This window comes from Liolophura sinensis, chromosome 8, assembly GCF_032854445.1.
Source record: "Liolophura sinensis isolate JHLJ2023 chromosome 8, CUHK_Ljap_v2, whole genome shotgun sequence".
NCBI lineage: Eukaryota > Metazoa > Mollusca > Polyplacophora > Chitonida > Chitonidae > Liolophura > Liolophura sinensis.
The window spans coordinates 22,035,807-22,163,476 of NC_088302.1; the positions used below are offsets into that span (position 1 = coordinate 22,035,807).

At 39.5% G+C, this 127,670-nt stretch overlaps 7 protein-coding genes across 7 annotated transcripts; 2 read left to right on the forward strand and 5 right to left on the reverse strand.

Moving 5' to 3' along the window:
- Positions 1 to 9,717: 9,717 nt before the first annotated feature.
- On the reverse strand, positions 9,718 to 34,452 carry LOC135472744 (vacuolar protein sorting-associated protein 33B-like). The gene is made up of 18 exons (XM_064752406.1): positions 34,378 to 34,452; positions 32,950 to 33,014; positions 32,180 to 32,297; positions 31,070 to 31,210; positions 30,519 to 30,623; positions 27,719 to 27,812; positions 26,774 to 26,851; positions 26,406 to 26,479; positions 25,643 to 25,729; positions 24,862 to 24,955; positions 24,066 to 24,140; positions 23,142 to 23,206; positions 21,894 to 21,995; positions 19,816 to 19,977; positions 18,848 to 18,946; positions 15,024 to 15,117; positions 11,025 to 11,144; positions 9,718 to 9,985 (listed from the first exon to the last, which is right to left on the reverse strand). Exons 1-18 carry the CDS (start codon positions 34,417 to 34,419, stop codon positions 9,912 to 9,914), a joined length of 1,689 nt encoding a protein of 562 aa, XP_064608476.1. The 5' UTR covers positions 34,420 to 34,452; the 3' UTR covers positions 9,718 to 9,911.
- Positions 34,453 to 35,307: 855 nt separating this feature from the next.
- On the forward strand, positions 35,308 to 36,904 carry LOC135473858 (ELMO domain-containing protein 3-like). The gene has a single exon (XM_064753779.1). The coding sequence runs from the start codon at positions 35,550 to 35,552 to the stop codon at positions 36,864 to 36,866; it is 1,317 nt and encodes a 438-aa protein (XP_064609849.1). The 5' UTR covers positions 35,308 to 35,549; the 3' UTR covers positions 36,867 to 36,904.
- A 6,088-nt stretch (positions 36,905 to 42,992) lies between these two features.
- LOC135473312 (solute carrier family 22 member 16-like) lies at positions 42,993 to 49,288 on the reverse strand. Its single transcript, XM_064753160.1, has 6 exons — positions 49,103 to 49,288; positions 48,573 to 48,694; positions 46,604 to 46,689; positions 44,831 to 44,939; positions 43,654 to 43,726; positions 42,993 to 43,265 (listed from the first exon to the last, which is right to left on the reverse strand). Exons 1-6 carry the CDS (start codon positions 49,286 to 49,288, stop codon positions 42,993 to 42,995), a joined length of 849 nt encoding a protein of 282 aa, XP_064609230.1.
- A 1,077-nt stretch (positions 49,289 to 50,365) lies between these two features.
- On the reverse strand, positions 50,366 to 52,997 carry LOC135473313 (uncharacterized). The gene is made up of 3 exons (XM_064753161.1): positions 52,841 to 52,997; positions 51,231 to 51,415; positions 50,366 to 50,455 (listed from the first exon to the last, which is right to left on the reverse strand). Exons 1-3 carry the CDS (start codon positions 52,995 to 52,997, stop codon positions 50,366 to 50,368), a joined length of 432 nt encoding a protein of 143 aa, XP_064609231.1.
- Positions 52,998 to 61,460: 8,463 nt separating this feature from the next.
- On the forward strand, positions 61,461 to 63,082 carry LOC135473314 (galactoside 2-alpha-L-fucosyltransferase SEC1-like). Its single transcript, XM_064753162.1, has 2 exons — positions 61,461 to 61,554; positions 62,076 to 63,082. Exons 1-2 carry the CDS (start codon positions 61,461 to 61,463, stop codon positions 63,080 to 63,082), a joined length of 1,101 nt encoding a protein of 366 aa, XP_064609232.1.
- An 11,071-nt stretch (positions 63,083 to 74,153) lies between these two features.
- LOC135473315 (solute carrier family 22 member 6-A-like) lies at positions 74,154 to 81,963 on the reverse strand. Its single transcript, XM_064753164.1, is given in 10 exon segments — positions 74,154 to 74,297; positions 74,678 to 74,750; positions 75,912 to 76,020; positions 77,256 to 77,341; positions 79,027 to 79,151; positions 79,153 to 79,223; positions 79,619 to 80,160; positions 80,742 to 80,944; positions 81,164 to 81,394; positions 81,721 to 81,963. Coding segments are annotated over 10 exon segments (1,779 nt in total). The 5' UTR covers positions 81,916 to 81,963.
- Positions 81,964 to 96,785: 14,822 nt separating this feature from the next.
- On the reverse strand, positions 96,786 to 106,255 carry LOC135473316 (organic cation transporter-like protein). Its single transcript, XM_064753165.1, has 10 exons — positions 106,099 to 106,255; positions 104,277 to 104,458; positions 103,777 to 104,007; positions 103,344 to 103,546; positions 102,177 to 102,761; positions 101,628 to 101,762; positions 99,876 to 99,961; positions 98,502 to 98,610; positions 97,268 to 97,340; positions 96,786 to 96,929 (listed from the first exon to the last, which is right to left on the reverse strand). The coding sequence occupies exons 1-10, from the start codon at positions 106,253 to 106,255 to the stop codon at positions 96,786 to 96,788; spliced, it is 1,905 nt and encodes a 634-aa protein (XP_064609235.1).
- Positions 106,256 to 127,670: the final 21,415 nt, after the last annotated feature.

Consider the following 127,670-nt stretch of genomic DNA (forward strand, 5'->3'; position numbering starts at 1 on the left):
TGATACCGATTTGGTGTCTAAAGCAACACAAACCCCTGCGCGACATAGGAATAGTTATGCAGAAAATGTATACAACGTGTGTGCCGCAATAAAACAAAATCTAGTGAACTTTATTCACATTTATCGACAATTTCCCATAGAAAAGCCGTTCAAGTGTACGGGTCATTGAGTGAGCAGTAAAGCTGAGCTACATGGAATGAAATACTTAACATCAATGTATATCACACGGTCTCACACCCTTTTTTCAATGCTGCATGCAGGATATGCTGATACTAGCGTACACATGTACATGTACATAGAAACAAAAACACTGTACGTCAACTCTGTGATTTAACGCACAAAAGACCAAATTCGTATAAAACCAACGAAAAAATTAAATGAATATTTAATCACAGTCGATACATAAAGATGATCATTACAGAGTCTTATCCGCGATAAGGTATAACCTGGATTTTGCCTTAGATAAGCTGGACTGGAATGTTGGCTTAATCCTTCCTTAGTTGTGATCCTCCATACTGATATAATTAAACTATCTTTCAAATAATCAATATGTAGTTTTACAAGAAAATAGGGTTTAAAACAGATAATCATTATCAGTGCCATTTTTTTCTTCCAGGCCCGGATCAGCTTTTCGTTGTCTAAGGAATTTGATATCAGCAATAGCGTTTTCTTACATGTAGGCCTGATTTCCACCCACCACAATGTTGGCCGCCGTTGTATAAGTTAAATATCCCTTAGTACGGCGTAAAACACCAATAAATAAATAAATAAATAAATAAATAAATAAATAAATAAATAAATAAATAAATTAATTGAGTTTCTCGTTTTTAGGGTGAGTTTCTCGGGTAGATTAAACAACTGACTTTGTCCTTTGGCTAACATGTTACCGCAGCATTAAAACCCAGGAGCTCCTTACCAATGAGATCGTTAGGAGTTGGAGTCCAGCTCATGCTGGTTTCCTCTCCGGTCCTATACGTGACAAGGTTCAGCAGCCTGTCAGGTTTCCTCCCACCATAATGCTGGCCGCCGACGCTTAAGTGAAATATTCTTGAGTACGGCGTAAAATATCAATAGAATAAATAAACAACTCCATATTTATGTAGGCTACCTTATTCACAAATAAGTTTTATATTAACTACAAAGACGTACTCAGACTGGTCAGTTACTGACGTCGCTTTGGGACAGCCATAATCTCAAGTAAAACTTTGGAATGACAGTCCAGATTTTTCCAAATATACCGAAGCCAGTCATATTGTTTTAAACAAGTGAGTACAGAACCAAACAAATTTGTGATTTTCAGCAAATCTCACTCAGATTGTTCCTGTTTATATAGGGTGACGTCAGCCCCGCATTTGAAGACGATAGGGGCGACTAAGAGATGGTTTGGAAAATTAAATAAGTTTTAGGTAATCCAAACTAATTTTTTTTCTCTTTTCTTGTTACATGACAAATACAGGATAAGAAGGCGGAACTTTTTTTTACTTCTAAACTATTCAGCTCGATTTTTCTGAAACCATAATTTAAGGTGTAAGATGTGTGATGCAGAACGTGTAAGCTTGTGTAATCTGTTGAGGGTGAAGGTTGTAAGATGTAAGACGTGTTATGCAGAGCATGTAAGCCTGTGTAGTCTGTTGACAGTGAAGATGGCAAGATGTGTAAGATATGTGATGCAGAACATGTATTTGTTCTGTAGTGTGTTGACGATGGCGGTTGTATTTAACGGTGTAATGTGATGCATAACACATAAAACTTGAGTGGCCTGTAGACAGTGAGGGTTGTTATGTGCTAGATGTGTGATGTAGAGCATATACGCTTGTGTAGTCTGTTATTGATAAAGGTTGTAAGTGTAAAGCATGTGCTGCAAAGAATGTAAGCTGGTGTAGTCTGTTGACTGTGACGCTTGCAAGGCCTAAGACGTGTGATGCAGAGCATTTAAGTTTGTGTAGCCAGTTAACGGTGACGATTGCAAGGTGTGAGACGTGTGATGCAGAACATGTAAGCTTGTGTAGTCTGTTGACGGTGACGGTCGTAAGGTGTAAGACGTGTGATGTAGAAAATATTAGCTGGTTTAATCTGTTGACGGTGAAGGTTGTAAGCTGTAAGGCATGTACTGACAGAGAATGTAAGCTGGTGTAGTCTGTTGACGGTGACGTTTGTAAATTGTAAGACGTGTTATGCAGAGTATGGAAGCTTGTGTAGTCTGTTGATGCTCACAGTTGTAAGGCTTAAGACGTGTTCAGCATGTAAGCTGGTGTAGTCCGTTGACTGTGACGGTTGTAAGGTGTAGTACGTGTGATGCATAGCTTGTAAGCTTGTTTAGTCTGTTGACGGTGAAGGTTATATGGCGTAAGACGTGTGATGTAGAGCATGTGTGCCTGTGTAGTCTGTTGACGATGACGGTTGTAAGATGTAAGACGTGTGATGCGGAGCATGTAAGCTTGTGTAGTCCGTTCAGGGTGAGGATTGCAAGGTGTAAGACGTGTGATGCAGAGCATGTACTCTTGTGTAGTATGTTGTCGATGAAGGTTGTAAGGTGTAAGACGTGTGATGCAGAGCATGTAAAGTTGTGTAGTCTGTTGTCGATGGCGGTTGTAAGATGTAAGACGTGTGATGCAAAGCATGTAAAGTTGTGTCGTATGTTGTCGATAAAGGTTGTAAGGTGTAAGACGTGTGATGCAGAGAATGTAGACTTGTGTAGTCTGTTGTCGATAAAGATTGTAAGGTGTAAGACGTGTGATGCAGAGAATGTAAGCTTGTGTAGTCTGTTGTCGATAAAGGTTGTAAGTTGTAAGACTTGTGTAGTCTGTTGACGATGAAGATGGCAAGGTGTAAGATATGTGATGCAGAGCCTGTAAACTTGAATAATCTGTTGACTTAAAGGTCACAGTGCAGAACAAGTAAGCTTGTAGTATGCTGATTAGTTGTTTTCACTGCTGGAGGGAAAGGTGTGGGTGCCAGACGTGGGATAAGAAAACGTAAGCTTGTATGATCTCTTCAACGTTGAGGTTGTAAGATGTAACACCTTTGATGCAAAAACACGTAAGCTTGTACGGTCTGTTCGTAAGCTGCTAGTGTGGGCCCAGTTGTTCGACAGTGTATTAGCCAATTGGTGTTGAGTTATATTTTATATTTAAATTTTTAACCAAACTTAGCAGCCAATGCATTCTCCAAAGTTAAAGTACAACAGCAGCGGTTTTGATTCATATTTATTATGATTTTACCTAATTTTTTTTAGGCTTGGTATAAAATTGAAGACTTGGCTTAAACCTAAATCTGGTATTAAGTCTTAAAGCAGTTTTGAACAACTGGGCCCAGTTTACGGAGAAAATAGACACGTAAGCCCGTGATAAGATGGCGAAGGCTGAAGCGACATGCTAACGTACGTGTATGGAAATGTGTTCCATTCACAAAGAAAGTTAAAGAGATAAGCGAGCAATGCTGAAAACATAATCTTGTGGTCGGTTTGGGGAATTTATTCACGGAGAAACGACGAGTGATGGAAAGGGCGTTAGCTTGTAGGAGCTTTTAACCTATGGACTATAACTTATCGCGAAAGAGTGGGCTGAATTCAGGTGGGCGATGCAGAATGTGTAAGCTTGTATACAACGAACGCGCTGAACATGCGCATCTGTACTCTGCTATATAGACTCCGGGTAAATGTAACACCTTAAACGGAAAGTCGTGTGAGGACAAGGTGATCACTTAGGAAGTAATAATCGTTAATCACACCAGATAACATGACTATAGTATCCCACAACAGACTTGCGCATTATTAACGAAGAAGTTGTTACGACCATGCACGAAAAATGCACAAGGTGCTATGCATCACTTTAAAGCGACACACTTTCTATATTGGAGGTTATTCATTAATATGTATTACGCCACTTAAAATGCAGTGTTATCGCCAATTTTTTTAGCTGTGTTCCGTGCAACAGCTTTTAGGCGGTAGCGAATGGGCGGAAATGCACATTTGAAGCAAACAAATGGTTTGAGCCAAATAAAGAAAGTACAGGTAAATAATTAACTTCGATCAATCCTTCGATTTTTAAAAGCATTGGATTAAAAAACTGCCTAACAGGGAATAAGATGAAAATGCAACGAAAGGAACGTTTAATACTTACCAGGGAATGAAAATCTCTCTATATTAGGTGATCTGAACACATGGAAAGCCTCAGACGTCTGTATCTAGAACAAAACCCTGTTTGTTCCATCCACATACACGGACATTTCTATTCAATGTATCACTCCGTAAAAAGAAATGCAAATTTTGGGCAGCAGGAGTGTTCCAACGCCACAGAATACAATTAACCTAAGTAACACATAGGGACTTGCACCACGTCTGTATAATCACGCTAGTCCCAAGACAATTGCTACCGATATCCAATTTTTTCCCGTCTGATGCCGAATCTAAGAGACACGTTGGGCTCTATGCATCACTATGCCGTGCATTTCACTGCAACTTTATCGTACAGAAAAGTCATGCGTGATTTTTCCTTTCATCAACAACGAGGTCATCGCACATCTTTGATCTGCTATTTCACTGTTGCAAGGACAATTGGACGAATATAGTCTTCAGCCGTTGTATGTGTGTGTATATGTGCGTATACGCTCTAGAAGCTCTGTGCTTTATAGATTCTTTCAAACGTGGGCTGACGCCTGTTCTGATCTTGTTGACCATACCACGATGTCGATATGCTGTTGAAAAATCACAAGAGCGAGCTGCAGGATGTGTGACAACAGATGTTACGTCCTAAGTACCTGAATACGCCATGTTTTTATGCACAGCCCAAAACTACAGCATTAAAATTTCCCCAGGGCCATAACACATTTATACCGGCATCATGTATAGCCCTGTGTTCTACTCACCATGGAAACTGCGTCTTATCAGCGACTGGAAAGCCCTCACAATACGAAAGACAAAATTGCATTAGCATGTTTTGAAGACAAGAGCTTGAAGATCGATCACTGGAGTTTGTTAATGTAAGAGGTATTTCAGAAGAATAAGGGTAGAGTAAGACTCTTACGAGTCTTACTCTGTGGGGTGTGGAAGGGCTCGGGGGAAAGGTGGATTTGTTCTAGCGTGTAGGATAGCAGTTTGAAAGCCGAATTACAGCCTAGAGAGTCAAAATTCCCATGTAGCCGTTATTCTTGGCTGTTTCAAGGAGACGGCTTTGTCAAGAACACTTCGGTTCAGAGGTGCTACTAGTCGGAACCATTCCTATGCCTGATTTATTTGATTTGATTTATTTGATTGGTGTTTTACGCTGTACTCAAAAATATTTCATTTATACGACGGCGGCCAGCATTATGGTGGGAGGAAACTGGCGGAAACCCACCACCATCCGCAGATTGCTGTCAGACCTTCCCACTTAGAGCAGGAAAGGAATTCGGCAGCATGAGCTGGACTCGAACTCACTGCGACCGCATTGCTGAGAGGCTCCTCAGTCATTACGCTGCACTAGCGTGCTAACCAACCGAGATACATGCTAACCAACTGAGGTACATGCCTGACGATTGACAGTAATTTTCTCCTGACACAATTACGCGAGAAGGTGCGAATCCGTTAATGGGATCAATGATTTTGGATCCAGTCTGACACAATCACAATTACCCTCAAGATTATTGTAATTAGGCCATGAATTGCCATCAGCAATTAACACTTCAGGCTGACACTAGATTATCCGTGTTCGAACGATATATCTACATGCATTTGGCCTAGTACCAGTAATCTAATCGGTTGTCCTGAAGATTCATGGAAGTGCAATTCAACTTTATAACCTTGGGGATGTTAACATGTAAGCATGATAAATGGTTTAGCCGTTTACCCATTTAATCACGCCCCATGGCTCATCGGGTTACATGTTCACATCGTCATGCTTAAAGAAGCTATTCCTTAGGTTTTTGGCAAAAAAAAAATCCATCAGCATACATCTAATCGAAGTTTTCGTATTATTTCAGAATAGCTCGAATAATTACCTTTCACAAAATATCACCCTCGTCTGCGCATGCGTTAACGTCCAAAATCGGTAGGAAAGTCAGTTTATATCTTTTTCGAACTTTGGAACATAAATAATACAGACACGGGTATCATATCTACTGAAAGGCAATAATTTGAGCTATTCTTGATAAATGCAGAAAATCTGATCAGCGAATATGGATTTTTTGTCAAAAATCTACCTGTATAGCCTCTTCAATGAACATACATAAAGCAGACTGTGAAACATTTTCCAGAAAAATGGGATCTCTTATTTTTTTTTCAGATTTTTTTTTAGAAAAACTGAAGCATTGGATTCTCTGATGGCCCTTTCTGACCATATCGTGAGCGGTGACGGGAATTTTCTCACTTAACACGCACTCTTGAGCAGTTACGGGGTGTTTCCCACTTAACACGCGCTCGTGAGCAGTGAAGGGGTGTTTCTCACTTAACACGCACTCGTGAGCGTTGACGGGATGTTTCCCACCTTACACGCACGGATTTCTGCATTGAGGATGCATATACAGGACAGGTTTTAATGGTGTTTCACCTAAAATATGCTTCATTTTAGTGTTATTTTTGCCTTTAATATTTTAGACGGATTGCCGGGTAACTCATTAGGAGGCGGAATGCTTTTCTCTCGCCGAAATCTTTTCAACAGCAGCGTGACTCAATGCACGAAATAAATAAAGGAAAAAACCATGCACGTGATAATACTAAGGGCCCTCGTACATGAATACCTGTGACATTCGGTGAGAAAGTCTGAGTCTTTGTTGCGTGAAAAGACCTTCAAATCATCTGTAGAAAGGTAGGCTAGACTACCGTTTTCTTCCAGTTTTGAAGTAAAAGGCTAATTACGATTGATTTTTAATCTTCTCACCTTTAGTTATGCATGCTTAGTGTTCTCTAAACAAAGTCTACAAAGGGCGACGTGTATACAGGCATTTTTGTGGAAACCTTCTGTATTTGGATAAGAAATAGTGCGCTAGAAGTTCACATCATTCTATACTTCGAAAGGATATTGTTCAAATAAAGCCTGGTTTCTCCAACTTACAGTGTGGGTGTTCATATAATAATATTCATATTGTACGGTAGTGGTACGTGTGTATGCTAATCAACTACCGGTTTATACAAGTGGTGAGCTGCTGGTCATTCACCGTTCAGAAATGCCAAGCAATATATATTAATCCGTCAAAAAGGGTCATCACGTTATCTCAGCTGTGTATGCTTTTCAACAGCATATCGACTGATCATCCTGAATCAAGGTTTTGAGGATTTAATATCCACAGCAAATCCTTTTCAAGCATTATGTGGTGTTTTGGCGAGTTACGATCGACATACGTGTATAGGGTCAAGCGAAGCGAGATTTTCGCCACATCGTGCAAAGGCTGCATGCATAGCGGATTTGATGTCAGCGCGTGGGTAAATTGACAGCAATACATTCACCTGTAAATCAGTGCAAGCTCTTCATTACTTAAAGATCCACAATTCCTCCATTACAAGCTTTGAACCCGATAGATATTAAGGTTTGTAATTACTTAATTAAATGGTAGGCTAGATTCCTGTTAAAGAAAGCTGAACGCATTTTCATTAATGTCTTTCTATCTTGTAAGGCCTTTGATGACGGAAACCTTACCCTGCTCTAAACCTGAGTGTTAGAGGCCATCATTTCTCCGGCTAGATTTTAAGTCCGAGTCATCTCTGAAATTCCACACAACACACACACGATATGCGATATCCCTTTCAATACACAGTCGGAAAGGGCCTTGGAGCTCGCTGCTCCATGGGCTACAATTTGTTGTGTGATTATTCTCAATTCGATATCCGTTTGAAACGTGATTGTTGTAAACTATAGCTCTGGTGCAATTTGGTCGCAAGGAGGCAGAAAGTACTAAACTTCCAAGTCTGAAATTAAAAAAAAAAACTGGATACCCAAGATGGTTATATAAATCCTCTGAAATTACACCAGATTATGTAAATTCTATGGCATGTAATTACGCTATTGATTCCAGGCTAGTTTCCGCTTCCACGTTGCCATAAGCTGCTGGTATATCCCACTGGTGATTTGTGCGAGGAGCTAACTGAATTAGTGTCTGGTGTTATCGCACATATCCCCTACTATAGACTCAAACGTATCTTTTTTTCTTGTCTGCATGTACAATTACCGCTTTGTGTTACACTCATAACACATTTGTTTCAGCCCCATTGCTTTGGGACTCTTGTGGCCGCTCGCGCAGTCTAACGTTCGCAGAAGGCCGCTTGTCTTCCACCATTATAATGTGCATATATGAGTTAGGCAGTAACTTCCCACAGGTTGGTGGTTTTCCCCTGGCATTTCCTTTTCCTCGACCCATAATGCTTCTCCGCCACGCATCGTATAAGGTTGTTATAAAAGTTGTTTGACTATGGCGTTAAACAATGTTTATCTCTATGTATGTATGTATGTATGTATGTATGTGTGGATGTATGTAAGTATGTACGAAAGTGCGTGCCCGCGTGCGTGTGTATGTATGTCTGCTTGGTTTGACGTGTTTAACTTTTTTTTGTCACATGACGACGAGAATGTCGTCATTCGGTGTATGTATATATACTGTTTTCTTGTGGCAGAGCGTGTTCGTATCGCGCAAGAGCTGCCTCCACTAAAATATCACGATGAAGGCATCAGACATGACACCTCACCCCGACACATTATATACTAACACCAAACTTGCTCAATCCTTGCAGCACACATGAGAAGGTCTACCAGCAACCTGTGAATGATCGTGGGTTTCCTGCCACAATAATGCTGGCCACTGTGGTATAAGTGAAATATTCTTGAGTACAACATAAGACACAAATCAAATAAATCAATCCTCGCAGTGATGCGTGCCAAGAGAGGCAGCAACAAGTACCATTTTAAAGTCTTTGGTATGACCAGACCAGGCATATATATTGGGTGGGCATAAAAAATGGGCCGTACTTTGATGCTGCATTGCTCCATTATGCATTGCTCAAACCCTTTCAAACTTTAGACATTCAAATGGCATAATTTTGTTAATATACTGACAAATTTTCAAGGTCATAGCTTAAGGTTTTTGTACACACAGTTAAAATGAAAACAATGCCTCAAAAGGGTTCCGGTGATCCACATTGCATCACCTGTCAGGTGTCATGAGTAAAGCGCGCTGCACCTGTGTGACACGTGTCAATTAAGTGTTGTCTGGAAAAATTGTCTGGCTCTAGTGTCAAAGAAACCCTTCTGCCAGATAGGCACAGGTTTTGCTCAATCGAAATGGTTTTTCCTGCGGCGGACAAGGAATTGATCACCTTTTCAAGTAAAACAAGGCAGAATATCATTTTGAAATGTCCGGAACTTTTGTTTTTGATTTTGGTCCCATGAATAGAAATCTTAAAGGCTGAAATTGAAATCTGATCCGTTGACTTAGGACATAATGGCTTTTGAGTGTGTTAATTTTTAGAAGCTGACGTAAGAGGGTTTCGGAGATACGGAGTGTCAAAATACAGCCCATTTTTTTTATACCCACCCGATATATGCTATAAATACTGATAATTCCTGTGGGAATGGAGATAAAACTATCGACCGGCAAAGAAAGGTAAGAGCATTAGATCCATTAGTCTCACATTTCATTCCCCGAATATCTAAATTAACCAACTACAATAAACAAGATACAAGTTCACACAGAAAAACGCCAATATAAATTACAACAAAAACCACAAAACATAATCCATGATAAAATGTCAGCATATATATTTTGTTCTTACTTACACAGCACTTGTATTTATAAAATAATGAATGAATGGATTCCGGCCTTGAGAAGATCAAACAGATTGAGTCACGGTAGGTCTAAAATAGTTTTAGAGTCGCTGACAAGTTAGATGATCGTGTAAAAATCTCCCACAAATATCACAGACAATGCCCCAACATATATTTGCAGCTTCACAGTTCTAGAAGACTCTCCAGCATGGTTTTGCCATTGATGAGCGATGTAGTGGCCACCAGAAATCTGTAACCTGTCAAAGAAGAATGTGTCATAAACATATGGATATCAGTGACCGGATTCGTGAAACACTCCCGTAGTGCTTACGCGCAGGTAACTTACAGCCTTGGCAACAAGTTCTGTTGGCGTTACGTCGCCATGGCAGCCACCTGCTCGAAAGGCTATTATGTAAGACACCCGGAAGATAGAAACCACGTGATCGCACTAGCGTGGACTGGAACAAAATAATCAGCCTATGTCTAAGCATGGGGGAAAAACATACTCCTTTCAGCGCATGTTTCACTCCCTAGATCATTGCAGCCACTAAAAAATTTTGTACAGAAATCTTAAACAACGCCGAGGTCACTGGGGTCACGGTGATGAGGCATGAAAAGAAGTCACAAAACAATCCGTCTCAACCTTTGTTTCTAATAATATTCTCCTTATCTAAAGTACCTACAACATGATTCCAACCAACATGTGAAACAACTTTATTGCTGAATGCTGATTAAATAGTTCAGCGCGAGGACATTCATGACGTGGCTAAGCCTAATCAAGACTTCCTGCGTCACTCAGGCTCCAAAGGTCAAGCTTGTCTAGTGGTGGCAATTATGCTATAACATTAAGGGGGACATTTTTTTCTTGCCCACGCCGCCTGTTGTTCAGAAAATCATGTGGTCTCTAGCATCCGGGCTGTCTTACAGAATCGCAGCTTCTTGAATCCAGCTACTCGAGATTTGAGTTATTCTCCTTGAAGACTCCAAAGCAGTAAAGATTTTCATATTTCTTGAGCTTTCCTAATGAATAGTCACATCCAAAAAGGAGCAAGTCTATGAAACAACGAGGGGGGAGTAATATAGAACCTCCCTGTAAACATACAGATGGACAGAACCTACCTCCAAGCCAAGCTTTCAGCCTTTACACAACCACACCTAGCCTACAACTGACGTTTACGGAGTAACTGATTTACATTAGGTCATATAGGTCTGAATTACAAATAACAGTTAAAAAAAAAAACAGGAGTAATATAAAGATATGTACATGATCTTGAGTCTATATATATTTTTAAGTACCTTTCTGTCTGCCAAGGAAACGAAGAGCAGCAATCTCGGAAAACGTACAGCCTCCCAGGAAGTACACCAGGACAACCCTGGAGGCTGAAGATTTAGTAGCTGGCATAGGACTTCCCTTACCTGGAGTAAGAACATGTCAGGTTTAAATGACGATGTACATACATACAGCAATCTGATTTAAGCATGCACGCACCATCTGGTACGACTCTTTGTTTGCCACTGAATGCAAGGGAGGACATTAAAATAGGCTCCTATAATCTCCGGGTATGATACAATAAATTTAGAAATATGTCTGCCAGTAAGCGGTGGACTTGGGCTACTACCAGACTCTGCCCGGTTTCATCCCACCATAATGCTGGCCGCTGTCATATAAGAAAAATATACTTGAATATGACATATACACCAATCAAATAAATCAATTTAGGAACAATACATGCAGAACATTTACAATCGGAAATTTTTATACTTTTTATTTCTTTGTTTTTGAATTTTCAATACCCTGTTTTGCAACATTCAGCACAGAAAAAGTTGGCCTTACGTCTTTCATGAATGATACTACGGTTCGCCTACAAATATTCTTTAAGACTGAGTTTGTTTATTGCAAGGTGTCAAAGTTTATTCACAGCTGTTTTATTTATTGATTAAACTGGTGATTACAATATAGATGCAACATCTGCACATAGGAAAGTATATGTAAGCAAATATGTGTACTGATGAAATATGACCGGAAGACCGGACATGCCAACAAACCAGCAAATTACACTTATCAACAATGGAGTACACCCTCCACCCCGGACATTTTCCATTTTCCCCTCCCCTCCGTACATTTTTCCCCCCTCTAGACATTTTCAATTCCTGGACATTCTCCCCTCCGGACAATTTCCCCTCCCTACATGTATATGTGAATACATCTGATAAAATCCTTTGTGGTCCGTCCTCTATTATTCCAAGTCAGAGTGGATCTTAATCATTAAAACATTTAAAAACATTTAACTGGAAAGTTTTGGCAAAAACGTGCAGCAGTTTTTTCCATGTCTGGCATTCAGTTCAATTAAACCATCACTTTCGTTAGACGATCTGTCGATACAATGTAGGTCTTATAAGGGAAAAGGACAGTAGACAAGATAAACGGAAAGCTTACTCATGACAAATACATGTTTTATTATTTGCAACAACAGGCTGAGCACAAGTTTATTGTTTCTCATTTTCTCAGTGAAATACATTATAGTACATAGTTCATGTGTTACGGTCAGATTCATATGATTCAGCTTCCTTTCATATGATGACACCCAGCATTAGTATGGGGAGTTCCACTTCGATTATCAACATAATATCTTTACCATATTTTAGACAACTACCTGAATTTGGTGAATATATAAAAATAAAAAACCGACTGTTTGACCCCCTAACAGGCTACAGAGGCCTTAAAATCTTCACCATATGAAGACAAATACATGAATTTTGTGAATATGCAAAAAAAAAATTGCTTATTTTGACCCCCCGGGCTATTTATTACAAGACACCTCACTTGGAAGATCATATTTATATTTCCCACTGATAATATATATATGTAGATATATTGGGAGGGGAAAATGTCCGGAGGGGAAAATGTCCAGGAGTGGAAACTATCCAGAGGGGGAAATGTCCTACATTCATAAACAATACCTATGTACCTCTTAAACACAGACCTGAACGCTGAAGCCCACACACTAGCAAAATACACCTATAAACAATACACATGTACCCCTTTACTTTACATCGTACACAAGAATATTTCACTTGTATGACGATAGCCAGCAGTATTATTATTATCATTACACTACTGGAAACAATGACCTTTCACCGTTTTGAATCATACCCTGCTTCATAGATATTTCAAGATGAAAGCTGTTGATATGAGTAATAAATTGAATATTATATTGCACAGTGAGGGCTGACTCCCTGTGATGGGTAAAAATGATCATGTATTTGACGCTTCAAATGGTTTGTTCTCCACCTTTCACCTGAGTGATTGTCAAATGTTGTTCAAATATACTTTTTATATACTTAAAAAGCATTGCACAAGCCCCATGGGGTTTTCTGCAACCTTGCCCGGGAAATTGGACTACATGTATTATTAATTAAATAATTAAACTGAAATGCATGTACATATCTCTCATATTAACTTATTATACCTAGGATATATGAGTATATACAGGCCTCATATATACGAACATACAAGCACTAGAAAATACCACACACACGTGTTTACCCCCTTGAACATAGGCAGCAAGACATTACATAGGCAGTGAAATGATACATTCCTATTTTGAAAGCCAGAAAAGCACATCTGTTTTATGGAGGTTTCCAGGGAGAGAAAAACAGATTGGAGCCCTATAATTATTTACCACTGGGAGAGTCAGTCCATTTTCCCAGTCAGCTTACATGCAATGTTGCCAGACGAAGCCATGATGGACGATGTTCATTTCTCAAATGTTATCCTGATATTCTCTCAGTGGCATTACAGCAATGTAAATCAATCATTGATGCATTCTTCACTTATCATCCGGACAATATGATTCTTTGAAGGGTTACAGAAAGGATGGGTACATGCTTGGAATGGAGGCAATTAGGCCACAACCATCGTGTTTTATAACACACATTACAGGACCAAAGAGCAAATCCCGAATGACCCATTTCAAATAAAATGACACGGAATGCAATTAGTGTTATTGCATTTTATACAATAATTCAATTTTCATCAGCTTAATAAAGTACTTGCGATATGAAGGTTGGGCACCGCGGTCTCCAAGGCCAATGCTTTTATGTTATGCATAAAAATTGAAATCCTGCATGTGTGTGTTGCATTTGAATATTTTAAAGTCCTTTCTGGTTCAAAGATAATCAGCTCCTTGCGCTCACTCAGTTCTCCAAGGCATCGCTCTCGCAAAAGCATGTAAAGACTTCATGCCCCTGGTGGTCTGAGCTAACACAGAACTCTTTCAGCTACCAACACATGTAGAGTAAAGCAATGTGTACACCTGGGATTCATTTCACAATATTTTTGACTTTGATCAATATTTGGTTTCTATCAATATTTGGATTTTGATCAATATTTTGATTTAAAGGAGGAGAAAATGTGGAAAACGTGAAACAGAATATTACTAAGTGTTTTGATATGGAAAATGGAAAACATCTCAGAAATGTGTGGGTTTTTTTTAATGGATCAATTACAGAAAACAACAAAGCATTATATAATGAAACAAGCAAAAAATGAGCTTTCTCACAATTTAAATACATCAATCAACATGTATAATGACAGAGGCAAATCAGAGACAGAATGGCCATGTATGGGCTACCTTATGAAGCAAATTTTTAGGGTCATCTCTAAAAGGTTTTCTATTACTGCAGATTTTGTGAAACATGAGGAAAAGCAGACTAAGGCAGTGCACCATGACAAGTTCCATGCAAAGTGGTTATTGAGACTTATTTTTTTATTTGATTGGGGTTTTACGCCATACTCAAATATATTTCACATATGGGACGTTGGCCAGCATTATGGTGGGAGGAAACCGAGTCGTGGGGAAACCTATGACCATTCGCATATTGCTGGCAGACTTTCCCATGAATGACCTGATAGGAAGTCAGCAAGAGATGGACCTGTCCATGTAAGGCCTACTAAACTAGTAAGCTACAGATGTAAAAACAAGTTCCATGTTAAGAGTTTGAAGATAACACGAAACTACGTGTATATTTTAAGATATCCTGACAACATCTAGAGAGGCATAAAATAATTACACCGAAAGTCTACCATACAATGTAAACCATTACATGTAACTGCAATTTTGTCTGAAAAAAAAAAATGAATCATAAAAAAATACCAAATCTCTTTTAGATACATTTTCCCACTGTCTTTCTGATGACGGACACTCTGAATTCATTTTTCTTTGTTTTCTTGTCCATTAAATTCCGATCACCACATGATGCCTGTATAAACTTGACTTCCCTCCCAAAACTCACCTTTCCCTGATGGATTTCTCACGCTGGCAAAAGTCCCTCCAGGTAAACTCCTCGTGGTCTCTTCCAAACCAGCAAAACCTTCACGAGTCAGTACCTACAGAGTTAATACACATACTCATGTTTACTGACTTGAAGAAACTAAGGTGTTTATAATTGAGCTGGTATGATTAAATTTAACAAATGGCTCTAATCTCCAACGTACTCCAAACCAAGTGTGCGATAATTAAATGTCTTCAAACTGAATGAATTCACAACCTGAAATACAATATTTTCCTTGGCAAATAAAACTTATTAATTTACCCATCATTTTCAAAGATACATATATCTAACACGCAGATTTATTTATCTGAAGCTGGGCTTTAAGGAAATACCAGGTGGGCATTTTGGACCATATTGACAACATTAGTTCCCACAAGACACAAGTTGTTTCCCCTTTTCATGTTTCACTTGATCTACAGACATGTATTCTCTTTCTTTTATAATTGTTACCTTTATACATCTGTACTACCTGTTTCTGTTAATTAACTTTACATACAATTTTGCTACTGAGCCAATGATAGCACTCTGTTGGATTGTGACATATATATATATAAACATAAATAAGATGCCTGTGAAATCATCAGACTTGACTCAGTTTATGGAATTTTTCATCAACTGCCATAGTGCTGAATTAAACTGGCGAAAAATCATGTAAAAACTTCTGTCATTTACAGTAAAACACAAAGAACTTCATAAACTCACTGTTCACCCTTCTGTCATATATGTACTACAGTTTTTAGAGCCAGGTAATTGGTGAAAAAAATCCATGAAATAATAGATCATTTACTGTACTTACATGTAGATATTTTTTAAAAAAAGAGGTTTTGTACATATTTCATAGATATTCTCTGTATTTTATCGTTTTACATGTGGCTATCATTTTATTAAAAAAAACATAATTACATTTTCCAAATACACTTTTGAATGGTTACACAGATATACATGTACATGTAAAAGATTAATGGTTCTCAACTTCTGGGTGAAATTAAATTTAATTTCCTTTAACACATGTGTAAAATAATTTACTTGTTGAATTATTTTGCAGCAGATGTATCACATTAGTCCATCTAGATGGGCTCAGTGTGCTATTTTAAAAATCTGACATTCATCTGACAAAATCTGACATTAATCTGACAAAGCCTGACAAATCTGAGTTCATCGCTACCTCTCAAAAAAATCGCCGCATACTTGCACACTCCAACTTGATGGGGACGATTTCAATGAACTCTTCTCTGACAGCACCCAAACTTACATGCACTAAAAATACATGCTCTTTTTATGCCCTTTTGGTTTGAATTACGCAGACTGAAGCTGTTCTTGCAAACGGCAATGGAAATATAATAGTTCTCTCGAGGATTTCCATGTCAAAACTCAGTTGCATTTCAAACACAGAAGTAGGTCCTGTGATACTTCAAAAGGGGTGTCAACGGCGACACACTTGGTACCGCCGAAGCTCCAGCAGTCAGTGTGACCACAAGGCAGCAAGTGAATTAGTTCCATTGGTGTGGATAGTAAATTAAGAGGATAGCATTAGAGATTCCACCGGAAAATTACATATAAATGCACTGTAGAAGTTAGTCGAACTGCCATAAGTTGGGAGATGTTTTTGTGAGGTGGCGATGAATGTCAGAATTTTAAAAATAGCACACTGAGTCCATCTAGATGGACTAGTATCACGTGTTCTGTGTGACATGACTTTGTTAAAAAACTAGTCACTGTGATCTAATAGCCCCATAATTCATTAACATTTATTTATTTATTCAATTAGATTACAGCGGCCAGCATTATGGTGGGAGAAAACCGGGCAGAGCCCAGGGGAAACCCATGACCAGCGGCTAGCATAAGCTGGACTTGAACTCACAGCGACCACATTGGTGAGAGGCTCCTGGGTCATTATGCTGCGCCAACATATCGGAGGCTCTAATTTATTAATAATTTTCATTCCCAAATCAATCAACGTCTGGGAACATTATGAATTCCCTTTGTGCAAGAAAATTTGGAAAACTAGATCACATGAAAGCAATAATATTGATTTATTTCTTTGTTTCGTCATTAACTTCATGAATTTACAAGTAACCTATCCCTACATCATCTACCAGCAGTTATTTCTCAGCACATAACTAGTAAAAGCTCTCTGCCGATTTAATCAATCAATGTAGTGCGATTTTTTGCTTTGAGTTGTTTGGGATATGTTAGGAACAAAACTTGCAAAAACATTTTCAAAGACGAAACAAGTTGAAAGCTGGCAGATGTCGACTGATTAAATCTTGATTGCAAGCTCAAGTCAAGCTCTTGCTTGACACAGAGGCTTTACATCAGGAAGTGTTCGGGAAGGGGCAGCTTTTAATCTGGTCTTCTTTATCCTAAAACCTGATGGCCACTGTGTAAGTGAAACATTCTTGAGTTAGTTGAACTCTGTTCCAATCGAATAAATATCTCAAGTTTCACGTTCCCGGATCATAAAATGATCTTAGACTTAAGCCGAAGTTTTAATCATTAAATTTGGTGTGTTCCTTTCTGCTATTTTAGGAGAAATTTGTTGTACAATATCTTACCCAAATTTTACGCTGTCAAGCTATATTTTGACCTTGTTAAATCAGAAGTAACAATTTCAAAGTGTACACATGTATGCTCAGGGTTTAGTGTCGCATGTAACAATTTTTCATTCATATGACGATGAAGAGTCATTAGGTGTGTTTAAATATATTGTCATCTTGAGCCAGGGCAAATCCATGCCGCTAAAGTGCTGCCCCTACTAAAGTATCATGTCAAAGACACCAGACATGACACCCCAGCCAGTCACATTATACTGACACCGTTCAAACTAGTCCTGTTTCCTTGTTCTAACCTCTCAGTACTAAGTACCATTCGTGGCAGCAGCAAGTAACATTTTTAAAGTTTTTGGTATCGCCAAACCCGGGTTTGATCCAAGGGTCTCCAGACTTGGATGCGGACGCTCTTACCATTAGGTACCCAAAGCAGTCTCAATTTTGAAGTGAGTTTTGACTTAAGTCTAAGATCGCTTTGTGATCCCTGGGACAGAACCTTCGGACCCATCATGGCAAAATGAATAACAGGCAATGCAATTAGGCTTGGTGTTCATGATTACATACACACGACTGACCTATTTCAAACTCTGGACTGACCTATTTCAAACTCTGGACTGACCTATTTCAAACTCTGGACTGACCTATTTCAAACCCTGGACTGACCTGTTTCAAACTTATGACACATGAACATCACAAAAAAGGTATACAGGTATAACTCCTGTAAACTTAGGCATATTTGTAACTAGGCTTTAATAGGCTTCAGTTTCGCTCCAGTGCTAGAGACGAAAAGTAAACAAGTTCTGTAGCTCTATGCATGGTGGTTCTATAGATACAGTGATAACACCAAGAAATTTATGGACAAACAAAAGGACAGACAAACACTTGACCCAATACCAAAATTTTATTTATTTATTTGATTGGTGTTTTACGCCGTACTCAAGAATATTTCACTTCTACGACGGCGGCCAGCATTATGGTGGGAACAAACCGGGCAGAGCCCTGGGGAAACCCCGGCCATCCTCAGGTTTCTGACAGACCTTCCCACTTACAGCCGGAGGGGAAGCCAGCATGAGCTGGACTTGAAGTCACAATGACCGCATTGGTGAGAGACTCCTGGGTCATTACGCATCACTAGCGCGCTAACCAAATGAGCCATGGAGGCCCCCCAATACCAAAACATGACCCATAACATTAACCCATGCAGTATGTGGCCATCCTGTGCCAATGCGTGCTTACCTGTTCTACCAATTTGCAAGACAATGGGGTAAAAGCTCCGCTGAACACATACGACATATCAACTGGGCTCTTCAGATTTATGTCCTCCATCCGTGGTATCTGTAAATATACTGGTAATATAAACTTTGCATTTATAAACATACCAACTTTGTATCTATAAACAAAAAAAGTTGGTACATGTATCTGTCAGTCTAGTTTGAAGCCATAATAATCCATGATATAAACTCAATAATTTGGTATCTACAAATATAATAAACATAGTCTTAAGCCACTGTCATTTATTGTATAATCATAATAATGCTGTATCTACAAACATAATGAATTGGTACATGTATCTATACCTAACAATACCCTACACCATGCTGACAGTTGTGTCATCGGTTGGTTACAGAGCAATCACAGTTGGTTACCGTGCAATCGACACTTCAAATATAGTCCGATTTTGATAGAATTTTGCGTGCAGATTAATTTTGTGGCCCCTCAACTTTATTTTGTAGCCCTTCAAATTAATTTTATGGCCCCTTAACTTTATTTTGTAGCCCTTCAAATTACTTTTGTTGCCCCTCAAATTTATTTTGTAGCCCCTCAGATTCATAGTAACCCTTCAGATTAATGTTTGCCCCCTCAGATTATTTAATAGCCCTTCAGATAAATTTTGTGGCCTGCTGTTTGCATAACACACATGAGATCATACACACTGTATTTATCTGTGGCATAGGGTATAACTTAGTGTCCTCAATACATCACTATTCTCAAGAACAGACAAAAACAATAAATACTTGTGCTTGTTGCCAAAAAATTGGGTGACCATGACAAATTGGTTTGTACATTCAAACACAGTACATTCACTTATTATTAAATATATCTAATATACAATACAATAATATAATATACAATTAATGTATTTACTACCCATACTATAAATTTGTGAGGCTTATTTGCCAACGGCAGCCTCGGCAGCAACTCACCAAGTTTAATTTCTTGCTGACAGCCTGGAAGACACTGCGTTTGCCCATAGAAGAGGCCATCTTCCCTAAGGGCATTCCCCCAGAGGGTCCCACTTCCTGCTCACAGAGCAAACCCAGCTTCTTCAAGTTGAAAAAATTTAACAGGTGCTCAAAACCATGGCTCTGAAAACAAGAGAGAAATTTAAATATTTGTGTAATCAAATTATGTGCTATAAAATTCATTTGGTTACATTTATATTTATTTATTAATTTATTTGATTGAAGTTTTACGCCATGATGAAGAATATTTCACTTATATGATGACGGCCATCATTATGGCCGGAGGAAACCGAGCAGAGCCAGGGAAAACCCACGACCATCTGCAGGTTGCTGATAGATCTTTCCATGTACGACTGGTGAGGAAGTCAGCATGAGCTGGACTTGAACTCACAGCTATCTCATTGGTGAGAGGCTCTTGGGTCCTTGGCATGCTAACCCCCTTGGACATGGACGCCCCCGATTACATTTATAAAGAACATACATGTAAATATAAAAATAAGTATAACTAAGCCATTTGTGTAATCATTATAACAAGGCGTGTCAGAGTCTCTTTCAAGTTAGAAGGCAGAGTTGAAGACTAGAAAGCTGTTTTTTTCCCTCTCCACCTATCTCCCTCTGCCCAGACATCCAATCACCACCCCCACCCCTAACCAGCGACCCCACCCACCCCCACCCATCAAAAATAAAATGCCATTTCAAAGCACAAGCTGGCCTGGCCTATTCAATTTTTGCTTGGCTGGCTGGAAATCCATTTACTTATGTGACTGGAGTTTAAACTGTACACAACAATATTTCACTGATACAAGGAAAGCCAGCATTATGGTGTAGCTGGAAAATTAAGACCTGGGCCTGTACTTATAAGGCAACTTATTACTTAAGTCATAAATTGCAAGATCTTAAAAAGCCAAATTGAGAGCAGGAAGCCACCCAAATTGTGGTTAGTACATTGTTCTGCATTAAAGAACAAGTGCACAAATTTTAAATTTTCTAGAGCAAAGCATTTTATTTGTAGCTGTGTTGGAATTTTTGACTTGAGTCTTAAATACTGGCCCAGATTAATTTTGTTTGTAACATTTCTTACTCTTTTTCTATCAGTCAAAACAGACTAAATGAAAAATACAAGACAATCAGGCTCTTACAGCATGTTCCAATAACAGACTAAGGTACGCCACTCTCCTCCTCCCCCAATGTGGGGGTGTTTGGTTGATGGAACAGCCAATGTCAATGGTTAATCAAATGTGGTTTAGTGATATGTACAAATACATGTATATTAACAGCATTCATAATGTTACCATAGGCCAACAGATACAGCCCAAGCTACATGTATACCTGCTTTCAACAGTTACACATATGCCTACTTAATACAATACAAGATCTTTCGCACAGAACTACAAACAGCAGTGCCAGTTATGTACAGGCTTGTTTATCTGCATTTATTTAAACTGCATATTCACAATCAGACATTCTGGTAGTTACCTACAAATGACCAGATGAAATGTTGAGACAGCTGCTGTGGGCTATCCCCAAGACAATACCCCACACCATGCTGACAGTTGTGTGATCTTACATGAAGGAACTGAGCTCTCAGTACAAATGACCAGAGGTATTGATGAGATAGCTGCTGTGGGCTATCCCTAAAAGAATACTGCATACGGTGCTGACAGTTGTGTGATCTTAAATGAAGGAACTGGGCTCTCAGTACAAATAACCAGATGTATTGCTGAGACAGCTGCTGTGGGCTATCCCCAAAACAACACCCAACATCATGCTGACAGTTGTGTGTCTTACATGAAGGAACGGTCTGCCAGCAACCTGCGGATGGCCCTGGGTTTTACCCGCTTTCTTCCAACTATAATGCTGGTTGCCGCCGTCGTGTAAAATATTCTTGAGTACGGCATAAAACACCAATCAAATAAATAAATAAATACATGTAGGAGCTGGGCTCTCAGTACAAATGACCAGATGTATTGCTGAGACAGCTGCAGTGGGCTAACCCCAAAACAACACCCCACACCATGCTGACAGTTGTGTGACCTTACATGAAGGAACTGGGCTCTCAGTGACTTGTAGTCTTTGGGCAGAAGTCCACCCTGGGTTTGAGACAGCAAACAGAGCAGTCGCAGTATGGAAAGAGCATTCATCTGAAATGACAGAAAACATGTGCTGTAATTCTTCAACATTTTTCACATGTTTGCAGGGTGTTTATTCAATCATAATCTGGAGGCATTATTCCATGTTGATTATTCCATGTTGATAAAATCATACTTTTTGCGAAGCCCTGGAACTGGCCAATCCAACCAACGTAGATTTGTCTCCAAAATCGAATCAAAAATGTGCATAAATTGCACTGAAACTTCCTACTTCACATGCGGAAAGGTTGAGGAATTAAGGTACAGCAAACAGAGTTGTCAAGATAAGTACCCAAAGCAATCATCCAAAATGGAGGTGTACATGTACAGTAAACATGAGCCAGTGCATTCATCCGAATTGGAATTTGGAATTAATAATAACGGCACAAAAAATATTATTATTAACTTACTGCACAGAAACCAACAACCAATCAGAATCAAGGAAATTCTTAAATATGCAAACTTTTGCATACACTGATCTGGCTCATTTCTGAACTTAAGCCGAGGTTACAATATTAACCTGCACATAAAATCTTATTAACATTGGACAATAATTGGGGCAGTTAGAAAACTAATGACCCAGGATTATGGGATTCAATAAATATACAAATCTTATGTTTATGATTGCAATGGTTTTTGAACTTGATGTGAATTACGTTCCACAAATAAATGAACTTAGCTAAACACTAAAGTTTATCAAAATCGGACGATATCTGGTGCATTTATTGCACAAAAATGAAAGACACATGGACGGATGGATGGACAGAACCAAGTTGTTGTCCCCTGCTTTCGATGAAATGTGAGATAAAAAGAGATGTTAACCTCACTGTTGAGACAGTTACATCCATAAAACATATTTCCTCATTCAATTTTAATCCTTCAATAGGTTAAGGCAATAACCTCATTGTTGAGACAGGTACATTCATAAAACATATTTCCTCATTCAATCTTAATCCTTCAATAGGTTAAGGCAATATCACTCAGTGAGGGATGTTTCTGACACATGAGGAATACTGTATGCATGGTATATGTCTATATGAACATGTCTGATTTCATAAGTGTGCTCTTTTCCGAACAAAACAAAACAAAACAAACAGACCATTTAAAACATTGGTAGGATAACTACATCTGATCTACCAACTCGATGGTGTGACATACCTGTCTATTTATGCATTCCTCAATGTAGTTGATATTTTCCCTTATATCAGATCCCTCCAGCAAGCCTGTAAGTAAACCTTCTTTATATACCTTTTTCCATTAAAGAAAAAACAAAACATGCTGGAGTCTACATGTGGCCTACATAAGTTTGACATTACATCAGCAGATTTGCCTGATAGGCCTACCTATCGATGAATGGTTGTGTTTTTCTATGGCATGCACATGTAAGCAGGCTCTGCCATGTTTCCTGTACCCATGATCACGATAAAGCTGACTATAGTCCCTTACATGAAATATGTACAATTTAATTTATTTATTTAATGCCAAGTGGAGTGCCAAGTTTTAGGATCACCCAAACTGACCTGTTTTAAATACCTGTCCACCAATCAACAGCAGACAACACAGCTTAGGCCCAAAATACATTATGTGAGAAATGTCCCCACTGTAGTTTTACACAATACTCAAATATGTGTCACTTTACCATTGCAGTCAGTTTTAAGGGTGGAGAAAACAGAATTGCCAGATATTTCAGTTATTTAATGCAATTACCCAAGTTCACCACTTCACATGAAAAATTATGTTAATGCTATTTGTTGTTTAAAAATAGACTTAGCCGTGCCTTGACAGTTTAATAAATGAACAGTGAGCCAGAGTGAACAATAATGTATAAGAATTAAATCAATTTAAAAGTTTATAGTGAAATGAATTTAACAAGAAAAACATAGAGAAGATCATATTCTAAAGGGCTCTGATCCACCTACATGTATATGCACAGGTACTGCAGCAAGAAATCTTTCTACACACATTGTAATTCACATCAATTTTCAATGTAAGAAGCAAACTAAACAATAACAACAAACTCTTTTGCATTTGTACCATCTGCTGTCACAGGGATCTGAGAGATATATTAACAATATGTCTTACAATGTTCTGTCCTCAGATAGTCCTCAAAATCTCCTTTGGTCTTCTTGTTCATGATTATTTCACAAGCTCCTATGTCTGTAAGACAACAAAAATGTAAATTATTTTGTGTACATGAGTAAAGCAATATGCATTCCATAAGAGGTCTTTGTGTCTTTGTCTGTACAAGTTAAAAGCATTTGCTGGTACTGTCAGACACATTTATAAATGTCTGTTTATTTGTGTTAAACATTTGCACCTGCTAAATGTATTTATAAATGAGAAACAATATGCTATGCTTAATAATGTTTCTGCAATCTAATAATAAAAAACTTGATGCATCAGTCAAGACTATTTGATTTACTGGGTTGTATTAGTGGTCACGGTACTTGTGAGGGGAAGAAGCCAAGCAGCACTGGGTGAAACTACCATACTTTGTCAGGTAACTGACAATATCTCTCACAGCTAGAGCTGGATTTGAACCCATGACTTTAGAAATCAAGCACTTGGGGACATTGAAGGAAATACATTGACAAATATTTCTCAAATTCATTAGTAAACACCACTGAAAGTCATATGGCATACAGGTAAGTAGTATGGAAAAACAGATAATACTATCAGAAGATTACTTTGTGAAAATATAAAACATGTTTTATTGTATATGCTAGTACGTATGATTTTTTTGACAAGCTGGGACTTAAAACTACAGCCAAACAATGTCAAGTTCTGACACAAATGTTACGTACCTGACAAGCCATCACTTTTAAGAAATCTTTAGAAAAAGATCCTAAATATTTAATATAAATTAAAAGCTACTTACGATAAACCAAATGTTTATGTTTCTGTTTAAGCCCCTTCAACTCATTTGCTACATAGGTTTTCATGTCTCCCACAGACTTTAGATCATGACGTTTCTGAATGGAGAATAAAAAAAACAAAACATTTACTGATCGATGTTTCTAAATGGACAAAATACCACCATTTACTGTTTCACTACGTGTAGTATGAAGAGAGCAATTAATAGTCCTACCACCACTGAGGTACCCAAATTGTATACAGAGAAGGCGTGCGGGACATATAAGCACACCTGCAACAGTTGATCGATTGATTTTCATTGACATGAGTACTGGTATTTTATTTATGTGCGCGAAGATGAAGAAACTGCCAGTCTTCGGCAAGTAAATGACTAACTATACAACTGCAGAGGTACATGTTCTTGTACACTAATCCTGAGAACAGCGGACACCAAAGGTATCTGAAATTTTCTCATTCAACACTGGCTGTCAGCTAGATCATAAACAATGTTATGATTTTAATCTATAAGTTTTAATTAAAAAAAACCAGTCTGGCAAGGATTTAATACAAAAATCTAATTGAACTCTCCTAAATTTTCTTAAACCTGCCTAAAGTTCTTACAGAATGGACTATTTAGTATTTCAGGCAGTTGTGTCTAAATACACATTAATAAGTGAGAATTAGAGAAGGTATACATGTATCTCCTTGTGTTATGGAAAGTTGCAATAAAAGCATGAAAAGATTTCATGATCCAATTTAGACAGAAGACTCCCACTATGGGAGTATCGGGGCAAACAAAAACTTACGTCATATCCAGTTTGGACTTCTTTAGCTTTCGAACTCAGGAAACCAAAGACATTTGAGAAATGCCTATCTCTGACTTCATTGTAAAGCTGTAACACAGATAAAAAAATCCGTAACACAGTAGCACAGTAGAATGACCTTTGAGCCTCTCAGCCATGTGATTGCTGCGAGTTGAAGCTCATGCTGGTTTCCTACCCTGGTCAAATGTGCCAAGGTCTCCAAACAACCATCTGATGGTCGTGGATATTGGTTTACCCTCCCACCATGATGCTGGGCACCACTGTATAAGTGAAATAATATTGTTGAGTACGGCACAAAAGTCTAATCATTAAAAACAAAAATAAACAAACAAATCCATGAAATGGTTATTAAACTTCAACCATTATTATTTACTTATTTATTTGGTGTTTTACACCGTACTCAAGAATATTTCACTTATACGACGGCGGCCAGCATTATGGTGGGTGGAAACTGGGCAGAGCCCAGGGGAAACCCACGACCATCCGCAGGTTGCTGACCGACCTTCCCACTTACGGCCGAAGAGGAAGCCAGCAAGAGGTGGACTTGAACTCACAGCGACTGCATTGGTGAGAGACTCCTGGGTCATTATGCTGCGCTAGCGTGCTAACCAACTGAGCCACTGAGGCCCTTAAACTTCAACAAGCTATAAATCAAAAACCTGTTTAAGGTAAATCAAATATATTCTACTACTGGTCCCCCTTCTAACAAGACAAATACTAGCTTTACTGAGTCTATAATATATACCTCATCATGGCTTGTCAACAGAAGTTTCACAGGCTGGTCTTTTCCTGTCACAGCTCGGTCAAACTCAATAAATCCTGCAGTAAACAAATAACTTATTTATTTATTTGATTGGTGTTACAAATACAATTATGATGCAATCCTCACAGATCTACCTTTCTGGCCGTACATAGGAAGGTCTTCTAGCAACCTGCCCGGTTTCCTCCCACCATAATGCTGGCCGCCGTCGTATAAGTGAAATATTCTTGAGTACGGCATAAAACACCAACCAAATAAATAAATCAAATCACACATCTAAAGTTGTAGTCACATTGTGGTACACTGTTTGACATTTTTTCACATGACAAAATCTGAAAGCTCTGTAAACATACCACTGTGTATGCCAAATGTTTCATCTAGAAGTCCCTCATAAGTCAGTTGAGAGCACAGAGGCGTCACAAAATCCACATCTGTCAAGAACAATATATTTAATAAGTAAAGATGTAGGAAGGCTTCATCGACATGACTGATACACTGTAAAAAGGACACAGAAACAGTGCCGATTGTCTCACGTGAAAGATAAGGTTATACCCAGACTATAACACTATAGTCTAAGCATTTATTCAAACGTGATTCAAAAAGCTGCAGAGTTTAACCCTGGAATTCCTATTTCCACAGTCAGCCAATCAGTGTCAATTCTTTATCCCTGGCATATAACCAAATTATTTTTGTAAATGCTGGCAAGCAACAGTAAATTCTACTGGTCTCAATGAAAGCTAATCAATGTCAAATTTTTACGCTTAACCCGACACAGAGGTATACTATGTTAAGCACATGTACTAAGATTGTCAATTCAAACTTTTTTATGTTGACACCAAATGTGCACATACGACAGTCATTCAAAAGAAAAATTTTAATCCTAAACAGACTCCTGAGGCACATGTACCAAGATAAACGATTTCCTGCTTTAATGCCTGAAATTAGTCCTGAGGCACGATCTGTACCAAGATTGTTGATTTCAAACTTTTACGCCAGAACTGACTCCTGAGGCACATGAACCAAGATTGCTGATTTCAAACTTTTAGGCCTGAACTGACTCCTGAGGCACATGTACCAGGATTGGTAAATTCAAAGTTGTAAGTGTTAAAGCCTGACTTTACTCAGAAATACAGAAATTTTACACTTCAAAGTTTTTGGCAAGCCAGAACATAACCGAGGTTTCATGTTTTATGGAATGGATAATATTATAACTACAATGCTGTAGTGGTGGTGAGCTCTGAACCCCAAAACCTGCTCTAATGACTATCAACAAGGCAGACAAATGCTGTGGCCTTTACCTCTGTCAATCAGCACCATGGAATCAATCTCATTGCGGGGGAGGGATGGCTCCGTCATACTAGACAGCATTGTCTTTACCAGTTCATTTACCATCTGAAATACATGTATAAATACACATTCGGACAATACAAAAGTTTAAGTAAACTTTAAAAAATTAACAACTCATCATTTTACTCGACATCATTACTCTAATTACATCTGCACAATTGTACATATATACATGTAGGTACATGTGGTCAACTTTTGTAAGTAAAATATTCCGGAGTACGATGTAAAACACCAATCAAAATGCATGTAGCAGTGAGCACAAATACATGCATGTACTGTGCTTTCCTAAAATTTGGCATTTTTTCAAGTGACACATATTGCTAGATTCTGATTGAACAAAGAGTTTTTTGTTTGATTAATTGATTATAAGAAAAAAATGTAAGTGTTGGCATCATTTTAAAGTGAAAGGCAGAACCTGACTAATGTTTATATCCACTGAAAAACTACCATTCAGAGTATCTTAAACAGGCATTACAAATTTTTTTAGATTTTTTTTTCAACCTAGTAAAAGTTTGGTGAAACTTCGTCTTGACACAGCTTCAGGGCGTTTCCATTATCAACAGCAAAGCGACATCACATGTACTCTAGCTCTCTATCGTCAACGTTATCTCTGCATTATAGTCAAAGCAGTAGCCTATGGCAGAAAAAAGTTGTGGACTTTGGCAATGAAGATCCAAGAGCTTTCTCAGAAACCGGACACACGGGAAGGAACTGATACAGTAAGCCCGTTATATCATGTTCAGCTAAAGTAGCCTGTAGACGCACTGCCGGGATATTCCTGGTTCAGGTCGTAGCCTCCGGAGGGGTCATGCTGGTGATTTTGATCCCTATTAGATGTTTACAAAATTACAATAGGATTGTTGTACAACTAGATTCACGCTCAACTCTGAAACAAATGGAAATAAATCTAAGCACCACTGAGGCTGATCTAGGCACTGGACTGTCACTGGATTTTATGCTTCAGTTTTATGGTGGTGGCTTCTAAGATGAGAGCAGTGCTGACCTTGTTATCACAGCGTAAGAGAAAGCACCTCAGTTTGAACACAGCGTTTCCATAATTTGGCTTTAGTTAATAAAAGAAACCAGGAAAAAAATTATCCCTTGTATGCAAGAAAGACAAAGGAGCAAAATTTAAATTCTTCAATTCTAAAATATTTAGAGAAAAAAAAATATATCATAAGAATTAATTAATTTTAAGGAAAGTCCGGTGAGATGCCATTCTCATTCCCATAAACCTTTGGCATCCTTAATGAATTTTGCACTGACTGATATTTGTTATTTAGAAACTGCTGACTAAATGCTACAATGAAAAACAAAAAATGTATTTGTATAATTTGAACAGCGTGTCTAAAGTAGGCCTAGGGTCTACTAGGGAGATGAATGCGGCTTTCAGGTCAAGACGGTGTGATATTGTAGTACATAACTTGTGATACCGTTAATGAATATTACACACTATTGTAAATCAACTAAGTTTAAGTCAGTGGTGGTCTGTAAATGATACACACCTATCCCACAAAACTGTGTGAAATGGCCATTAGGCTACACTTAACTAAATCATTGTAAACGATTTCAAAATGATGTCTTATGCAGTAGTTCTGTGTTATCATATGTCACTTCATGGAGTGAATGGGTAAAGGCTATGTCACAGCTTAGGCTGCGCAATCTGATAGCGAAGTGTTTGATTGGATAAAATTTCTATAGATGGCTGCCTAACTCACAACAGCCATTTGTGCAGAACTGTCATTTTGTTCTACATGTTTTCAGGTGAAATCTCATTAAAATAACAAAGTATGATACATTTCAGAAAGCTTGAGAATCCTGCTTTTGACTGAAATATGATTTAGCTAGGTGCTGTCTTGTCCTTTAAGGTGTTTACATGTATGTCCTTCTGAATAGTCAACAGCCATTTGTGCAGAACTGTCATTTTGTTCTACATGTTATTTGGTGAAATCTCATTAAAATAACAAAGTATGATACATTTCAGAAAGCTCGAGAATCCTGCTTTTGACTGAAATATGATATAGCTAGGTGCTGTCTTGTCCTTTAAGGTGTTTACATGTTTGTCCTTCTGAACAGTCAACAGCCATTTGTGCAGAACTGTCATTTTGTTCTACATGTTATTCAGTGAAATCTCATTAAAATAACAAAGTATGATACATTTCAGAAAGCTTGAGAATCCTGCTTTTGACTGAAATATGATATAGCTAGGTGCTGTCTTGTCCTTTAAGGTGTTTACATGTATGTCCTTTAAGGTGTTTACATGTATGTCCTTTAAGGTGTTTACATGTATGTCCTTCTGAACAGTCAACAGCCATTTGGGCAGAACTGTCATTTTGTTCTACATGTTATTTGGTGAAATCTCATTAAAATAACAAAGTATGATACATTTCAGAAAGCTTGAGAATCCTGCTTTTGACTGAAATATGATTTAGCTAGGTGCTGTCTTGTCCTTTAAGGTGTTCACATGTATGTCCTTTAAGGTGTTTACATGTATGTCCTTTAAGGTGTTTACATGTATGTCCTTTAAGGTGTTTACATGTATGTCCTTTAAGGTGTTTACATATATGTCCTTCTGAATAGTCTTCTGAACTATTACTTACCACCTATTGGTGAAATACAGTCATTGAATATTTGAGAAGATATAAAATCATATCCAGGTTCATCTTTATCAACCAAAAAATATGGAAACAATATACATTATTTCATGCGAATTAGAATTCTGAAATCTTCTTCATAATTTTAAGAACTTACCCTTGAACCTTTACCAATGGCATATACATTAGGTATGACACCGTACAGTGACTGTAGGTTGACTAGGGACTGGGCTACAGAATGTAAACTACCCTGGTCTCCATCCTGGAAAGAGTTGTTAATTAATCAGTTAGCTTTGAATTGTATGATATCCATGCCAGATTCTCTTTGGCTCTTTGTTACATCTGAAATATCACATCTATATACATGTATATACAGTGTACTTATATCTTCGGCAACCAGGTACATTTTCCATGAATCTTGTTTTTCACAAATACATGCTGTCTGTGTTTTTTTTAAACAAATTTTACCAATTAATGTCATTTATGCATAAAAATCTTGATGTTAAGGTTTTTTAAAACTGGCCATCGATAATTGACTTTTCAAAGCTACCACCTTTTATTTCAAGTCTGAATGAAAATCATCATGATAGGAATACATCAATATTAAAGCTTGAACAAAGTTGTTCAGAGGTCAGTTTAACAAAAAATTCATTCAACAAAATCTTTGACAGTTCTGCAGTTCGCATCTGATCAATGGTATGTACTGACCATATAAAATGTGCGAAGAAACTCTGGCAACTCCATTGAGAGGAGGTCAACATCTAAAGGGATCAGATCTAAAGGGAAGCAATCCAGACTGACATATCCCAGGACCCCTTCTGTTTCCAGGATCATTTCACACACATGCATCTTGAACGATAAAGAAAATAAAAAAAGCAATGGTAGTACACGGACTAAGCAATGGTTTATACGTATCAAACACAAGACATTACAAGTAAATAAAGAGCCTTGCACAAAGAATTACAACGTGCTGTGAATCTTATTGCAGGCATCTTTAAGGTATTTGTATTTCTTAATTTCCAGAATAAGTAAAGTACACGACTTGCATATATAATTATCAGAGAAAAAACTGAGCAGGATTTCAACGAAAAACCTATTTTTAATGACATTATTGCAAATTGCTCATGCTGACATACTGGTGGCAGAAAAAAGGTCTTCAACACATAAACCGTAATTCTTTAAGCTTTTTGCATGTTTGCAAGGTATTTATTCAAGGATATTCTTAAGGCATTATTCTGTGCAGACTGTTAAAAAATGTACTTTTAGTGAATACCTGAAATTGGCCAAATCAGCCAATATAGTCTCCAAAATCAAATTTAAAATGTGCATAAATTGCACTGAAAATTGCTCTTTCATGTGTGAAAAGGTTGAGGAATTTGGGTATAGTCACATGTACATGTATGCCTATGAAACTTGCTCCACAAGCACCAACAACTGTTTCTTCTTGGGAACAAGGCCCCGTGAACAAAGGAAGAGGGGAAATCTAAACTGGGATTGAACACACACCTTATGTACCACCAGTTTGTTGAGGTCACAAGCCTTTCTGAGCTTTGTTTGGAAGGTTAGATGATACCCTACTCTGGAAATGTAAATTTCGGCTCCAAAAGTAATATTTATTTGACATTTATTTGCCTTTAAAAATGTGATTTTTGGTCAGCTTTAGGTCATGTACCACTGATCCCCCTTCAGTAGAAAGTAAACAAAGAAAGTCCTGTTGTCTGCAGCAATGACAAAGTACATATACTTTGTATGGTACATACAATTATCCTTTTGACTGGATGTCAGGATGTACATGTGTGTTGCATGTAGCTGTCATACCTTTTTGGGGACGAACAAGATCTTGTAAGATCTTCTTTCATGTTTTTCTCTTTCACACAGAACGTGATTTGCAATGTACTTCATAGTCGTCATTTGTGGACGCACTAAATATAGACGCCTGAAAACATCAAAATTCATCTTAGCATACATGCTAATATCCATTCACATGAGTGCACATGTTCTCATATCATAGCAAACTACAAATGCATGAAACAGGATCTGGCTACTTTTTAACAAGCAGAACATTCAATATATATGTAGCCTATACTATTTTTCCTTTTGAAAAACGCTTTAACTATCACAGTGAGGAAAACCTCTTTAGCAAAACTGAAAAAACAAAAAGGCACAAAGAATCAAAAGTTTGTCCTCTCTTCAGGAAAATTCTTCAACAGATTATTCTTTCTATGAAACTAACTGATATTTCTCACGTGTGTGAAAATGAATGAAAGATTGTTTTTAACATGACTATAAATTTATTTAGTACTGCAAAATGAGAAATGCTACCAAACAAAGACTTTAGCACCTGGGTTGATGCCACTGTAAGCAATTCTGCAAGTAAGTCAGACTTAAACATATGGTCAAAATACATCAAAGCTTACTATTCCCAAAGCTCACAGCAAGTGTAATACATTTCTCTAATTTTCATTATATGTTTCATCCAAAAATAAACCTAGAAATCAGATTTAACTTCCAACAAAAATTGAAAATGACTAAGACCAGAGGAGTACTGGAGGTGCCTGGTGACTTCAGCAATAACTTTGTAAACTCACTGTTCACATCCTGACAATGCTCTCTGAGACGGATCAAGCTTGAAGATTTTCTCCACACCATGTTCCTACAAACAGATCAGGCAACAGATACAACAATTACAACTATACAGCACATGCAGACATGCTTGATTTACATGTGCAAGAATGCAGCACTAATGTCCATTTTTGTATATCATGGTGTTCGTTGCAATATTGTGAGCTTTAGCTAAAAAACTATGAATGTCCTAGAAATCTTGGCTGTGTAACTAATTTTTTTGACCAAATATTTAATCAATGCATGACAGTTAAAGTCTATTCAAAGGACTGGCAGAAAATAAAAGGTTAAGATCTCTGTATGTTTTTGTCCCATATTTAAAGTGCTTGATAATTTGTAATAGTAAGCGAGCAGCTGGAAAACCACTGACTTTTGGCAAGGAAATTCAAGAATTCTGAACCTAAATATATGTCTGCCATGGCAGAGTGTACACCAAAATATACAGGATAGTCTTATTTCAAACTCTGTTCTTAAAACATGGTACAGTATTGACATGTGAAACCCATACATCCCCAAAGGGGGCATAACTCTGTAAAGATAAGACCAATGTGACAAGGTCCCATTGATTTGATGCAAATATTTGGGTTGTATTAAGTTTTATGTTAACGTTCAAACTATATTCTTCTTTGTATAATTAGGCAGAAATTTTCCATCATGTGCTCAGGTATACAATGATATAGTTTATAAAATAACACTACTGGTTGATGTCTCAATTTATAATAGTGTAAAACTACCATCACTACATTCTAGACTTAATAATCAGTGATATATATGTGTGGGGGTGGGGATACGAATGTGTATATTGTCCCCTGGTAAATGTTAGCAAGTATATCGCACTTGATTTAAATTCTGCTGAATTTTGATCAGTTGATCAATTCCAAATTATATACTCTGGCTATGAGGGCTATACAAATGGATAAAAATAAAAAAAGAAAGAAGGTCCCAACAGGCTTCTGATCTGTTGGTCAAAATATGAACAAATTTTGTAACTTTGTGCCAGGTGGTTGAAACCAGTGGTCTCTGTCATCAGAATTTCTGTCTCATAAACAGACATTTTAGCGATGGGAAGAGGGGACATCTGGCCGAGATGAGCATTTCGGTCAACTACGAGTACAGACAGACACTCTTTATCTGCCCCAACATGGATGTGTGAAGGACAGCATATAGATATGGTTATATGACAGGTAGCATTGTGGGCATCACGGCCGTTATCCTTTAAGATGAAGAGATCGCTTGTCAGAGCTAGGTTCCTGGATGACTATGTTCGACAGTTTATATCTGGACTGGCGCCTGCATAGCCTTGGCTGGCTGCCATCCACCCTTGTAGGATACTTCATGAAGTTTAACTTTAGGAAAACAGCTTCCAACTTTTAAATGACTTTTAATGAATTTACCTTCAGCAAAGATGCTCCTGCTACCCTGTCCAAAGGCCTCATGAGTTCTGGCTCTATTACCAAGTCTTTCTTCCCTGGTACCTGAAATGTGCAAAAAGCCACTCTAACATAAATAATAATAAATGACCCACATGTTGAGTTTTATTACTTGGTCTTCCAGCAACCTGGGGAAGGTCGTGGGTTTCCCCCGGGCTGTGCCCGGTTTCCACCCACCATAATGCTGGCCGCCGTCGTATAAGTGAAATATTCTTGAGTACGGAGTAAAACACCAATCAAATAAATAAATAAACAAATCAAATGTTACTTGATTCAAACAGTCACTCTCAGCCAGGGGAGATAACTTTCACCTGTGTCCTATCGTCACACACACACGCCTTCCAAAATCATTTTCGTTTTCACTTTTCTAAACCTTTTTCGTAGCACGCATCCTTTTTCCTTCAATTAAATCCACGCAGCCCAACACAGCAAGGAATACTCACGGATTCCAGCAAGTGAACCAACTGATCTTTGGCTAATTGCCGGAGCATCTGAACGTCGGGAAACATAGTACCCGCCATCTTTCATCCCGAATCTGAGATCGAAATCTCTGCTGAACGCACTATGTAGGTGTTCAGAGCGCACTGATATCAGCCGACCGCATCACATTTACCATGAAATTGAGAATTTGCTTTATCATTTGTGCTTACATGCCAGACTTAGTTTGTTGCTTTTAAAGAAGTAATTGTCATTTCTCAGAAAACAAGAAAAGGCAGTCACGATCCCAGTTTATGCGAATTCTATGCGCATGGCATATATAAATGGCTTTTTGTGTGGTAGAGGATATCAATATATCCCTCTCAGGGCAGGAGCTCCGATTGTAAGACGCACTCACGTTCCTCTAAGGGAAGTAATTCTTGTCGCTTCCGGTGTATACGTTTCTAACAACAACATCGATCGGTGCCTCTCCTTCACGAAATTGTTTTCCGTGTATAGTTAGCAAGATATTTCAGATCGATGCATGGTAGGTGTTGCTCTGAAACTCTGGCAATATTTTGCTGAATTAACTGAAGAATCAACGTGGAAGGCAAGCGATTTATTTGCAACGTTTGAAATACAACAACAACAACGTATGAAATCCTTGCAGGCTGGGTAAAGTCATTCAAGAAGGTAATTCCAAGGCATACAGTGTATACATGGCGTTGACATTGGATGTTGCGGATACTGATGATTTCTGTCAATCAGATCCTCTGAACTTAGAGGAGATTAACTTCTCGTGCGTCACTGGTGGTAATGAAGTTGATGATGACGAATTTGACTGTGGAGACAACATATTTCAAAAAGTTGAAGAGCCTGTACAGGGAAATGTCATCAGCGAAAAGAACAAGTGTGTCTTGAATCCAAATTGTCAGATCGATCCAGTGGGTGAGAGACTGTACACAGAACTCCAGCCTGAAGAGGGAAAAGCCGATGTGCATTGTGAACAGATTGTCAATCCAAGAAAAGATATCATTGCAGGAGAACATAGAATTATCGACGAAACTCAGAGCACTGATGTTGATCAGGTAGGTGTAGATTTTGGGTCACATAATGGTGATGACAGCCAACCTGATTGTGTTCCATCTGAGTTGATCGCTGCCCAAGCAGAGTGGGACCAAGTACAGTGTATAGAAGCTGGTTATGCTGACCCATCTCATCCAGGACAGACCAAGGAAATCAACACATCAGCGATAACATTTAGTGAAGCCTTACAACATTTTCAGACATCTGACTTAAATCATCTGAAACCTGAGATCACAACCTCAGTCCATCGAACAGGGTTTAGTGCGTTGCGTCATTTCTTGTTCGGACCACCTGCTCTGAACAAAGAGTTGTTAACTGAGAAAGAAATGGCATTTTGTATAGCGGCTTCAGAATTTGACAATAAGAGTGATGTTCACACAAGAGTTTTGCAGACAATATACCGGACTTTAACAGGCTCCAAGTTTGACTGCCCTCGATATGGCAGCCATTTTGAAGAAATTGGTTTCCAAGGGAACGATCCTGCCACTGATCTTCGAGGCGGGGGATTTCTGGGATTAATGCACATCCTTCATCTTTTGACTGACCAGCAAACTTTGCCCTTGGCTCGAAACATATACAAACTGTCAATGGATGAAACACAAAACTTTCCTTTCTGTTTGATGGGAATTAACATATCTAGGATAACACTGCAGGCAGCAAGGGAAGGGTGCCTGAATAAGGAATGCAACCGACGAAAGCAGGTAGTTGCAGTTATGAATGATTTTTATGTGGGAACCTATCTACATTTGTACGAGATTTGGAAATATCAGCACAAAACCATAGGAGATTCTGGATTTGTTCTAAAGGACGTGGAATTCTTTGCCAAGAAAAACCCTAAGTGTATACTGAAGAAGCTGGACACATACTTAGCTAAACAGAAACAAAACTCTGGTGCGTCATCAAGTTTTACAGGGAGTGGTGATAAAGTGGCGATAGATAAGCTGACATAAAATTGGGAATCCACTTGTGATATAAAATAAAGTCCGTGATTTGTTGTAACTTACACTTGATTGAATTAGATGTGAATGTAGTACTGTACCTTCTCAATAATTTCAGACTTATTTTCAGAAAATGTATGCCACGAAGCCTTGCAAGGGCTGTTGTCTTAAGTCTATACTCTCTGTGGGGAGTAGGGGATTACTGGTAGTCAGTCAGTGACAGCTGTCCTTGCCTGTGCCACTCCTCAGTGAGCCTCGCCAGCTTGGCAAGACAGGGAGAGAAGAGACAGGCTGCCAGGTTTTTTTAAGGTTCACTTTTCGTGCAATTGAGAGGTTGTAAGAGGCAGAGATGGACTCAATGTTGCTATGAATGTCAAGATGTACAAAAAAAAAAATAAAAACACCGAGTCCATGTAGATGGCGTGTATAAGCTGCTGGGATTGGCTAGCTTTACACATCTTAGCCCGGTCAGGCCTATACTCCAGCCAGTATGCTGATAGCACCTGCTGTGGGGCGCCTCATGGGAGAGGCCTGTGATTGACCCCCTTACTCTCAATGTATCTCAGTTAGCCAGAGTCTGTGATTAATGAGATGGTGTGGTAATAGATATTATATTTATTTGTAAAGCTGGCTGTATTCTTAAAAAGAGAGTGAATCTGATGAAAATGAAATCCTGAATGCATTGTCATTAGAAACTAAGTTAGGATTTGCTTTAGTGTCATGGTGCCATGGTTTGAAAGTAAGAAAAAAAAACTCTAGACCTGCTGAAATATGACGTCTTTGCTGAAAATTACATGTAGCAGTGGTATTACCCTTAAACAAATTGGTGTATACGAAGGCTGCATGCAGTTTTTTGTAGGCTGAGCAGTCCACATCATTTCACATCATACTGCTTCAGTTCACAACCTCCTTGATTTGAAACTGCTCCAGTTTATTGCCTAAGTTCAAACACTTTGCCCTTCACCTCACCACTGTTGACTAATCGGGTGACATACACTGTATGTTTCAGTCCAGCTAGTTAGACTGCAGCTTGTGGTCAGAAGGCTTTTCATGTTAGTCGGTTAAACTGAGGACATCAGAATTGTCTGAACAACTCCAAGATGTATTTTGCTTCAGCTTTTGTACACCCATGTGTGATCACCATACAAGTGAAATTTTTTTGAATACAGTATTAATAACTGTGGATCAAGTTTACTAAAAGAAATGAATTCAGGTGCATGTGTGAGTGTACTGTATATTCTTGTTACAGCAGAGAAAACATACAATACACTGGCAGTAAATGGGGTTATATGAGCTGCATTATCATGAAGTTTAACCATTTTTAATGAGAAATACAAGTACCCATGGTGCCCTTGTTTCCCTATATCTTTTTTTATTGACATTCTTATTGCATTCCCCATAGGGGTTTCCATGATGAAGTACACCATAGAATTGAACTGCAAATTACATTTTTGTAAAAATAGTGATGTTTAGAGACAGTCCTCTTTCTAAATTTAATGATGCCCATCATCATGTAATTGTATATTCACATATACTAGAGTGTATTAACAGTGATGTTGTTAATTTGAGTGAATGATTGTAAATACACATTTGTGTAATATCATAACAGTAGTGGTGTTAATAAGTCAATTCTGGGCTTTGTACACATTCATCTATCCAGATTCCTCAACCTTTTTTTGTATATGAAAGAGAAACTTTCAGCACAACTTATTCACATTTATACATTGATTTTAGAGATAGTTGCATTGGCGAATTTCAGAGCTTCACAAAAGGTACAATTTTGTCAGCGAACCCAGAATAATGCGTCCAGAGCATGTCTAAATAAACACCTTGCAAACATGCGAGAAGGTTGAAGAATTACAGAATGAATAATGGTGTTGCTAAATCATGTACACATGCATGTACACATTATGTGTACGATAGGCTAGATAGATGGTGTCAATGCCCCTTCATATACACATTTATGTAATAATAGCCCCCATACAGAGTTATTTGTGTTATAGTGGTGTCCAGTTGGTTTGACCATTTTCTCAATACAATCGTGTTTGAATAGAGTTTGTTTACACTTGCATGTACACATTATGTGTACGATAGACTAGATAGATGGTGTTAATGCACCTTCATATACACATTTATGTAATAATACCCCCCTGACAGAGTTATTTGTGTTATAGTGGTGCCCATTTGGTTTGACCGTTTTCTTAATACAACCATGTTTGGATAGAGTTTGTTTAATAAGTTCTGTTAAGTTTATTGTATGTATACATAATGTTAATACGTTAACGGTTTGATTAATTTGATTCTGTATACAGATTTGCGAATTAGAAATGTTCTTAACACAACAATGCATGTACATATTTGTTAAGTTGTATAACAGTGAATGGCGGTGTTGTTAATTAGATAATGCATACACATGTGTGTAGCATACTCCTTTTTAAACCAGGTAGTGTAGACTTCACTTATAATTCTAAAGGCGATAGTATTATTACTTACCATACCAAATGTACATCTTGTGGGTAACATTATTTGGCCTGATCATTTCTATTTTGCGAACGTAAACACTACAAACATATAATAATGTGAGACATGTATTATGAAAACAAAAATTCATTATTAAAAAAAAAGAAAAGCATATATACATGTACATATATCTGGGCTTAATGTGGCCATTCTGCCTAACACTTCAGTACAACCTTCTCTTCTGTTAGATCACAATACTGACAGTTGTAACAGCCACCAACATGATAAAGAATATATATAATATATGTATTTGTGTTTTAGCTTAATATGATGACAGACCATCATAGACCCACCACGTTATCTGCCTGATCATGGAATGGCAACAGTTACATTTCGTCACTCAAATAAAATCATTGCAGAAAGCCTGTTAAGGCCAAAAAAAAAACCATTACATGTATATGCTTTTCGCTAGTATTTTTCACCAGATACTGTGCTTTGATATTATGAAACCCATATCAGTTGCCCTTTGAGAGAAAGCTGATTAACTATTTTTACGGTGTAATATGCATTTGACATAAAGGTGCAATTAAAAAAACTAATGTCCATTAAACATGTTTAAACATTTTCATTGTAGTTATGAAAAAAAGTGGGAAAATCAAGTACCAGTTCTTGTATTGGTATTTTAGACCAAAATGTCAACATATGAGCCATCAGCACCACTCTAGTGGTTTTTAAATGTGTGCAATCTGGTTTGTTTGACTACTTTTACCAGCAGTGCTTTTGTGGAGTGAGATTTTTATTAATAATTAATATCAACAACAAATAACCAATTCATGGCATTTGTTCTCACATGTAACATAAGGAAAAAGCAAGGATAAGCTTGTAAAGTGGTAGTGGGCAGTCTGCATATAGGTATATAAATGTTTGCATATTTATTTGTGTCTGTTAAAAAAAAAAAAATTCCCCCATTCTGTATGCATGTGGATCTGAGCATTTCATTTAAGCTTGTATGTTTATGTTTATGTTTATGTTTATCCATCAGTCCATGTCTGTAGATTTTTGCATGACCGGCCATGTATACAGATGTTTGCCCGTCCTGTCATATGTTTTGTATGTGTGCATGTCCATCCACATATTTATGGGATGTACTCATATTGTAGTTAGACGTACATGTACTGTGTAGATTTATTCATTTCCATCCACATATTTATGGGATGTACGCATATTGTAGTTAGGCGTACATGTACTGTGTAGATTTATTCATGTCCAACATCATATTTATGGGATGTACGCATATTATAGTTAGGCGTACATGTACTGTGTAGATTTATTCATGTCCAACAACATATTTATGGATGTACGCATATTGTAGTTAGGCGTACATGTACTGTGTAGATTTATTCATGTCCAACAACATATTTATTGGATGTACGCATATTGTAGTTAGGCGTACATGCACTGTGTAGATTTATTCATGTCCACCCACATAATTATGGGATGTACGCATGTTGTAGTTAGACGTACATGTACTGTGTAGATTTATTCACGTCCGTCCATTCATGTACTGTAATTCTTCAAGCTTTTCGCATGTTTGTAAGGTGTTTTTATTCAAGGATATTCAGAAGGCATTATTCTGTGTAGATTGATAAAATTATACTTTTAGTGAAGCCCTGAAATTGGCCAATCCAACCTACGTAGTTTTGTCTCCGAAATCAAATCAAAAATGTGCAGAAAGTGCACTGAAAGTTGATATTTCACATGGGAAAGGCGTGAGGAATTAGGGTAGATGTACTCCTGTATGTCCCGTTGATACACGTGCATTCATGAAGGCCCAAGTTTCCAGAGTACGCCTGCATGTGTGACTCCAACGCATGAGGATCTTTGCAAACAAATGCGTAGATAGCCATCCAAGTTTCTAGACTTACGCCTATATTCATAACATGTATACTTGTCCGTCCGTCCATGTAATTGATGTCATCCTGTACAGAACCATCCACGTAGGGGTATGATATGCTCATTGCTAGTTCTTCATATTTCAAGTTTCATCATACAAATAAGTAATTAACATGTATGCAGAAGTGGGTTGTAAAATGAAAGTTATACTTTTTGTTGTTGATACTTGTATACTGTTGCCAGTCTGTGTTATCTTCCTGTATGCCAAATAGTTATACATATACCCGTGTTCGTTGTTTGTTAATCAGTTTTATAAATGGTTACATACGTGTATGTAAGTGTGGCGTTATGTTCGTTTGTTCATGCTAGCCGTATGCCAAAGTGTAGGGTGTTTGTTTATAAACATGATCTCGTGGTTAGAGGCGCTTGCGTTTCATTTGTAGGACAACGGGGCCGGGGTTCAAACCCAGACTTGAACTGGTAATTTGTAGGTTTCCCTTTTCTCACTACTTGTGGGGCCTTAATTACAATAAGCGGTGCACAAACGTTCCTTTTTGAACAGCCTATAGTTCGTTGAAGACCGTTTGTCTTCCTTCACATTGTGGTTTCTTTGGCCTGAAGAGCAGACCGCCGCCGTATAAGTGATAATATCTTGAGATTGGCGTTAAGCGTCAATGAAATAAATTAAATAATATATATGTCTACGAAGCCTGTAATTTTAAACTGAGTAGTAAACAATAAATGCTGCAGCAGTTGTCCCTTATACTGGTGGCAAATGTTCGTAAAAAACTAAACGTCCACAATTGCCCTCATTTTGTTAACGGTGAAGAAACCGTGAACACATGCTGATTGACACACGGCAGGTTTCAATTCATTTCGATGTGAGGAAAACATGCGCAAACTAGCAATGACAACACAAGCTATACGACATCCTGAAAGAAATCATTTGTCTTACAATCATGCAGATCCCTTTGTTAAATGAATGGCCTAGACTACAGAATAAAATGTTAGAATTAAGGATGTCTACGGTGGCCACTATCATAGAGCTGCTTTATGCAGCTAAAAATGTCCGAAAAACTACAGTTAGGTTGACAGACAGACACGCTAAAAAAGTAATTATCCCGTTCTTCCCAAGCCATGCAGCTTTATAAGAAAGATTGTTGTCCCGCTACAGATAACAGTGTTACTTCAAGGTCATAAAACCGGCCCCGATAGCACAGTTGGTAGAGCGCCCGCCTCGGAAGGCGGTAGATCCAGGGCAACCCTGGGATCGGGGGTCCACACGTAAGACCTTAAAAGGGGAAGATGTTATTCCTCACCTTGCGTTCAGCATGAAGAGGATAGTGCAACGACTGGTTGACCGTATCAGCATAATGGCCCAGGCGCGCCAGTGCCTTCGGTAAGTCGTCTCAGTGAAGGACCAGATACATTCGGAGTTGTCAAGTTATGAATGTGTTAGCAGAGAACTGTGGCAGAATTTTGCTCTTGATCTGGATCCCGGAGTACAAATATCCATCTATATAATTCTGCCTTGGAATCTGGCCTGGATTTATGTATTTGAATCATCCTTAACCTGTATTGTATGATAACTATCTAAGGTGCTTGAATATAAAATACCAGAACATGTAGAGGGTTAAAAACGAGAGCGGCAAACCGTCACACGTAACAGGTGAAATGCGGTTACACAAATAATACACGAGTGCATGTAATAGATATATATATGGCTACATAAATTTTGTATTTAGATATCACCGTAATCTTTCCTAAATGGTCCCATTTTTCATACTAGTTTATCAAATCCACAGTAGTTGCAGCTTGGTATTTGACGTGCTCATTTGCCATGCAGGTGTCCATTGAGTACCACGAGAGAAACAGTTTGGACAATGACAGAACTGTTAAAGGATTCATCTGATTTATTTCTTGGACCATTTCTCGATCTCCTCGATGGTTTGAGGCAGTTCTTTGTCTTTTGTCTCCGGTAGGAAGAGCACCAAACCGCAAACTACCAGGGATAGACTTCCAAATACAGTACCTGGTACCCCACGGGTAGTACTTCATCTGAAATGGGCACAAATTATAACAGTTTAGAGAAAAAGCTTGAGGCATCATCGACGTGGAATACTATAAAAATTTCAATGAATTAATTGCTATCATTGAAAAATTTAAAATATAGATAGGGTGTGTTAGATTTCATACTGTCCTTTCCTTCGACTGTTCCCTTTATGAAAAGTTCTGAGTAGTTTTCATCTACGATGGTCAACTCTGTTTGGCTTGGGAGGAATGCCGGGTTGACAAGTTGGGTTGTTGGGAGGCGGGGTGTGGGTGGGGGTGGGGGGTGGCGGTTTCTGGTCTCCCTGACATTGACGATAGATTGTATTTTTAAATGCGCAGGCGTGGTACCTTCTAATTACACATCTGAACACTATATATATGGCTTCTGACTTACCACGAGGAGCGAGAAAGGGGCGATCATGCCACCAATACGTGCTGATGCAGAGGAGATGCCTAACCCCAGACTCCTGAAACACGACATACGGCTACATATTTATAAGGCAAATAGTTGTCACATAAATACAGCCGCATCATTCAACAAACCACAATGCCAATCTTGATTTTAGATGCATTTTCGTCTGTTTTTCTTTTCTCTTTTTATGTCACAAACTTATCAGACTATCTTGAACCAAACCCAGAGCTCACCAAGGATACTGAGCTCCCATATTTATCATACCATTGCCAATATGGTACGTTTGAACATTCATACATCGATTCAGCTAAAGTATGCCACTTCAATAAACCCATGGCATGCTTGGTACGGTCACCTAGATATCCATGACGCATGCGTGTGGACACTTTGTTTATGACTAATGCCTGAATTACTCCGCTTGCGCAAGTTTTGAGCTATGTTGTTTGTGGAAATGAAAAAAGGAGAATAATTGGTACTTTGGGGACATGAGACTACTTCGCCCTGTCTTTAAAGCGTAAACTATTAAACCACTTGGCTTTTACAAGCGGCTCTGGTTCATTGTCCCTTTCAGGACCGACTCATCCTTACACAGGCTATAGCAGATTTTCACACATCAATCAACATAAATCCAGTTAAATCCTCGTTTGTGCACGTGTTATCGTTGGAAATCGGTAATCAAAATATAAATCTATAAAGAAGGTAGCATTATAACTTTTTCAAACAGTACGATCATTTTAACATTATAAATAATATAAATGCGAATACAGAAAATTTCATTAGATTAGCGAATACCTTTCTTTATTGGCCAACAATCCCCGGTACATAGCTTCTTTCCCTGCTTTACATTAAATACTAAAACAGCTAGATGTAGCGTCGGTCATGACAATCACCAAAAGATGCTGAATGGGCAAACTAACGGCTTTGGCGCAGTTCCCAAGCCCTTATTCTGTATATGAGGTTACAAATTCAAATCCAACTTATTGTGATTCGGCTGCTCCGAGTCAGCAGGTTTGTATATCACCTGAATGGTGTCGTGTAAGTGAAATGTTAATTACTATACGGCGTTAAAACACTTAAAACTATGTACATGTAAATAATTAATTATAATACAAAATAAACCAGGTCAAGAAATCTTGTTAAGAAGTTTGGAAGTCAATACCTGAGGTTTGTAGGGTACAGCTCTTGTGTGTATGTGAAGAGAGACCCAAACGCGGCCGAGGCTCCAAACTTACCAGTTATGGACAGAGCAGTGACGACGAGACCGTTCCCTGCAAGTAATTCGTACATTTATAAAGCTATACACCCTATACAGAGTTGGTTTGAAATAGCCACTCATTTAGTGTATTGTAGAATAAGAGAAGATGATTAAATCAAAGGCAGCGGCGAGTCTGTGGGCTTCAATCTACCAATGCATAGGTAGTAGTTTGAAACTCACCTATATAGCCAGTCTACAGTTGGACAGTAAACGATCCTCTATATACACACACTGGAATGTTGAACATAGTACAGGAGTAGTATAACTCGAAGGAAAGTAATGATGTCTCGATGTATTACTTAGTGTCGAAATAAAGCGCCAAAATGTCGAGGTAACATATATTCTTTGTGCGCAACATGTACTTTGCAATGACATGCTTCTCATGCCCATATCTTAGCAACATATATGTCACAACAGGTTTTCTCCTTGCCTGTCTGAGTTACAAACGTTAATGTTTTATCAAAGAACTGCAAAAAAATGGATGTATAATATTGTCCATATATGATTGGTGCACCTAACAGCGTAGGTGTCATTGGGCATACGCCGTACTCAAGAATATTTCACTTGTACGACGGCGGCCAGCATTATGGTGGGAGGAAACCCGGGCACAGCTCGGTGGGGGAGGGGGGGGGGGACCCACGACTATTCGCAGGTTGCTGTCAGACCTTCCCACTTACGGCCGGAGAGGAAGCCAGCATGAGCTGGACTTGAACTCACATCGACCGCATTGATGAGAGACTCCTGGGTCATTACGCAGTGCTAGCGCACTAACCAACCATATATTACGAAGCATGTGGTATTTTTCGTTACATGTCTGTATATAGACCACGGCGTATATACCCATCTATGTCAAACAAGTTGTGGTTTTTGTGAAAACTTGGCTTAAAATATATAATGTGTTCGGATGATTAATTGTACATGACAGGTAAAAATGACTTTACTTGAGTGGAAGACATCCGAGAGCTTGCAGTAAAAATTAGAAACCATGGGTTTAAAAGGGTTCTGGATTTGTGCAGTGCAGGTACAGGATTATAAGGTATTTGTCGCACGAATGTGGGTCAACTGACCTAACGATGCACTGACGTACCAAGCAGTACTGAGCCCCACTGGCTAGTGATATCAAGCGGTAGACCCAATGGCTTTGTGACCATCGGCTGCAAAACATTAGGGTTTCAACGATGCTATTGTTAGATTTTTAGGACCTACATTCATGGTGTGCTGTAAGCGGGTGAAATGACTATTCTTTTGACTCAGGCGAGAACAAACCTGTAATACTGAGCCTAATTTCGGTAAATTGAAGCAGTGCAGTGGTTTGTGTTTGGCACTAATTGTCCCCAAGTGAAGGAAATTCTCACATTTACCAGCAACAAAAGTTGTTTAAGCATGTTCCGATTGAATCACTGGAAATACAACCATTCTGTATCATGTAGCTCAAGAGTGCGAGCAAACATCAATACCCTAAATTCGACAGGTGTTTTATGAACTAAATATTGTGCTTCACAATAACGATGCTCTGGGCAGGTTTACATACCCAAATAGATGAAAGACTTACGGGGATGCTAAAACACACTGCGGCAGAACCCTCTAAAACTGGAATTCCTTCTGTAAATTGGTGACAATTATCACCGCCTCAGAAATGCCAGAAATGCTCAAAAATCACCTCTCCAGAGACCTTACCATACACCTCTTTCAACGCAACAGCAGCAATGAGAGCCGTTCCAGCGATGCCATCAAAGATGAATATTGTAGCTTTCCTTCCAAACCTGTATTAAAAGACATGTGAATGAACGAAAAACTGCCAGACAATATCCAACAGGCAATTTTCACAGTTACATGTTGTGTATCACACACCCTGTCATTAAATACATAAGCAAAACCATTGCAAGCTGTTAATAATCTGGCATGGTAAGTACCTGCCCCACTTCAGATATTTTTTAATTTATTTATTTATTTGATTGGTGTTTTACGCCGTGCTCAAGAATATTTCACTTATACGACGAAGGAGGAAACCGGGCAGAGCCCAGGGGAAACCCACGACCATCCGCAGATTGCTGTCAGACCTTCCCACATACGGCCAGAGAGGAAGCCAGCATCAGCTGGACTTGAACTCACAGCGACTGCATAGGTGAGAGACTCCTGGGTCATTATGCTGCGCTAGCGCGCTAACCAACTGAGCCACGGAGGCCCCCCAGATATTTTTCAGGTACTACCAGACTATTCAATATCAACAGTATACATGTTTAACCTATGAAAACCAGCCCTTGCTTTCGAATGAAAAATAACTTACTCTTTCGAAAATATTCAGAACTGAGAGTACGTGTGTATATATACGCGTTTAGCCAATGAAAATGAGCCCTTAAGTTCGATTTGATTTGTACTCACCCATAAGGTGTAATGTCATCTACTTGTAAGTACTCTCCTTATAGGATAACACATCAGATTCAAGTTAAAGTAAATTTATTTTAGACTGACTCAGGCTAACGATCACAAAATCATTCGATTTCAATAAATCATCCATAATTTCATGGAATTCCTCGTGCTGTAGCACAGAAAGTTAAAAATGCTTGGCGAAAAATGATAAAAAGTTATCAGTTTTTCAAAATTCTGGGTGATTTACGTTAAGTCATTTTTTATAACAATGTTGGCAAGTATTGCCATGATGCTGGTAAGATAAAGGCAAACAATAATTTAACAGGAAGCCGAATTCCTGATGTATTTATTTATTGAATGTCTACCGCATGTATAACTCCGTGGAACACGCGTGCTGACGTCGAGCATTGTATGTGAATAGACTTAGTGTACAAATGCCCAATGACACCTACGCTGGTAGGTGGTTATGGCAAACTGTGACCAAAACAATCGCACATAATCGTCGTAAATCTTGGAATGGTCGTATCATATGAGGGGGGATCTTGGCAAATCTGTATGAATCTGCTTATTTATCACCGGTTGTACTGATTGTAAGGAATTTCGTTTACGATCTACATTTACAACATATTAACTACTCATAATCGATGAGCTTTTTTTTGAACAAGCTGAGAACATCTTAGACAATCTCGTTATGTGTATGACCGGGTTTGTCCATTTTATTACTTACAACAACATAACTAACGTGGATAAGTATGAGTTCTGCAACAATCATTGAGTCAGTTCAGATGTCTTGAGAACAATTTCTTGAGTTTAGGTCGGGAAAAAACGGTCGCGATTGACCATGACCAAAAATTCACCACGAATCGCAGATGTCGCAGGCATTCGAAGATTCTAGTCAGTATCATGAGCTATTTTGAAGCACCAACTTTTTTTGCAATTTTCATATTATGTTTAGAAGGCATGACTTACCCTAACGGCTGCTGTACGAATGTTTGTTTTGATTCCTATAGATTAGCCCAGTTTATATTTGTTCCATATTATTTTTAACATATTGAAGTTTCACCTCCGTTTTGATTTAGCTCAAGCACGGTAAATATTTATCGACCTAATACTGAGAAAACAATGTAATGAGATATGATTCTCTAACAACGAATCAAGACAGAGGTACTCTGCAATTGTTCAGATAGCGTTACAGCTTATCAACGTAAACTGTCTTCAGAAATAACAAAAATGTATATGCGTTCCTGCAAATACTAAATGTGGATTGTCACCATACCGTTGCATTGTTAGATAAGAGATAATGCCAGAGGGGAGCTCCACAGCTGCCATAAGAGCAAAGTTGACGAAGCGATCTCCAGCCAGTTTAGACGAGGCCAATGTCAGACAAAATACACCAGACTATTCACAATCCTGAAAAATGGTGTCCAATCTGTTATATAGAATAATGTGTTTTCGTAGGCAGCAATTAAACACTGTTCCTATTAACCCATGTGCTTCTGCATGCTAAGCGTAACATTTTTTTGTAAAATTGCCTATCGAATGCACTGAAGGCACACTGCATCACTGACCTTTCAATTGTAAAGACCATATATACAAATATATCCTGTACGGATCACTCACTCTTTTTTAATTCTCTTGGTATTTTAACATTGATAAAGCCAAATTTAGGGTCCACAAATTTAATGCGGAATTTTCTCATCTCATTAACATTATTATTGCACACATTTATTTGTGATATGAATTTCGTCAAAGAAAGTTAAAAGAAGGTCTGTATTTGTAGATGATTTGACATAGGGATTTACCTACCATCCGAGGCATGTGACGGAAGCTGTCAATAATAACCCGCCTACTTCTAACCGCGTCAAGAACTGTGTACTTCTTTGTGGGAGGAGCAACAAGTTTGTCATCAAGTAACAATTCATCGCATTCCTCTGACGTTGTCCTAGGGCTGGAAGCTTTAATATCTCCCCCTTGATCCGGAACAAACCCCATTACGCTGGGTTTCGAATCTTCGTGAAAACCTCCCGTTGTTGCCCAAAACTTCCCCTGTTTTCGCCGACGCAGTAACCTGTGAATCCGCAGGCGTACACTTTTCCCTGACGGCTGTCGGTTCGTTGTTATAAAGACTGCTTGTGGCTGATATGTTGGATAGGGATTCTTTCGGAGTAGATTTATTATCTAGCGCATTATCATGTTTTTGTGTGACTGGATGTGAAGTCACAGGTTTTAAGGCAACCTCATTTGCATCGACTTGTTATCGCCGTAATCCAGACATGTTTTGCAGAACTGTGTTGATATCTGCCTTATTTTTGCGGATAGCCTTTTGAATGATTTGTGCTGCTCTCTTGCCTTTGTTGTTTGCGTACAACCAGCGGAGGATTCATCTAGAAGACTGAGACAGTGACATAAAGATGGTAACAATTATGGAAGAATCAATGACAGAGTTAACGAATGACATCTATCTACAAGTACAAATACTTTGAGAACAAAGTTCCATTGATTTCGCTCCTTAAATAATGAATTTATAACAGCTAAGAAAGTTTGAAATTTACGAAGGGATAGCACGATGGCCAGAACGTGGAATAACTCAAGGTGAGCTAATTAAGGGCCACTATGTACAAAGAGTTGTGAATTGGTTATCTAAATAGCTATTCTTTTCAGCTGGAATGTAACCATACATTACTAATACACACATGTGAACTGCACTGTGCATTGGAAGCAATTCCGAAAAGCGTGTGCGGCTTTAAAGCATGCCCCAAAAGTTCTTTTACAACCAATTCAGTACCTTAAGTAGGAACACTGTCCAATATAAAATTTGGAAGATTCCCTGATTTTGGAAACTATGTAAATCTCTTTACGACGTTCATTTGAAAGATAATGCCTTCACGTTGTGGGCACAAGGTCCCTGTAATGACATATTAAATATGTAACAGTATTGCTGGTACGGATTATACTCACAATGTGTGGAGAAGGACCATAAGAGATGCACTACTAAAAGCCAGCTGGAGATACCGCCAGTTGTGCTCCTGGAAGAGGTAACCAAGGCCACTCATAAGGGCCAGTTTATGCTCAGGTTCCTGTACCGAGCAGGTGCACGATGGCCCTCTTCTCTACCGGGATTATCTCTAGTGGCAGAACGCTCCCTGTCATGACGATACCCTAGAAAAGTGAACGGAAGCATACAATAACCCAAAACAGCAGTGATGCAAGCATACAAGACAATAAGAGAACAGTGGTGCAAGGATGCAATAAAGCTGTAATGCAAGCATTCAGCGTGCATGTCATGTAGAGTACAAATATATCTATAGCACTATGTATAGCACTACCAAATTATGAATATGCGATATTGCGACTGGTTTTGAGACGTTTAATTTTACCTGCTGAAAAGCTCCTGTAGGAAATCGGAGGATAGAAAAAACGAGAATACTGGGAGAAAAACGCCGTCCTACTCCAATAGCGACATAGCCCATTGGCTAATGACGCAGACCCACTTTCGGCCGTAGCGGTCAGCTAAATATGGTCATCACAGTGGCTCCTAAAGCTTGGCCGGCAACAAAGATTGTCTGTGTCAGCTGCATCTGATATTCCTTTTCACAAACCAAGTCCCACTGCAAAATTGATATATTACGTACTGAACACTACAAAACAGAACCACGGCATGGAGAGTAAAATGATAGCAACGACAGCAGTGTGACAGTTGGTAAATATTCACAAGTAATTTACTTCAGCCATGGTTTCATTTTAATTGTTCAAGCTTAAATAGTAGAAACTGATACAAGCCCTGGCACCATTACCCACGCGGAAGGTACAGGAATGCAGTGATGTTAATTTCAGTTTGTTAGATGTCACTGATCTAGAATTACCCAATGCTATATTGTCTTTGACATGAAATGAATAAACGTCTCAGAATTAACAATTTTCACATTTTTCTTACCTCAGTCACGATGGTGGCCGTCTCCAGTGGCGCATCATACCAGTAGCCATGGTGACATGGTGACGTCACGTTTGTCCAAGTATTCCTCACTTTACAATCGCCTTCCTGAACGTAATGTGTAACATTGTGTTCTAACAGCCCAGTCGTGTTGTCGACAACAAAACAGGAAAAGGGTGGCTCGTAACCTGGAAACATTATTATTTCTACATAACAGTGTACAAGCAGTCTGTTTAATGAACATAAAATTCTGAAAGTCTTCTAGTTTTTAGGATAGATATTAGTTGTGCTGAATGTAAAAGACACATTTCTCTCACAGTTCATTTTTGTGGAAAAAATAAACACATGTTTAAGCTTTTCCTTTGATAGATCCTGTGAGAAAAGAGAAACTGTGTACTCTTGTTATAATTACATGTATATTGGCTAAAAGGAGCAGACCAGACGTCCCAAAAATTAGAAGAATTACAATATTTATTAACACTGTGAGTCAGTGACATTATTATTTGTCTATTTATGTTTCTTAAGCCGTTCTCAATAACGTTTTACTTACAGTTTGGTGGGCAGTTTTATCAGAGGATGAAACCGGATGCTCGTTGAAAATCTTCACCCGCACGGCAAATTACAACAGGATTATTACCAACATGCCTTACCAGAGAAAGACAAATGATGCAGCGGACTTTGTGAAACCCCACTTAAACCACCATATTGTTGATCTTTCACGGATCGTAATTATATGGAAACTTCGGCATAAAGTCCCAAATTCCATGTTCTTAAAAACCACAATCAGAACAGGAAATAGCTTAAATTGTGGCTGGTACATTGTTTTGCAGTAAAGAATCAGTGTGTGCATATTTCAAACTTCACCAAAACATGTTAATTGTATAAATGTGTTTCAAATTTTGAATTAAATCTTAAGACCTCTGATGGACGTGAACCCTGACGAGGGATCTGCGTGATTACCTGTACCTGTACTTAATGACCGAAAGACATGCACCTTAATCACTCTGCTATGACCCACAGTGGGACGTACATACCGCAGTTTCGGTTAAAAGGGACCATCCAGTGCCAACAGACACACACCTACATGTCACTATATAAAGATTTAGAATATAACGGTTAGTATCAGACATTCGAATAGTAGTCATCAACCATAACAGAAGTCCCAGGTCTCATACTATTTTGTAAAACAGCGCTCAATAAAAACTAGCGAAAGAGTTAAGGATGAGTGGAAAGTAAGAATTAAGACGGAGCTATATAAAGAGAAACGGTAAACATGTCTCAAGGTCATAATGTCAGTCAAAATACATGTTATCAGCATCCAAATTGTGTAGAATGCTAGTTTATAAACTATCCATGAAAAATATATCTCTCAAGTGCTTTGATTGAAACTGTTCATATGCAAGGTAAAATTCACAAATGGTCACACAGTAAAATCTTTCCTCTTGTAAGATTATCTCGGGAACATTTTTATTCTTAGCTTGTGACTGCTTGAAAAGCAGTAAACTTGCACGTCCATTGGAACCATGGTAACCAATACGTTCAAGAAACAAATCTGGCTGAAAAAGTAGTTTACTGTTAAAGAAATTACCTATTTGATACCGTTACAGTCTTACCCAGGAACACGATGGCCAGTAAATGAAAGTCAGGGGCTATATACTGTAGCTGAATGAGTATTAGCTGAAAGATCTGCCATCTTCCCCACGTTCCCAAGGACCTGAACACAGAATCAACATCCGGGTATGTTGTCATCTGAGAGCTTGGACCGGACATGACTGAACAGTTTTTAAAATCACCTCGGTTGGCAACACTTTCTGTGTAAAGCTTTGGATAAGCTCTATATAATATATATAAAATATGACACAGGCGATCGTGGTATTGAGGCCGACCGTCTTCTGAGCAAGATAATACGATCTCTTGACCACAGGAAAAATATCCTTCACACTCCTATTTCTAGTCACGTACATGTCGTGATTCTGCAAGTATTAACATCCAAGCTGCTGACTAATTAAATGTTTATCTTCGTTGACTTGATTTCGAGTTGAGGTTTGTCTCATCTATACGAAAGTCTTCTAGAAGAAGATATCTATCACCAGTACAGTATTAATATTATTTATATATCTATATAAGGAGCGATATCATCACCCGGGTTCACGATATCCAGTAGTTATACCGCTGAAATTAAAGTGAAAGAAAGCTAAAATATGCAGCAAGGTAAATCATAAAGACAACTGAAAACTATGCGTAAAAATACATTCACTTCTTTTTTCAGGGTGCCTCCGTGGCTCAGTTGGTTAGCGCGCTAGCGCAGCGTAATGACCCAGGAGTCTCTTACCAATGCGGTTGCTGTGAGTTCAAGTCCAGCTCATGCTAGCTTCTTCTCTGGCTCTGCCCGGTTTCCACCCACCATAATGCTGGCCGCCGTCGTATAATTGAAATGTCCATGAGTACAGCGTAAAACACCAATCAAATAAATAAATAAATAAATAAATAAATATTTTTTCAGATTTGTTTTGAGAGTGTTGAAAGACATTCCAATATTTGAAAATTATGGAGGGCTTTATGAATCACACTGACGGTATCTATAAACTATGACGACTCATTACCTTTTTTCCTGATGTTCACCAGATCGAAGGAATTTTTGGGGTAGAGACGACATTGGACCTTGGGGTAGCTACGGTAGCTCAGAAAAAAACTCTTGGATGGTATCGGCCTACACCCTCTTTGTTGTTTGGTAGCTATACCCACTTGTTTTTCTCTGCCATTGAGATTGATTCATAGATAAGTGTATATAGTATACTGTTTGTGTATACTTGTATATAAGGGTGAAGTCCGACATTCCGGGCAGACAATGAATATTCCAGGCATGAATTCCATATCAAAGTTAAAATTCGTAGTCCGCGAATGAGTTCCATGTCAAATAATAATTAAACAAGTATCTCAGTTGCGCTTTAATTGCAACTGCTTATAAAGGCATCATGCTGGTGTAATGAGCATGGCTACTCTTACGGCCCCTAGCCCCAGGTTAAGCGGTATTAAATACAGTTTGAAAATGACGAGCGTTACAGACCCTAACCGATCAGATTGTGATTCAAAAGTAACGGACGATTACGTCTTTCCCGTTAATATGTAAAGATCTCATGCTACAAGAGGCGCCATCTATGATGTTACACATGATATACAAGATAGACGGTTCACTGGGCAACCAGCGCCATCTATGTTGTTAAATACCTTGTACGTAATAGATATGTACACAGGGATAACAGCGAAGTCCATGTGGTTGATCACAATGCAGATAGCCAGAGATTCTGAACACTCAGTCTATACCTGCCAACGAGAGTGTTATACTCATTGTAAAATTTGAGAAACTCAGAATGAAGGCGTTTGATGGAGTATCCTTGACAAACTAGTTTTTGAACTAGCAACGTGTGACGCAGATTAAAGCCATCACAATTAACGCAACATCTGACAAATGCTACAAGGCGAGATATGTATACACCATATGCAGGACCCTTTGGTATACTGCTATCTAAATAAAGATAATTTACAATATCAAAATTGAAATTATCCCTTTTGTCGTAAAGGCGGCGTGAAAGGAGACCTTGTTCGTCGTTATACAGATATAGATCCAAATAAGATGTACCATCAGGACTACCTGTTGTCTCCTTTAAATCCAATGAAGGCGGATAGATTTCCTTCACCGCTTCAGTAATATGGGGATTATTTAACGCCAGTAGATCATCAATATAACGCTTGGTAAATGAAAAGGATCGAACTTTAAAGATATTACTTTTAAGTAATTTCTGCATATAGTCGTATTCATATGAAAACAGGTATAGGTCTACCAATAGAGGCGCACAATTGGTACCCATTGGAATACCTATGCACTGTTGGTAAATGGTATCTCCGAATTTCACATAGATGTTATTGATGAGAAATTCAAGTAATTCAATAAATAATCTAACATCCCATGAGTGGTAACTTTTATAAAGAGTAGAACTAAAGAAAGCCTTATTGTTTCTGACGTTAATGTAACGGTGACCTGTTTTAGTAAATACCGAGACAATTAACGACGATATTCTTTCAACAAGAGGAATCGTAGTATTCCCATGTGGATAGGTCTTTGTACGGTATATCCATATGAGCATCAAGTTCTTCTGTAAGACGTTTGGAGTTGTTAAGAATCCACATGCAGTTGACACCTGAATTTTTTGTTATGGCACAACAGTACTTATTCCAAAATGACTTTACTTCTTGTAACGCTCTCGAAAGTAGGGTTGACAAGAGTTTGGTAGTACAGCTTCTTGAACCCGCAATAAATCGAGCCTTGTATGGGGATTTATGCATTTTAGGAATCCATTAAAGTTGTGGTATTTCTGTATGACGGGTAGGTATATTTATGCGCCTTTCTTTAAGAAAAGTTTGCGTTTGTTAAATAGTTCCTCCAGAGTACATGTAGTAGCAGAATACGTGGATGTCGTTGCAGAAGCACATAGCTTTTGAACAAGAATTTGATAATAATAATTCTTGCAAATAAAGATGGCATTATTAGGAACCTTGTCTGCTACAGTGATGACAAATTTACTATGAAGGTCAGCAAGTGTTTCTTGCACAATGGGATCCTTCAGAACCTGTTTAACTTTAGGTAGAGCATCAATGTCTAGACGGTGTATAGTTAAACTAACCTTCTTTTTGACAATCTCAAGCCAATCCTTAAGTATTGAAGAATCCACTTTGTCCCGTTTTGACTATTTTTTAACATACTCCTCAAGTGCCGAGATGATAAGTTTTTTGTTTGATCGAATGTTGACATTTCTCTTTTCTCTATACTTAGGATCCCTCACGAGATTCCTTAGATCATGATTCTTAATAATATTAAGGTCACCAGTCAACACATGTTTACATTTGTCGTAGGTGAAAACTGAGGATTCACAATCACAGTTATAGCTGCCAGAAGTATACGTCGCCAAATCGAACTCCTTGATGGCCTGGGAATAATTGAAAATTTTGGAAGCGATAGGCGTTGTATACTCATAGGATATGCAAGGTGGCTCTTGGATATTAAAATAATTAGCCTAGACACAACACTACGAACATCAGGTTCACTATGATTCAGCGTGTACCAGCCTCAAAGCTAAACTTGACTCTATCCAGTGCGCCGCACTACGTATTTGTACTGGAGGCTTACGCTCCACTCCTCAGCGTATTGCAAGTCTTTTGTAACACTTACGTCGTCGGTTGCGTGTTCTAAAGTTTACTTTCAGGCTAAAGTCTGCCATTAGTAATTCTGCAACATCTGTACTTAAACCCTCATATTATGATCAGTTATATGGTAAAAACTGTAAGAAAGCCTTGCCATTTAATTTACGGTCGAACGAAATTTCTTCTTTCAGGCCAGGGATATTTCTACTCAGCCTGGTTGTGTTCCTCATTTTCCTCCCTGGAAGTTATCGAGCCCATTTGTCTCTGTGAAATTACATTCTAAAGTCAAAACGACGGATAACAGTAATGTATCGTTGTTATGTGTCAAGGACCATATTAAATCAAACTGGAACGAGCACTTACAAGTATTTACCGACGCTTCCAAATGCCCCCACAGTAACAAAGGGGGCGCATCAGTGTGTATTCCAGAAATGAGGTATGAAAAATCTTTCCGCTTGCCTGATTATGTTTCCGTGTTCACGGCAGAGCTTGCCGCAATCTTGTGTGCTCTTAACTATCTACTCGAGTTAAGGCCGATTAGGGCTGTTATTTTCACAGACTCCTTACGTTCTTTATGGGCACTTGGTAACTTTATTTGGAATAAGTCGGCTGCGCTTGTGTATGAAATACTGTGTATCTGTACCACATTGGGCTACCAAGTTGTATCTGTGGAGTTTGAAAGGGTGCCGGCCCACATTGGTGTTGAAGGAAATGAGTTAGCAGATAAACTGACCAAAAAGGCCCTTGATCTACCCAATATATCCCACACCATCTCATTTTCCGTACAAGAAGCTATTAGTTATGTCAAGCCGAAATTTATACCAGTATGGCAAAATGGATGGGATAACTCTGTTACAGGAAGATTCTTTTATTCTCATAACCCTCAAATCTCTGTAAGCTACAATCTCTCCCTCAACTGTCTCTGTGACAAAATACTCGTATTTAGACTCTTGTCTGATCACAATAAAACAAACAGCTGTTTGCATAAATTCAATCTCCATGACACGGGTCTTTGTGAGGAATGTTTAGTAGAAGATACTGTTACGCATGTTCTTTATCGTTGGAGACGTCATATTGACGCCAGGCTCGTATTTTACGCACAATTAACTCGTGCTGGTGTCAGGAACCCGTCAGAAGACACGGTTTTAAAACCGGTGAGAAATCACAATAAAGTTTTTCAGGCTGTTGCCAATTTTCTCACTCGCTGCTACAGATCCTAACACTTAAAATGTTTACTTAACGGTGTACCCAAGCATGTCTTGAATTGTTATCTATCGTTGCTTGAACATGCGTAATTTGTCAGGGGTCAAAGTCTGACATTTTCTGTGGACTCAATGTGTTAACATTCCCCCTCTTTACTGTCTACGTGTGTATCCTTATACCATCTGTATTCTTTACGATAGCTGTGTAAAGGCTTAGTTCTCTTGGGTACTGGACATTTATGTAAAGCAGCCCCAATTGGCAGTTTACTTGGGAAAACAATTTATTCAACGTTTCGTTATTGGCGTGCATCATTCGACTTGGATGGGGAAACGCCATTACAAACTAATCTCTCTTCACCCCCCTCCTCCCCACCCCCATTAACTATATTTCAGTAATCTTTCACTTGTGGATAAAAAGAGTTACTCTAACATTCAGTGTCCTGATTAGATTTGGATAGTTCCTATTTTCTGATAGTATGGTCTATCAAGCCAACATGAGAAGTCGAATGTTTGAACACCTTTAACTATTTTCACAAAAATCTAAAAAAATAAATGAAACTGTATTCATGCACAATTTGAATTGCTCTACTTAGTGATACCTACGTCGATGTTTAGAGCTCTATTCCTTTAAGAGCTAGGCTGTAAGAGAACTGGGGCCTGTACAACAAAGCCATATCTGACTTCAACTAAACTTTAAAATCTCGTCACAATGCTTAATTTTGGGTACTTAAATTTGAAATTTCGACACCTTGACATTAATCTTGACTTTTTCAGGTGGCCAAACTTCTTCTAGTACCTGAAATAGCTTCTACAATCCTATTTGAAATGTTGACATTAGTCAGAAATGGCTTTGTGAATTGGGCGGCTGGGACAGTTATCAACTGCTAGCCTCCAGTAGATATATCCAGTCAATTTTGTCATCTGTTAGTTTTCGAATAGTATTAATAGAACTGACACAGGTTATATAGTTTGCTGAGAATCATTTGCTTTCCATCTACATGTCATTCATGTTGCCATACATCTGGGAAGCTCCTCACGTATACTTGAGAAGGATTGGTGGTTTTTCGAGGGCACGCAGGGTACAGCTGTATGTATAAACTTGCTCGGCGCTGTTTTGAGAGAAATATTCAATAGCACAGCAGTCATCAATCAATTAATCAGTCAGTATGCCACCTGAGGGCCTCATAGCTATTTCTATTTATTTCTTTTGGTTGGTGTCTTACTTATAAATATTAAACTTATATACGACGCCGTTATTTTTTACACATATTGGCCGTGTGTTACATGTAGGTTTAAATAAAGGGTTTCCTCTCATCATATTGCTGGCCGTCGTAGTATAGGTGAAGTATTCTTGATTACTCCAATCAAGTAAATAAACAAATACATAAATAGCATTGCCGGATATCTGATACGTATAAATACTGATTTTTCTACAGGTGTGTATATTGATACACTGATCCAACCACTTCTTAAGTTCCCTTAGTTCGAGCATATAGAGCAATGATTGATAGCTGATGGGTTTCAGGGTTTCCTTTCTTGGGCTTAAAGTGAAATACTTTCATTGATCTTTATAGAATTTATAAGGGGAGCTAATCGCATTAAAATGTTTGTATTTCACGGTGTCTTTATGAACCTAATAGGCGATGTTTAGGCACTCTGAAAAAGAAGATATTCCCATTTCAAACACAGTTTTAAATGTTGGAGTCTGAGTCAAAGATTACTTTAATAAAGATAACTTAAAATTCGCCTCTTTGTGCATATAAAGATAAAATAAAGTTATATCTATATATAGAACCCATCTTAGAATTCAAACTCTTAAAATTCCATTTAAAGAGGCGTAACAGTTTGTGGTCGAAAAGTAATGAAGTTAACAACTACTACGGAGAATTTTTCTTAACAAACACTGTATTCTCTTGAATACGCGTGCGTTCTGTAAAAACAGAAAGAAATAAAATAGCATTAATGATTGTATCACAAATGATCAAACTGATGAAATAAACACTATGTCAGTGTACTACACAATCTTAATACAAACACATTAACACCAACAACATCGGTAACGTTCGGTAAGTAAAATTACAAACATGTACCGTTTTCTCTTATATAATATAAAAGACTACAATACAAGACTACTTATACCATTCCAACTTTGTAGACATGCTAACCCAGGTCTACAGATTTCTCATAAATTCAGCGCAGCATATTTTTCCACAGCAAAATTCATGAAATCATTTATTAACAAACATCAAATAGATCAGCTTATTCATATTCATGAGCGCGGAGTGACGTCATGATCTACAACGGAGATTTTGAAGGCTTTAATTTTCCACAGTTATCAAAGAAATAACAAGACCAATGGTCAATCTAACTAATGGGAACCAAAAAAAAAAAAAACATATTTATAGGGTACACTTCAGTAAATGCTTTGTTTACATTTATATCAGATAAATGCCTTATATGAGTACAGTTTGTGACTTCGTCCTGTGTTACTGTGTGACCTGATTTGCAAGTGCCTGTCTGGTTACGTCGCGCTGAAAAATGATCAAGCAACACTAAATGCACATGTATCAAAGTATCCATAATCTTGTGCGTCAATAAGAAAAAAAAGTGTATGTCACTTCACCTGAAGAGTGGATCTCCGTACTCTCAAAACAAGTTTTACGCAGCGAAACTGGCTCTTCATCACCGCGTTCGTAGCTATCGCTTCCCTATCGTCTGGTTGCTGTGACGTCAGGTCGCGGGCAGTAACTGGGTGCGTGTGGGGACAGTTTAGTGCTTGGGTGATGTCAGGGAGCGATCCTTGCTTGCATCTGACGTACTTTCTCAACAGTTGTAGTAAATACAGCCGTCCTTTTATTAATGTTTTATTTAACTTAACATCCTTAATATCACGGTGTCCCCCTATATCATCCCTATCCTCACTGGGACGCCATGCTTAAGATACCGGACACCACACCCTGTCACAGCAAACGTACACATTTCATTTAAGTTGTAGTCCTATGCCTTAATTCTCGATATTGTACCAGGCATACTCCAGTGACCGGGTACATGCTTATATAGCCGGGCGATTTCCTTTTCAGAACTGAACGCTCCAGTGATTCCAGTTTTCAGCCAGGTAACAAGAATAGTGAGTGACATTCCCCTATCAGAGATACCAATAAAAGCACTCAAGACTGAAGTTAACAAGGCTAACGATCTATAAGTAGCCCGTTTAGTGTATACCAGCCAAAACAGTCACTATGCAGTGATGCTATTTACACACCAACGTGTACGGAATATGTGTACGCATTTATCATGTTGATAACTGAATTTTATTTTTAAAAATGAGATCAGTACATGTATCTTCAATAGCCATTACACGTACGCAGTGTAACGAATTCGTGATGTTGGAGGTTGGATCTGTTGGATGGGGAGGGAACAGGATGTAGGCCATACTGTTGGATCTGTTGGATTGTACTGTTGTCGTCAGTAAACCATGTAGGGTGATCGGGTGAGTATAAAAGTAAATAACACGAGCTCATTTCCAATTTCATTTAACCAGATTGAAGTACATATCCTGCTAATCACCTGTCCGGTGTGATTGATATAGGTGTTTATCATGCTACCTCGCTCACAACGCAAGGGTACTCTTTTTTTCATGCCATTGACACAATCGCCTAACTGAGAATTAAACCGTACACGCGAGAAATGTCAACACTAACTGGAATGGAATTTCCTCATAAATACTTATAGATATATAGACTTTTTGGAATAGTATCATTATATAGACAATTTTCTGCACTGTTTTTGTTTCAGATAAAAGTATGTGTATATGGTTACAGCAGTGGGTATCATGTCCGTTGATCACATCTTACCAACATCTGAAAGTCCTCCAAAGAAAGCTTTGCCAGGGTGGAAAAAACTCGCAGTAGGTGAGACTGGGGGTAGTAAGTAGGTGTTGTTCTATCGATGCATGTTTCCTGCCTTTCTTCCGATAGTGACCGGTGTTATGCGCTGTACAATGCATGGTTTGAATTCAGACCTATGTTAAGACCATCTCCGCGTTGAGCTTGGTGGAGTTATTTAGCATGCGAGTCGAAAGTTGCCTCCATTAAAGCATGGTTTCCAGTATGTTATTGACAAACCGATTTCTTCGTACATCCTATATAGTCACACTTACTTGACACAGTTGGGGTCAGTCAGTTGAACCTGCACATATCGGTGATTTTTACCTAAAAATCAACAAACAGTAGAAATGTATTTAACAGTTTTATCCTGTGAACATATAATTTGCCGGGTTCATATTTTAACTTGTGTCAAATACATAGGGTTACAAAAAGCCACTCTTCCCAATGTACACGAATTTCCCAGCATATATTATATCTCTAAGCTGGTACAGATCACTACTTTACAAATAATTTAAAAGCCTTTTCTTTCTGTTTAAGGAAAGATTAATTTTTGGTTTTAGGATTTGTAATCTTGACGGTCACTGTTGGAGGGTGTATCATTTCGTTACCAAGGCGTCTTCTGCGACAGGACGTCATCACCAACACAAAGGCAATGGAGATGCAAAACATCACAGCTTCACACTGCTCTGTACCTCGGCGAGTTATACATGTCAACCTATCCAGCCCCGACACAACGACAGCGTGTCCAAGTCGGCTGTGCTGCCGTTTCATGGGACGCCTTGGCAACCAAATGTTTCAGTTTGCATCTCTTGTGGGCATAAGCCGTTCCAAGGGGATGCTCCCAGTCATCCGGAAGTCCCACAGACTGCACAAGATTTTCACTCTGAACGGAATAACGTCCATGTCGTACGATCTATGTCGGCATGTCAGAGTTCACCAAGATAAACGCTCATGTGCCTTTGACCCACAGTCTATCGCGTTCTCCAACACAAAAGACATCGGTTTGTTCGGGTACTTCCAGTCTTGGAAATATTTCGCCAACAGCAGTAATGAAATCCGGCGACTTCTGACGATACAATCAACTGTTTTGCACTCGGCAAATCATACACTGAATAGTTTCATTCAAGACCAACATGGGATTGTTTCCATGGGTAAAGTCCTCGTCGGTATGCACATAAGGCGCGGAGACATCGCTAGGTCAAAGAAGAATCAAATGCACGGCTACGTCCTGGCATCCAAAGACTACCTTCTGCAGGCAATGACGTATTACAGACAAAAGTACGGGAAAGTCTTATTCGTGGTGTGTTCTGACAGCAAACTGTGGCCATTTCTGCATATACCACACAACGACACAGTGTTTATCAGTGGCCAAATGCCTGAATTAGATATGGCCATTCTTTCTCTATGTGACCATAGTATCATCACTGTGGGCTCCTTCGGCTGGTGGTCGGCATGGTTAGCTAACGGTAATACGGTATACCCAAAACATCAGTATCACCCAGGTTCCAGGCTAGAGAGACAGTTCAATCTTACGGATTATTTTCCGCCTGAGTGGATAGGAATGTAAAATTTGACAAGAGATTCAGTATATTATCTCATTGGAAAATATACGATGGTAAGCGGCATGGTAGCTCATGGTATGGTACTATTCATTCTTACGGTAAATCCCACATTCACAATGCCAATCTGTTCGAGTTCAGCTCATGTTGGTTTCGTCTCCGGTCGTACGTGGGAAGAATCTTGCGGAAATGTGCGGATGGTCGTGCGTTTCGCCCGGGCTCTGTACGGTTTCCTCCTGTACTATGATGCTGGTCGGCGTTATATCATTAACATTCTCGTGAGTACAGTGTAAAAATTCAATAAACAAATGCACAGATATCAAAGGTTTGCACCGGCCCTGATGGCTCAGTTGGTTGAGCGTGCGCTTGGGGGCGTCAGATCCAGGGTTAATCTTCGGTCGAATCACACCTAAGACCTTGAAAGAGGACGCAACTTACTCGCTTGGCATTTAAGAGGGTAGTGCAACGACTGGTTGACACATATTAGAATAATGGCTTGGGTTGGTCGGCTTACTTGCCTTTAGTAAGTCGATTCAGTGAAGATACTAGATAAAAGAGCGGTGGAAATCCGTCCTGCAACAGGGAGGCACGTTATATGCACTCTAAGGAATCGTTCATCGTCACATCACTGAAGAATTTTTATGTACGACGTTATATCCTAAGCACTCACTCACTCACTAAAACAGAGCAAGAAAAACAGGTTTAGGTAATGGCTAATCTAGACGCTTTACTCGATTGTAATAAAAGATAAAGTCTAATTCACCGCCAAGGCGTGTTGTATGTTTCAATGTAGATTCACATCATGCCGAGAAAACCAGACATGACACTCCACCCATTCACATCATGCCGAGAACACCACACATGACACTCCACCCAGTCACTTCATGCCGAGAACACCACACATGACACTCCACTCAGTCACATCATGCCAAGAACACAAGACATGACACTCTACCGGATAACATTATACTGACACGGCGCCAGTTATGTTTCCTTGCCCTCACCTCTTAGTGCTGAACGCCAAACAAGGCAGCAACAAGTACCATTTTTAAAGCCTTAAATCGTGTCGTCATTGGCTGGTAATAAGTCTTTATTTAAATCACGTAAGCATCTCTTTTTTTTTGTTCTTTATATTTTGTTATGTTCGTACATGAATGTCTCAGAGTCCTGGAATACATGAAAACCATTAAGCGTACTATACTGTTATGTGCATGCAAGCATGTAACTCTTGTTGATATGTTCGCAGACAATTCACATTATAAACCAAAACAAAACCACATAGGAAATGCCCTGATATGACCCTCCAGGATATCCGTATATTTGTGTAAGTTCCAGCATTAGAGCCACCTCACCCTCTGACTGATCCGACCTGACCTTTATCCTTAAGAGACGAAGTAAAAGTCTGTCATCAATGAACAAAGCACCGAAAAATACGGAAATTCTAACAAAATCAAAGAACCCTCCATGCACGCGAAAGCAACATACACCCTTCTTAGCATATATAGGTATTGTGGTACTCCTGTCATATTTATGAGTGCAGAAAACCAACGCCTGTCGCCACCTTATTGACGTAAGGCCCCTGACTAAGCGGCACTTGCTAGTTTTGAACCTGTGCTCTCGATCAGCCCGAAATCCTTGTCACACAGATTGCCACATTTTCCAACAGAAAGCGTTAATAGAGGGCGTTACAAAGTATATAAAGAACAATTGAATTTTTGTTTTGAATTGAATGTTTATTTACCATATGTAAATATATGTATAATTACATATCTCGTAAATGGTGGGAATAAAGTTCGAGGGACTTGTTCTATCCCTGACTCAATATTATCAAATAATAATAATACATGCTTGGAGCGATAATTATTGAACAATTGTATTAACGAAAAACACATTTACTTGGGAAAAAACTCGCACAGAAATGTAACACTACAAAAACCTAAGTTAATTATTCAATAGCGTGGATATTTTTTGTGTGACACCCTCTGCTTCGTAGATTGCATGACTAATGTGGATCAAATATTGTTAATTAAAAGATCTTTTAACCTGGTATTGAAAGAAGACGTGAGACTGATTACTTTGAGGCTTGGAGGAAGCCTATTCCAGTCCCTTGGGGCTGATGATCTGATGGAATGTGTGGATAGATTTGAAGTTAGAAAACGTACTTGGAGATTGAAAGAATAGGATTCTGTTGGGTAACTGTGAAAGTCAGATTGCCTTTTGAACAGCTGTTGAAATTTGTTAGGAAGAGAAGGTGATTAGTGAGTGAATTTATGTGCGAGTGCCAAGGATGAGTATCTGTATATTTGTGCAAGTGGGAGGATTTTGAGGTTCTTAAATATTAGAGCTGCATGATCCAGTCTTAATAATCCAGTGAGAAAGTGATGAGGAAGATGATGCGTTTCTGAAGAATTACTAAGGGATGGAGATGACCCATGTATGTGCTACGCCATAAAACATTTTCATAGGAAAGATAAAGGAATATCAGGGCAGTATAAAATAAGCAGTGTTTTTTGTTGACATTTGCTCGAATGTGTTTGATGATGCCAATATTACTGGATATATTCTCACTAATAAAGTTAATGTAAGATGTCCCAGACAGCCTTGAATTAAAATGAACTCACAAGAACTTGTGTTTTCTCCGAGTTATATGTAATAAAAAAATTTCCGTGTCATGTAATTATTAATTTTCAAACTAAAACATTCCCGCGTAACCTCCGACCTTCTTTAAAATTCCCACCGGCCCGGATAGCACAGTTGGTAGACCGTCCTCTTCGGGACCGGTAGATCCAGGATCAATCCTTGATCGAGTCACACCTAAGACTTTGTAAGAGGAAGTTGTATCTTCCTCGCTTGGCGTTCAGCATGAAGGGGATAGTGCAAAGCTGGTTGACCCGTATCAGTATAATGGCTCGGGTGGGGCGCCTTACTTGCCTTCGGTAAGTCGGCTCAGTGACGCAGCACTAGATAAAAGAGCGGTGGAAATCCGTCCTGCTACAAGGAGGCACACTACACGTACATGCACCCTAAGGATTCCTTCGTCATATGACTGAAAAATTTTTGAGTACGACGCTAGCACTCACTCACTTACTCTTTAGAATTCCCTGCTCCTTCCCTCAGTCTGCCACTGGTATTCACAAGCATTGCAAACAGTATATTACAATTCGTATGTACTCATATATACATCATACAATTTGTGTTTTCTTTATTGTTTTATTTCTGAGTGTGGCAATGAAATATACCATTTCCGCTAGTTTTAATTCAGTTTATCCACATGGCATAATGTCTATATGTGATATAGACATTATGGGATGCACTCGCCTGGTGAAACGATTAATTGTTATTCTACAAGTATAAACCCCGGCCGTAAGTGGGAAGGTCTGCCAGCAACCTGCGGATGGTCGTGTGTTTTCCCCGGGCTGTGCCCGGTTTCCACCCACCATAATGCTGGCCGCCGTCGTATAAGTGAAATATTCTTGAGTACGGCGTAAAACACCAATGACTTGGTGTTTTTACGACCATCCGCAGGTTGCTGAAAGACCTTCCCACTTACGGACGGAGAGGAAGTCAGCATGAACAGGACTTGAACTCACAGCCACCGCATTGGTGAGAGACTCCTGGGTCATTACGCTGCGCTAGCGCGCTAACCAACTGAGCCACGGAGGCCCCAGTTTGAATTATGGGGGTACATGCAGAACAACAGTTGCCCAAAGTATAGTATCATAAGTCGATTCCCTAGAAATATGCAACTTCCCTTCAGCGGGGCATCGACGGTTCAGTACAGTACGTTACCTCATATGTAGAAGCTCACAGCACCTGGTAGAGAAATACACCGACCTCTTGGGTGGAAAATCGTGAACTGAATCATGAAAAATCTAACTGTAAACGGCTGCTGCAAGAACTGGCCACACCGTGAAACCGAATCTCCGTATTTAAAACTACGATTTCGCTGATCATTGTTGCTACGCAACTAAGAACCCATTGACTATTTTTATATTTCCACGCAACTTTAAAACAATTACTATCAAAGACATTATTGTCATTTTACAAAACTTTCCGTTGTCCTAATTTGTTTAGGCTTACTTCTAGGTAACACATCACAACCCTAGTCAGAACCGTTGTCTGTCTATAATCTAGGTTTCTTTCATTCCATGTAACCACGTCCAGCCAGGAGCAAGTCAGGTCAGTTCAAGTCGGTTCGGACGTGTGATTTGGCGGGCTCAAATAGGGTCCTCGAGGCCCTGTAAAAAGGGAAGCAAATCTTGTAACTGATAAAACACCAGTGCCCTCTACCTACTTAAATAACAATACCACTGATTTCAATACCAACACCAGTAAACATGAATAATATAAGCTGACATTGTTATTCAAATAGATAGAGGGCCCTTGTGTTCTATCAGTTACAAGATTTGCTTCGCTTTGTAGAAGGCTGGCGAACCCCATTGTCCGGCAGTCCGGTGCCCAATCAGTATCGAACCGCACATACACTGTTGACCATAAAGTTGGAATAAATTAATTCGACGACTGAATTCGGAGTTATTCTAATTGTACGCGGTATTGAATGCTTGATTATGGCGTAGATATCAGCATAACACCATATGTTGGTTTTTTCTACACCTATCAGCCTATTGTAATCTTTAATGGATCGATTATAGGCTGTAGAACGGCGTAAAAACAAAAACTGGCATTTCAAGACGAAAGGATTGAAGGCTTTACTGCAATGTCTCCATATCACAAACATAAACGTATTTGTTCCCTTCGTATTATAAGTTACAGACAATACAGTTTGTAAGAGAAACAGTCATTAATATCTCGTATGACCACCCCTGACGCGAATCAATGCGTCAAGACGTCGTTGCATGCTGTCGACCAGATTGTTAATGAATTCAATGGGCAGAACGTTCCACTCATTGATCAGAGCCTGTGCCAGTTCTTGCAGATTTTCAGCAATATTGTCACGTGCGTTGATGGCTCGCCCTAACTTGTCCCAGGCATGTTCTATTGGGTTTATATCAAGGGAACACGATGGCCAAGGTAACTGCTCCACCCCTTGTGCCCGAAGAAATTCTCGTGTTGCAGCGGCCCTGTGTGGTGTAGCGTTGTCGTCTTGCAAACGAAAATTGTCTCCATAAACCCTTCGTGCGTATGGAAGGCAATGGTTTTCAAGGATATCAATGTACACGACGGCGTTGACGTTTTCGTCGGGCACCACCAACGGCGTTTTTCCACCATAGTGAATACCGGCCCAAACCATTACTGAACCGCCACCCCCTTGATTGTTTTCCTGCACACAGTTATCTCGAAGGCTTTTTCGTCGCAAACGACGAACCCTTTGCCTTCCGTCCACAGGTTTCAGGAAGAAGCGACTCTCATCCGTAAAGAGCACATGTCGCCAATGCCCTAACCGCAATTGTCTGTGCTCCCTAGCCCAGCGAAGCCTTTGGACTCTATGTTGGGCGGTTAGGCGGGGACATTTGGTCATACGTCTTGCTCGATAACCATGCTGAAGTAATCTGCGATTCACCGTTGTTCGGGAAACATTCATTCCGTAATGCCTCCGCCATAAACGGCGAAGATGGTTCGCAGACATTTTCCGGTTTGTACGAGAGAGATTGAGCAGTCGGCGGTCATCCCGTCTCGTAGTCTGTCGTGGTCGTCCTGGAGTTTGACGTGGCCGCAAATGACCCACGTCTCGATGACGTCTGATGATTTTGCTGACTGTACTTTGCGATATGCCTACAAAATCGGCAACATCGGACTGTTTGTAGCCTTCTTGATGGAGGGCAATCACTCTCCGGCGTATTGGCATTGGAGTAGCACGAGGCATAGCCGGAATCCCCGCTACACTACTTTTTGTTACATGCGAAACCGAGAACTCCGTCATGCGCGAGGTAATTTGACCTCTCTCTGAATGAAGATCACTGGAGAAGCACCAGGCACAGGGCTTTTTATCACTACCATCAGAGCCTCTTATGTAATTCTCATATTAGCATAGAATAAAACATTTTTGTACACGTAGTAGAGAGAGATTATGCATCAATTCGTGTCGGCTTATATTATTTTTGAGGCGAAAAATAATATTAAACTTCTGGGATTGTGGATAAAATATTTTATTCCAACTTTATGGTCAACAGTGTAATAAAGGCTATACCTGGGCAAGCGTTCTGCATTTATTCAGATTCCTTCCAATAATAAGGTAAGGGTAGTTATACATGTACATGTATTTTGTTTATATAAATAAATGTGACACTAATACAAATTTTTCACCTGATTGTGTAATATAAATTACGTGCATTTAATGCAATGTATAATAGGAATATTGTTGTAAAAGCTTGTACTATATACAGAAAGTGCATGTCGTGGTATGGAATATCAAGATTTGTTAGCCAGAGAGAAGCTATGGTCAACGAGCGGACATCGTTATACATCATGTCCCTCAAGTTTTACGGAATAGTGTCACATGACCGTCTGGTACGCGATGGGAAACAATAATCACTCTATGTGGTGTAATGACCTGAGATCTTAGTTATGGTTTTTCAGAACTGATCGATCGACAACGAAGAGTTAACCATGCTTGGCGGCTAGTTAGCCATGCATGTCCATATGAGTGTCGCAATGCACAAAAGCTTTGGGTTTAACGTCGTAGTTTACAAGTTTTTGACTGTATGACTACGAGGAGCCACTGGGTGTGTGTACATATACTGTGTCTCCTTGTGACAGAGCGAGTCCTTGCCGTCAAAGTGCTGTCGCCACTAAAGACATCAGACATGACATCCCACCCAGTCACATTATACTGACACCGGGCCAAAAAGTCTTATAGGCACGGTTAGTTGGCAAGAACTACCAGCTAAGATTTCTTCCTCGTTTTTGCCTCTTCCTTCAATATTGCACGGAACACAGTGACGACTCTCTTCAAGGAGTTTTACTGAAAATACATCAAATTAAGTAACTCAAACGAAAATTTCAATCATTTGTACCAAAACTGAGAACAAAACGTCACTTTAAAGCTGATGCACTTGACTTTTAAACTTGTCGCCAAGGGGACATCCTTACTCAACTCGGGGAACACAACTTGTTTAGATTTAACTATATGTAGCTCTGAAATTAGCCCTGGGTTTGTTTTGTATGTTGATAATGAGGCCCCTTGTGCAAGCGATCACTTCCCAGTGCACGCTGTATTTGGTTGGTCTGCTCGTGCTACCTCAACGTCTTGTCCACCTAGGTGGAAACTGAAGCAAGTTGACTGGAATTCCTTTTCGGTCCTGTGTAACCATGTGTTTACTGAAGAATTAGTTGATGATGATGTTGACATCTTTTATACTAATGTTGGAACAGCTATTAATACTGCTTGCCTTTAAGTCTATTCCCGCTCCTCGGGCAGACCATGCATCAAGAAGTCTGCTCTATGGTGGTCGGTAGAATGTGATGAGGCCATTAAGGAAAGGATGAGAGCTAACAATAGGACGAATAGAACTATGCTTTATGGTGATATTGAGCAATTTAAACTAAGACAAGGGCTTAAAGGGTAATAGATTTGCTCAAAAACTGCATTGGCGTAAGTATTGCTCCTGTATTAATGGGAGAACACCTATTAAGAAAGTGTGGAATAAAGTTAGAGCTATTAAAGGATCCAGGTCGGCTATTCTGATTCCTTCCCTTGAGATAAATGGTAATGTGCTTTTGGATGATGAGGACAAGGCAGATGTTCTAGCGCACGGATTATCTTACGTCAGCAGCAATGAAAACTATGATACTTTCTTTCTTCTTCACAAGAAAGAAGTGGAAACTGCAACTGATTTTAGTAACATACTGTAGCAGTTCAATTGTTGTATTTGTCTTATGTGCTTTTGTTTCTTATGGTGTTTTGTCAAGTATGCAGGTACCTATGAGTGCGACACTATTCACTCACTTTAATCCTAATCGATATTTAACCTGCCGAGTGAAGCGTGTGAAATGAATAAACCAATCAGGATTCCTTCCCCTGAACTTGGAGACACTGCTACTAATTGGATCCGATTTCATAACATTTCCTGAACTCGTTCTGTTATCCAGTATAACTTTCGAAAGTCACATGAGGTTCGAAATTCATATACGAAAAGAAAGTTCTCCAACAACAGATTTTCAGTGAATCAGTTAATGAATATTAATTATGACAAAGGAGGAACCAGCAGTTGACACAAGTACTAAACAGTTGAGTGTCATATGGGACAGAGTCCCAGTTGAGTGTCATATGAGACAGGGTCCCAGTTGAGTGTCATATGGGACAGAAAGTCTCATGAGACTCTTGTTTCAAATTATGGTACCAAAGTTCATTTGATATATTCTGGTATATAGATCTCTGTGCTCCACTTTTGATATCTCAGATAATTTCTACTTGCATGACACTGGAGCTGGATTCTCAGGTCTCGTGAGACTGGAGAGTGCCAGAAGTTTGGGACTGGAAAAAGTCTCATGAAATTTTTTTTTATTGGTGTTTTACGCCGTATTCAAGAATATTTCACTTATACGACGGCGGCCAGCATTATGGTGGGTGGAAACCGGATACAGCCCGGGGAAACCCACGACCATCCGCAGGTTGCTGTCAGACCTTCCCACTTACGGCCGGAGAGAAAGCCAGGATGAGCTGGACTTGAACTCACAGCGACCGCATTGGTGAGAGGCTCCTGGGTCATTACGCTGCGCTAGCGCGCTAACCGACTGAGCCACGGAGGCCCAAGTCTCATGAGACCCGTCTCAAATGATAGTACCAAAGTTCAGGTGATTTATTCTGGTATATAGTCTTTGTGGTCCACTTTTGATATCTCAGGCACGTTCCCCTTGTTTGAGACTGGAGCTGGATTCTCAGGTATCATGAGACTGAAGAATCCGAGAAGTTTGGAACAGGGAAAATTTCCAGATTTTTGACACTTCTTGGGACTAGTTCCCACCAAGTATCAACTATCTCTGAATTTTAAAACTGGATCACAGACCACTATTCCCGATACTGGGGCTGTTTCCCAATTCACGGTACAAGAAATTTTTCCACTCTTAATAAAATAGCTACTTACTGAGAATGCTTACCAGCAATTTGGTGTCAACTCTCGGCAGATTCCAAGGCCATCTGAAAAATCAGCTGATTTAAAGATTTCCACATGGTGTGGGCGGAGCAGTGAACCAAATCAGGAGACTCTAATTGGACAGAAGAGCAATTTTTGACAGTTTGTAAACACAGATGACACGATGATGTCAGCACGATCGCAAACGGCGGCAACACAAACGTCTGCTTTCGAGGTTGAACTGAGGACAATAAATTTCATGTTTCCTGTGTGAAACAAGAACGAAAATAGAAGGTAAAAGTTTTCCAGATAAGACAAGGACATAGAATTTCGTAATTTCTACATTATCATCACTACACTGCTGAAAAATACTTATAATTATCAAAAATATGTAGAAACGTCGATACAACAGCAACAACATCACTCGTCCATGAAACAGATAAACGTAAGTTTAAAACTTCCTACGAGAATAAATAAACGCTATATTGGCAAATATTGACTTCGTAAATTAACTAGTATGGCTTCAGGAAACGATCTTAACAAAACTTCTGGGAAAATTCATTAAAACATGAATATATGAAACTTCCCGACGTTAAATTTATTTCTTAGATCCTACTACATTAAATCCCGCTACAATATCTTCAGCGTTCGATGAAATAAATTAAATAATACATACATCCACGAAGCCTGTATATTTTAAACTGAGTAGTAAACGATAAATGCTGCAACAGTTGTCCTTTATACTGGTGGCAAATGTTCGTAAAAAATAAACGGCCACAATTGCCCTCATTTTGTTAACGGTGAAGAAACCGTGAACACATGCTGACTGACACATGGCAGGTTTCAATTCATTTCGATGTGAGGAAAACATGCGCAAATAAGCAATGACAACACAAGCTATACGACACCCTGAAAGAAATCATTGTCTTACAATCACGCAGGCCCCTTGTTAACTGAATGGCCTAGAATATAGAATAAAATGTTAGAATTGAGGATGTCTACAGTGTCACTATCATAGAGCTGCTTTACGCAGCTAAAAATGTCTGAAAAACCACAGTTAGGTTGACAGACAGACACGCTAAAAAAGTAATTGTCCCGTTCTTAGCAAGCTATGCAGCCATATAAGAAAGATTGTTGTGCCGCTAGAGAAAGCAGTGTTACTTCAAGGTCATAAAACCGTCCCCGACCACACAGTTGGTAGAACGTCCGCATCGGGAGGCGGTAGATCCAGGGCCAATCCTGGGGTCGGGTCACACGTAAGACCTTAAAATGGAAGCTTGAATCTTGCGTTCAGCATGAAGAGGATAGTGCAAGGGCTGGTTGACCCGTATCAGTATAATGGCCCAGGCGCGCCATTGCCATCGATAAGTCGTCTCAGTGAAACACCAGATAAATTCGGAGTTGTCAAGTTATGAATGTGTTAGCAGAGAATTGTGGCAGAATTTTGCTCTCGATCTGGATCCTTGAGTACAAATATCCACCTATATAATTCTGCCTTGCGATGGAATCTGGCCTGGTATGATAACTATCTAAGGTGCTTGAATATAAAATACCGGAACATGTAGAGGGTAAAAAAAAAATAGAGCGGCGAGGGCAGTGTGATTGTTGGCAAACAGTCACACGCAACCAGAGAAATGCGGTTCACAAATAACACACAAGTGCATGTAATAGATATAGATGGCTACGTATATTTTGTATTCAGATATCACAGTAATCTTCCTAAATGGCCCCATTTTCCATACGAGCTTATCAAATCCGAGAATATCTATGTTCAGAGAATGCAAAAACAAAAAAATAACAAACAAAAATCGAAAATATCCAAAGCACGGCCATCATAACAATTCTTAAAAATATTTTGATGAATCATTTCTATAATCTTAGCCGACGGTAGTAGCTGGATTCAGATAAGCTATTAGAAAATCCCCTGAGTGAAAGCCGCAGCCACAGCCGCAGTAGCTGCAGCTTGGTATTTGCCATGTAGGTGTCCACTGAGTACCACAACGAAGCAGTTTGGACAATGACAGAACTGTTAAAGGGTTTATCTGATCTATTTCTTGGACCATTTCTCGATCTCCTCGATGGTTTGAGGCAGTTCTTTGTCTTTTGTCTCCGGTAGGAAGAGCACCAAACCGCAAACTACTAGGGATAGACTTCCAAATACAGTACCTGGTACCCACGGGTAGTACTTCATCTGAAATGTGCACAAATTAGAACAGTTTAAAGAAAAAGGAAAAGTTCGAGACGTCATCGACGTGGAACACTGTAATAATTTTAATGAATTAATTACAATCACTGAAAAATTTAAAACATAGATAAGGTGTGTTAGATTTCATGCTGTCCTTTCCTTCGACTGTTCCCTTGATGAAAAGCTCTGAGTGCTTTTCATCTGCGATGGTCAACTCTGTTTGGCTTGGGAAGAGTGCCGGGTTGAAAAGTTGGGTTGTTGGAGGGGGGGGGGGGGGAGAGTTTTCTGGTCTCCCTGACATTGACGATAGATTGTATTTTTAAATACGCAGGCGTGGTAGCTTCTGATTACACATCTGAACACTATATATATGGCTTCTGACTTACCACGAGGAGCGAGAAAGGGGCGATCATGCCACCAATACGGGCTGATGCAGAGGAGATGCCTAACCCCAGACTCCTGAAACACGACATAAGGCTACATATTTATAAGGCAAATAGTTGTCACATAAATAGAACTGCATCATTCAACAAAAATCTATGCCAGTCTTCAATTTATGTGCATTTTTGTCTGTTTTTCTTTTCTCTATATATGTCACAAACTTATCAGACTATCTGGATCCAAACCCAGAGCTCACCAAGGATATTGAGCTCCCATATTGATCATATCATTGCCAAATTGGTACGTTTGAACAATCATACATCGATTAAGCTAAAGTATGCCTCTTCAATAAACCCACGGCATGCTTAGTACGTTCATCTAGATATCCATGGTGCATGCGTGTGGACACTTTGTTTATGACTAATGCCTTAATTACTCCGCTTGCGCAAGTTTGAGCTATGTTGTTTGTGGAAATGAAAAAAGGAGAATAATTGGTATTTTGGGGACATGAGACTATTTCGCTCTGTCTTTAAAGCTTAAACTATTAAACCACTTGGCTTTTACAACCGGCCCTGGTTCATTGTCCCTTTCAGGACCGACCCATCCTTACACTGGCTATAGCAGATTTTCACATATCAATCAACGTAAATCCAGTTAAATCCGCGTCTGTGCACGTGTTATCGTCGGAAATCGGTAATCGAAATATAAATCTATATAGAAGGTAGCATTATAACTTTTTCAAACCGTACGATTATTTTAACATTATAAAAATATAAATGCGAGTCTGATATTTATGACAATTATTTGAGCTGTCTTGGCGAATAAAGAAAATGTTATTTGATTAGCGAATACGTTTTTTAATTTGCCAACAATCCCCGGTACATAGCTTCTTTATCTGGTTTAAATTAAATACTAAAACAGCTAGATGTAGCGTCGGTCATGACAATCACCAAAAGATGCTGAATGGGCAAACTAACGGCTTTGGCGCAGTTCCCAAGCCCTTTTTCTGTATATGAGGTTACATATAACCCCTTCTTCTGTATATTCGAATCCACCTTGTGATTTGGCCGGCTGCTCCGAGTCAGCAGGTTTGTATATCACCTGAATGGTGTCGTGTAAGTGAAATATTAATTACTATACGGCGTTAAAACACTTAAAACTATGTACATGTAAATAATTAATTATAATACAAAATAAAATAGGTCAAAAAATCTTGTACAGCAGTTTGCAAGTCCATACCTGAGGTTTGTAGGGTACAGCTCTGGTGTGTATGTGAAGAGAGACCCAAACGCGGCTGAGGCTCCAAACTTGCCAGTTATGGACAGAGCAGTGACAGCAAGACCGTTCCCTGCAAATAACTCGTACATTTATAGCCACTCATTTAGTATATTGTAGAATAAGAAAAGGTGATTAAATCAAAGGCAGCGGTGAGTCTGTGGGCTTCAATCTACCAATGCATAGGTAGTAGTTTGAAACTCACCTATATAGTCAGTCTACTGTTGGACAGCAAACGATCCTCTGTATACACACACTGGAATGTTTAACATAGTACAGGAGTAGTGTAACTCTAAGGAAAGTAATGATGTCTCGATGTATTACAAAGTGTCGAAATAAAGCGACAAAATGTCGAGGTAACATAGATGTTTGTTGCACACAATTTTGAGGAAACATATATTCTTTGTGTGCAACATGTACTTTGTAATGACATGCTTCTCATGCCCATATCTTAGCAACATATATGTCACAACAGGTTCTCTCCATGCCGGTCTGAGTTGCAAACGGTAACTTTTGATCAATAAACTGCAAATAAACGTATAATATTGTCCATATGTTACAAAGCATATGCTATGTTTCGTTAATGTCTCTGTATAGACCACGACGTATAAAACATTAGAGTTTCAACGATGCTATTGTGAGATTCTTAGGACCTACATTCATGGTGTGAAGATGAATGGGCTGTAATCGGGTGAAATGAATATTCTTTTGACTCAGGCGAGAACAAACCTGTAATACGGAGCCTAATTTCGGTAAATTGAAGCAGTGCAGTGGTTTGTGTTTGGCACTGTTTGTCCCCAAGAGAAGGAAATTATCACATTTACCGAAAACAAAAAAATGGGTCGGCCCGAATTTAGCGACGTTACCATTTTTTTTAAGCATGTTCCGACAGAATAACTGGAAATACAACCGTTTTGTATCATGTAGCTCAAGAGAGCGAGGAAACATCAATACCCTAAATTCGACAGGTGTTTTATGAACTAAGTATTGTGCTTCATAATAACGATGCTCTGGGCAGGTTTACATACCCAAATAGAAGAAAAAATTACGGGGATGCTAAAACACATTGCGACAGAACACTCTGAAGCCGGAGTTGCTTCAGAAATGCCCAAGATCCCAAAAATCAAAACCCGATCTTTCTCAGAAAACTGAAAAACTTCCTATACGGACTATACGAACTTACGTGTCAAGGACTGATCTTTGGGCAAAGGCCTGATAATCGCCGTGAGGTAGCCCCCTTAGCCACCTGAGCCTAATGACCAGCTGAATTTATTTCTGGTTTACAAGCATCACCTCTAGAGACCTTACCATACACCTCTTTCAACGCAACAGCAGCAATGAGAGCCGTTCCAGCGATGCCATCAAAGATGAATATTGTAGCTTTCCTTCCAAATCTGTATTAAAAGACATGTGAATGAATGAAAAACTGCCCGACAATATCCAAAAGGCAATTTTCAGTGTCATATTCTGTGTCACACACCCATAACCATTGCAAGCTGTTCATAATCTGGCATGGTAAGTACCTGACCCACATCAGATATTTTTTCAGGTGCTGCGAGACTATTCAGTATCAACAGTATGCATGTTTAACCTATGAAAACTAGCCCTTGCTTTCGAATGAAAAATAAGTGACTCGTTGCAAAATATTGAGAATTGAGAGTACGTTAATATATATACGCGTTTAGCCAATGAAAATGAGCCCTTGAGTTCGATTTGATTTGTACTAACCCATAACGTGTAATGTCATCTACTTGTAAGTACTCTCCTTATAGGATAACATATCAGATTCAAGTTAAAGTAAATTTATTTTAGGTTGATTCAGGCTAACGATCACAAAATCATTCGATTTCAATAAAGCATCCGTAATTTCATGGAATTTGTAGCGCTGTAGCACAGAAAGTTAATAATGCTTGGCGAAAAATGATAAAAGTTATCAGTTTTTGAAAATTCTGGGTGATTTACAGTAAGTCATTGTTTATAACCATTTTGGCAAGTACTGCCATGAAGGTGGTAAGATAAAGGCAAACAATAATTTAACAGGAGCCCGAATTCCTGATGTATTTATTTATTGAATGTCTACCTCATGTATAACTCCGTGGAACACGCGTGCTGACGTCGAGCATTGTATGTGAATAGACTTAGTGTATAAATGCCCAATGGCACCTACGCCGGTAGGTGGTTATGGCAAACTCTGACCAAAAGAAAAAATCGCGCATAATCGTCGTAAATCTTGGAATGATCGTATCAGAGAAGGGGGGATCTTAACAAATCTGTATGAATCTGAAAATATATAACCAGCGATCGCAAGGCGGTTGTACTGGTCGCAGGTGATTTTTGTGCGTTCACAAACTAGCTGTCATGGTTTACGATCTACATTTACATAATATTGACTACTCTTAATCGATAAGGTTTTGTCGTACGAGCTAAGTACATCTCAGACAATCTGAATTAAGTGTATGGCCAGGTTTGTCCGAGTGCCTTTGATTTCTTTCCACAACATAACTATGTTTAGATTTATTTATTTATTGTTTTACGCCGTACTCAAGAATATTTCACTTATACGACGGCGGCCAGGATTATGGTGGGTGGAAAGCGGGCATAGCCCGGGGGAAACCCACGACCATCCGCAGGTTGCTGTCAGACCTTCCCACATACGGCCGGAGAGGAAGCCAGCATGAGCTGGACTTGAACTCACATCGACTGCATTGGTGAGAGACTCCTGGGTCATTACGCTGCGTTAGTACGCTAACCAACAGAGCCACGGAGGCCCCACTATGTTTAGAGGGCATGACTTAACGACTTAACGGCTGGTATATGAATGTCTGTTTTGATTCCTATGGATTAGCCCAATTCATATTTAATTCATATTATTTTTTAAGATATTGAAGTTACGCATCAGTTTTAATTTAGTTCAAGCATGGTAAATATGTATCGACCTAATACTGAGATAACAATGTAATGAGATATGATTATAACAACAAATCAAGATAGTGGTACTCTACAGTTGATGAGACATAGCGTTCACAGTGATATATATGTATGCGTTCATGCAAACACCAGATGTGTAATGTCACCATACCGTTGCATTGTTAGATAAGAGATAATGCCAGAGGGAAGCTCCACAGCTGCGATTAGAGCAAAGTTGACGAAGCGATCTCCGGCCAGTTTAGATGAGGCCAATGTCAGGCCAAAATACACCAGGCTATTCACAATCCTGAAAAAGGGGGTATAATCTGTTATATACATTGATGTGTTTTCGTAAGCAGCATTTAAACACTGTTCATATTAACCCCATGTGCTTCTGCATGCTAAGCGTGACATTTTCTTGTGAAATCCCCTATCAATTGCACTGCATCAAGGATTTTTCATATGTAAAGACCATTATTAGTGGGGTTGCTATACCTCTCGTACATATATGCAACCGATCCTATACAGATCACTGACATTTTTTAAATTCTCTTGGTATTTTAACATTGGTAATACCAAATTTAGGATCCACAAATTTAATACGGAATTTTCTCATCCCATTAACTTTTTATTGCACACATTTATTTCTGATGTGATATTCGCCAGAGAAAGTTAAAAAAGGCCTGTATTTGTGGATGATTTGACATAAGGATTTACCTACCATCCGAGGCATGTGACGGAAGCTGTCAATAATAACCGCCTACTTCTAATCACGTCAAGAACTGTGTACTTCTTTGCGGGAGGAGCAACAAGTTTGTCATCAAGTAACAATTCATCGGATTCCTTTGACGTTGTCCTAGGGCTGGAAGCTTTAATATCTCCCTCTTGATCCGGAACAAACCCCATTACGCTGGTTTTCGAATCTTCGTGAAACCTCCCGTTGTTGCCCAAAACTTCCTCTGATTTCGCGGAAGCAGTAACCTGTGAATCCGCAGGCGTAGACTTTTCCAGACAGCCGGTCGGTTCGTTGTCATAAAGACTGCTTGCGGCTGATATGTTGGATAGGGATTCTTTCGGAGTAGATTTATTATCTAGCGCATTATCATGGTATTGTGTGACTGGATGTAAAGTCACAGGTTTTAAGGCAACCTTCATTTGCATCGACTTGTTATCGCCGTAATCCAGACATGCTTGCAGAACTGTGTTGATATCTGCCTTATTTTTGCGGATAGCCTTTTGAATGATTTGTGCTGCTCTCTTGCCTTTGTTGTTTGCGTACAACCAGCGGAGGGATTCATCTAGAAGACTGAGAACAGTGACATAAAGATGGTAACAATTATGGAAGAATCAATGACAGAGTTAACGAATGACATCTATCCACAAGTATAAATACTTTGAGAACAAAGTTCCATTGATTTCGCTCCTAAAATAATGAATTTATAACAGCTGAGAAAGTTTTGAAATTTACGAAGGGATAGCACGATGGCCAGAACGTGGAATAACTCAAGGTGAGCTAATTAAGGGCCATTATGCACAAAGAGCTGTGAATAGGTTATCTAAATAGCTATTCTTTTCAGCTGGAATGTAACCATACATTACTAATGCACACATGTGAACTGCACTGTGCATTGGAAGCAATGCCCGTGTTAAAAGTGTTCTGAAAAGCGTGTGCGGCTTTAAAGCATGCCCAAAAGTTCTTTCACAACAATTCAGTACCTTAGGAAGGAACACTGTCCAATATAAAATTTGGAAGATTCCCTCATTTTGGAAACTATGTATGTCTCTTTACGACGTTCATTTGAAGATATGCCTTCACGTTGTTGGCCCAAGATCCCTGTAATGACATATTAAATATGTAACAGTATTGCTGGTACGGATTATACTCACAATGTTTGGAGAAGGACCATAAGAGATGCACTGCTAAAAGCCAGCTGGAGATACCGCCAGTTGTGCTCCTGGAAGAGGTAACCAAGGCCACTCATAAGGGCCAGGTTTATGCTCCAGGTTCCTGTACCGATCAGGTGCACGATGGCCCTCTTCTCTACCGGGATTATCTCTAGTGGCAGAACGCTCCCTGTCATGACGATACCCTAGAAAAGTAAACGGAAGCATACAATAACCCGAAACAGCAGTGATGAAAGCATACAAGACAATAAGAGAACAGTGGTGCAAGGATGCAATAAAGCTGTAATGCAAGCATTTAGCGTGCACGTCATGTAGAGTACAAAATATATCTATAGCCGTATTTATAGCACTACCAAATTATGAATATGTGATATTGCGACTGGTTTTGAGACGTTTAATTTTACCTGCTGAAAAGCTCCTGTAGGAAATCGGAGGATGGAGAAAACGAGAATACTGGGAGAAAACGCCGTTCCTACTCCAATAGCGAACATAGCCCATTGGCTAATGATGCAGACCCACTTTCGGCCGTAGCGGTCGGCTAATATGGTCATCACAGTGGCTCCTAAAGCTTGGCCGGCAACAAAGATTGTCTGTGTCAGCTGCATCTGATATTCCTTGTCACAAACCAAGTCCCACTGCAAAATTGATATATTACGTACTAAACACTACAAAACAGAAGCACGGCATGGAGAGTAAAATGATAGCAACGACAACAGTGTGACAGTTGGTAAATATTCACACGTAATTTACGTCAGTCATGGTTTCATTTTAATTGTTCAAGCTTAAATAGTAGAAACTGATACAAGCCCTGGCACCATTACCCACGCGGAAGGTACAGGAATGCAGTGATGTTAATTTCAGTTTGTTAGATGTCACTGATCTAGAATTACCCAATGCTATATTGTCTTCGACATGAAATGAATAAACGTCTCAGAATTAGCAATTTTCACATTTTTCTTACCTCAGTCACGATGGTGGCCGTCTCCAGTGGTGCATCATACCAGTAGCCATGGTGACATGGTGACGTCACATTTGTCCAAGTATCCCTCACTTTACAATCGCCTTCCTGAACGTAATGTGTAACATTGTGTTCTAACAGCTCAGTCGTGTTGTCGACAACAAGACAGGAAAAGGGTGGCTCGTAACCTGGAAACATTATTAGTGCTACATAACAGTGTACAAGCAGTCTGTTTAGTGAACAAAAAATTCTGAAAGTCTTCTAGTTTTTAGGATAGATATTAGTTGTGCTGAATGTAAAAGACACATTTCTCTTACAGTTTTTTGTGGAAACAAACATATGTTTATGCTGTTCGTTAGGTAGATCCTGTGAGAAAAGAGAAACTGTGTACTCCTGTTATGATTACATGTATATGGGCTGAAGGGAGCAGACCAGATGTCCCATAAATTAGAAGAATTACAATATTTATTAACACTGTGAATCAGTGACATTATTATTTATCTATTTATGTTTCTTAAGCCGTTCTGAATAACGTTTTACTTACAGTTTGGTGGACAGTTTTATCAGTGAATGAAACTGGGTGCTCGTTGAAAATCTTCATTTGCACGGTAAATTACAACAGGATTATTACCAACATGCCCTACTAGAGAAAGACAAGTGATGCAGCAGACTTCATGTACTGTATGAACTTAAACCACCATATTGTTGATCTTTTCACGGATCGTAATTATTTGTAAGTCCCAAATTCCATGTGCTTAAAAAACCACAATCAGAACAGGAAATAGCCTCAATTGTGGCTGGTACATTGTTTTGCAGTAAAGAATCAGTGTGTGCATATTTCAAACTTTCACCAAAACATGTTAACTGTATAAATGTGTTTCAAGTTTTGAATTAAATCTTAAGACGTTTGATGGACGTGAACCCTGACGAGGAATCTCCGTGATTACCTGTACCTGTACTTAATGGCCGAAAGACATGCACCTTAATCACTCTGCTATGACCCACAGTGGGACGTACATACCGCAGTTTCGGTTGAAAGGGACCATCTAGTGCCAATAGACACACACCTACATGCCACTAGATAAAGATTTAGAATATAACTGTTAGTATCAGACATTCGAATAGTAGTCATCAACCATAACAGAGGTCCCAGGTCCCAGACTATTTTCTAAAACAGCGCTCAATAAAAACTAGCGAAAGAGTTAAGGATGTGTGGAAAGTAAGAAATGAGGACGGAGCTATATAAAGAGAAACGGTCAACATGTCTCAAGGTCATAATGTCAGTCAAAATACATGTTATCAGCATCCAAATTGTGTACCATGTTACTTTATAAATTATCCATGAAAAAATATGTCTCTCAAGAGCTTTGACTGAAACTGTTCATATCCAAAGTAACAATTTTACTCAACACAATGCATAGTGTCCCAAGTGCAGCGTTGATAAGGGTTGAAGGTGAGTAAACAGAAAAGAAAGAATGACACATGCTGTCTCTTGTATTAAAGTTTAGCATTTCCTTGCAAAATGCCAAGTTCATATCAGTAAAAAACTACCGTATATAAGGAGCAAAACCAGAGAAAAGACGACAGTACAAAAAATTAAAAATTGGTCACATAGTAAAATCTGGCCTCTTGTAAGATTATCTCGGGAACATTTTTATTCTTAGCTTGTGACTGCTTGAAAAGCAGTAAACTTGCTCGTCCATTGGAACCATGGTAACAAAAACGTTCAATAAACAGATCTGATTGAAAAAGTAGTTTACCGTTAAAGAACCCATACATTCCTATATGTAACGGTATTTTTATTCCTTTTTTTTTACCTATTTGATACCGTTATAGTCTTACCCAGGAACACGATGGCCAGTAACTGAAAGGCAGTGGCCATATGTTGTAGATGGATGAGTATTAACTGAACGATCTGCCATCTTCCCCACGTTCCCAAGGACTTGAACACAGAATCAACATCCGGGTACGTTGTCATCTGAGAGCTTGGACCGGACATGACGGAACAGTTTTTAAAATCACCTCGGTTGGCAACACTTTCTGTGTAAGGCTTTGGACAAGCTCTATATAATATATATATAAAATATGACATCGGCGATCGTGGTATTGAGGCCGACCGTCTTCTGAGCAAGATAATACGATCTCTTAACCATAGGAAAAATATCCGTCCAACATACTCCTATTTCTGGTCACGTACATGTCGTGATTCTGCAATGTGTATCCACATTCAAACTGCTGACTAATTAAATCTTTATTATCGTTTACTTACTTTCAAGTTGAGGTTTGTCTCATCTATACGAAAGTCTTCCAGAAGGAGATATCTATCACCAATACAGTATTTATATTATTTATACATGTATATCTATATAAGAAGCGATATCATCACCCGGGTTCACGATATTCAGTAGTTATACTGCATGAATTAAAGTGAAAAAAAGCTAAAATATGAAGTAAGGTTTATCATAAAGACAGCTGAAGACTATGTGTAAAAATACATTCACTTATTTTTTCAGATTTCTTTTTAGAGTGTTGAAAAACATTCTAATATTTGAAAACCATGGGGGGTCGGCTTCATGAATCATACTGACGGTATCTAGGAACTATGACGTCACATTATCTTTTTTCGTGATGTTCACCAGATCGAAGGAATTTTTGGAAACAATATTTCAATAATCTTTCACTCGTGGATAAAAAGAGCTACTCCCACATTCAGTGTCCTGATTAGATTTGGATAGTTCCTAACTTCTGATAGTATGGTCTATCAAGCCAACATGAGAAGTCGAATGTTTGAACACCTTTAACTTTTTTCACAAAAATCTAAAAAAATAAATGAAAGTATATTCATGCATAGTTTGAATTGCTCTACTTAGTGATACCTACGTCGATGTTTAGAGCTCTATTCCTTTAAGAGCTAGGCTGTAAGAGAACTGGGGCCTGTACAACAAAGCCATATCTGACTTCAACTAAACTTTAAAATCTCGTCACAATGCTTAATTTTGGATACTTAAAATTGAAATTTCGACACCATAACGTTGATCTTAAATTTTTCAGGTGGCCAAACATTTGTAGTACCTAAAATAGCTTGCACAATCCTATTTGAAATGTTGACATTAGTCAGAAATGGCTTTGTGGATTGGGCGGCTGGAACAGCCTCAGAGTTATCAACCGCTAGCCTTCAATTGATATATCCAGTCAATTTTATCATCTGTTAGTTTTCGAATAGTATTAATAGAACTTACACGCTTATATAGTTTGCTGAGAATCATTTGCTTTCATGTCATTCACGTTGCCATACATCTGGGAAGCTTCTCACGTATACTTGAGAAGGATTGGTGGTTTCTCGAGAGCACGCATGTATAAAATATGTATACATGCACGCTTTATGTATAAAATTGCTCGGCGCTGTTTTGAGAGAAATATTCAAAAGCACAGCAGTCACCAATCAATTAATCAGTCAGTATGCCACCTGAGGGCCCCATAGCTATTCTATTTATTTATTTTGGTTGGTGTCTTACTTATAAATATTACATATTTACCCGACGCCGTTATTTTTTACACATATTGGCCGTGTGTTACATGTAGGTTTTGAATACATACGTATTTCAGAGTTTCCTACAAGCTCTGTCTGGTTTCGTCAGATCTTACTGCTGGCCGCCATAGTATGGGTGAAGTGTTCTTGATTACGGCGTAAAACTCCAATTAAGAAATAAAAATAAAGAAATAAATAGCATTGTTGGATATCTGATACGTATAAATATTGATTTTTCTACACGTGTATATATTGATACATCTATCCATCCGCTTATTATGTTCCCTTAGTTCAAGAATATAGAGCAATGATTGGTAACTCATCGGTTTAAGGGTTTCCCTTCTTGGGCTTAAAGTGAACGAAAACAAAATTTGAAAGACAGACGACTGAAAAATGTGAGTAAAATACTTTCATTTATCTTTATAGAATTTATTAGGGGAGTTAATCGCATTAAAATGTTTGTATTTCACGGTGGCTTTATGAACCTGATAGGCGATGTTTAGGCACTCTGAAAAAGAAGATATTCCCATTTCAAACACAGTTTTAAAAGTTGGAGTCTGAGTCAAAGATTACTTTAATAAAGATAACTTAAAATTCGCCTCTTTGTGCATATAAAGATAAAATAAAGTTATATCTATATATAGAACCCATCTTAGAATTCAAACTCTTAAAATTCCATTTAAAGAGGTGTATCAGTTTGAGTAAAATTAGGTTGGTATATACGGCCGTCCTTTTATTAATGTTGTATTTAACTTAACATCGGTCATATCACGACGGTGTCTCCTTGTAGCAGGCCTATCCTCATTGGGACGCCATGCTTAAGACATCGGACACCACACTCTATCACAGTAAACTTACACATAACATTTAAGTTGTAGCCCTATACCTTAATTCTGGATATTGTAGCAAGCATGCTCCAATGACCGGGTACATGCTTGTATAGCCAGGCGATTTTCTTTTCAGAACTGAACGATCCAGTGATTCCAGTTTTCGGCCAGGTAACAAGAATAGTGGGTGACATTCCCTTACCAGAGATATCAATGAAAGCACTCAAGACTGAAGTTAACAAGGCTAACGATATATAAGTAGCCCGTTTAGTGTATACCAGCCAAAACAGTCACTATGCAGTGATGCTATTTATACACCAACATGTACGGAATATGTTTACGCATTTATCATGTTGGTAACTGAAGTTTATGAAAACAAATGAGATTAGTACATGTATCTTCAATAGCCATTACACGTACGCAGTGTAACGAATTCGTGATGTTGGATGGGGATCTGTTGGATGGGGAGTGAACGGGATGTAGGCCATACTGTTGGATCTGTTGGATTGTACTGTTGTCGTCAGTAAACCATGCAGGGTGATCGGGTGAGTATAAAAGTAAATAACACGAGCTCATTTCCAATTTCATTTAACCAGATTGAAGTACATATCCTGCTAATCACCTGTCCGGTGTGATTGATATTGGTGATTATCACGCTACTTCGCTCACAACGCAAGGGTACTCTTTTTTTCATCCCATTGACACAATCGCCTAACTGAGAATTAAACCGTACACGCGAGAAATGTCAACACTAACTGGAATGGAATTTCCTCATAAATACTTATAGATATATAGACTTTTTGGAATAGTATCATTATACAGACAATTATCTGCACTGTTTTTGTTTCAGATAAAAGTATGTGTATATGGTTACAGCAGTAGGTATCATGTCCCTTGAGCACCTCTTACCAACATCTGAAAGTCCTCCAAAGAAAGCTTTACCAGGGTGGAAAAAGCTCGCAGTAGGTGAGACTGTGGGTAGTAAGTAGGTGTTGTCCTATCGATGCATGTTTCCTGCCTTTCATCCGATATTGACCGGTGTTATACGTTGTACAATGCATGGTTTGAATTCAGACCTATGTTAAGACAATCTCTGCGTTAAGCTAGGTGGAGTTATTTAGCATGCGAGTCGAAAGTTGCCTCCATTAAAGCATGGTTTCCAGTATGTTACTGACAAACTGATTTCTTCTTACATCCTATATAGTTACACTTACTTGACACAGTTGGGGTCAGTCATTTGAACCTGCACATATCGGTGATTTTTGCCTAAAAGTCAACAAACAATAGAAATGTATTTAACAGTTTTATCCTGTGAACATATAATTTGCCGGGTTCATATTTTAACTTGTGTCAAATACATAGGTTTACAAAAAGCCACTCTTCCGAATGTAGACGAATTTCCCAGCATATATTATATCTCTAAGCTGGCACAGATCACTACTTTACAAATAATTTAAAAGCCTTTTCTTTCTGTTTAAGGAAAGGTTAATTTTTGGTTTTAGGATTTGTAATCTTGGCGGTCACTGTTGGAGGGTGTATCATTTCGTTACCAAGGCGTCTTCTGCGACAGGACGTCATCACCAACACAAAGGCAATGGAGATGCAAAACATCACAGCTTCACACTGCTCTGTACCTCGGCGAGTTATGCATGTCAACCTATCCAGCCCCGACACAACGACAGCGTGTCCAAGTCGGCTGTGCTGCCGTTTCATGGGACGCCTTGGCAACCAAATGTTTCAGTTTGCATCTCTTGTGGGCATAAGCCGTTCCAAGGGGATGCTCCCAGTCATCCGGAAGTCCCACAGACTGCACAAGATTTTCACTATGAACGGAATAACGTCCATGTCGTACGATCTATGTCGGCACCTCAGAGTTCACCAAGATAAACGCTCATGTGCCTTTGACCCACAGTCTATCACGTTCTCCAACACAAAAGACATCGGTTTGTTCGGGTACTTCCAGTCTTGGAAATATTTCGCCAACAGCAGTAATGAAATCCGGCGACTTCTGACGATACAACCAACTGTTTTGCACTCGGCAAATCATACACTGAATAGTTTCATTCAAGACCAACATGGGATTGTTTCCCTGGGTAAAGTCCTCGTCGGTATGCACATAAGGCGCGGAGACATCGCTAGGTTAAAGAAGAATCAAATGCACGGCTACGTCCTGGCATCCAAAGACTACCTTCTGCAGGCAATGACGTATTACAGACAAAAGTACGGGAAAGTCTTATTCGTGGTGTGTTCTGACAGCAAACTGTGGCCATTTCTGCATATACCACACAACGACACAGTGTTTACTTGTGGCCAAATGCCTGAATTAGATATGGCCATTCTTTCTCTATGTGACCATAGTATCATCACTGTGGGCCCCTTCGGCTGGTGGTCGGCATGGTTAGCTAACGGTAATACGGTATACCCAAAGCATCAGTATCGCCCAGGTTCCAGGCTAGAGAGACAGTTCAATCTTACGGATTATTTTCCGCCTGAATGGATAGGAATGTAAAATTTGACGAGAGATTCAGTTTATTTTCTCATTGGAAAATATACGATGGTAAGCGGTATGGTAGCTCATGGTATGGTACTATTCATTCTTACGGTGCCAATAAATCCCACATTCACAATGCCAATCTGTTAGAGTTCAGCTCATGTTGGTTTCGTCTCCGGTCGTACGTGGGAAGAATCTTGCGGAAACGTGCGGATGGTCGTGCGTTTCGCCCGGGCTCTGTACGGTTTCCTTCTGTACTATGATGCTGGTCGGCGTCATATCATTAACATTCTCGTGAGTACAGTGTAAAAATTCAATAAACAAATGCACAGATATCAAAGGTTTGCACCGGCCCTGATGGCTCAGTTGGTTGAGCGTGCGCTTGGGGGAGTCAGATCCAGGGTTAATCTTCGGTCGAATCACACCTAAGACCTTGAAAGAGGACGCAACTTACTCGCTTGGCATTTCAGAGGATAGTGCAACGACTGGTTGACACATATTAGAATAATGGCTTGGGTTGGTGGGCTTACTTGCCTTTAGTAAGTCGTCTCAGTGAAGATACTAGATAAAAGAGCGGTGGAAATCCGTCCTGCAACAGGGAGGCACGTTATATGCACTCTAAGGAATCGTTCATCGTCACATCACTGAAGAATTTTTATGTACGACGTTATACCCTAAGCACTCACTCACTCACTAAAGCAGAGCAAGAAAAACAGGTTTAGGTATAACATCAATGAAAGTAATGGCTAATCTAGACGCTTGACGCGATTGTAATAAAAGATAAAGTCTAATTCACCGCCAAGGCGTGTTGTATGTTTTAATGTAGATTCACATCATGCCGAGAAAACCAGACATGACACTCCACCCATTCACATCATGCCGAGAACACCACACATGACACTCCACCCAGTCACTTCATGCCGAGAACACCACACATGACACTCCACTCAGTCACATCATGCCAAGAACACAAGACATGACACTCTACCGGATAACATTATACTGACACGGCGCCAGTCATGTTTCCTTTGCCCTCACCTCTTAGTGCTGAGCGCCACACAAGGCAGCAACAAGTACCATTTTTAAAGCCTTAAATCGTGTCGTCATTGGCTGGTAATAAGTCTTTATTTAAATCACGTAAGCATCTCTTTCACGCACAAATATCCGTATATTTGTGTAAGTTCCAGCATTAGCTTAGAAGCCGTACATCTGAGAGCCACCTCACCCTCTGACTGATCCGACCTGACCTTTATCCTTAAGAGACGAAGTAAAAGTGTGTCATCAATCAACAAAGCACCGAAAAATACCAAGCCTTACTTGCCTTCGGTAAGTCGTCTCAGTGACGCAGCACTAGAGAAAAGAGCGGTGTAAATCCGTCCTGCTACAAGGAGGCACACTACACGTACATGCACCCTAAGGATTCCTTCGTCATATGACTGAAAAATTTTTGAGTACGACGCTAGCACTCACTCACTTACTCTTTAGAATTCCCTGCTCCTTCCCTCAGTCTGCCACTGGTATTCACAAGCATTGCCAACAGTATATTACAATTCGTATGTACTCATATATACATCATACAATTTGTGTTTTCTTTATTGTTTTATTTCTGAGTGTGCCAGTGAAATATACCATTTCCGCTAGTTTTAATTCAGTTTATCCACATGGCATAATATCTATAAGTGATATAGACATTATGGGATGCACTCGCCTGGTGAAACGATTAATTGTTATTCTACACGTATAAACCCCGGCCGTAAGTGGGAAGGTCTGACAGCAACCTGCGGATGGTCGTGTGTTTTCCCCGGGCTGTGCCCGGTTTCCACCCACCATAATGCTGGCCGCCGTCGTATAAGTGAAATATTCTTGAGTACGGCGTAAAACACCAATGACTTGGTGTTTTTACGACTTTCCCTGCTTATGACCTTCCCACTTACGGACGGAGAGGAAGTCAGCATGAACAGGACTTGAACTCACAGCCACCGCATTGGTGAGAGACTCCTGGGTCATGACGCTGCGCTAGCGCGCTAACCAACTGAGCCACGGAGGCCCCAGTTTGAATTATGGGGGTACATGCAGAACAACAGTTGCCCAAGGTATAGTAACATAAGTCGATTACCTAGAAATATGCAACTTCTCTTCAGCGGGGCATCGACGGTTCAGTACAGTACGTTACCTCATATGTAGAAGCTCACGGCACCTGGTAGAGAAATACACCGACCTCTTGGGTGGAAAATCGTGAACTGAATCATGAAAAATCTAACTGTAAACGGCTGCTGCAAGAACTGGCCACACCGTGAAACCGAATCTCCGTATTTAAAACTACGATTTCGCTGATCATTGTTGCTACGCAACTAAGAACCCATTGACTATTTTTATATTTCCACGCAACTTTAAAACAATTTCTATCAAAGACATTATTGTCATTTTACAAAACTTTCCGTTGTCCTAATTTGTTTAGGCTTACTTCTAGGTAACACATCACAACCCTAGTCAGAACCGTTGTCTGTCTATAATCTAGGTTTCTTTCCTTCCATGTAACCACGTCCAGCCAGGAGCAAGTCAGGTCAGTTCAAGTCGGTTCGGACGTGTGATTTGGCGGGCTCAAATAGGGTCCTCGAGGCCCTGTAAAAAGGGAAGCAAATCTTGTAACTGATAAAACACCAGTGCCCTCTACCTACTTAAATAACAATACCACTGATTTCAATACCAACACCAGTAATCATGAATAATATAAGCTGACATTGTTATTCAAATAGATAGAGGGCCCTTGTGTTCTATCAGTTACAAGATTTGCTTCGCTTTGTAGAAGGCTGGCGAACCCCATTGTCCGGCAGTCCGGTGCCCGATGAGTATCGAACCGCACATAATAAAGGCTATACCTGGGCAAGCGTTCTGCATTTATTCAGATTCCTTCCAATAATAAGGTAAGGATAGTTATACATGTATTTTGTTTATATAAATAAATGTGACACTAATACAAATTTTTCACCTGATTGTGTAATATAAATTACGTGCATTTAATGCAATGTATAATAGGAATATTGTTGTAAAAGCTTGTACTATATACAGAAAGTGCATGTCGTGGTATGGAATATCAAGATTTGTCAGCCTGAGAGAAGCTATGGTCAACGAGCTGACATCGTTATACATCATGTCCCTCAAGTTTTACGGAATAGTGTCACATGACCGTCTGTTACGCGATGGGAAGCAATAATCACTCTATGAGGTATAATGACCTGAGATCTTAGTTGTGGTTTTTCAGAACTGATCGATCGACAACGAAGAGTTAACCATGCTTGGCGGCTAGTTAGCCATGCATGTCCATATGAGTGTCGCAATGCACAAAAGCTTTGGGTTTAACGTCGTAGTTTACAAGTTTTTGACTGTATGACTACGAGGAGCCACTGGGTGTGTGTACATATACTGTGTCTCCTTGTGACAGAGCGAGTCCTTGCCGTCAAAGTACTGTCGCCACTAAAGACACCGGATATAACACCCCACCCAGTCACACTATACTGACACCGGGCCAAAAAGTCTTATTGCCCTCGGCACGGTTAGTTGGCAAGAACTACCAGCTAAGATTTCTTCCTCGTTTTTGCCTCTTCCTTCAATATTGCACGAAACACAGTGACGACTCTCTTCAAGGAGTTTTACTGAAAAATACATCAAATTAAGTAACTCAAACGAAAATTTCAATCATTTGTACCAAAACTGAGAACAAAACGTCACTTTAAAGCTGATGCACTTGAACTTTTAAACTCGGGGTGTCGGTTTTTAAACTTCTGGCCCCAGACTTTTAATCACGGGGCCTCGACTATTTAACTCGTGTTTGTCCCTCCGCCAAATTTGTTCCTGCTGTGTCACATTTAAAACTCCGTAGTTGTCATAACAGAAGGTGTCTGAATTTATTTAAGCATGACAAATATTTACCCATCGACAGCAAACGATGCACAATCATGGAGGCTCTAAGGTACAATTAAGGCTACACGGAAATACCGCCTATTTTATTGCTCTTCCTGAATGGCTAGAGAAATCCTGGGAGGCGCAGATGTCGGCCGGTTAATTGACAGCTTTGGGTAAATAGTAGGCCTATTTGTGTCACTATCGACCTCAGCATAATGAGGACTGTAACCGCCCAAACACGTTATGCGTTATGGCTTATTTGAAATAAGGATGTCGCTAAGGGGACATCCTTACTCTACTCGGGGAACACAATTTATTTAGATTTAACTATATGTAGCTCTGAAATTAGCCCTGAGTTTGTTCAGTATGTTGATAATGAGGCCCCTTCTACAAGCGATCACTTCCCAGTGCGCGCTGTATTTGGTTGGTCTGCTCGTGCTACCTCAACGTCTTGTCCACCTAGGTGGAAACTGAAGCAAGTTGACTGGAATTCCTTTTCGGTTCTGTGTAACCATGTGTTTACTGAAGAATTAGTTGATGATGATGTTGACGTCTTTTATACTAATGTTGTAACAGCTATTAATACTGCTTGCCTCTAAGTCTATTCCCGCTCCTCGGGCAGACCATGCATCAAGAAGTCTGCTCTATGGTGGTCGGTAGAATGTGATGAGGCCATGAAGGAAAGGAAGAGAGCTAACAATAGGGCTAATAGAACTATGCTTTATGGGGATATTGAGCAATTTAAACTAGGACAAGGGCTTAAAGGGTTATAGATCTGCTCCAAAACTGCACTGGCGTAAGTATTGCTCCTGTATTAATGAGACAACACCTATTAAGAAAGTGTGGAATAAAGTCAGAGCTATTAAAGGATCCAGGTCGGCTATTCTGATTCCTTCCCTTAAGATAAATGGTAAATGTACTTTTGGACGATGAGGACAAGGCAGATGTTCTAGCCCACAGATTCTCTTATGTCAGCAGCAATGAAAACTATGATACTTTCTTTCTTCTCCACAAGGAAGAAGTGGAAACTGCAACTGATTTTAGTAACATACTGTAGCAGTTCAATTGTTGTATTTGTCTTATGTGCTTTTGTTTCTTATGGTGTTTTCTCAAGTATGCAGGTACCTATGAGTGCGACACTATTCACGCACTTTAATCCTAATCGATATTTAACCTGCCGAGTGAAGCGTGTGAAATGAATAAACCAATCAGGAATCCTTCCTCTGAACTTGGAGACACTGCTACTACTTGGATCCGATTTCATAACATTTCCTGAACTCGGGCTGTTATCCAGTATAACATTCGAAAGTCACATGAGGTTCGAAATTCATATACGAAAAGAAAGTTCTCCAACAACAGATTTTCAGTGAAACAGATGATGAATATTAATTATGACAAGGGAGGAACCAGCAGTTGACACAAGTACTACAGTTGAGTGTCATATGGGACAGAGTCCCAGTTGAGTGTCATATGAGACAGGGTCCCAGTTGAGTGTCATATGGGACAGAAAGTCTCATGAGACTCTTGTTTCAAATTATGGTACCAAAGTTCATTTGATATATTCTGGTATATAGATCTCTGTGCTCCACTTTCGATATCTCAGATAATTTCTACTTGCATGACACTGGAGCTGGATTCTCAGGTTTCGTGAGACTGAAGAGTGCCAGAAGTTTGGGACTGGAATAAGTCTCATGGGATTTTTTTTTTTTGGATTGGTGTTTTACGCCGTACTCAAGAATATTTCACTTATACGACGGCGGCCAGCATTATGGTGGGTGGAAACCGGGCACAGCCCAGGGGAAACCCACGACCATCCGCAGGTTTCCCACTTACGGCCGGAGAGAAAGCCAACATGAGCTGGACTTGAACTCACAGAGACCGCATTGGTGAGAGGCTCCTGGGTCATTACGCTGCGCTAGAGCGCTAACCGACTGAGCCACGGAGGCCCCAGTCTCATGAGACCCGTCTCAAATGATAGTACCAAAGTTCAGGTGATTTATTCTGGTATATAGTCTCTGTGGTCCACTTTTGATATCTCAGGCAAGTTCCCCTTGTTTGAGACTGAGGCTGGATTCTCAGGTATCATGAGACTGAAGAATCCGAGAAGTTTGGAACAGGGAAAATTTCCAGATTTTTGACACTTCCTGGGACTGGTTGCCACCAAGTGTCAACTGTCTCTGAATTTTAAAACTGGATCACAAACCGCTATTCCCGATACTGGGGCTGTTTCCCAATTCACGGTACAAGAAATTTTTCCACTCTTAATAAAATAGCTACTTACTGAGAATGCTTACCAGCAATTTGGTGTCAACTCTCGGCAGATTCCAAGGCCATCTGAAAAATCAGCTGATTTAAAGATTTCCACATGGTGTGGGCGGAGCAGTCAACCAAATCAGGAGACTGATTGGACAGAAGAGCAATTTTTGACAGTTTGTAAAAACAGATGACACGATAATGTCAACACGATCGCAAACGGCGGCAACACAAACGTCTGCTTTCGAGGTTGAACTGAGGACAATAAATTTCATGTTTCCTGTGTGAAACAAGAACGAAAATAGAAGGTAAAAGTTTTCCAGATAAGACAAGGACGTAGAATTTCGTAATTTCTACATTATCATCACTACACTGCTGAAAAATACTTATAATTATCTAAAATATGTGGAAACGTCGATACAACAGCAACAACATCACTCGTCCATGAAACAGATAAACGTAAGTTTAAAACTTCCTACGAGAATAAATAAACGCTATGTTGGCAAATATTGACTTCGTAAATTAACTAGTATGGCTTCAGGTAACGATCTTAACAAAACTTCTGTGAAAATTCATTAAAACATGAATATATGAAACTTCCCCACGTTAAATTTATTTCTTAGATCCTACTTCATTAAATCCCGCTACAATAACTTCAGCGTTTAACGTCAATGAAATAAATTAAATAATACATACATCCACGAAGCCTGTATATTTTAAACTGAGTAGTAAACGATAAATGCTGCAGCAGTTGTCCCTTATACTGGTGGCAAATGTTCGTAAAAAATAAACGGCCACAATTGCCCTCATTTTGTTAACGATGAAGAAACCGTGAACACATGCTGATTGACACATGGCAGGTTTCAATTCATTTAGATGTGAGGAAAACATGCGCAAATAAGCAATGACAACACAAGCTATACGACATCCTTAAAGAAACCATTGTCTTACAATCACGCAGGCCCCTTGTTAAATGAATGGCCTAGAATATAGAATTAAATGTTAGAATTGAGGATGTCTACAATGCCACTATCATAGAGCTGCTTTGCGCAGTTAAAATGTCTGAAAAACCACAGTTAGGTTGACAGACAGACACGCTAAAAAAGTAATTGTCCCGTTCTTCCCAAGCCATGCAGCCATATAAGAAAGATTGTTGTCCCGCTACAGATAACAGCGTTTCTTCAAGGTCATAAAACCGGCCCCGACAGCACAGTTGGTAGAACGTCAGCATCGGAAGGCGGTAGATCCAGGGCCAATCCTGGGGTCGGGTCACACGTAAGACCTTAAAATGGAAGCTTGAATCTTGCGTTCAGCATGAAGAGGATAGTGCAATGGCTGGTTGACCCGTATCAGTATAATGGCCCAGGTGCGCCATTGCCTTCGATAAGTCGTCTCAGTGAAGCACCAGATAAATTCGGAGTTGTCAAGTTATGAATGTGTTAGCAGAGAATTGTGGCAGAATTTTGCTCTCGATCTGGATCCTGGAGTACAAATATCCACCTATATAATTCTGCCTTGCGATGGAATCTGGCCTGGTATGATAACTATCTAAGGTGCTTGAATATAAAATACCGGAACATGTAGAGGGTAAAAAAAAAATAGAGCGGCGACGGCAGTGTGATTGTTGCAAACCGTCACACGTAACCGGTGAAATGCGGTTCACAAATAACACACAAGTGCATGTAATAGATATAGATGGCTACGTATATTTTGTATTCAGATATCACCGTAATCTTCCTAAATGGCCCCATTTTCCATACGAGCTTATCAAATCCGAGAATATATATGTTCAGAGAATGCAAAAACAAAAACAGAACAAACAAAAATCGAAAATATCCAAAGCACGGCCATCATAACAATTCTTAAAAATATTTCGATGAATCATTTCTACAATCTTAGCCGACAGTAGTAGCTGGATTCAGATAAGCTATTAGAAAATCCCCTGAGTGAAAGCCGCAGCCACAGCCGCAGTAGTTGCAGCTTGGTATTTGCCATGCAGGTGTCCACTGAGTACCACAACGAAGCAGTTTGGACAATGACAGAACTGTTAAAGGGTTTATCTGATCTATTTCTTGGACCATTTCTCTATCTCCTCGATGGTTTGAGGCAGTTCTTTGTCTTTTGTCTCCGGTAGGAAGAGCACCAAACCGCAAACTACCAGGGATAGACTTCCAAATACAGTACCTGGTACCCACGGGTAGTACTTCATCTGAAATGGGCACAAATTAGAACAGTTTAAAGAAAAAGGAAAAGTTCGAGACGTCATCGACTTGGAACATTTCAATGAATTAATTACAATCACTGAAAAATTTAAAACATAGATAAGGTGTGTTATATTTCATGCTGTCCTTTCCTTCGACTGTTCCCTTGATGAAAAGCTCTGAGTGCTTTTCATCTGCGATGGTCAACTCTGTTTGGCTTGGGAAGAGTGCCGGGTTGAAAAGTTGGGTTGTTGGAGGGGGAGGGGAGGGGAGAGTTTTCTGGTCTCCCTGACAATGACGATAGATTTTATTTTTAAATACGCAGGCGTGGTAGCTTCTGACTTACCACGAGGAGCGAGAAAGGGGCGATCATGCCACCAATACGTGCTGATGCAGAGGAGATGCCTAACCCCAGACTCCTGAAACACGACATAAGGCTACATATTTATAAGGCAAATAGTTGTCACATAAATAGAACCGCATCATTCAACAAAAATCTATGCCAGTCTTCAATTTAGGTGCATTTTTGTCTGTTTTTCTTTTCTCTATATATGTCACAAACTTATCAGACTATCTTGATCGAAACCCAGAGCTCACCAAGGATATTGAGCTCCCATATTGATCATATCATTGCCAATATGGTACGTTTGAACATTCATACATCGATTCAGCTAAAGTATACCTCTTCAATAAACCCATGGCATGCTTGATACGTTCACCTAGATATCCATGACGCATGCGTGTCGACACTTTGTTTATGACTAATGCCTGAATTACTCCGCTTGCGCAAGTTTGAGCTATGTTGTTTGTGGAAATGAAAAAAGGAGAATAATTGGTACTTTGGGGACATGAGACCATTTCGCTCTGTCTTTAAAGCGTAAACTATTAAACCACTTGGCTTTTACAACCGGCCCTGGTTCATTGTCCCTTTCAGGACCGACCCATCCTTATAGAGGCTATAGCAGATTTTCACACATCAATCAACGTAAATCCAGATAAATCCGCGTCTGTGCACGTGTTATCGTCGGAAATCGGTAATCGAAATATAAATCTATATAGAAGGTAGCATTATAACTTTTTCAAACCGTACGAATATTTTAACATTATAAAAATATAAATGCGAGTCTGATATTTATGACAATTATTTGAGCTGTCTTGGCGAATAAAGAAAATGTTATTTGATTAGCGAATACGTTTTTTAATTTGCCGACAATCCCCGGTACATAGCTTCTTTATCTGGTTTACATTAAATACTAAAACAGTTAGATGTAGCGTCGGTCATGACAATCACCAAAAGATGCTGAATGGGCAAACTAACGGCTTTGGCGCAGTTTCCAAGCCCTTTTTCTGTATATGAGGTTACATATAACCCCTTATTCTGTATATTCGAATCCACCTTGTGATTTGGCCGGCTACTCCGAGTCAGCAGGTTTGTATATCACCTGAATGGTGTCGTGTAAGTGAAATGTTAATTACTATACGGCGTTAAAACACTTAAAACTATGTACATGTAAATAATTAATTATAATACAAAATAAAATAGGTCAAAAAATCTTGTTAAGCAGTTTGCAAGTCCATACCTGAGGTTTGTAGGGTACAGCTCTGGTGTGTATGTGAAGAGAGACCCAAACGCGGCTGAGGCTCCAAACTTGCCAGTTATGGACAGAGCAGTGACGGCAAGACCGTTCCCTGCAAATAACTCGTACATTTATAGCCACTCATTTAGTATATTGTAGAATAAGAGAAGGTGATTAAATCAAAGGCAGCAGTGAGTCTATGGGCTTCAGTCTACCAATGCATAGGTAGTAGTTTGAAACTCACCTATATAGTCAATCTACTGTTGGACAGCAAACGATCCTCTGTATACAGACACTGGAATGTTTAACATAGTACAGGAGTAATGTAACTCAAAGGAAAGTAATGATGTCTCGATGTATTACTTGGTTTCGAAATAAAGCGCCAAAATGTCGAGGTAACATAGATATTTGTTGCACACAATTTTGAGGAAACATATATTCTTTGTGTGCAACATGTACTTTGTAATGACATGCTTCTCATGCCCATATCTTAGCAACATATATGTCACAACAGGTTCTCTCCATGCCGGTCTGAGTTGCAAACGGTAATGTTTGATCAATAAACTGCAAATAGACGTATGATATTGTCCATATATTACGAAGCATATGCTATGTTTCGTTACATGTCTCTGTATAGACCACGACGTATAAAACATTAGGGTTTCAACGATGTTATTGTGAGATTCTTAGGACCTGCATTCATGGTGTGAAGATGAATGGGCTGTAATCGGGTGAAATGAATATTCTTTTGACTCAGGCGAGAACAAACCTGTAATACGGAGCCTAATTTCGGTAAATTGAAGCAGTGCAGTGGTTTGTGTTTGGCACTGTTTGTCCCCAAGAGAAGGAAATTATCACATTTACCGAAAACAAAAAAATGGGTCGGCCCGAATTTAGCGACGTTACCATTATTTTTAAGCATGTTCCGACAGAATAACTGGAAATACAGCCATTTTGTATCATGCAGCTCAAGAGTGCGAGCAAACATCAATACCCTAAATTCGACAGGTGTTTTATGAACCAAGTATTGTGCTTCATAATAACGATGCTCTGGGCAGGTTTACATACCCAAATAGAAGAAAAACTTACGGGGATGCTAAAACACATTGCGACAGAACACTCTGAAGCCGGAATTGCTTCGGTAAATCGGCGACAATTATCATCACCTCAGAAATGCCCAAGATCCCAAAAATCAAAACCCGATCTTTCTCAGAAAACTGAAAAACTTCCTATACGGACTATACGAACTTGCGTGTCAAGGACTGATCTTTGGGCAAAGGCCTGATAATCGCAGTGAGGTGGCCCCATTAACCACCTGAGCCTAATGACCAGCTGAATTTATTTCTGGTTTACAAGCATCACCTCTAGAGACCTTACCATACACCTCTTTCAACGCAACAGCAGCAATGAGAGTCGTTCCAGCGATGCCATCAAAGATAAATATTGTAGCTTTCCTTCCAAATCTGTATTAAAAGACATGTGAATGAATGAAAAACTGCCCGACAATATCCAAAAGGCAAATTTCAGTGTCATACTCTGTGTCACACACCCATAACCATTGCAAGCTGTTCATAATCTGGCATGGTAAGTACCTGACCCACTTCAGATATTTTTTCAGGTGCTGCGAGACTATTCAGTATCAACAGTATGCATGTTTAACCTATGAAAACCAGCCCTTGCTTTCGAATGAAATATAAGTGACTCGTTGCAAAATATTCAGAATTGAGAGTACATTAATATATATACGCGTTTAGCCAATGAAAATGAGCCCTTGAGTTCGATTTAATTTGTACTAACCCATAAGGTGTAATGTCATCTACTTGTAAGTACTCTCCTTATAGGATAACACATCAGATTCAAGTTAAAGTAAATTTATTTTAGGTTGATTCAGGCTAACGATCACAAAATCATTCGATTTCAATAAAGCATTCGTAATTTCATGGAATTTGTAGCGCTGTAGCACAGAAAGTTAATAATGCTTGGCGAAAAATTAAGTTATCAGTTTTTGAAAATTCTGGGTGGTTTACAGTAAGTCATTGTTTATAACCATTTTGGCAAGTACAGCCATGGAGGTGGTAAGATAAAGGCAAACAATAATTTAACAGGAACAAGAATTCCTGATGTATTTATTTATTGAATGTCTACCTCATGTATAACTCCGTGGAACACGCGTGCTGACGTCGAGCATTGTATGTGAATAGACTTAGTGTATAAATGCCCAATGACACCTACGCCGGTAAGTGGTTATGGCAAACTCTGACCAAAAAAAATGGCGCATAATCGTCGTAAATCTTGGAATGATCGTATCATATAAGGGGGGATCTTAACAAATCTGTATGAATCTGAAAATATATAACCAGCGATCTCAAGGCGGTTGTACTGGTCGCAGGTGATTTTTGTGCGTTCACAAACTAGCTGTCATGGTTTACGATCTACATTTACATAATATTGACTACTCTTAATCGATAAGGTTTTGTCGTACGAGCTAAGTACATCTCAGACAATCTGAATTAAGTGTATGGCCAGGTTTGTCCGAGTGCCTTTGATTTCTTTCCACAACATAACTATGTTTAGATTTATTTATTTATTGTTTTACGCCGTACTCAAGAATATTTCACTTATACGACGGCTACCTGCATTATCGTGGGAAAGCCCGGGGGAAACCCACGACCATCCGCAGGTTGCTGAAAGACCTTCCCACATACGGCCGGAGAGGAAGCCAGCATGAGCTGGACTTGAACTCACATCGACCGCATTGATGAGAGACTCCTGGGTCATTACGCTGCGTTAGTACGCTAAACAACAGAGCCACGGAGGCCCCACTATGTTTAGAGGGCATGACTTAACGACTTAACGGCTGGTATACGAATGTCTATTTTGATTCCTATGGATTAGCCCAATTCATATTTAATTCATATTATTTTTTAAGATATTGAAGTTACGCATCAGTTTTAATTTAGTTCAAGCATGGTAAATATTTATCGACCTAATACTGAGAAAACAATGTAATGAGATATGATTATAACAACAAATCAAGATAGTGGTACTCTACAGTTGATGAGACATAGCGTTCACAGCGATATATATGTATGCGTTCATGCAAACACCAGATGTGTAATGTCACCATACCGTTGCATTGTTAGATAAGAGATAATGCCAGAGGGAAGCTCCACAGCTGCGATCAGAGCAAAGTTGACGAAGCGATCTCCGGCCAGTTTAGATGAGGCCAATGTCAGGCCAAAATACACCAGGCTATTCACAATCCTGAAAAAGGGGGTATAATCTGTTATATACATTGATGTGTTTTCGTAAGCAGCAATTACACACTGTTCATATTAACCCCATGTGCTTCTGCATGCTAAGCGTGACATTTTCTTGTGAAATCCCCTATCAATTGCACTGCATCAAGGATTTTTCATATGTAAAGACCATTATTAGTGGGGTTGCTATACCTCTCGTACATATATGCAACCGATCCTATACAGATCATTGACATTTTTTAAATTCTCTTGGTATTTTAACATAGGTAATACCAAATTTAGGATCCACAAATTTAATACGGAATTTTCTCATCTCATTAACTTTTTATTGCACACATTTATTTCTGATGTGATATTCGCCAGAGAAAGTTAAAAAAGGCCTGTATTTGTGGATGATTTGACATAAAGATTTACCTACCATCCGAGGCATGTGACGGAAGCTGTCAATAATAACCGCCTACTTCTAATCACGTCAAGAACTGTGTACTTCTTTGTGGTAGGAGCAACAAGTTTGTCATCAAGTAACAATTCATCGGATTCCTCTGACGTTGTCCTAGGGCTGGAAGCTTTAATATCTCCCTCTTGATCCGGAACAAACCCCATTACGCTGGGTTTCGAATCTTCGTGAAACCTCCCGTTGTTGCCCAAAACTTCCTCTGATTTCGTGGAAGCAGTAACCTTTGAATCCGCAGGCGTACACTTTTCCAGACGGCCGGTCGGTTCGTTGTCATAAAGACTGCTTGCGGCTGATATGTTGGGTAGGGATTCTTTCGGAGTAGATTTATTATCTAGCGCATTATCATGGTCTTGTGTGACTGGATGTAAAGTCACAGGCTTTAAGGCAACCTTCATTTGCATCGGCTTGTTATCACCGTAATCCAGACATGCTTGCAGAACTGTGTTGATATCTGCCTTATTTTTGCGGATAGCCTTTTGAATGATTTGTGCTGCTCTCTTGCCTTTGTTGTTTGCGTACAACCAGCGGAGGGATTCATCTAGAAGGCTGAGAATAGTGACATAAAGATGGCAACAATTATGGAAGAATCAATGATGGAAATAACGAATGGCATGTATCCACAAGTATAAATACTTTGAGAACAAAGTTCCATTGAATTTGCTCTTTAAATAATGAATTTATAACAGCTGTGAAAGGTTTGAAATTTACGAAGGGATAGCACGATGGCCAGAACGTACAATACCTCAAGGTAATCTAATTAAGGGCCACTATGCACACAGAGTTGTGAACAGGTTATCTAAATAACTATTCTTTTCGACTGAAATGTAACCATACATTACTAATGCACACATGTGAACTGCACTGTGCATTGGAAGCAATGCCCGTGTTAAAAGTGCTTTGAAAAGCGTTTGCGGTTTTAAAGCAATCCCCAAAAGTTCTATTACAGCAATTCAGTACCTTAAGTAGGAACACTGTCCAATATAAAATTTGGAAGATTCCTTCATTTTGGAAACTATGTATGTCGCTTTACGACGTTCATTTGAAAGTATGCCTTCACGTTGTAGACACAAGATCCCTGTAATGACATATTAAATATGTAACAGTATTGCTGGTACGGATTATACTCACAATGTATGGAGAATGGCCACAAGAGATGCACTGCTAAAAGCCAGCTGGAGATACCGCCAGTTGTGCTCCTGGAAGAGGTAACCAAGGCCACTGATGAGGGTCAGGCTTATACTCCAGGTACCTGCACCGAGCAGGTGCACGATGGCCCTCTTCTCTACCGGGATTATCTCTAGTGGCAGAACGCTCCCTGTCATGATGATACCCTAGAAAAGTGAACGGAAGCATACAATAACCCAAAACAGCAGTGATGCAAGCATACAAAACGATAAGAGAACTGTGGTGCAAGGATGAAATAAAGCTGTAATGCAAGCATACAGCGTGCATGTCACGTACATAATATATCTATAGCGCTATGTAAATATAGCCGTATGTAAAGCACTACCAAATTATGGATATGTGATATTGCCACTGGTATTGAAACTTTTTATTTTACCTGCTGAAAAGCTCCTGTAGGAAATCGGAGGATGGAGAAAACGAGAATACTGGGAGAAAACGCCGTTCCTACTCCAATAGCGAATACAGCCCATTGGCTAATGATGCAGACCCACTTTCGGCCGTAGCGGTCAGCTAATATGGTCATCACAGTGGCTCCTAAAGCTTGGCCGGCAACAAAGATTGTCTGTGTCAGCTGCATCTGATATTCCTTGTCACAAACCAAGTCCCACTGCAAAATTGATATATCACGTACTGTACACTACAAAACAGAACCACGGCATGGAGAGTAAAATAATAACAACGACAGCAGTGTGGTAAATGAGCACGCAAGATTTTGCAGTCATGGATTCATTTTAATTGTTCAAGCTTAAATAGTAGAAACTGTTCCAACCCCTGGCATCATGACCCAGCCAGGATCTAGAATTACCCAATGCTGTATTGTCTTTGACATGAAACGAATAAATGTCTCAGAATTAGCAATTTTCACATTTTTCTTACCTCAGTCACGATGGTGGCCGTCTCCAGTGGCGCATCATACCAGTAGCCATGGTGACATGGTGACGTCACGTTTGTCCAAGTATCCCTCACTTTACAATCGCCTTCCTGAACGTAATGTGTAACATTGTGTTCTAACAGCCCAGTCGTGTTGTCGACAAGACAGGAAAAGGGTGGCTCGTAACCTGGAAACATTATTAGTTCTACATAACAATGTACAAGCAGTCTGTTTAATGAACATAAAATTCTGAAAGTCTTCTACTTTTGGACAGATATTAGTTGTGCTGAATGTAAAAGATACATTTCGCTTACAGTTTTTTGTGGAAACAAACATATGTTTATGCTGTTCGTTAGGTAGATCCTGTGAGAAAAAGAGAAACTGTGTACTCCTGTTATGATTACATGTATATGGGCTGAAGGGAGCAGACCAGATGTCTCATAAATTAGAAGAATTACAATATTTATTAACACTGTGAGTCAGTGACATTATTATTTATCTATTTATGTTTCTTAAGCCGTTCTCAATAACGTTTTACTTACAACTGGTGGACAGTTTTATCAGTGAATAAAACCGGGTGCTCGTTGAAAATCTTCACCCGCATGGCAAATTACAACAGGATTATTACCAACATGCCTTACTAGAGAAAGACAAGTGATGCAGCGGACTTCATGTACTGTATGAACTTAAACCACCATATTGTTGATCTTTTCACGGATCGTAATTATTTGTAAGTCCCAAATTCCATGTGCTTAAAAAACCACAATCAGAACAGGAAATAGCCTCAATTGTGGCTGGTACATTGTTTTGCAGTAAAGAATCAGTGTGTGCATATTTCAAACTTTCACCAAAACATGTTAACTGTATAAATGTGTTTCAAGTTTTGAATTAAATCTTAAGACGTTTGATGGACGTGAACCCTGACGAGGAATCTCCGTGATTACCTGTACCTGTACTTAATGACCGAAAGACATGCACCTTAATCACTCTTCTATGACCCTCAGTGGGACGTACATACCGCAGTTTCGGTTGAAAGGGACCATCTAGTGCCAATAGACACACACCTACATGCCACTAGATAAAGATTTAGAATATAGCTGTTAGTATCAGACATTCGAATAGTAGTCATCAACCATAACAGAGGTCCCAGGTCCCAGACTATTTTGTAAAACAGCGCTCAATAAAAACTAGCGAAAGAGTTAAGGATGAGTGGAAAGTAAGAATTAAGACGGAGCTATATAAAGAGAAACGGCCAACATGTCTCAAGGTCATAAAGTCAGTCAAAATACATGTTATCAGCATCCAAATTGTGTAGAATGCTAGTTTATAAACTATCCATGAAAAAATATGTCTGTCAAGAGCGTTGATTCAAACTGTTCATATCCAAAGTAACAATTTTACTCAACACAATGCATAGTGTCCCAAGTGCAGCGTTGATAAGGGTCGAAGGTGAGTAAACAGAATGACACATGCTGTCTCTTGTATTAAAGTTTAGCATTTACTTGCAAAATGTCAAGTTCATATCAGTCAAAAACTATGGTATATAAGGAGCAAAACCAGAGAAGCGACGACAGTGCGAAAATTTAAAATTGGTCACATAGTAAAATCTGGCCTCTTGTAAGATTATCTCGGGAACATTTTTATTCTTAGCTTGTGACTGCTTGAAAAGCTGTAAACTTACACGTCCATTGGAACCATGGTAACAAAAACGTTCAATAAACAGATCTGATTGAAAAAGTAGTTTACCGTTAAAGAACCCATACATTCCTATATGTAACGGTATTTTTATTCCTTTTTTTCACCTATTTGATACCGTTATAGTCTTACCCAGGAACACGATGGCCAGTAACTGAAAGGCAGCGGCCATATGTTGTAGCTGGATGAGTATTAACTGAACGATCTGCCATCTTCCCCACGTTCCCAAGGACTTGAACACAGAATCAACATCCGGGTACGTTGTCATCTGAGAGCTTGGACCGGACATGACGGAACAGTTTTTAAAATCACCTCGGTTGGCAACACTTTCTGTGTAAGGCTTTGGACAAGCTCTATATAATATATATAAAATATGACATAGGCGATCGTGGTATTGAGGCCGACCGTCTTCTGAGCAAGATAATACGATCTCTTGACCATAGGAAAAATATCCGTCCATCATACTCCTATTTCTGGTCACGTACATGTCGTGATTCTGCAATGTGTATTCACATTCAAGCTGCTGACTAATTAAATCTTTATTATCGTTTACTTACTTTCAAGTTGAGGTTTGTCTCATCTATACGAAAGTCTTCCAGAAGGAGATATCTATCACCAATACAGTATTTATATTATTTATACATGTATATCTATATAAGAAGCGATATCATCACCCGGGTTCACGATATTCAGTAGTTATACTGCATGAATTAAAGTGAAAAAAGCTAAAATACAAAGTAAGGTTCATCATAAAGACAGCTGAAGACTATGCGTAAAAATACATTCACTTATTTTTTCAGATTTCTTTTTAGAGTGTTGAAAAATATTCTAATATTTGAAAACCATGGGGGGTCGGCTTCATGAATCATACTGACGGTATCTAGGAACTATGACGTCACATTATCTTTTTTCGTGATGTTCACCAGATCGAAGGAATTTTTGGAAACAATATTTCAATAATCTTTCACTCGTGGATAAAAAGAGCTACTCCAACATTCGGTGTCCTGATTAGATTTGGATAGTTCCTAACTTCTGATAGTATGGTCTATCAAGCCAACATGAGAAGTCGAACGTTTGAACACCTTTAACTTTTTTCACAAAAATCTAAAAAAATAAATTACTTCAATTGATATTTCGACACCATAACGTAGATCTTAAATTTTTCAGGTGGCCAAACATTTCTAGTACCTAAAATAGCTTGCACAATCCTATTTGAAATGTTGACATTAGTCAGAAATGGCTTTGTGGATTGGGCGGCTGGAACAGTCTCAGAGTTATCAACCGCTAGCCTTAAATGAATATATCCAGTCAATTTTATCATCTGTTAGTTTTCGAATAGTATTAATAGAACTTACACGCTTATATAGTTTGCTGAGAATCATTTGCTTTCCACTTACATGTCATTCACGTTGCCATACATCTGGGAAGCTTCTCACGTATACTTGAGAAGGATTGGTGGTTTCTCGAGAGCACGCATGTATAAAATATGCATACATGCACGCTGTATGTATAAAATTGCTCGGCGCTGTTTTGAGAGAAATATTCAAAAGCACAGCAGTCACCAATCAATTAATCAGTCAGTATGCCACCTGAGGGCCCCATAGCTATTCTATTTATTTATTTTGGTTGGTGTCTTACTTATAAATATTACATTTTTACCCGACGCCGTTATTTTTTACACATATTGGCCGTGTGTTGCATGTAGGTTTTGAATACACACGTATTTCAGAGTTTCCTACAAGCTCTGTCTCGTTTCGTCAGATCATACTGCTGGCCGCCATAGTATGGGTGAAGTGTTCTTGATTACGGCGTAAAACTCCAATTAAGTAAATAAATAAAGAAATAAATAGCATTGTTGGATATCTGATACGTATAAATATTGATTTTTCTACGCGCGTATATATTGATACATCTATCCATCCGCTTATTATGTTCCCTTAGTTCAAGAATATAGAGCAATGATTGGTAACTCATCGGTTTCAGGGTTTCCCTTCTTGGGCTTAAAGTGAACGAAAACAAAATTTAAAAGACAGACGACTGAAAAATGTGAGTAAAATACTTTCATTTATCTTTATAGAATTTATTAGGGGAGTTAATCGCATTAAAATGTTTGTATTTCACGGTGTCTTTATGAACCTAATAGGCGATGTTTAGGCACTCTGAAAAAGAAGATATTCCCATTTCAAACACAGTTTTAAATGTTGGAGTCTGAGTCAAAGATTACTTCAATAAAGATAACTTAAAATTCGCCTCTTTGTGCATGTAAAGATAAAATAAAGTTATATCTATATATAGAACCCATCTTAGAATTCAAACTCTTAAAATTCCATTTAAAGAGGTGTAACAGTTTGAGTAAAAGTAGGTTAGTATATACGGCCGTCCTTTTATTAATGTTGTATTTAACTTAACATCGGTCATATCACGACGGTGTCTCCTTGTAGCAGGCCTATCCTCATTGGGACGCCATGCTTAAGACACCGGACACCACACTCTATCACAGTAAACTTACACATAACATTTAAGTTGTAGCCCTATACCTTAATTCTGGATATTGTAGCAAGCATGCTCCAATGACCGGGTACACTTGTATAGCCAGGCGATTTTCTTTTCAGAACTGAACGATCCAGTGATTCCAGTTTTCGGCCAGGTAACAAGAATAGTGGGTGACATTCCCTTACCAGAGATATCAATGAAAGCACTCAAGACTGAAGGTAACAAGGCTAACGACATATAAGTAGCCCGTTTAGTGTATACCAGCCAAAACAGTCACTATGCAGTGATGATATTTATACACCAACATGTACGGAATATGTTTACGCATTTATCATGTTGGTAACTGAATTTTATTAAAACAAATGAGATTAGTACATGTATGTTCAATAGCCATTACACGTACGCAGTGTAACGAATTCGTGATGTTGGATGGGGATCTGTTGGATGGGGAGTGAACGGGATGTAGGCCATACTGTTGGATCTGTTGGATTGTACTGTTGTCGTCAGTAAACCATGCAGGGTGATCGGGTGAGTATAAAAGTAAATAACACGAGCTCATTTCCAATTTCATTTATCCAGATTGAAGTACATATCCTGCTAATCACCTGTCCGGTGTGATTGATATTGGTGATTATCATGGTACCTCGCTCACAACGCAAGGGTACTCTTTTTTTCATGCCATTGACACAATCGCCTAACTGAGAATTAAATCGTACACGCGAGAAATGTCAACACTAACTGGAATGGAATTTCCTCATAAATACTTATAGATATATAGACTTTTTGGAATAGTATCATTATACAGACAATTTTCTGCACTGTTTTTGTTTCAGATAAAATTATGTGTATATGGTTACAGCAGTGGGTATCATGTCCCTTGAGCACACATCTTACCAACATCCGAAAGTCCTCCAAAAACAAAGCTTTGCCAGGGTGGAAAAAACTCGCAGTAGGTGAGACTGGGAGTAGTAAGTAGGTGTTTTATCGATGCATGTTTCCTGTCTTTCATCCGATAATGACCGGTGTTATACGCTGTGCAATGCATGGTTTGAATTCAGACCTATGTTAAGACAATCTCCGCGTTAACCTAGGTGGAGTTATTTAGCACGTGAGTCGAAAGTTGCCTCCATTAAAGCATGGTTTCCAGTATGTTATTGACAAACTGATTTCTTCGTACATCCTGTATAGTCACATTTACTTGACACATCACATCACAGCTTCACACTGCTCTGTACCTCGGCGAGTTGTGCATATCAACCTGTCCAGTCCCGACACAACGACAGCGTGTCCAAATCGGCTGCGCTTCCGTTTCATGGGACGACTTGGCAACCAAATGTTTCAGTTTGCATCTCTTGTGGGCATAAGCCGTTCCAAGGGGATGCTCCCAGTCATCCGGAAGTCCCACAGACTGCACAAGATTTTCACTCTGAACGGAATAACGTCCATGTCGTACGATCTATGTCGGCACGTCAGAGTTCACCAAGATAAACGCTCATGTGCCTTTGACCCACAGTCTATCACGTTCTCCAACACAAAAGACATCGGTTTGTTCGGGTACTTCCAGTCTTGGAAATATTTCGCCAACAGCAGTAATGAAATCCGGCGACTTCTGACGATACAACCAACTGTTTTGCACTCGGCAAATCGCACACTGAATAGTTTCATTCAAGACCAACATGGGATTGTTTCCATGGGTAAAGTCCTCGTCGGTATGCACATAAGGCGCGGAGATGTTGCTAGGTCAAAGAAGAGTAAAATGCACGGCTACGTCCTGGCATCCAAAGACTACCTTCTGCAGGCAATGATGTATTACAGATAAAAGTACGGGAAAGTTTTATTCGTGGTGTGTTCTGACAGCAAACTGTGGCCATTTCTGCATATACCACACAACGACACAGTGTTTACTTGTGGCCAAATGCCTGAATTAGATATGGTCATTCTTTCTCTATGTGACCATAGTATCATCACTGTGGGCTCCTTCGGCTGGTGGTCGGCATGGTTAGCTAACGGTAATATGGTGTACCCAAAACATCAGTATCGCCCAGGTTCCAGGCTAGAAAGACAGTTCAATCTTACCGATTATTTTCCGACTGAAAGGATAGGAATGTAAATTTTTTAAGAGATTCAGTATTTTTTCTCATTGGAAAGTATACGATGGTAAGTGGTAAGGTGGTTCATGGCATGGAACTATTCATTCTTAGGTGTAGTGTAAGAATGTGTAGTGTAGTGTACTGCGTTTCCCCCGGGCTCTGTACGGTTTCCTCCTGTACTATGATGCTAGCCGGCGTTATATCAGTGACATTCTTGTGAGTACAGTGTAAAAATTCAATTCAATAAATAAATGTACAGATATCAAGGGTTTGCACCGGCCCTGATGGTTCAGTTGGTTGAGCGTGCACTTCGGGGGTGTCACATCCGGGGCCAATCTTCGGTCGGATCACACCTAAGACCTTAAAAGTGGACGCAACTTACTCGTTTGGCATTTAAGGGGATAGTGCAACGACTGGTTGATACATATTAGCATAATGGCTTGGGTGGGCCGGCTTACTTTCCTTTGGTAAGTCGATTCAGTGAAGCAGCACTAGAGAAAAGAGCGGTGGAAATCCGTCCTGCAACAGGGAGGCACGTTATATGCACTCTAAGGACTCATTCGTCGTCATATGACTAAAGAATTGTTAAGTACGACGTTAAACCCTAAGCACTCACTCACTAAAGTAGAGCAAGAAAAACAGGTTCAGGTATAACATCAATGAAAGTAATGGCTAATCTAGACGCTTCACTCGATTGTAATAAAAGATAAAGTCTAATTCACCGCCAAGCCGATGTTTCAATGTAGACTTTGGGTTTAACGTGGTACTTAACAATGTTTCAGTCATGACGACGAGGAGCCATTAGGTGTGAACATTGTCTTCTTGTGGCAGGCCGAGTCCATGCCACCAAAATGCTGCCATGACTAAAGTATTACGCTGAAAACACCAAACATAACACTCTACTCAGTCACATCATGCCGAGAACACAAGACATGACACTCTACCGGATAACATTATACTGATACGGCGCCAGTCATGTTTCCTTGCCCTCACCTCTTAGTGCTGAGCGCCAAACAAGGCAGCACAAGTACCATTTTTAAAGCCTTAAATCGTGTCGTGATTGGCTGGTAATAAGTCTTTATTTAAATCACGTAAGCATCTCTTTCACGCACAAATGTTCTATATATGCATGAGGGCTATAAAATATTTTCTCACTACATCATAATAGCTAATTATTTTTCTATGCACAATTTTGTTCTTTATATTTTATAATGTTCGTACATGAATGTCTCAGAGTCCTGTAATACATGAAAACCATTAAGCGTACTATACTGTTATGTGCATGCAAGCATGTAACTCTTGTTTATATGTACACACACAATGCGCATCATAAACAACATCATACTGTGGCCTCCCCAATCGCTGTAGACCCGTCTGTGAACGGGAGTCGAATTACAAACAGAAGAGCAGTTATTCTGCATATGCATATTTTGCAGGAAAATTATAACCACGAAATTGGCTAAAAAATTAAATAAAATAAAGTTTCATGAATGTGATGTACATACATGCAGGCGCAGCCTTTCAAACTATTTGGCTTCAAACTCTGCGGCCTTTACATGTACATCGGAAGGAGCCACTATGCTTGAAGGGGTGTTTAGTAACTGGAATAAGCCAACCCTTAACTGGGTGTATTTGCACCTTATTGTCGAAAATAGCGATTTGCGAACATTATCATAGTTCAAGCTACAACTGATCTTAGATTACTCATAAATTGTTCACCACAACTTTTTTTATAGTATTCAGTTAACTTTTTATTTTATTTATTTATTTATTTATTATCATTATTTTTTTCTATTTTTGCAAATCTAAATACAATTCTTTTGCTTCTTTTGTCTTTTGCAACGAAAGCGAAAGGCAAAAGCACGAAAATAGCATGAAAATCTGTTTAGAGACAGCCAACAAGTTCCTGCAGAGACTAACAAGAGGTATGCAAAGCATGCTGGAGTGTCACTGGACTAGTTTTGTCGCAGGCAATTTATACATAGATAATCAGATCCTCTCGGCCGTGACCAGTTAATTTGCGTCTGGCAATCCATGTCCATGTTCTACACAATACATCAGGTAATGTTGCACAACAACCACAGTATTGCCCTTGTCGAACCAACTTTTGTATTTATTTATTTCTTTCTTTATTTGATTGGTGTTTTGCCCCTTCCTCAAGAATATGTCACTTACGGTGGCCCACCAAGCTGTGCCTGACCTCACCTCAGCTTACTTCATTGAGGGTAAAGTACGAGTTAGTATAGCTGAGGGTAAATCAGTTTAACCACCTTTTGTTCGTATTGCACCACTGTAGTTTGATACATGTTTTCTAGCCCACATGTGTTCTTTGGCTGGCTGTTGTAATTATATATTGAAAAATGGATTGAAGGTGGTCCGCACCTATGCTTTCATGGAGTACAACTGGAAGGCCATTGGAGATTACACTCGACACATTGGGTCAACGCTGCAAATTGAAGAGATTTGCTGTGAATGGACTGGAAATCTGCTACTTACAGCTCAACAATGTCATAAAACTGCCCCGAGTGTATACAAAGGACAAAATGCCTGTCACTGATGCTCATATACAGACGTCAGACGACATTTAATAGTGGCCTCATCTAAAAGACATACACCTGCCGGACACCTGAGAAATCGGGGTCTGGATAGGCAATAATGTTCCCGACTCCTACACCACCTTAGAAGTACGAACCAATACACGCGGCAATCCCCATGCCACCAGATGGCTGTTTGGATGGATTCTCTGGAATGTGTGGAGGGATGACAGGCAATGCGGTACAGCGGTAAATACACTGACAGTAAACCGTACAGAGATTGTTGCTGTTCATGATATCGAAGAGCTTATTCGACTTGAACGTCAAGTGCAAGACGCCATTCAGATGGATTCCCAGAATTTCCCAGTAGACGATCAGAAGGAGCCTTCCCAGCAGGACAGACTGTTTATCGAAAAGGTCAACAAATCCATGATCTTTGAAAAAGGAGAATACTGAATCAACTTGCCGTTTAAGGATGATGACGTCACCTTTTCGAACAATGAAGTGCAAGCACGTCAGAGGTTAAGAGGATTAAAAGCTAAGACGGCGTCAAGTCCCAAGTATCAAAAGGACTACAAAACCTTCATGCAGACAATAAGTGATAAAGGCTATGCTGAGATCGTAACCGAGGATGAGCTCGGACGAAATGTCGGGCGGGTGTGGTACATCCCACACCGCGGGGTGTACCACCCGAAGAAACTGGATAAGACACTTCCACACATCAAGGAGCCTGTCTCAACACTGCCCTACTGCAGGGACCTGTCCTCACCACAAGCTTGATGTCCGTTTTGCTCCGTTTCCGCCAGGAGAAAGTAGCCGTCACTGGAGACATTGAATGCATGTTTTACAGAGTGAACATCCCTAAAGACGATCAGGACTGTCTCAGATTCCTTTGGTGGCCATCAGCAGTCATTGAGCAAGAACCACAGGCATGTGGGTACACTTATTCGGTGCGGTTTCATCCCCGGACTGCACAAACATGGCCTTGAATAGAATAGCCGCAGATAACTGCAATAAATTCGGCCCCAAGGTCGCCGACACAGTCAAGAGACAATTTTATGTTGATGACTGTCTGGCGTCTGAAGACTCAGAGGAGAAGGCTGTGAAACTTGTCCGAGATATATCATAGATGTGTGAGCTGGGAGGTTTCCGGCAAACTAAATGGATCAGTTCCAGTTGGAAAGTCATTGAATCGATTCCTAACGATCACCGAGCGAAAGGTGTAGAACATGTGATCTGGACTGTAATAATCTACTTAACGAAGGTGTGCTTCGTGTTCATTGGATCACTGAGGCAGACAAGTTAGGTTTCAACATCCAGTCACGTGATCAGCCTTACACTCGCAGAGGGATCTTATCGGTAGTTAGTTCCGTGTTCGACCCCCTCGGTCTGGTTGCACCATTTGTACTCATTGGAAAAAGTATTCTCCAAAACTGCAACAGACAAGATCAGCTGGGACGAATCAGTAACCGGAGAGAATCTTAAGAGCTGGAAAAAGTTGTTGGAAGAACCCGCGCGCTTTAGCAGCTTTTGGATTGACAGGTGCTACAAAGCTAATTGCCTTCAAAAGATTACGTCGTACCAGCTTCACGCATTCTCGGACGCCAGCGAGAAAGGTTATGGAGTGGTTGTCTATCTGAGTCTGAAGGACGACAAGTTCAACACATACGTGACTCTCGTAATGAGCAAAGCGCGAGCAGCACCGCTCAAGACGATCTCAATTCCACGCCTGGAGTTAACAGCTGCGTGTATGGCAGTGCGTCTCAGCAGAGGTATAGTTCGATAGCTGGACTTCCCTATCGATCAAGTCACCTTCTGGACGGATAGCATGGCGGTGCTTCGTTACATCAACAACGACTGCACCAGATTCCACACGTTTGTGGCAAACCGGATTGCTGTTATTAGAGATGGCTCGGACGTGCGACAATAGAGATATGTCCCGTCGAAGTTAAATGCCTGGCCTCACGTGGAGCTTATCTGGACAAATCTTTGGAGGATGAATCCTGGTTTAAAGATCCAGACTTCCTTAAGTATTAAGAAACAGAATGGCCACAACAGATTGCAGCAGAGCCAAGTCTCTTAAAAGAAGACCCTGAAGCAACAACTTCGTTGTCAATTGAATCATCTTTTGTCTTTAATGATTTCGTCACCCGCTGCTCCGACTGGCTACGTCTGAAATCTATCTCGACTGGCTTCGTCTGAAATCTATCTTGGGTTGTGTTGTCGTCGCAGTCGATCGATTCAAAGGTTTGATCTCATGCACAGCGGCAAAGAAGAAGTAGCCTGCAACTATAATTGAAGTCAAACAGCAAATGAAGACTACTTATCTGACAGAGTTAAAACAAGCCGAGGAGATGTTAGTCAGACACGTTCAACGGATAAACTTTTCCAAAGAGACTGACATACTTACTGACCAAGACAAGACAACAAGCAAACAAAGCCTTCCAAAGTCAAGTCCCATACGCAAGTTGGACCCCTTCGTCGTCGATGGTTTCTTAAGAGTTAGTGGGCGATTGAGTAAAGCAGGCATCCCTTATGAAGCTCGACACCATTAATTCTTCCTAGGAATGGTATCTCCTCACTTTTCTTGAAATATATTCACAAGAGAATGGGTCATCTGGGACGAAACTCCATCTTGAACACTGCCCGGCAAGAATATTGGATCATCGGAGCGCCATCGACTATCAGGAATCTCGTTAAAGGGTGCTTCACATGTCGACGTTATCAAGCTCAAGTTGTCGAGCAGAGAATGGAGGATCTCCCACCAGAGAGACTACAATCGCACCAGCCGCCATTTTTGTCCGTCGGAGTCGATTACTTTGGGCCATTAGAGGTCAAGCGAAGTCGCTGCATTCTTAAGAGATATGGTGTAATATTCACACGCCTTGCAACTCGGGCCTTGCACCTTCAAATGGCCTGTTCATTGGACACGGACTCCTGCATCTGTGCGCAAAGGCGACTCATAGCAAGAAGAGGTCCGGTTGAGCTTATCCGGTCCGATAATGGAACCAATTTGTTCGGGTGCGAACGCAAGCTGCGCGAAGAGATCTTAAAGTGGAGGCAGGCCAAGATCCAAAACTATTTGCAACAAAGACACGTCATTCCACCAATGGCCTCGCATCACGGAAGCATGGGAGCGTGCCATTCGAATTGTGCGGAAGGTCTTGTATTCCCTTCTTCGTCAGCAGTCTCGACATTTGAACGACGAATTACCCACGCTCTACTGTGAGGTGGAATCGATACTTAATAGCCGCCCTATAACTGTGGTATCGTAACACCATCAGGATTTGGACGCGCTCACCCCAAATAATCTCCTCTTCATGAGATCAGGTGAGAAACTTCCCCCGGGCGTTTTTGACACAAAGGACAATTACCATAACCGGAGGTGGCGGCAGATACAATACTTGGCACACGTCTTCTGGCGCGGATGGACGCTGGAATACCTACCCTTACTACAACAACGACAGAAATGGCACCAACCCCGACGAATTTTACAGAAAGATGACTTGGTCCTTGTTGTCGACTTCACTTCACGGAAGTCTTGGTGCCTCTGCAGAGTTCTGGATACCACTGCTACCGACAAAATCGACAACCATAGTGCGACCGATGGACAAACTGTGTTTACTCTTAGAAGCTGACATTGACAGTTGTAAAGTTCAGAATGCAGATAACTAGTGGACACATCAGTTTGAAGGACGCTTTCTAGCCATGTTGTGTACTGTATCCATTTCTACAGTATTTTCCCCTATTTATTAAGTGATAACTTTGTGTTTTCTCATAATCATCGCTCAGTTGGTTAGCGCGCTAGCGTAGCATAATGACCCAGGAGTCCCTCACCAATGCGGTCGCTGTGAGTTCAAGTCCAGCTCATGCTGGCTTCCTCTCCGGCCGTATGTGGGAAGGTTTGCCAGCAACCTGCGGATGGTCGTGGGTTTCCCCCGGGGTGTGCCCGATTTCCGCCTACCATAATGCTGGCCACCGTCGTATAAGTGAAATATTCTTGAGTACGGCGTAAAACACCAATCAAAAAAAAAAAAAAATCTCATAATCATCAATTTCAGTTGCGAGATTTTGTTAACATGCACCTGTAAATAGGTTGGTTTAATCTTTTTTGTAAAATTACTCCGTTTCATACTGCGCAATTTGGAGCCGGGTATGCCAAAATGCCTTTTTTATATTTGTTAAAGTGAGATGTTGTGTTTTTGCTTTAGTGTATGCGTTTTCACGTATCATCAGTTAGCTGACTAAGCGAGGCTATCTCCTTAAGTGTCGCTTAGGTCTGCTTGAACGTAGGAATGTTACACACAAACATGGCGAGCCCTTGTTGGGGGGGGGGAATGGAAGAACGTAATGAAGCCCCAAAAAACGGGCTTGCTCTCACCTAACTGTGCACTGCATTTCTGCCCTGCTGGCATGGTTTAATCACGAGTTGTTCCCCTTTATCTGAGTCAATCACGTACTGAAAGTATCACGTACTGACCGTATCACGTACTAAACGTAGAGCATTGACGTACAGAAAGTAGCCCCAAAGTATATCAGTAAATGCCAAGGAATCGAACTACGTGCATTGAGTTCTTTATTACCAACCGTTACACAGAGTGCGGCATGTTTGGCTAGACGTGATCCAAATGACTTTCCTCGACTAATCTCGTAGGTTTGTAGGCTAACTGATAGCTAATTGATACAATTTTAGTGGGCTGCAATCTCCTATGTGTTCTGGAAACAAACATAAATCTAACCAAAAGTGTTCATGCAGGCGTGCGTCGCTGACGAATTCGTATGTCTCGTGTGGCAGCCCCCCTATATCAACACTTTTTAAATCAGAATTTTTACAGCAAGGTGGATCGGTCATTTATGCCTGTAAAAATCAAGACAGGAAACATAGCCACGTGCATGTGATGAGATAACATAAAGACGCAGGTAACTAAGTTACTGCTATGTCTGACTGTAGTCTGATTGTTTTGGCCTACAGACAGCCACACGAATACATGTGAATAGCCAGGGCAATACTGTCTGTACCGGGCACCGAAGGATGGATATGATGGTGTTGAGAAGGTGCAGGAAAACAAGTGAGTCAATATATCTTTCTGAGTATACATGTAGCAAACACTGACCAAGCTTTATAGGTTGCGCGATGGAGGAACCGTACACACCCGGTGTGCCTATCTACGGCCACGCCTTTTATGTACAGCCCTTTAGATCGCGTATGTAAGCCTAGCACAATTCCAGAGGTAGACTCTAGCCCTACCATATCGCTATGCTCTAACCTGACGGTAGGGGAGACCACCCTGAAACGTTTGGGTCGCTTTATCTCAAACTTGCGCTTTGAATGTTTGTACATGTATTTTTAGTAAAACCTGCACATTTTTGGTCACTGGCCTACCATGCTAGAAACAAAGGCGAACATAAACATCAAAACTGCGCCTCGATGTTTTCCTCCATCGACATGTTTGGATCCGCCTTGACGTCGGTAACCTTCATTTACTCTATACCAAGACGTCAGATACATTTTACCTTTCACCCCACGTGCCAAAAGCTGCTATACTAAAGGGCGCATGTGTGATGACCTACCACATCCCAGACAGGTAAACCCCCTGTTAAAACAATGCTCCAGTCCTGTTGTGTCGGTGTAGTCCGAGATTGCTTTGACGTAATAAATTTGGCAAAATTTAGTTTCACCAAGGGGTGGCCCAAACGAACGTCAGAGCGCGCTCCATTAAAAAAACCTGATGCAGTTGTCGTGCCAGTTTGACACGGCGTTTGAGACAAATATTATCAATAAAATGCGTCTGCACAGCCTTAAGTTTGCAAACACTTATGTTCCTTGTCTTTTCGTCTATCGATTTATCGTAAGCATGTGTCCGAGATTCCTTGGTAGGCTTAAAACGAGTGTCTGTACTGACAGCCTCGACATATTTGACAAGGGCAGGTAACTGCCCCAGGTTTTTAAATGGAGTGCTTTCTGGCCTTGGTTTTGGGGCCATCCATGGCTGACCAAAATTTTGCCAAACCTAACCACCAAGTAATCTCGGACTATGTCGGTATCGTACACTGAACACATTGAGTTCGAGATGTTCCTCCTTCTATTCTACTTTCTATGCTTGCACCAAGGAATCGTAAGCCTAAGTTGACAATGAATCACTAACATCATCGTAGCCATATCTTACAATCAACACCCTCTTTGGCGAAGGGATTGTAAGTATAGGCATTACAGCAAAATATTTAAATTCTGTCAGTACCTATATCTAATTCCTACCATTTCTTTCTTTGTCGAGACATATAGTGTAGTCAATGTATGGTCCATCTACAGTGGGTTTTTTTTTTCAAAATTAAGAGGTTTATCATATTTAAATGTTTTCCTACCATAATGCTAGGCGACGTCATATAAGTGAAATATTCTTGAGCACGGCGTGAAACACAAATCAGATGAATAAATAAATAATGAAACTTAGGGGGTTCGTTGAACATGCTTTACAGAGCTAGGCATCTTAATTTCATTCGCAATGTCAAAATTATCAGGTTGTGCCAACTTTCCATACAGAGAGGGGGCCTCCGCGGTCGAGTTGGTTAGCACACCATTGCGGTCGCTTTGTGTTCAAGTCCATTCCATACTAACACATAACATTTATTTTCCTTTAAGAACACATTTTTTTGGAGTTGGGGTGTAATTTTAGGTCATTTACCGTAAATTCTCGCCTTGCCCACACGGCCCTGGATCTGTACAGCCTATTGGCCTATGGTGTATAATCTTTTGACATTTGACAGAGTTTTACAGACGGAAACAATGGTGAAAGTCGATAGGCTAGATTCAGGTGCAGGTTTTTACGTCATATAAGTTTAAATGTAGCCATTCATAATAATTTTAAGAAACTTTTTTTTAACGAAATATTGTCACCTCGTGTCCAAAACTCGTATTGCATGACAGTCCTATAGGATTACGCAACTTCATTTAAGTCACACCAGCCCTAGAGAAAGTGTATCCTACTTTTCAGGAGGGGTCTGCCCGCAACCTATGGTTGCGTTTCCCCCTGGCTCTGCCCGTTTTCCTCCCCACCACAATGTGGCCATCGTCGTATAAGTGAAATATTCTTGAGTACGGCATAAAACACCAATGAAATAAAAAAATTAGCTGACTTAGGAGATATTAGCTGTAGATACATTCATTCCCAAATCCCATACCATTTGGAGATGGTCGCTTGAATATGTGAACTGGTAACACCACTGGCGGTTAGGCACACGACTGGCTTTCTGGCAACCAATCACGTAACTCTGTAACAGGAATCTCCTCAGTCGTCCTGACGCAAGAACTGTTCTCAGTGGGCCATATCACTAAGCTACACTGAAAGGTTTTAAAAATTGTCAACAAACTGTACAACTTGATTGCGTGTTAGAAGTACACAATGGCAACGGTATACACAGGCACACACACACGCACACACGCACGTACGCACGCACGCACGCACGCACATATGTTATATTTGCTCCTTATACTTTCATGGCTTCCCCGGTTCTGTGTTTTATTTATTCTCTTATTGTCTTGCCGCTTAGAGTGAGTTGGCCAAAGTTAAGATGGTGCCTCAACGCAAAATGTAGGTAGTGTTAAGACAACAATAAACGTGTTTCTGTTCATAATTTGCTGGTTTCTGTGATAAAGTAGAAGTGTGAAACATGAAAATCTACCGTCCTTTTAAATACACACACGAAGATAATTAAGTAAATGAAAAACACAACAGCTTACACAAGGGTCATAGAAAGTAGGCCTATATCTACAAACTTCAAGTTCTAACCTTTGCTGCCTGATTGCATTGTGAACTCGAACACATTTGGGCAGCTGACCATTATGTGAATTCAAATTATTATTGCAGACCAGAAAGGTTAGATTACTGATTAATCACAAAGAAGACACGTGTTGAGTTTTCATTTATAAAGCTAAATACGTGGGAACTGAAACATTGTGTATATTCCATTATAAAAAGAAATTGTTTACCATCAAAGAAGACTAATTTTTTCTCTCATCTCAGCTAAAGGGAATGGATTTTTAATTACTGTTTACTATTTTATTTTGATTTCGTTTTTTCTCATCTCAGCTAAATGGAATTGTGTTTTCTCAGTTAGGAAATTAAAAATAAATTTAAACTACGAATGAAAAGAATTAGGAACGCATGCGTGTATTAAAAATAAATTAGAATTTCAGGCTGTAAGCCTACTGGTTACATTCCATCAAACACATTTCCGCCCAGTTCAAATAAATTTTAAAAAATCTCAAGTGATATTAGACTCGTTTTTTGCCCTCGTTTAATTTCACTTCTCTCCAGCTGACAATTTCTGACACCCCATCAATCAACATGAACTATCTGTACAATCATTCATTCATTTATAAGAATGAAGCATAGAACCAGAGCCTCTTTGTGACCTTTCATGGTCATGGTATGGCAGCAAATTCCATACGTATTTGTTTGCTCTCACGTGGGATATATGAGAATTAGCCTTCTAAATATTTATATTAATATTAATAAATTAGTACGTATATTAATACGGTTGTTTTTTCCCTCTTCACAGTGATCCTTTTCCTTGCGTTTGCGTGGTTCTACGTGATAGTGTTGATTGGCGACCATTACTTTGTCTTATCCAAACTGGGCCTTCTGAGACCGCCAGGTAGCCGGTCCCGACTCTGTATGAATTCAGAAGGAAGACTTGGGAATCACTTATTTAAATTCGCCTCCATGTTTGGGATCGCGAGGTCCAAGGGACTGGTACCTTTGCTACAGAGGGATAGTTTATTGGTGCGGGTTTTTGAGTTGAACGGAATAATTAAAGTGGACAACAGGTTGTGCGAGTCATTTGTTAAACACCGTGATATCCGCGACTCTGCTTACGATAGTGCCTCTGTGGATTTTAGCAATGCTACGGACATTGCTTTGCAGGGATACTTCCAATCCTGGAAGTACTTCAAGGCCAGCGAAAACGAACTTCGGCGAAAGCTACGAATCAAGTCGAATTTAGTTGCGAATGCCAGCGAAAAGTTAGAAAGGTCGATAAAAGAGCAGCTGGGGAGCGTTTCTTTGGGTGAAAAAACTTTCGTTGGCATTCATGTCCGCAGAGGAGATCACCTAGCTAGCAAAACGGTCGAGTACGGATATGTGGTCGCTACGAGAGAATACCTTCAACGAGCCACCGACTTCTTCAGATCGCGGTTTAACCGTGTAATATTCGTGGTGTGTTCAGAGGACTTGGGCTGGTGCAAGAAAAACGTCAGGGGTGGCGATGTGGTGTTCTTCGAGGGTCAGTCAGCAGAGCTGGACTTCACCACGCTAACATTGTGCAACCACACCATAATGACCGTTGGTTCCTTTGGGTGGTGGTCAGCTTGGCTGACCAACGGTATAACGTTGTACTACAAGCATCAGTTCCGACAAGGCAGCGATTTGTCAAAGGTGTACAATTTGTCGACCTATTTTCCACCTGAGTGGATTGCAATGGAGTGATATGTGAAATGTAGCCCCTAAAAACACCATGGAGCTCAGTTGGAGTTTTCAGTAAATGATATCATAATCTAAACAAAAATGCGTAAGCGGCAAGTGTGTAAAGTAGATGAATGATCAAAGTATGACTCAGCCCTTAAGATTTCCCCCTGCTGGGAACTGAATATGCTATGTGTACAATGGAGTTTTATTTTTAATATGTAATAAAAATGTTTACACACCCAAGCGAGGTATGACAAAAAAAGTATGACAAAGATCGGACTCTGGTAGTACCAGTCATGCAATGCGAAACCACACTTGTAAGAGAGATTTGCAGGCTGTTGGATTAGCGTCTAATCATTTGCAAGACATTCATGTTGAGAGCGGGATGAACATGAACTGGACACGGACACCGACACTGTTACATTTCTATATCAACACATTCCTGCATCATCGCTTGGTAACGGTCAATTAAAAGTGACCGTCGTTATTTGTGAACTTTTTGAAGCTATGGAATTTGTGGATTATTTTACAGAGTGCAATATTCATCCATGAATCTCTCTCCACTTAATACTGTACATATATTTTAATGAGGCTCCCTTCATGAGTGCATTATGCCCAACAAGCAGTGTCATGAGCCGCGCATGCGATCTCTTGCTCTATGTCGGCTATGTAGATCTACGCTTTGTAAAGTTGACATTTGAGTCCAATCTACAACTGCAGTTGTTTGCGTGTGCTGTTTCAGGTTTGGTGGATACAGAAGTGATAATGTTTGGGTCCCTTCTGGGGTTACTATGGTAACTAGATTGACAGTATCTGTCCTGTATCTATTTATCCTGAAAACTGCAGTTTCCAAGTTAAACCAAAGACCTTGTAAAGTTACTAAATTTGCATATACCTGACAAGTTCCTATAAATAGGATGACCATCATAAAGTGTTCTGATTGGCTTCTCATCATGTAGCGGAAAGGAAAAAAAGATATTGATATATTGACGTCTAAGAGCAAACCGTTTCCTTGTGGGTGAACCAGCCTAAGGTGTCCTCAAAATACAGGTTGACAGGTGTCTTTAGTGGTGTGATCTGTGAACTGCTGTTACCAGATACCTGTGAAATACAGCATTGAGAAATGTATGTCTGGTGTGTTTAAGTATTTGGCATACTCAGCTCAACTATATGTTCAGCACATTGTTTATTGATAATGTGTATGGATAATATGTCCTCCTTGTGATATTGATGATGGCGTACTTTAGATATAAAATTATAGTTTTCCAATCTTTAATGCTTTGGATTCCTTCACCACAAGTCTGAACACCGCCAGCGTATCAGTGATGTATTTATTTTTTTATTTGATTGGTGTACTCAAGAATAGTTCACTTATACAACGGTGGCCAGCATTATGGTGGGAAGAAACTGGGCAGAGGCCGGGGGAAACCCACGACCATCTTTGAACTCACGGCGACCGCATTGGTGAGAGATTCCTGGGTCATTACGCTGCGCTAGCGCGCTAACCAACTGAGTATCATTCATGTAAGGCGAAATCACACACACAGCAAAGTTTGCAGATTATCAGATAGACTTGTGCTCCGATACCGTAGAATACTGAAATATATTTAGGCACGACGGCAAACACAAAGCAGAAAAAAATAAAACTAAATAAATTCCGACTGCACCTTTTGAGGTCAAGGTTGTCTGCCATTGTAGAACACAGTTTTAGGAGGCGCTCTAAACAGATCTAGGTATCGGGCCTAATCAAGACGAATTCCATGTAAATATGCCACATTCAAGGCAGAATAAGGCTAAGAACAACTCTACGAACGGCTCTAAGTCATTAGTGGGAGGTATTTTGGCAAAATCTGACTCTGATACGTTGATATCGCTGAACAAAGGTGGCGAACGTAGCCAGTCATCTGAGATGGCGAAGGCACAGACACAAGTGTGACAATCAGCTATTTCCAGCCCTGAATTCCTGGAACTTAAATCCCTGTTAACAGGTATAAAGGATAACTTAAATGCTAACTTAGATAAATGTATGCATTCCATAAGTTCAGAACTGAATGACATGAAAGACCGTGTGAGCTGGGTTGAAGACAAAGTGAATTCGAAAGATGGAGATCTCAAAGTCACAAGTGAAAAGTTTACAGCAGTGAATAAACACCTCCAGTCACTGGTTGAACAGCTTGAAAATCTTACTGAAGGAAATACATGATCGTAAATTGAACGTGTTGTTCTCTGGTATACTTCCATGAAGAAAACCAGGGCGCGTTTGACAGAAACTGCATTTAAACGTAGGCAAGAGAAACAATTCAAAACCCAGATATGAGTGAAGGGAACTGATGTGATTTATTTATTTATTTGATTGGTGTTTTACGCCGTACTCAAGAATATGTCACTTATACGACAGTGGCCAGTATTATGGTGGGTGGAAACCGGGCCGAGCCCGGAGGAAACCCACGACCATCCGCAGGTTGCTGGCAGACCTTCCCACGTACAGCCGGAGAGGAAGGAACTGATGCGAGTCTTTGCTACAAATCTATAGTGACACTGAAAGTTGGAAAATATACCAAACCTGACTGTACTGACTTGTTTCTAATGGCTTTCGGTATACATGCCAAAATGCCATCATAAATGTAATGCATGTTTTACTTTTATGATATAACTCAAAGTACAGGGATCTGTAGTTCCATATTAAATGTAATGCTTGTTATCTCCCTTTGTGCGATACATGGAAATCCCCAATGTGTGAATACTAGGAGCTATTCTGCTTGTTTTTAATCTTTTGAATGGATACCAGTTTGCCTTGAGAGAAATTTTTTTCTCAACCTGTAATGCTATGATGCATTACATAATTCCAGATTCAAACTATGTATGTCAACATAAATGTAACAGCGGTAAATTACTCCTAAACAGAGGAAATACAAGTGTAATTGGACAGCATGGGCATTTACTATTATTGGCCTTTCTAATTGTCTTCCATATTTTTTACTTAATTGCGATTTCAGCAATCCAGCAATTTGCATGAAGAATTATACCATTATGCTTATTTTGGGATTCTGTATCTATATTATTTAATACATAATACTGGGGCCGTTGCCGATCTGAATGAGGGCATATCAGCTACATTCTTTTTATTTTCTTACTTTTTATATTATCATATAATGTTTGACACCAAAAGTATATGTTTTACCACCCTAGAGCGACATAGGTATGTTTATTTATTATGTTATTATCTATAGATACGACTTGCTTTAGAAATTTTCTCCAATTTATAACATGACGGATAACAATACAGTGGAGGATATTCCATTCAATACTTTCTCGTGTTTACCTTTTCAAAATTTTGAAACCATTCCAAACACTTTAATAACTTCCACTGCAAGACCTACAGGTATTGTCATGGGAACCATTGAAAGCATGTGTTTCAACCCGTTTGATCCGTATGATATTGAACTTTTATTTATTCCAGTTAAAGATAACGAACACGAATTTAAACATTGCTATGACATTATTTCTCATCAGTTAAAATACTTCTCTAAAACTATTTTCACCTCTGATCCACAAATCCACTCTGACAACACTGAATCTCTCTCTTTCTTTCATATGAATGTTCGAGGTCAAAGTAAACACTTTGGTGAAATTTCTGGATTTCTACACAATCTGAAATATAAAAGTTTCTCTGAAAGTTGGCTAAACCCGTCTGCGGAAGGTTTGTTCGACATTCCTGACTATCAGATGATGTCATCATCCAGACTGTCTAAAAAGGGGGGTGGACTGGTTCTTTATATTAATAATAAGTTAAAATACTGCAAAATACGTGATTATTTAACTCCTGTGTATAAGCCAAATGATTCACACAACTTCGAATATTATCGTCCCATTTCAATTCTGCCTTGCTTCAGCAAACTTCTAGAGCAACCGTCTGCCACGATGTTCAAATTTCTGGACTCGAACAATGTGCTCTCAGAGAATCAATATGGTTTCAGGGCCCATCATTCAACGAGTTTAGCAGCTACTGCATTGTATGATAAATTAATCCAAGCCAAGGAAAGTAAAAAATTCACCGTAGCAGTCTTTTTAAATCTATCAAAAGCGTTTGATTTAGTTAAACCTGATATTTTGCTGTTTAAGTTATCACACTATGGCTTTAGAGATATATCTAATAATTGGTTTAATAGTTACCTCTGTGGCCGTTCCCGGAAAGTAACATATAATGGTACACTCTCTGAAATAGAACCTATCTTGTTTGGAATACCAATAGGTTCGATATTACGACCAACTCTCTTTTTATTATATATTAATGATGTAGTTAATGCATCTAATCTGTTAGACCTTATCTTATTTGCTGATGATACTAGCGCCACTTATTCGACACCGAAGCAAACGCTACTGTAGACATTATGCCTCTTGAGATGGATGACATACACGTGGTTATGTAGCCACCGTCTTTTACTCAGTCTGAGTAAAACTAAATGTATGCTTATTAAGCGTCAATCTAGAGGGATTACACATTCCTTACCCTCATTATTAATTTCGAATATTGCTATAGAACGCGTGTCTAATTTTAAATTCCTCGGTATAAACTTTAGCGACAAATTGGAAAAGCCATATTCAGTACATCTTTGGGAAAATTCCAGAAATATTGGTATCATCAACAACATTAATTTCTCTATCAATAAAAGTGAATCTGTTTATTTTGTACTATTCCTTGATTTATCCATACTTGACTTATGGCAATATCCTTTGGGGAAATACTTTTCCATCTCATCTTAATCCTTTGGTAATTCTTCAATAATAACACTTTCCCATAGATTGGAACATACCGCGCCTCTCTTTGCCGAGCTAAAGTTGCTGACTTTACACCAAATCACCACATTTTCCTGCCTACGGTTTGTTCACACCTATATATACCATTATGAAAACATTCCTAAAAGTTTCTCCAGTTGTTTTCTGAGGCAATCAGAAGTTCACCAATACAATACAAATAGTCAGCAACTAAACTTACATAAGCCTATATTTTAGTCCACATGTTCTTATTATTTACTTAAAATAATTGGACCACGTGAATGGAATGTGAATAAACATATACATATTAGTTTATCATTATTTACTTATCTATGTATTTTATTCTC

Bases quoted from the DNA above. Each gene is read 5' to 3' on its own strand.
- LOC135472744 (XM_064752406.1), bottom strand. From the start codon at position 34,419: ATGAGGCCTTTGGACAGGGTAGCAGGAGCATCTTTGCTGAAG. The intron at 24,141-24,861 runs GTAAGTAGCTTT...GTTGTCTTACAG, and splicing joins ACATAAACATTTGGTTTATC to ACATAGGAGCTTGTGAAATA. The intron at 23,207-24,065 runs GTAAGACATATT...GTTTACTTACAG, and splicing joins CTATCTGAGGACAGAACATT to GCTTGCTGGAGGGATCTGAT.
- LOC135473858 (XM_064753779.1), top strand. From the start codon at position 35,550: ATGGCGTTGACATTGGATGTTGCGGATACTGATGATTTCTGTCAATCA.
- LOC135473312 (XM_064753160.1), bottom strand. From the start codon at position 49,288: ATGGGGTTTGTTCCGGATCAAGGGGGAGATATTAAAGCTTCCAGCCCT. The intron at 48,695-49,102 runs GTAGGTAAATCC...GATTGTGAATAG, and splicing joins TCCGTCACATGCCTCGGATG to TCTGGTGTATTTTGTCTGAC. The intron at 44,940-46,603 runs GTAAGGTCTCTG...AATTACTTGCAG, and splicing joins TGCGTTGAAAGAGGTGTATG to GGAACGGTCTCGTCGTCACT.
- LOC135473313 (XM_064753161.1), bottom strand. From the start codon at position 52,997: ATGTCCGGTCCAAGCTCTCAGATGACAACATACCCGGATGTTGATTCT. The intron at 51,416-52,840 runs GTAAGACTGTAA...TAATGTTTCCAG, and splicing joins ACTGGCCATCGTGTTCCTGG to GTTACGAGCCACCCTTTTCC. The intron at 50,456-51,230 runs GTAAGAAAAATG...TCACTTTTCTAG, and splicing joins CGGCCACCATCGTGACTGAG to GGTATCGTCATGACAGGGAG.
- LOC135473314 (XM_064753162.1), top strand. From the start codon at position 61,461: ATGTCCGTTGATCACATCTTACCAACATCTGAAAGTCCTCCAAAGAAA. The intron at 61,555-62,075 runs GTAAGTAGGTGT...TTTTGGTTTTAG, and splicing joins AGTAGGTGAGACTGGGGGTA to GATTTGTAATCTTGACGGTC.
- LOC135473316 (XM_064753165.1), bottom strand. From the start codon at position 106,255: ATGTCCGGTCCAAGCTCTCAGATGACAACGTACCCGGATGTTGATTCT. The intron at 104,008-104,276 runs GTAAGAAAAATG...TCAATTTTGCAG, and splicing joins CGGCCACCATCGTGACTGAG to TGGGACTTGGTTTGTGACAA. The intron at 101,763-102,176 runs GTAGGTAAATCT...CCCCTTTTTCAG, and splicing joins TCCGTCACATGCCTCGGATG to GATTGTGAATAGCCTGGTGT.